The sequence below is a fragment of the Centropristis striata genome, chromosome 19, assembly GCF_030273125.1.
Source record: "Centropristis striata isolate RG_2023a ecotype Rhode Island chromosome 19, C.striata_1.0, whole genome shotgun sequence".
Classification (NCBI taxonomy): Eukaryota; Metazoa; Chordata; class Actinopteri; order Perciformes; family Serranidae; genus Centropristis; species Centropristis striata.
Window position 1 is genome coordinate 26,298,695 of NC_081535.1, and position 144,179 is coordinate 26,442,873.

Genomic DNA, 144,179 nt, shown 5'->3' on the forward strand with positions numbered 1-144,179 from the left:
GGTCACAGTCAAAAAAATAACAAAAAAATAGTAATAAATTAAACATTGTAAAAAAAATGCACTACCTTCTTTTCTCTTCCTCTTTTAAATCACAATCATGAATTAACATTTTGCATTATTACAATATAATTATATTGTGGCATCAAGTTGTTTTATCTCATGTGAGAGTCTATTGTCCACCCAGGGCTCCCGTAGTTTTCCACAGAACACATTCTTCCACTGGATCAGGTTTATTTTTGAGTTTCTCCATGCAGCAGGTGCTATTTGGCTTCCCTTCCCTCCACGTTATGTGAGGGCACTATATGGCGCAAAGTGATATTTATTGTTAAATTAAAAGCAGCAGCGGTGTGTAGAATCTAAGATACAGAGAGGTTTGTTTTTAAATAGTTGAAGTACTGATCAGTTGTTGTTTTTTACCTGTTTCATTCGACACCGACAGCACGTTTCATTTTACTGTTTGTTTTTGGAGCACCATTTAAATATTCTCAGTTTGTCATATTCTCTGAACTTTACAGCACACAATAAACCAGATTTTACTGTTCACTGTTGTTTGTTCTTGTTATTTTCAGAATGAAATTCAGTGCTTGCTTCATGAAAAAAAAGGATGATTTAATAACAGCTCCTTTGCACTCTTTGCAAAAATAAATGTATTTTGTAAATTACTTTGTTTTGTCTTTAAATTGACACACACACACACACACACACACACACACACACAGGATCTGAGTACTCCATCCATGACATTTCACATTTCAAGATTAAACTGGGAAGTAAACAGCAGTTTTTGAGGTTCACATTTTGTGATGTGATCAGTGATTGCGGTTTTTCTCAGTGGCTTTGGTGCATTTCTCACATCACTATTAACATTTGCACAACAGTTAGTTCAACCTCCACAACATTTAGTCATTTGTGCTCATCATAGTAGCAGTTTCTCATTCCTAACAACATGTTACAAATGCTTTTGGACAGTCATCAATTGCTTTCATACAACTCTCTGCTGTTTTATAACATTATCATTGTTTATGTCATGTCAGTCAAATTAACTCTACTTGTGAATGCTGGATAGTCATTCCATATAAAACTAATAGTCCTCATTTCATTGCTTGACAATACATACAAAAATGTTGAACTAGTTGTCAAAATCTGTCGAGCGAATTATATATATTTTTTAAATATTTTCTCTTTTTTTACTGAAAATGTGTCTGGAATTTAATACATTTCTCTCAGGTGAACCTCAGCTTTCACTGATGAGAAGGCTGTGTGAAGCATTAGTTGAACCAATGATAAGCCACTTCTCTACAATCACTCAGAGCTGAATCCATAAACCATAAACACTTTACAACATATATGAACCAGCAGTACATAGTGTCGACCATTTCTACAACACTGTGACACTGGACTGTCACAGCTCGACCCAAAGGGACGCCATGTTTGTTGTTAATAAGGCTGTTTTTTCCTTTTGCACAATGCTGTAAACAAATTAGAATTGAAAAAAGCATATGAAGTATAAATGTGAAACATACATATCCAATGTGTTGTACTCAGTTACCTCACTAAATACAGTAATGTATAACTTTACTGTAGTTTTCAAATGGCTGTGTAAATAGTATATAGTCTGTCTGGAGCATTTTCAGGTAGCGTCACCAAGATCTGACTTTTTAGCATTGAAAACATTTCCAGAGTAAAGTGTCATAATGAAAACATGACAGAGACGTTTGACTATCTTGTTCATAAACATGGTGTCAGGACTATAGATAGATAGATGGATGGATGGATGGATGGATGGATGGATGGATGGGTGGATAGATAGATAGATAGATAGATAGATAGATAGATAGATAGATAGATAGATAGATAGATAGATAGATCATGAATACTTGCTTTTGAGGAATGAACTATACATTTTGAGACAGTGACATGATTTTACAGGTTATCAACTAGGTTTTGCAGTTTGTACTTATTATTTTGAGAAATGCATTAACTGTTGTGCAAATGTTAATAGTGATGTGTGAAATGCACCAAATGGACTGAGAACAACTGTAATATGTGTACTTTGAATATAAAACAGAGTGCGTAAACCAACTTGTAAAGTAATTGTTAATTATTTTAAAGTGACTGACTGATTGATGACTGATTATCGTTATAAAGTGTGACCTTATTTTCCCACACATTCATTGTTTTTTTCTACCTGGATGCTTCCAACACAAGTTTGAGTGGCCACAAATTGTATATAATTTGCAACAAACATTATTGTACAATGAAACAATTCTAAAGATGAGACACATCTCACTTTTATGACTTTATGATTTTATGATTAGATATTTGAGTTAACAAGCAGTTGCACAATAAAGGTACTCTTATTCACTGTCTGTGGGAATGTTCAAAGATACAAAGATTGTGGAATGAGGTTATCAATTGTATGTCTGAGGTGTTTAGAGACAGGATCCCCTTCTGTGACATGAGCGTGTCACAAACATGACATGGGATGTGTCATGAACATTAATGACACTTTGAAGTAACATTAATGCTCATGATACTTGTCATCTTTCTGACAGGCTTGTGTGACTCTTATGTAGACACCTTCAAAATAAAGTGTTACCATATATTGCTTAAGTCACAAAGGCATGTTCAAAAAATTGCCTAAGTCATTTATTTCTCTTAAGTTACATAATGTACACACTGTGTTATTACTATACCAATAGCCATCCTTTGTTACACCCTTTTTGAGTGAAATGATCCTCTTATGTTACACTTTTGGTGAAGTTTTTTGTGTTTCCTGCAAAACTTGAAAAAATGAGTTAGGCATTTATTTGAACAGGGTGACGATATGCAATTATTTGAGCATTATGTGAGGTGCTGTACATGTAGTTCCTGCACCAGTCACAGTGTAACAGCAGCAATATAATCCTTTTTTAGTCATCATGTGAAACATCCGGGTTACCTGCAGGAATGCAGCAGGTAGGCTGTAGATAAATACCTGAGGAGGGCGGAGCCTAACCCTCTGACAGAAACAACTGCTGACCTTTGAGACTAGCACACAGAGAGACAGATCCCACACAGTCCAGTCCGTGGGGAGCAGAATGGCCACAGTTTTGACTCAGGACGCGGTGTTACACTACCTGCAGGTCAACGGAGGCTCGGTGAAGAACTCCGATCTGCTTCTGCACTTCAAAAACTTCATCAGGGACCATGCAGACCGGACCCGCAACCGTGAGCTTTTTAAGAAATTTGTCAACTCCGTGGCCACAGTTAAACAGATCGACGGCGTCTCTTACGTCGTTCTCAGGAAGAAATTCAAAGGATATGTCCCCGGCAGCGGTCAGGGAGGCTCCACCGATCCTACCGGGAGGAGCACAGAGCCCTCCCCGGAGGGCGCCAGGCGGAGCCCGGCTTGGAGCACAGAGAAGCCCCGGCAGAGAGAGGTGGCAGCTCCCGGTCCGCCGGGAGTCACCGCGGGGAACACAGTCCTACCTGCTGCTGGGATCATGATCAACAACAACAACAACAAGGTGGAGACTAATCTTAACCTGAAACAGCAGCAGGTAACCAGCACACCTGAACTTTCTAGTAGAGCAGCAGCAGCTCAGGTGGTGAGTCAGATCTCACAGACCCCCAGTCTGTCTGAGCCTCCAGCCCCAGATCAGTGCACCAAAGTGGGACAGCACAGGGTGGGCTCTGGCCCGCCTCCTGGGGTCACACCTCTGGTCAAACCTGGGGTCACACCTGTCGTCAAACCTCTGGTCACACCTGTGGTTAAACCTGTGGTCACACCAGGGGTCACACCTGGGGTCACACCTCTGGTCACACCTGTTGTCAAACCTCTGGTCACACCTGTGGTCACACCTGGGGTCAAACCTGGGGTCACACCTGGGGTCACACCTCTGGTCACACCTGTTGTCAAACCTCTGGTCACACCTGTGGTCACACCTGGGGTCAAACCTGGGGTCACACCTGGGGTCACACCTCTGGTCACACCTGTTGTCAAACCTCTGGTCACACCTGTGGTTAAACCTGTGGTCACACCTGGGGTCAAACCTGGGGTCACACCTGGGGTCAAACCTGGGGTCACTGCAGTCAGACACCATGGAGAAACCAGCCAGCAGGCCCCAGTCCCAGAAACCATCAGAGGGAGGGAGGTCAGTTTTCAGCCTGAGCGGGGGCTTCATCAGGAGCCTCCTCTTCATCAAGTCAATCTTCAACCACAGGGAGCCGCACGCCGCATGAGACACAGGAAGAGCTACAAATCTGCTGTCTCTTATGATGACGATGAGGAGGAGCAGGAGGAGAACCAGATGAGTTCAGGTTCAGCAGGAGGATCATCCTCCGTCTCTTCGCCGTGCATCGCTGACCCACCTGTTCCCCCCTCTGTCGTCTCGTCCTCCTCCTCCTCTTCATCAGAAAGGAAGCTCCCAAAGATTTACATCCAGGATGTGGACGAGGAACCCCTCGGTGGCCAAGGCTGGAGCTCGGAGTCAGGGATGAGGACGAGAGGACAGTGGGGGGGCCCCGGGCCGGAACCTGTGACTGATCCCCTGGAGTCGTTCACCACCAGACGGAGCCTACCTTTAGAGGCAGAGCGCTACGTGCCGTCTCCAGGCCCAGCTACAGAGGTGGTTCCTCACCAAGATGTCCACAAAGACCGTCGATACTCCCAGCCAGCAGGTGTCCAGCTGGAGCCCAGGCAGGGGCCGAGTCAGAGCCAAGCGGTGTCTCCGTCATACAGCCAGAGCAGCATCTTTGGCCCCTCATCTGATTCTGGCCACCCCAGCAGCGACTGGCCGCCATCGGGGTCATCCAGAGGATCGGGGTGGAACAGGAGCCTTGAAGATCTGCACACCAGAGCAGGTAGTCTGTATGTTAGATTAAAGAATAAGTCTGGTAATAGAATACATCTAGTCTGTCTGTCTGTCTGTTTGTCTCCACAATATGATTTTATCCCGATACTTGAGTTACGATACGATTTTTTTTGCGATTTTAAGTATTTTGCGATATGAGTATTGAGTGAGTATTGCAATACTGTTGATAATAACTATTGATTTAACGTTGTCGTCCATACATGTTTGATATCAGTTCAGTTCAGTTGAATTCACTGAATACTTTGTTGGTCAGTCTGTGGGTTTGACTCTCATTGTGGAGAAATAAAAAGACTGAAGTGAGATGAATAGACTGAGAATTTTCTCTTATTTGAAAAAGCAATTCTTGATTGAATTTAATTTTGTTGCCATAATATGCAGTAAAACATTTAAATCACAATATATTGTATCTCAATACTCACCATATCGCAAAATGCTTAAAATCGCAATTATATCATACTGTGACTCAAGTATCGGGATAAAATCGTATCATGGAGCCAATACGCTGATTTACACCTCTAATACAAAGATTATTAATCTAACCAGACAACCAGTTCCAACTTTTTCGTGTATTTACTATAATTGCTAAATTGTATCAGTCGGTACCAAAAAATGTTTTGGGAATATTACCTAAATGAACACTTGAAGGCACTGTTATGGTCCAGCTGTAGAGAGCAGGTAACAGGCGTGGCTATATAAGGAGTGAACCTGCTGTGTCCACAGGTGAGACTGGGAGGGGGTCTACAATCCAGGGAGCCCTCCAGAGAGCCCAGGGGAAAAGGTTGGAGTCTGAGGCGCTGCATGCCAAAACGGCGCCTTGGCATCATTCTACGGGCCATCTCCTTGACGACCAGGAGCCCACATCTCGCTTGTCGCCATTCCATCACTCCACTGACCATCTCCACGACGACCACAGCTCTACAACCCGTGGGCCGGGATGGCACCTCTCCACAGGTCAGGCTGACTGAGCGTTTTTTTAATTAAGTTCTCTATGTTGCAGAGGCTGTTTGTCCATCAGCTGTTAATGGAAAATGGCATCTGACAGGTGACATGTCTGTGCTCAAAGAAGTATCAGCATGGTTCAGTCTTTAATGAGTTGAGAGAGATCTTTGTACATGGCTGAGATCGTCTGTAGAGCTGGGTGCTCAATAAGTGTGATCTCTGCTGACTGTAGCCAACAGCACTAAACACCTAAAAATGTTTCAAATGGGTCAATTATAGTCTGTTGATGCATATTAGAACATAATATGGCTAGAAATTACAGAAAACACAACATAAGGGGATGTCCACAAACTGAATAATGTCATAATTTTAAAATGCCTAAAAAAGCTTAAAATTAGTCAATTATACTCTGTTGATATATGTGGTAGTATAGTTTGTCCAAAAGTAGCCAAAAACACCATATTTTGAGATGTCCAAAAACAACAACGTCATTATATCACAGTATATGTCTGTATACAGCTCCACTTTCAAGGAAACACTAGCACCAATTTCAAGCATAACAACAATGGTTGACTACATCGTCTGCTAAGAGACCACTGCTTTGACTTGGCGTCCATAGTAAATGGTAAATGGACCAGCACTTATATATATCGCTTTTCTAGTTGCTTTGCGACCACTCAAAGCGCTTTACACTACAGACTGCACTCATTCACACACACATTCATACTGGTGGCAGAGGCTACCCTAAAAGGTGGCACCTGCCACCATTGGGAATTCATTCACACACCAATGAACGCAGCATCGGGAGCAATTTGGGGTTCAGTATCTTGCTCAAGGATACAAGGATACTACTAATGAAAAATCCCAAACTATTATAACCTTGGTCCAAAGTCTGGTCTTAAAGCACACTAAAGCCTTTGCTCCATCCCTCAGGCGATCTCTACGACGACCAAGAGGACGCAGAGTCAAGCGATGGCTCCACCTCCTCTCCGCCGCTAAGGCCACGCCCATCGGTCGCCAGGAGGCTCAGCAGCAAGCTGAGGAGCAGGATGTGCCGCAGCCTGGGAGCCGATCTGGACCAGCTCCTCCAGGAGGAGGAGAGGGCAACTGGAGGAAGTGAGGCGGCACGACTGAACCGCCTCCACATGATCTCCTCGTCGCTCAGCCTACGCTACAACCTGTCGTCTTCCTCGCTGTCGTCCTGCTCCACGCCACCTCGCAGCCACAGCTTCTCCAACCTGATCGAGGGGGTTGAGGGGGGAGAAGGAAGGAGAAGCTCTCATACTGCTGCCACCTCCACTGCCCCACAGGAACGCCCCAGTAAGCAGGTGAGACTCTTTTTAAAATGTCCCATTCAAACCTGCTGGACACTCTTGGTATGGTAGTTTGACTGGTCAGCATCAAACTTTTTGTGTTTACTTATTCTTTCAATTGATATTTCCTTATTTTAATCATTTAGAAACATTTTGAGTTTCCTTTTGTGTAACGACGAGAAATGTGGTTTATTTGATAAAAATAAGGATTATTAAAAGGAGATTTAGGGTTAGGATTAGATTGAATAAACAAAGCTGCAGTAATGTAGTTTGGTCAGAAGATGGCAGTGTAATGTATTGCTGTAGGCTATTCCATCAGTGAGCATGAGAAAAAAATATGTCTTCTGGTTTGAGATTCAACTGTTCTTTCATGGCATCAGAATTCGTTGATGGAAACAAAACTATTGACTTTCTCCAGACGTTTCCTATGGAGTCCAGGGAGCATGACTGGCTGGTGAAGGGGGCTGCTGGGGCCTGGCCTGACATCTACACCCTGTTCAGAGAGGACCCGTCCCTGCTCAACAGACAAGACTTCATCTCTGGCTTCACTGTGCTGCACTGGATCGCCAAACACGGAGACCACAGAGTTCTCAACACCTTATGGTACGCAGCTTACTGTTTTATTAGTTTTGTCTGTAAACAGGAAGGTCTGGTTCATGTAGCATTCCTAAACTGGAAAGAGTTTCATGAGTCAAAAGTAATATGTCGATTTTTGTCAAAAATGGTCAATTTTTTAAAATACCTTTTAATAGGTTAATTATACTCTCTTGACACATGTTGTAATATAGTTTGTCCAAAAATGGCAGAAAAAAAATTATTATGGTATGCCCAAAAATGACTGAAAAAACTGTTGAAAATGACAGAAAAACACCAAATTTTGGGATGTCCAAAAATGACTCCCTCAAAAAAGTCATACCATAGTATGTCAAGTTACTTATTTCCTTATTTTCATTGATTTTGTTTTAAATGTGCAGTAAAAAACTAGCAAATAATTATCTCAAGACGTCAGAATGCACTTAAAAAATCTGGTAAATGGTAAATGGACCCGCACTTATATAGCGCGTCTCTAGTCACCTTGCAACCACTCAAATCGATTCAAACTACAGACTGTACTCATTCACCCATTCACACAGACATTCATACTGGTGGCAGAGGTTACCCTAAACCAGTAGTTCTCAACCTTTTTGAGTCGCGACCCCAAATTTAACATGCATGTTGTCCGCGAACCCAGATCAGAACAGAATCTCACACGCACAGTTCAGATCATACAAACTCAGTTGATACGACGAATTTTGGACAAATAATGAAGCAGACAACAATGAAAACATATCTCTGTCTGTGCATTGATATATATTTTTTTATATTTTATTGTTTCTTTTTATTTTATTGTTTCTTTTAAGTCTTTCGCTATAAGTTTAAAGGTCCATTCTGACCTCCTGAGTGTGTAACAGTCAGCTTCAAGCCAGAGACTCCTTGGAAAGTAAGAACTTGCTACTTTGGGATTTGTCAGAAAAGACACAAAATTACCCAAAAAATAATCAAATTGACCGCAAAATGATCAAAAAAAGACACAAATTGACCAAAAAAGACACAAAATGACAAAAAAAGACACAAAATGATCAAAAAAAGGAAACAAAATTACCAAATATACACAAATTGACCACAAAATGATCAAAAAAAGACACAAAATGACCAAAAAAAGACACAAAATTACCAAAAAAGACACAAAATTACCCAAAAAATACATTATATGACCAAAAAGACTAAAACACTAAAACAAAGACTAAAACACATCAACACATGAACACTTTAACACAGTGGAGACTTCCAAAATGATTTGGCGACCCCCAGAAATCATCTCACCAATTGGGGTCGGGACCCCAACGTTGAGAATAGCTGCCCTAAACGGTGCCACCTGCCACCATTGGGAATTCATTGACACACCGATGAATGCAGCATCGGGAGCAATTTGGGGTTCAGTATCTTGCTCAAGGATACTTCTACATGTAGGCTGCCATGATCAGGGAAGGAACCACCAGCCCATCCGATCGGTGGGCAACCGATCAACCAACTGAGCCCCTTATGAAATGATAAGGTGACCAGACACTGACCTTCCTTCTCTGGTTTCAGGTATGGAGTCCAGAAGGCTGGTCTGACCTTCGACATGAATGCTCAGTCAGCATGCGGCTACACACCTCTGCATATTGCAGCCATCCACGGTCACAAGAACATCATGAAGCTGCTGGTTAACAAGTTTGATGCGGACGTGAAGCTGAGGGATGCGGCGGGGAAGAAGCCCTGGCAGTACCTGAGCCGCACCACGCCACCGGAAGTCTTCCAGATGCTGGGAGCTCCTGCGCGGCACGCTTTAGGAGGAAAGGAAGGAGCCGGGACAGAGGAGTCTAGCTGGGAACAGCGCCAGCCGCAGCGGCGCCGTAAGCGCCATCACCTCTCCTTCGCTTCCTCCGGAGAGAGACCGTTGACCATCGCAGGGACCATAAAGGTCAAAAGGTCTTCGTCTATCGCTGCGCTCCTCAAACACAAATCCATGCGTCGGTTTCACAGAAATCAGTCCGACTCCTTCCTTTAAGGCCTCAAACTGGTGGATTAAGTTTGATTTTATTTGTTACTGACTGTTGTAACTGTTGGCTGGCTCGTTTCATAAACACAACAAAGGTTTTATCCTGAGTTGAGACTAACGCCGCCACAGCCGAGACCAGAAAGGCCGGTGATATTCCACCTTTGTTCACCGGCAGATACCCTTCAGACACATGTACAGATTCTCGACTAAGGTGGCTCTCATATCTGACCCGGGATCAGTAAGTCTGGTACTTCAGTTTGAGTTTTGAAAGCTGCCTCATTGTCTGGTCGAATCAAAGCAAACATGTTAGATGTGAAAGCTGGCACTGATGGTCAGATCAGGGTATCAGGGTATGTAACTTGTACTTATTTACTGTTATATTCCATCACATAAATAAATGCACATAAACACCTTAACAATGACATCGTTTTGTATTTAGAACTTCTCCATAGGGATGTTAACCTAGAATTTTTTCCTGACCTATTAATAGCCGACTTTCTGATAACTGACAAATTAAACAGGTGTCTGTCTGACTCTATTAAAGTAAATATAATAATAATAATAATAATAATAATAAAACTCTTTATCTGATATTAATTGGTTTAAGAGCTCATTATCAGTTAATGGTTAGACAGTTAATTATTAACATCCTTATTTTTTCATGATGTGAAAAGTTCACTATACAAGCAACATTTTTTTTCTTTCTTTACTGTAGTACATCCAATGATGTAACTTGATGTAAGAATGAATGCTTTTGTTCGTAGATATGACCTGGTCCCAAATATCTAGCTGTAACGCATAAACTCTGCATAAAATGCCTAGAAATGCTTAAAATTATCCAATTTTACTCTGTTGAGACATATTGGAGCATAATTTGGCCAGAAATTACTCCAGTATTCTCAGCTTTCTCGAGAACTGCTCATCCAGACTACTTCACACTCGGCACGTTGCTTCCTCTGGTTTTGTGCATCCCCCTGCCAATGCTGGAGTTTAGGCATTTTTTAAAAAATGACCTTTTTTTTTTGACAAAAATCGACATACTATAGTATGACTTTTTTTTTTGAGGGGTCATTTTTGGACATCCCATAATATGGTGTTTTTTCAATACTTTTTGACAAACTATACTACTACATGTATCAACTGAGTATAATTGACCCATTTCAAGCATTTTTAGGCATTTTAAATCAAACATTTAAAAATCGACATGACATGATATAATATTCAACATTACATGACATGACTTTTTTAAAGGGGGGTCGGTGTTTTTCTGTAATTCATGGCCATATTGTGCTCTAATATCTATCAACAGACTATAATTGACCCATTTAAAGCATTTTTTAGCATTTTAAAATTTTACCATTGACTGTGCCTATTTTTTTGAGGGGGTCATTTTAGGACATCCCACAATATGTTTTTTTTTGTTGTTGTTGCTATTTTTGGACAAACTACACTACCACATGTATCAACAGCCTTTAATTGACCCATTTGAAGCATTTTTAGGCATTTTAAAATTTGACCATTTTGGACAAAAACCATCACACTTAACTTTGTCTATTTGTGTCTGTAGAATTCTTCAAAATTCACCAATAGTAAGCACGAGACAATGTCTCATTTGCATATGTAAACACAACATTTCAGCATTCAGTTTCACCATATATAAATGCCAAAGAAAAGTGTTAAACAAAGACTGCTGGATCTGAGTCATGGGATCGCTTCAAGCTAGAGGAGATTTGCAGGAACTTGCAGACTGGCAGAGCAGATCTGTTTTCACAGTGATTGTGTGATGTCGTGACGGAACAAAAAAACAGCAGAAGCTGGATGTTTTTACGAGCCGCAGGGAACAAGTGAGCTCCAGTTTCAGTCTGACGCTGTGATTCAACAGCAGTCTGCAACAGAGATTGTAGCACACGCCTGATCTCTGGTGAAGTGTTCTTTACATTCCAAACTGTTTCCAAACCATCCAGCAGTTTTCAGATAGATTTTCTTCCTTCTTTGCAGCCTTTAGTTTGTTGCCTTTATGAAAATAAACTTGAATTTCAGGAGGTAGTGAACAAAACTAACAAAACAGACACCTGTTCAATCAACTCAAATCACTGGAATAGACACTATTCTTTAGTGAAGCTTCACTTTCAGAGGGGTTTTAATTTGTTGATTTAATAGGTAGTTGTTGTTTATTACAATGTGGGTCTTATTTTGGTAGTTTTGTCCATCATTTCTGTCAGTAATAACATCCGATCTGGGTATGTGGTGACATCACTGTAAAGAAATCTGACAGGTCGGGAAACACGAGCAGTTAGATGACCAGGCATGTTCAAACTGATTCATAAAGAGTCTTGTGGGCCAACCCATGTGATCAGCTGACCTAATTCTTCAAACGGTGAATTAGTTAGTTAATGAGTAGTCTTGCAACCAAACAGCCCTAATCCCCAGGTTAGTCAATCATATGAAATGATAATCCGTAAGGAAACATTTGTAAATTACAGACCAGCTTATGTAAAACTTAAACAGAAAGGATATATCATGTCAACTAGAAAGGCATTTGTCACAATAGCAATTCTAAATTTAAAAAAAATCCTTCAAATTGAACCTTTTTAATTTCAGTTATCTAAATCAAAAGCAGGATCTGTGAAATAAAAACCTTAACCATATGGCATTGGTGTGGTACATTCCAGAATATTATGGCACTCAGTATCACACTTGATACCATTAGTTATCATCTTGTGATATTCTCAAGAGCTTTAATGGATTTCTTGACCCAGAAAATTTATATTTTGACACCAAGATTGACCTTCTAAGTGCCTTGGAAAATGTATTGGTTCTCATAGACTTTATATGGGTGCCATCTCCAATCCACAATATTTCACAAGTGTTTTTTTGGTGATCTTTAGATGTAGATTGTGTTACTTTTGGACAGAGCCAAACTAGCCGTTTTCCTGTTTCCAGCCTTTGTGCTAAGCTAAGCTAAGCTAAGCTAAACCAACCGTCTCTGAGCTATAGTTTTTATTTATTGTACCGGTATGAGTCATGTCTGTCTTCTCATCTAACACTAAAAATTACCAAAATAAACGTTTTCTTTTACTTGGTGGATACTTATTAGTGCTGATAGAAATGGTACCTTAATTTCTAAGGCCATGGTTTATTGGACTGCACTTTATACATGATGATTTGTAGTAAAACACTCACCACAAGAATAAACCTGGTGTGCTTTGCTTTGTAAGTGTTTGTTGTCTGAGGTCTACTGTAATTTTTTTAAATATATATTTTTAATTTGTACAATATTTTTCCCACCACTGGCCAAAGTTTATACACTGAGTATTAAATATGCTTCACAGTTGGAGCTATTGTGTTTGTTGTGTTTTCATTTTTATCACACACTTTTACAGTTTCACTTGATTGCTATGGAGCCCGAAAAAGGACTAAATGCAGAAAAAAGCTTCCAGACAAGTTAAACACTTTAATTAATAGGCCCAATACAATACAATACTCCATTAATTAATTAATGAAATAGAGTACAAAAACATAACTTTATATCTAACTTTAACCTCTAATCAGTTGGTTAAACTTCATTCATTCATTATCCTTAACCGTTTATACGCAATCGGCACGTGGGGGCATTTTTGGACATCTCGTAATATGGTATTTTTCACTATTTTTGGACAAAATATACTATCACATGTGTAAACAGACTGCAATTGGCCCATCTAAGGATTTCTGATCATACTTTTAAATATCTGGGGGAAAAAACCTGAACACCATTTTTAGGCATTTCAAAACTTGACCTTTTTTGACAACGGTCGAAAACTTTTTTCAGTTTTTGGACATTGCATAATATAGTGTTTTTCTGTAATTTTTGGCCATATTATGCTCTAATATGTATCCACAGAGTAAAATTGGGCATTTTTAAGCATTTTTAGGCTTTTTAAAATTTGACCATTATAAAATGAAGTAAATAAAGTGATATATTCCACAGTTATTACTATCAACTATTATAAATATTAATTTCACTAACGGTATTATTTACTGATGTAATGCTTTGGATGTTTTTAATTTGTCTGGCAACATTTTATTTTTTTCTGGATCACCATCTGAGTGAGGTGGGCAACTGCCTTGGAGTCCCAGACCCCTAGAGGCCCCCACAGCCCCAGATTTAGACTGTTTGTCTATTGGTTGGTTGGATAGTATTCCGATACAATTACTAATTACCTGTAAAACACAGAGAAAAATGTAGTCAGTTACCTAATTTAAATTTCCCACTGCAGAACTTTCTATTACTCTTAGATTGCCTCAATATCAAATATGTAGATGTATTAAATTTGTATTGTGTGTGTGTATGTGTATAAGTTGGATGTGGAGTCCTTAGATGATGGCAGCATTTTCACAGCTGGAAGGAGAACGTGCACTATACTATAATGTTGCTCCTATTCTGCTTGCTATACAAAATGATACGAACCTAGAAAAAAATTTTTTTCCACTAACGTTTGTGACCATGATAATGAATTGGCCACTGTTAGTTATGGTTTCATTACAAATCAGGATAGTCTCTAATTCTTGTAATAATCCCCATTTTACTAAATGCGTTGGTGAACTGAATTACATCTTAACTTTAAGGGAATACTGTAACCTTTTTTTGGATCCTACTTGAGTAAAGCCATTCCATGTATTACATACTTACTGTATGTGTTGTATTCAGTGGCTACACCCAGAAGTTATACCAATACTTCTTGTTGACAGTTTTTTTCAAACGGGTACCAACAGGTTCAATCCGTGTAGAGAAACACTGCAGGCTGGAGGGCATGTTTGCTCATGACTGTGTGTGTGTGTGTGTGTGAGAGAGAGAGAGAGAGAGAGAGAGAGAGAGAGAGAGAGAGAGAAAGAGAGAGAGTTTTTGTTTGAACATGCTCAGCAGGTCCAATGTGTACATTCTGAAACAGCTGGTTAGACCTGTTGTGTATATAGAGTTACGTAATAGACAAACACATTTTTAGTTAGAAAGACATTAAATATTTCAAGTATGAAGGATACTAAAAGATTATAGGACAATGTCCTCATATAGCTGAACATTTGGAGATTTGAATGCAGTTGTCCAAAAATGACCCCCTCAAAAAGAAATATATGTAATTTTTGTCAGAAATTGTAAAATTTTAAAATGCCTAAAAATGCTTCAAATTGGTCAATTATAGTCTGTTGTTACATGTGGGAGTATAGTTATAAACTTATACTTATATAGCGAAAAAACGCCATATAATGGGACGCCATGTTCCTGATTCATTTCAATGGAGAAAAAAATCCAGAATATGTGGAATATTTCTGAAATTAAAAAATTATGAATGAAAAAGGTACACAAGTAAATGTCCTAACTGAGCTGAATATTTTGATGTTTGAATTAAGTCTTCTATGTGGAAAGAGATGTGCCTCAAAAGATGCAGCAGAAAAATAATAACAATAAAGAATCATTAATAATGAAGCTTTTTGTTACAGTTTGTGATCCATCATTTATTTTGATTTCAAAAGTGTTGTATATAGACTCCATTTCATTACAATTACATGTTCTCACTACTTCTAGTAATAAGTAGAAAAAAACAAACAACAAAACCAGCACGTAAATGTAAAGTTAGTGTTATTACTATTGGTAGTGTGTAAATTCATACATATTTCGCTCCTCAGGAGGAGACAGTCCATCCTCTAACAGGAGGAGACAGTTCTCCTACAGAGGACAGAGAGACAGTGAGGAACCAGAACAGAACCCAAACCCAGGATAGAGGGGTTCACTGAATGTAGTGTTGAAGGTGTGTATGTGGATCAGTGTGTCTGAGGAGACTCTGTAGAAGGACAGAATGCCCGCAGGATAGTCCACATACACTGCTGCTCGGTTTGAGGAGGAGGATGAGGAGGAGAAGGTGGTGTATGTTTCACTGTCTTTGTGCCAGACGGAGTAACCACCACCTTCAGAGCAGCCCAGATTCCAGGACTGATCATTCCATCCAAACACACAGTCTTCTCTTTCTCCTCTCCTGCTGATTCCTCTGTAACTCACTGATATGTCGACCTCTCCTCTCCACTCAACCTCCCAGTAACAGCGACCAGTCAGACCATCTGTACACAGCAGCTGAGACCAGCGGTCATCAAACCTGTCTGGATGATCAGGATAAGTCTGATAGTCATCCTCCACATATGTCACCATCCTGTTGTTGTCAGACAGTTTCAGGAATCTGTTCACTGTGTTTGTGTCGATTGTGAGTTCACACAAATCTGTTGGAGAGAAAAAAAGACAACACTGGCAGTTAAAAAAAACTGGGTAACACTTTCTATGAAGACTACATCTATAGTGCATTATGAGCGCATTCATAGTGAATTATAATGCTCATTATAATCAATCATAATGCATTATGACTGCATTCATAAACACATATAAAGCTTCATGATGCACTATATCAACAGTTATAAATATAGCTTATAATGACTTATAAATCCAAGTGTCTTATGAATGCTCTTGACTGGTTATAAACTACAGGCTGACTGATGAGGCTTACAATACATTACAACTAATCATACCCCTCTATACACACACCTCAACAATCAATTGTTATAAGGACTCATAGGATGCCATAAGTATAAATAAATGATCAATGTATGCTTTAAGTAAAGTCAGGTTCATATAGACGCATCTATAATGCAGTATAGCTAATCATGATGTTTCATTGTTGGCGTTAAGTAAAGTGTAACACATTTTCATTAGCTATACTGCATTATAGATGCGTCTATATGAACCTCACTTTACTTAAAGCATACATTGATCATTGATTTATACTTATGGCATCCTATGAGTCCTTATAACAATTGATTGTTGAGGTGTGTGTATAGAGGAGTATGAGTAGTTGTAATGTATTATAAGCCTCATCAGTCAGCCTGTAGTTTATAACCAGTCAAGAGCACTCATAAGACACTTGGATTTATAAGTCATCATAAGCTATATTTATAACTGTTGATATAGTGCATCAGGAAGCTTTATATGTGTTTATGAGTGCAGTCATGCATTGTGATTGATTATAATGAGCATTATAATTCACTATGAATGCGCTCATAATGCACTATAGATGTAGTCTTCATAGAAAGTGTTACCAAAAACTGCTTCAGAAAAATCTATATAAATTCACACCCTCAAACCAAGGCCGGATTAACCATATGGGCAACTGGGCAATTGCCCAGGGGCCCACAACCTCTAAAGGGCCCAGGGCAGTGTGGGCACAAGCAAAATATCTGGTTATCTCTCACTTATAGGTTAAACTGTCCATCGGAGTCGTGAATTTTGAGGTGATTTCAGGGTGATTTCTGTTTAAAATTAGCTGAGGACCAAAATGCTACTTGATTCTAGATTCTTGATTTTTGTTTGTGTCTTGTCTTCCTCTGTGATGGCTCTATCAATTCAATACATTTGTGCTGGGAGTAGGTGTTGTTAAATAAATATTGGATGCTTTGAAAGTGGTTACTTAAATACTTATTTTTTTGTAAAAATTGAGGACACTTCCTTCCCTAACTTTTTCTGTCTTTTTGTACGGTGTCCTTGAGTGCCAAGAAAGGCGCCTTCCAAATAAAATGTATTATTATTATTATTATTATTATTATTATTATTATTACCTATGTAGTGGGTTAACTTTGCCAGATTATACTGATGCTGATGTGTTTTGTTTTCATAACATCATACATAAAAAGTTAACTTGATGACAGTTAGTTATTGATGTATTGAGGATAGTAACTGTATATTACTGTAATTTATTCTATATTTTGCCAGATTATGGTTATTCTGGGGTCGTGATGATGGGGCCCTTGAATATTGTTGCCTAGGGTACAGTAAAGTGTTAATCTGGTCCTGCCTCAAACGATAAATGAGTGAGAGGCTAACATGGAGAAGTGTCCTCAAATAACAAATAAGGACATTTTTAAGTACTTTGTGTTGTCTCTCATGGTGAATGGATCTACAATTAATAACTAATCTAACACAAGAGGCTTACTGATTCCTCAATAGTTGAAGAGATGGCCATGTATTAGTACACACATGGATGACCTGGTATTTATGAAGGCTGACGTTCAGGGATGGAAGGACAACCTGAATTATTTGCTCAGATAACATACACAAGCATATTTAGCTAATTATTCTGTTGCTACATTACACATTTGCAAAAATATATTTTAGATACCTAAATAAAGGCTTGTATGAAAAAAAAAATCCATATCAGTTTAAGCTAAATTTATGCCATCTTAGGGGGTTTCTATCAAGCAAGTTTGTATCAGGCAACCTCCGTGTTTGAGCAGTGAGGCAAACCAGGAAGTGCCTTAAGCTGCATTCCACCAAAAATTCCAACAGCGGGTGCTGACGAAGTTTGCAGAAGCATTTGGATCCTATCTATCTCAATACAAAATGAGAAAACTTCCAACTTGATTTATTACCTCAGAATTTTTTTTAGGACAACTACAGTCTCAATTGCCAGTAAAAAATCTTCTTCAAGACAATTTGATGTTAATAGTGTAAATAATGGACCCATTTAGTAGAAAATGGAGGATAAAGAACCATATGATTTGGGGCGTGGCTACCTTTGATTGACGTGTAACTCAATGCCTCAAATGGGCAGTCCACAAACCAACGGGTGACGTCACGGTGACTACGTCCATTATTTATATACAGTCTATGGTTTATATCTGTACTCTCTGTACAAAAACACTGATTTTAGGTCGCAGAACGTAGAATAATGTGGATGTGGATATGTAAATAATAGATAACTCATACAAAGACTATACATCTGTTTTAATAAACAAAGCCGTTTTTGATCAATTGAAGGTGAATTACTTTCTCCAGTTAGCCACCATGGTTAGCTACTGTACTGCTACTTCGGCTAATTAACCAGATTAATGACTAGAACATCTTGACGCACAGTGCTGAGCTGCATCTCAAATTAATCTTCAGGTTCAAGCTTTGTGACACCTTTTGTTGACCTGCTATGACCCCTAAAGACCCCCTGTCCCCCTTGACATCCTCAATTCTCTAGAAAGGGGGCGAGCAATAGGTGGTTAAACTAATTGTTGACACACAAGTGAACTGAAAATAAACTTACACTTCCTCAGACCTGATCTCAACCAATGGACTCCAGCAGGCTCCACCCTGAAAGGAGACATTAGGGGGGTCAGCTTGTTGTGTCACAGTCACATGAACCAGGCAGTGTGACACAGAGAGAGGTTTCTACCTCCTCTATCAGACTGACTGCCTCCTCATACCTGAGAGTGTCCAGTTTCCAGAGTGGATCCTCCAGCAGTTTCACTCCGGAGTCTCCTGGATGATTGTAGCTCAGGTCCAGCTCTCTCAGATGGGAAGGGTTGGAGTTCAGAGCTGAGGCCAGAGAAGCACAGCCTTCCTCTGTGACCTGACAGCCTGACAGACTAAACACACAGAACAACACACGGTCCATTATCTGATGGTATTATGAGTGCTGAAACGGTATTTCAGTCCTGTTGGCTCCTGTTGGGTTACATTAACATTATTAATGCTTTTTTATAGTTACAACCACTCAAGTCCATCAACAGTCTGATGACATTACTAGCTCTGTGATCCACCTCTTATAGGTCAAGTTTGAACAACAAAGAGAGAGAAAAAACATGAAGAACATAAACATGTTAATGGAATCATTTAAACAGAGACCATCTTATTCACATTATAGTTTATCCATTGTAGGTAAGGATTTACATGGGCTAAACAAATTGCTGAATCCTGACCTGAGGGTGCCCAATTTACAATGTGGGCTCTCTAGTCCAGTGGACAGCTGCTTCACTCCGGAATCCTGCAGGTCGTTGTTACTCAGGTCCAGGTCTCTCAGACTAGAGGACTGGGAGCTGAGGACTGATGACAGAGCTTCACAGCTTCTCTCTGACAGGTTACAGCCACTCAGTCTGAGGAGATAATGAGGAATGTTGTTTATTGTTTGTACCTCTTTTAAAGCTAAGAATGTAGTAATAATAATTTCACTAGGTGTGTTTCCATCTCAATTACTTTGTCAGAGAGTCCCTTTGAAGCTGGACAGAGAGAGGTTTATGGTTGCAAGCCATTAAACAGAGGGACCACTGAAATCTTCTGAAATTCTCATATTTACACAGTGCTCATTTCATACAGACACACAGCTCAACAAAGGGAGTCTTTGACGAAAGTAATTGATGTGAATGAACTGCATTTTTTTTTTTACTTTTTCTGTTCTGACACCCAACGGCACAGCAAGACATCATTACCCAGGAAACTCATCTCTTTTCCTCTGTTTCCATTTTGGTTTTACAGATCGCAACTGTTTGACGCCGACGTTTCATGACGTCGGCTTCAAATTGGTCTCCATCCCTCTATTTTTATGCCTATTTTTAATTTGCAAAAAAGGTATTACACAAAGGGTTTCTACATTTGACATTTGGAACATGAAGCTAAATGAAATGTCTCATTTTTGTTTTGCACCATGTGATCTTCGACTGGCGCTCATTTAATGACATCATCTTCTTCTGTAATGGAATAACAACAAATTTGAACTTGAGAAATGGTGGCACTTACTGCTCATCTTAATGGACCAAATCCTAATATTTGCTTTATGGTGGTAGATGGAAACAAATATTTATTCCAATTTTTTTCGTCCTGAAAGTCGGTTAAAATTCGTGATACATCTGAATGGAAACTTTTCTCTGTACTTACAGAGCTTTGCTGGAGACTCTGACCACAGGCAGCAGCCTCAGAAGAGCCTCCTCTGAAGCAAAGTATTTCTTCAGGTCAAACACATCTAGATCTTCTTCTGATGACAGTAAGATGAAGACCAGAGCTGACCACTGAGCAGGAGACAGGTCATCTGTGGAGAGACTTCCTGATCTCAGGTATCGTTGGATCTCCTCGACTACAGAACGATCATTCAGTTCATTCAGACAGTGGAACAGGTTGATGCTTCTCTCTGGAGAAAGATTCTCGCTGATCTTCTTCTTGATGAGCTCAACTGTTTGTTGATTGGTCTGTGAGCTACTTCCTGTCTGTGTCAGCAGGCCTCGCAGGAGATTCTGGTTGGTCTGCAATGAAAGACCCAGGAGGAAGCGGAGGAACAAGTCCAGGTGTCCATTTGGACTCTGTAAGGCCTTGTCCACAGCACTCTGGTAGAGACCTGTCTCTACAGATTCCCTTTTACTCGTTTCAGATTTCTGGGAGGGTGATTGTTTCTCTGCCATCAGATTGACTCCAGACTTGATGAAGGTCAGATGGACATGAAGAGCAGCCAGAAACTCCTGAACACTCAGATGGACGAAGCAGAACACCCTGTCCTGGTACAGTCCTCTCTCCTCTCTAAAGACCTGTGTGAACACTCCTGAGTACACTGAGGCTGCTTTGATATCGATGCCACACTCTGTCAGGTCTGAGTCATAGAAGATCAGGTTGCCTTTCTGCAGCTGGTCAAAAGCCAGTTGTCCCAGAGACTCAATCATCTTCCTGCTCTCTGGACTCCAGTGCGGATCGGTCTCAGCTCCTCCATCATACTTGATGTTCTTCACTTTTGACTGAACGACCAAGAAGTGGATGTACATCTCAGTCAGGGTCTTAGGCAGCTCTCCTCCCTCTCTGGTTTTCATCACATCCAGAACTGTAGCAGAGATCCAGCAGAAGACTGGGATGTGGCACATGATGTGGAGGCTTCGTGATCTCTTGATGTGAAATATGATTCTGCCGGCCTGCTCCTCATCTATGAATCTCTTCCTGAAGTACTCCTCCTTCTGGGGGTCAGTGAATCCTCTGACTTCTGTCACCATGTCGACATACTCAGGAGGGATCTGATTGGCTGCTGCAGGTCTTGTGGTTATCCAGAGGCGAGCAGAGGGAAGCAGTTTCCCCCTGATCAGGTTTATCAGCAGGACATCCACTGAGGAGGACTCTGTGACATCAGTCAGTATCTCAGTGTTGTGGAAGTCCAGAGGAAGTCGACACTCATCCAGACCGTCAAAGATGAACACAACGTGGAACTCTTTAAACCTGCATATTCTTGCTTCTTTGGTTTCAGGAAAGAAGTGATTCACAAGTTCCACCAGGCTGAACTTTTTCTCTTTCAGCACATTCAGCTCTCTGAAAGTGAATGGAAATGTGAAGTGGATATCCTGGTTGGTTTTGTCTTCAGCCCAGTCCAGAGTGAACTTCTGTGTTAAGACTGTTTTCCCAATGCCAGCCACCCCATTTGTCAGCACTGTTCTGATTGGTTCATCTCTTCCAGGTGAGGCTTTAAAGATGTCTTCTTGTCTGATTCTTGTTTCTGGTCTGTCTGGTTTCCTAGATGTTGTTTCAATCCGTCTGACCTCGTGTTCATCATTGGCGTCTGCAGTCCCTCCCTCTGTGATATAGAGCTCTGTATAGATCTGATTCAGAAGGGTCGGGTTTCCTGCTTTAGCGATGCCCTCAAATACACACTGGAACTTCTTCTGCAGGTTAGACTTTAGTTTATGTTGACAAACTTGAGCAAAGGTTTCTGAAGGAAACACAACACAAGGTACACAACAAAGATCAATTACTCAAAGAAAAGATTTCAACAATTTGTTTCCTCAAATAATGACTATGTGGATGTATTTCTGTCCATCTCTTGAGACATCAGCAAGCATCCCATTCATCCAGTATGTTAAATGTTTAGAGAAATCTGCTTACTGCTCTGCAGACAGTCAGCCAGCTCCTCCTGTTTCATTCCCCTCAGGAAGTTCAGTGTGATATTCAGAAATGCCTCTCTGTTGTTCCTCCTCTGCTGTTCATCTTCACCACCCAACACCTCCTCATTCTCCCCCTGAGTCTCTGAGTATTCTGAGTAATCTGAACTCAGAACTTCCTGGATCTTCTTCAGCTCGTTCTTCATAAATGTGCAGATGTTCTCCTCCAGCAGCTAGAACACAATAATATAGGAATGACACATTTAAACTGTAATCAGGGAACCAAATATTGTTTTGAACAAACTGACAATCCAAGTGCAGCCTGGAAAGGATTATTTACAAAAAAAAGATGTAAAAGAAGTTTTTGTACATGTACAGACCATAAATATGGAGTCCAGGTGTGTCTGATGGTTCTGGGTAGACTGACCACCAGGGACCTCTGAGCTCTCCGGGTCCACTCTGTGGAGGAATCATAAAAAAATCTGAAGGTAAAGGTCCATGAAGTATGAATGAATATCAAAAGTGGGTCACATGAATCCCCAGTTGTTTCCAAGAAAGGACTGAATCAAGGGCAACTGGAATTAGTTGAAGAAGGGACAGGGAGAGAGAGGGGAATGACATGCAACAGTTGTCCCAAGGCTGTTATTTAACCCAGGATGTTGCAGGAACATTGAATGAGCAGTGTCCACCTGGCTACTAAGGTGTTACTGGTATTTAGCCTAGCTAGGGTCTATCTGATAATCTTGTTCATTGGTGCCCCTGGATGGGCATCTCTGGCTTGGCTCTGTCCTGGTTTGATTCCTACCTGAAAGGACACTCATTCAGTGTATCCTGGCATGGACAGTTGTCTACTTTGCATTGCCTCTCCACAGGGGTTCCCCAGGGCTCAGTGCTGGGACCCCTGCTATTCGCTATCTACACCACCTCTCAGGGTCAGGTTATGATGCTGCACTGGCGTGTCTCATCAGAGGCTAGATTGGTTTATTGTTGTTTATTTTATTATTTTACTGGTGTTAAATTATGGGAGAAACCTGAGTAACCAGGAGGAAAACCCTACATAAGATCATAACTGACTCATTTTGTCAAAGTTTTTTCGAATATATTCTATATATTTACGGGAAAACCTGAGCAATCCAGGAGAAAACCCTACACTGAGTCATTTTGATCAATGTTTTTTCGAAATACATACTATATATTTACGGGAAAACCTGAGCGATCCAGGAGAAAACCCAAAACAGTAATTTTGATCAACGTTTTTTCGAAATATATACTATATATTTACGGGAAAACCTGAGCGATCCAGGAGAAAACCCTACACTGAGTCATTTTGATCAATGTTTTTTCGAAATACATACTATATATTTACGGGAAAACCTGAGCGATCCAGGAGAAAACCCAAAACAGTAATTTTGATCAACGTTTTTTCGAAATATATACTATATATTTACGGGAAAACCTGAGCGATCCAGGAGAAAACCCTACACTGAGTCATTTTGATCAACGTTTTTTCAAAATATATAGTATATATTTACAGGAAAACCTGAGCGATCCAGGAGAAAACCTTATACTGACTCATTTTGATCAATGTTTTTTCAAAATATATACTATATATTTACGGAAAAACCTGAGCGATCCAGGAGAAAACCCTTCACTGAGTCTTTTTGATCAACGTTTTTTCGAAATATATACTATATATTTAGGGGAAAACCTGAGTGATCCAGGAGAAAACCCTACACTGACTCATTTTGATCAGCGTTTTTTCGAAATATATACTTTATATTTACGGGAAAACCTGAGCGATCCAGGAGAAAACCCTACGTGAGATCGTCACTGACTCATTTTGATCAACGGAGGGGTGAAGCAGATGGTGGAGAGGGGGAGAGGAGTTTTTTATAAATATATACGTTGGGCATTTTTAATATGGGAGCCAATGAGGCTGTTGGTGCGTGTTGGTGGCGCATCTGTGCGTCCTACGCCCAAACTATAACTCTGACAGCTTTACCAGAGGATTGTGAGTGAGAAGACTAATTTTCCTACGTTTCAATGTATAAATTATTTCTGTAGAGTGGAATTTGCGGCCTGGAGCGTAGTTTTCAATTTTATTTTTTGACCATTTTTTCTCTCCCTCTACACTCTGGCAATGATGTCACACACTGTGACATGAACATTCCATGCAATACACACCCATTATAATCTCAGAATGTCTCCAAAAATGATCATGGTCATTGAACAGGGATTGATAAAAAACTATATGACCTATCGAAACATTGATTAATACACCGATACACAAGACTTGTGTCTACTGTTTAACGTTTAAATGGAGTCTCTAGGTGAAATTATGCCGGAGAAGTAGACGTTTAAAAATCTCCAATTAGGGGCGTCCCGGTGGCTCACAATGGTAGAGCGCTTACCATGTAGGCTGAGTCCCTTTGCTGCATGTCTTCCCATCTATCACCCCCTTTCTATCTGTCACTTTCAATAAAAGCATGAAAAATACCACAAAAAAAAATCTAAAAAAAACAACAACCTCCAATTATTGTTCTTTTCCGCTCATTTTTTTTCGGCCATCCCATTCACTTCAATGCAAAATTTTGGGCAGTTTTTCGCGACTTACGTCGCAAAAAAATCCGGATTCCGTAGAGAAAAGTAATAGCACACCGATCCCGATCAAACAGCATGTAGTAGCGGGACGAAATTGCGTCCGGAAGAGGAAGAAGAAAAAATCCACAGTATAACAATATTGCTCGGGGCCAGTGGCCCTGGTATAATATTCATTCATTCATTCATTCATTACCATTAACCGCTTATCCGCAATCGGGTCGCGGGGGCTGGAGCCGATCCCAGCTGTCATTGGGCGAGAGGCGGGGTACACCCTGGACAGGACGCCAGACTATCGCAGGGCTGACACATAGAGACAGACAATCACACTCTCATTCACACCTACGGGCAATTTAGAGTCCCCAATTGAAACTAAGTGCATGTTTTTGGACTGTGGGAGGAAGCCGGAGAACCCGGTGAGAACCCACGCTGACACGGGGAGAACATGCAAACTCCACACAGAAGAGCCGCAGGCGGGAGGCGAACCGGCGACCCTCTAGCTGTGAGGCGAGAGCGCTAACCACTACACCACCGTGTAGCCCCCTGGTATAATATGATATATAGTATAAACATAATATATGCATATACATAAACAAAACTACTTGACTTCATAAGATATTCATACAATATATATTATACTATGAGTATAAGAATATGTAGATAGAATATGCAAAAAGACCTGAGAATCTTCACATACATCTCCCTGCAGCGGTATAGTTTCACTCATCCTGCTGATCCCACTGAGAATCAACAGTTCAGTCTGCTACTGTTACTTCACCAGTTACTACATCTGAGTTAGCAAAGGTTTAAAAACTAAAGATCTCATCACTGAGAGTCTGATAAAAACACATAGTTTGGTTTATATTATCAGTGTTGAAATCCTCACCTCTTCGTGGAGTGAGATCCGTCTTTGAACAATAGAGGAGGTTCCATAGAGCTGTCACTCTTCAAGGACACACAGCTGGGATCAGGTTTTCTCAGGTTCCTCCTGATTGAAATACAAGATAAGTACTGCTTTAAACCCACAACATATTGAAACAAAACCTGTCAGTGATTTAAGTCACCTCCTGTACCCTCTACATGTGTATCATGGTAGATTTAAGTTATGTTTTGTGTAATTATTATTAAATTCAGACATGTTTCCCTGCTTATTTAAAAGTGTAAACTGTAGCCAGTGCAGTGTGCAGAACTGACTGGGAAATGTGGTGACCTTATATCTGACTTTGCCAACATCAAACGCTAATCAATTGACCATATGAATAGTGATGCTGTCTAATGAGGATTAAAAGAAGTAATGTCAAAACTGAGTGTCCATTTTTTTTAGATTTGTCTTACATGATTGTCATCATTGTTTTGTTTTCATTACCAGGTGTCTATCTTTGACTATCTTTGATAAAATTGTATTTAGAAAGAGCTTTTCAGGGTACACAAAGACGATTTATAGTTAAAACAGTTAAAATGCAGTTAAAGATAAAACAAACAATTAAAATCAACAACAATGGTCACACATTAAAAGCAGTTCTGAACAGGTGAGTTTTGAGGAGGTTTTTGAAGGTGGATGGATCTGAGCAGTCTCTGATGTTTTTGGGGACTGAGTTCCAGAGGGAGGGGGCGGCGATAGAAAAAGCCCTGTCGCCTCAGGTATGGTGCTTGGTCCTGATGGGAGGCATCAGAGGAACGGAGGCTGCGGGAAGGGGTGTGGTGATGGAGGATGTCAGTGAGCTAGGAGGGGGCCTGGTGATGGAGGGCTTTGTCGGTGAGGAGGAGGGTTTTGAAGTGGATGCGTTGTTGAACCAGTAACTAGTGGAGTTCCTGGAGGACGGGGGTTATGTGGTCATGGGAGGGGGTGCGGGTGAGGAGGTGAGCAGCAGAGTTCTGGATGTACTGGAGTTTGTAGAGTAATTTGGAGGGAATGCCATACAAAATGCTGTTACAGTAGTCCAGTCTGGAGGGGACAAAGAGGTTAGTGTCTCTGTGGCAGGGAAGGAGAGTGATGGATGGAGAAGGGCAATGTTCTTCAGGTGGAAAAAGGCAGTTAAGGTGATTTGGGTGATGTGGTGTCAAAAGAGAGGTTGCTGTTGAAGATGACTCCAAGGTTGCGGATGTGGGGGGACAGGGACAGAGTGGAGTTGTCAATGGTGAGGCTCAAGTTGTCTGTGGTTTTCATGAGGGATTTTGGACCAATGATTATGGCGTCTGATTTGTCGCAGTTAAGTTTCAGAGAGTTTGTTTGCATCCAAGTTTTGATATCGGTAAGGCAGATGGTAAAAGTGGAGTGAGTGGCAGTAGTGATGATTTTGGTGGAGATGTAGAGCTGGATGTCATCAGCGTAGCAGTGAAAATGGAGACCATGGTGACGTATGAGATTACCAAGGGGGAGTAAGTAGAGGATGAAGAGTAGAGGACCAAGCACTGAACCCTGGGGGACGCCTTGGGACAGGGGAGCGGTGGAGGAAGAGCAGTTGTTGGTGTTTATCAACAACTGTTGTCTGTTTGTGAGATAGGATGTTAGCCAGGAGAGGGCGGAACCAGTGATGTTGAGGCTGGATCCCAAGCAGGAGAGAAGGATGTTGTGGTTGATGGTAAGGAAGGCTGCAGTGAGGTCAAGGAGGCATGGACGTTAAGATGGCTGGAGTCAGAGGAGAGGAGGTCGTTAGTGACTTTTAGGAGGGCAGTTTCTGTGCTGTGTTTTGACCGGAAACCAGATTGAAATGGTTCAAACAGCTTGTGGGTGTTGAGGTGGGCTTTGAGTTGGGTGGCGATGACTCGTTCGAGTATTTTTGATAGGAAGGAAAGGTTGGAGATGGGTCTGAAGTTTGCCATTATGTCCGGTGTGAGAAGTTTGTTGATGGTTGAGAAGAGAGCCTTTGGGTTGGAGGAGCCAGAATGTATGAGTTCAGAATAGTAAGAGGACCAGGCAGTGGAGAGGGCGTCTTTGTATTCCCTGAGGTAGTCTGTGTAGGCTTGGAGGTGAACTGTACGACTGGTTTTATTCGAAAGTCTTTCCAGCTGTTGTTTCTGGGCTTTCATTTTATATATAAAGTTAATCCATTGGCTGGTCACTCCTCCATCCACAGAAAAAGCCTTTTTGTTGGCTCTCAGTGTGAATGTGAATGTATATGTGAAGAGTTGGTGCTTAGAGAACTTCATCTGAAGTTCTCATCACTGAGAGTCTGAAAAAAACACATAGTTTGGTTTTTGTTATCAGGGTTGAAATCCTCACCTATTTGTGGAGTGGTATCTGTCTTTGAACAATAGAGGAGGTTCCATGGAGCAGTCACTCTTCAACGACACACAGCTGGTATCAGGTTTTCTATTGAAATACAAGATAAGTTCTGCTTTAAACCCACAACACACTGAAACCAAACCTGGCAGTGATTTAAGTCACCTGCTCTACCCTCTACATTTGTATCATGGTAGATTTAAGTTATGTTTTATGTAATTATTATTAAATTCAGACACATGTACCTGCTTATTTTAAAACTGCATCCAGTGTAGTGTGCAGAACAGACGGAGAAATGTGGTGACTTTATATCTCACTTTGCCAACATCAATGCTGAACAATTGTATGTATGTGTATATATATATATATATATATATATATATATATGTATATGTAGTGATGTGCCAGTGAAGCCTCATGAACCATTTTCATTATTTTCTGAGCCCACTAGATGCCGCTCTATGTTAAACAAAGAGCTGAAAGTACATTCAATTACCATAGCTTCAGCCTTTTTCTTTAAACCAATAGCACCATCTGGTGGGTTTAGAAAATAATGAAAATGGTTCATGAGGCTTCATTAGCACATCACTGCATATATGGATAGTGATGCTTTGTAATGAGGATAAAAAGACGAAATGTCAAAGCTGAGAGTGTCCATTTTTAGATTTGTCTGACATCATTGTCATCATTGTTTTGTTTTCATTACCAGGTGTCTATTTTTTATGTTATAAGGATAATCAATAGACTGGTCACCTCTCCATCCACAGAAGAACCCTTTTTGTACTGATTATCTTAGCTTAGGTTAGGAATGTGAATGTGTATGTGAAGAGTTGGTCTTCAGAGAACTTCATCTGAGTCAGCAAAGGTTTAAAAAAAACTGGAGATCTCATCACTGAGAGTCTGATTAAAACAAATCGTTTGGTTTTTGTTATCAAGGTTGAAATCCTCACGTTTTCATAGAGTAGTATCCATCTTTGAACAATAGAGGAGGTTCCATGGAGCAGTCACTCTTCATGGACACACAGCTGGGATCAGGTCCAAGTTTAGGTCCAGGACATTCTGGTCTCTGATGGATCCTGAAATGAAAATATAGCTCAAGGAAGTGTCCGTCTTTGTCCCCCCGTACCCGCAGTGTCCCCTGTATCCTGTGTCCTCCATGTCCCCCTGTAAAATACTCCCTTACCCGGAGAACAGCCTCCTGTCCTGTTCCTCACATGGACTGGGTTTAGACGGAGGGACTGCATCCTCTGTGTCCTCACACTGACTCATCATCCACATAAACCTGTTGGGAGAGTTCAGACATTATTACACTGCATTTCTGTAGATCAAATGAGGAGAAGGGTAGCAAGACAAGAAGACACAGGGTGAAATGGTGTCCTATCCATGTGGTCCGACACAGGTTCAGTGAAATCTGGTCTGTCCTTATAAAGACGAGAGGAACACCGACCACCAGGCATGTTTGCCATAGGCTATTTTATTTTGGAATTAATTAGTATTTCTTTTCTCTATTAAATCAATTTAGATTAATAATTAAAAAATAGTCAGCAATGAATTTCATCATAGAGGGTTAATTGAAAACTATCGTTAACACTGGATCAAGCTAACGTTATTTCCAAGCTACGACCTGATAAAGCTAATGTTATTTTAAAGCTTATCTACGGTGGCCCTAAAGTGCAAACCAGACCAGCAATTAATCCCCAACACACCAGCAATTCACCACAACACACCAACAATTCACACAACGCACCAGCAATTCACCACAACACACCAGCAATTCACCACAACACACCAACAATTCACACAACGCACCAGCAATTCACCACAACACACCAGCAATTCACCACAACACACCAGCAATTCACACAACACGCCAACAATTCACACAACACGCCAGCAATTCACACAACACGCCAGCAATTCACACAACACGCCAGCAATTCACACAACACGCCAGCAATTCATCACAGCACACCAGCAATTCACCACAACACACCAGCAAATCACACAACACGCCAGCAATTCACACAACACGCCAGCAATTCACACAACACACACCAGCAATTCATCAAACAGAAAGGGTAGGTACATATTGGACACTGATCCTCCTCTTGATTGGTTCCTGCCTTCATTTGCTTCTCCATAGTCAAACCAGCTGCCCCTATATAATGTAGTGCGCCCGCATTGTGATATTTATGGTAAGTTTCATTGAGACTGCTCAGAGCGAGCTGACATGGCGAATTGCTGGCGTGTTGTGTGAATTGCTGCTGTGGTTTGCACTTCAGGGCCACCGTACTTATCTGCACTTTAACTCACTTTAACTTATCTCAGTGCGCATCTACATTTCACATTACGGTAGCCCGTTTGTCTCGCAGCTGCGTGGGGTGAAAGGAATTCTGTTCAACGCAAGATTTTTTACAAATCAAGAGAATTGGGTTATATAACTGCATTGAACATAATCTGGTCAGGTCTAATGCACGTAAAACAATCTGTTTTATACGTTCTGCTGCGAGACAAACGAGCTACCATGCATATGTCATTGCACACCCCCCCCCAGTTCTCCATAAAAGGGAGCAGAAGAAAAAGGGTAAAAACAGTCTGATGGTAATAAACTCGGCCTTTGTGTAGTTTATAATCTTCAGTATCTGTGTATATCACATGTATTCTGTTAACCGAATATACTTTCAAGTCAGACAAATCAAATCTAAATATTTCTTATTAAAAGGAAAAAATGAAACTGCTCGTTTTTGCTATCTAGCTGAATCTGTTTCACCTAACTAATAACTGAAGGGAACTGACAGAGGAAAGTGAACAGAGTTTCTATAATTTCTATATAGTTAAAAGAGTTTACAGACCTGCAGAGAAACCGCTCCACGAAGAGAGAAAAAAATGAAACTTGACCTCAGTCTCCTATTTGCTCCTGGGAGTGGTCTCCTCTCACTAGATCACATTTCTTCAATCAACAATAGATAGCTACTATTGCTGCGTATTGCTACGGAAACGTATTGCTGCCACTTATATGATACTGAGCCCTTTTTGTTATAATCAGTGGCGGTTCCAGACCAGTTTTACTGTGGGGGCACATTAAAAAACAGCAAAGATTATATTAAAGCATCCAAACCCTTTATTTTAGCTTTTTAAAAAAAAAATCTCATTTAAGTATATTTGGAAGATACAAATACATTGATTGAAACAATGAGACTTACCAACAATAACAACTATTTTTATTCGACAATGACATTTCTAATTTTTATGCACAATTACTTTTTTTATTTTGAAAGTGCAGTACAATGAGAATGATCTTTTTTTATATATATATATATACACAAGCTTTTATTGCACGATTAAACTATGATACAATGTACACATGCTGGGTTCCTTTTGTGTACAATGAGATATTGTTTGAACAAAAAATAGGTAAAAATTGTTCCGTCGTTCATCGTTATAAATTGATAATTTTATTATTAATTTGACACAGGGGCCACAGCAGGGGCCTGTAGTCCTCTGTGTAGAACTGCCACTGGTTATAATAATATATGTATCACGTTTTAACGTGATATCAATCATGTATGTATGAGGAGTCAATCAACATTAGGGAAAGTAACACAAGTCTAAATATCATTATCATAAAGTTTGAATGATCCCCTGAGGGAAGACAATGAGAAACTGAAGTCACAATATGGAGTCAGTCAGATTGATGAATATTCATGTGCTGAAACCTGAAACACATCTGCATCATGTTCCATGTCAGTAGCATAGACTGTATAAAATAGGTCAGTAGCATGGCTCTAGGCAGGGCTGGACTCATGCTGTCTAAGGGACGCAGGAGAGAAACATAAAAAGTGCTCCAGCTGTATGCAGCACCAGCACACAGGAAGTTTTCTAGCATGTAAGCCAGTGGTTCCCAAACTGGGGGGGGGGTTCTCTATTGTTCTCCAATGCTGGTAAAAGCTAAATCAGATCATGACTCTACTCCAAATATTACAAATACAAAAACAAAGATGAAAAAATATGACAAGCTCTATAGTATATTTTAGATCGAAAAGGGGGGCCCAGTAGAAAAATCTGAAATCGTAGTGTAAAAAAGCACAGATTTACTTCTTGCAATTAATGTTGGTCTGCTGTTCTTGCACTGAAAAAAAAAAGAAAGAAATCACAGTAAGTGGTCATTTTTATAGTTTCAAACCTATTGTATTCCTATTTATACTGTTCTACATGCATTTGAGCATGAAATATGTTAAGTTACTGCACTGTAAACATATTTAAAATTGCAGTTTCATCATATCTGGTTAAGTGCATGGTCCTATATGTGGCCCTGTGGTAGTGTCCATGAAAAACTGTGGCCCCCTCCAGCATTTAAGTTGCCCATCCCTGATGTACGCTATCATGTCTCCATAAGTTTGAGGCCACCCAAGGGGGCATTTCATCATGTTTTCTCTACTGGTAGGGCTACATAAAGGGCATGTTATCATGCTTTCTTTATCTAGGGCACTTCATCAAATTTTCTCCATATAAGGACATACTATGATGTGCTATCTACCAGGGGGCATCCAAGAGAGCACTTTTGCAGCATTTTTTTTTTTTTTTTTTTTCAAATTTGGGAGTTTATGCCAGACGAAGCTAAAGGGATAGTTTCTGCTCAGTTGCTCTATGATCTCTATGATTATGTACCTCTTATTGAGCCTTTCAGTTGAGCCTACAGATTTTACTGTACATGTGTTGTAGCCCGTTGATATGAGGCCATTACACCATGTGACTTTTTCTCTCCTTGGTCTACCTTACCTGCGCTTTTAGTAAAGGTGTGAATCCTCAGAGGCTCCACGATAAGATTTTATCCCGATACTTGGGTCACGATACAATATAATTGTGATTTTAAGCATTTTGCGATATGGTGAGTATTGCGATACAATATATTGTGATTTAACTGTTTAACTGCATTTTGTGTCCACAAAATTAAATTAAATCAAGAATTTTGTCCAACAAAAGAAAATTCTGAAAAAAGTCTGTTCTTCTCACTTCAGTCTTTTTATTTCTCCACAATGAGAGTCAAACCCACAGACTGACCAACAAAGTATTCAGTCAAACTGAACTGAACTGATATCAAACATGTATGGACGACAACAACTGCAGCAGAAAAAAAAGAAAAGGCCTAAGTTTGCAGCGTTATTTCGACAACTTCCCGACACGATATCCACGATATCAATGTATGTCAAAAACAGCGAAAAATACTGATAGCCCGCCGGCTGTTGGAACGCTAAATATCGACACCCCCCCCAACCTCTATCTACTCTGTTGATCTGTACAACGATATCTATTGAGGTCTGTCCGTCCTGGGAGATGGATCCTCCTCTGTCTCTCTCCCTGAGGTTTCTTCTTCTTTTTCCCCTGCTAAAAGGGTTTTTTGAGGAGTTTTTCCCTGGCTGCTGTGAGGGTCAAAGGTCAGAGGATGTCGTACCATGTACAGTCTGTAAAGCCCTTTGAGGCAAATCTGTGATTTGTGATTTTGGGCTATATAAATAAAATTGACTTGACTATAATATGACTCTTTTTAAGGGGGTCATTTTTGGTCATCCCATAATATGGTGTTTTCTGCTAGTTTTGGACAAACTATACTACCAAATGTATCAATAGAGTATAATTAACCTTTTTTTTTTTTTCTCCACAAAAAGACACGTCACAGCGATCAGCTGACACCTCTGAAGAAGACTGAAGTTGTCAGTCGAAACATGTCAGGTAAAAAAAAACCATCTCCTACTTACCCTTGTCTGGACAAAATAAACTAAGAATTATATAATTAACCATTTAAGGTATTTTAAAATTTGGCAATTTTTGACAAAAATCAACATAATTTGACATTTATTACTTTTTTTTGAGGGGCTCATTTTTGGACATCCCATAATATGATGTTTTTCTGTCATTTCTGGGCATATTATGCTCCAATACGTATCAACAGAGTATAGTTGACCCATTTTTAGGCTCATTTTTGGACATCCCATAATATGGTGTTTTTCTGTCGCTTTGCTGTCCCGTTATTTTCATCCATGAAGTGAAATTGTACTCAGTTATACAACTGAAATGTAAACCTTGAATGTTTCTGTGCAATAAGGAAAATAAAGACACAGAGCCCTCTAGGTTTTCATACTTGTATCTCTTCTTTTATTGGTGCCGTGGTGCATTCAGGGACCCAGAGCAGCCGCCAGCAGCTCCCACAGCAGTATAACAGAGCTTTTTGCAGGAATAAAAATATATTAAACAGAACTTCAAGAGATAAAAACAGAGCGCGTTGTTTTAGCATTTTTTTGAACATCAAAGTAAAGATTGTGTCCTTTCTGAAGCTCAGACATCAACTCAAAAAAACACATTTCTGTCTCTTAGCTTAATATTAAACTGCTTTAAATAACTCAAGGTTGTTCTATTACATATGCGTACATAAATGAGAAGTCTAGTTCCCTCTGCTTCAACAGAGGAAACCAGATTGTGGGTGAATAAAACAACCGGAGGTTCATTCAGTCAAGCCGTCACAACAAGCTGAGAGGGAAGGAGAAAACAGAGGGATTCATAGGAGGGATATTTATATTAGCATCTTATTAATAATCAAAATGGCACTTCACTAAAAGAAAACAAAACAATGTATTTTTCTATCTGGGTGAGTAATACAGATATCGTCTATTTGATTTAGACTATGAAGATGTTACAGAAATGACATGCAGTGAGTAGGGAAAGTAAAGAAGATAGAAAAAAAACATAAATATGTGAAATGAAAGAGTTAAAGGTGTGAACAACAAATAAAAGTTGACAAACGATGACAGAGAGAGAGACACTGGGATGGAAAAGTCAATTCTAGGTTTTTTTGAAGGTAACTTTTTCATTTATAATTTTTTTTTAAACCTTTTGTAATATTGTATTTGTGTTCAACAAATATAATTAATAAGAGTAGCAGCAGCAGCAGCACGTTTTTTATTTTTTGAATGTTTAATTTTTTTTGGGCTCTGTTTTCCTGCTGCAGGAGATGATGGGAGCTGAGCTCGGGACGGCCCGGCAGCTCGGGGTCGTTTCTACTGAAACCAAAACCACCTGAAGCACTGAAATCATCCCGATCTGTACTTTATTTGTATTGTGAGATCAATATTTTCTTCTTTTTATTGTACATTTAATCAGAAGCAGTGATGTAAAAGGACAATTTTCTGTGTCGACTGTGACCAGCAACACGTCCCTAGGAGCTGCCTTTACATTGCATTTTGTATGCAAAAGGAAACACTGAATGAAATCTTTCTCTTTTGTTGTTTCCTTTTGCTGAGAGAGTTGCTCATCACAGAGAAGAACTGCCCTTAATATCACTGCTTGATCATAACTGGTTGTAGTGTGAATACTTTGAATGGAGCAGATTGATTTGAAGGTGAGGGATGATGTCAGTGTGAAAGGTGGTTTTGGTGAACAGGTTCATGTTTGGTCTCTAGGAGGCACTGACTGGCTGCAGAGGCGGGCAGGGGGAGGTGCTGCCTTCCTGCCGGGTCAACAGGACGCTGCAGACACCCAGACCTCCTCCTCCTCCTCCACCTCCTCCTCCTCCACCTGTTATCGCCCCCATCGAAGGTGTGGCCCCCTCCTGGACAGCAGCGGTGGTGGTGGTGGTGACGTCTTCGTTGTAGAGGCGCTTGATGGCGTCGTAGAAGTCGTCCACCTCCATCTCCTCCACCTGAACACACACACACACACTCATATTAGAACTCGGGTCTAGGGCTGCAACTAAGTGATCTGAGGAGACACAATCTGAGGAGACTTCTGCACAAAGGTTTTTATAGTTAACGAAAACTAACGAAATAATGATAACTAGAATTGAAAAAACATGTCATAAAAATAAAAACTAGAGTTTTAAAAACTGAAACTGTATTGTGTGGTTACAAAACTTACTAAAACTAACTAAAATTATAGTGAAAATGTCCTTCCTTTTCGTCTTTGTCAACTTTTTTCATACGTAAACCTTTTTGGCTGAGATTTAATAAGCTTATTGGGGCTGAGATGGATCAGACAAAGGAAATACATTTTTTGAATATGGCACCCAACAAATACCCCATTACAAAAAAACTAAAACTAATAAAAACTAAACTAAAACTAAGCATTTTCCAAAAAAAATAAAAACTAATAAAAACTAGCAAACTCACTCTAAAAACGAATGAAAACTAACTGAATCTGAAAACAAAACTAATGAAAAATCCAAAACTATTGTAACCGTATTCCGCACCTGCTCTTGGCTCTGCTTCCAGGTTTTAGAAAATCTATCATGTGAAAATCTATCATGTGTGTAGAGGGGGAGTTTCTATTGGCTATTCTATAAATACAGATGTGCGTGCTCATCCTCTTGGATGGTGAAAGCCTGAATCAGTAGCAGAAAATCCTGCAGAAAAAGCTGCTATCCCTGCATTGGCAACAACAGCCTAATTGCAAAATAATCCCCCAAAAAGGAAAACTACTTCTTAAATAAGAGTCTGATAACCCTGTTGTCTCACTTTACTTCTTAGACATTTTATTTTTTATTTTCATATTGTTATATTTATATTATATACTGACTAATATTAACATCATGTGCAATACAATTTAACACCACAGACTATATTATGTTCATTATCATGCTATATCTGTATATTACATCCTGCCATGTCATCTGCATCTGAAGACACTATATTTTTTATCTCCTATTTAATTTTTTTAACTTTCGAGCAATCTGGAACCAGAATTTCCTTCATGATTAATAAAGTTCTGTCTTATCTTGTCTTATATATTGTTATTGTTACCTATTTTGTCAATTGTTTTTCTTATATTATCCTATATTGTGATTGTTTTTGTAATTGTTTTGGAGGCTTTGGAGCAATCTGGAACCAGAATTTCAGGATTAATAGTTCTATCTTATCTTATTTTATCTCATCTTATGTGGTACTGTTTCTGTCTTGCAGGTCCTTGGCTGGGTGGAGCTAGATGTAATCTGTTAACTGGGAACACTGGGCCAGTGTTCCTTAGATTCTGACTCTCACATGTCATCTTAAATATGATTTGTTGATACTTGAGTAAATTTCAGTTTATTTTGTTAAATTTGTTGTACATTTCCTTTCTGTTGCGGCCAATGCAATAAAAAGTGTCAATACTGGCACAATGTTCCAGAGAAGGAGAGAGAATGTTGTGAGTATTTTAGCCTTCTGCTAACCGTAGCCTTGAGCGTGAGTTATAACAAGTTCCCAAAGAAAAGTAAAGAATTGCTATTACACTTCTCTTCTTTGTTTATTATACTTTTTGTCAATTAAAAAAGAAAAAGAAAAAACGCTACCTTGGTTACCAAGGGCTGCATTTTCAAATTCTGGTGGTATTTATTTATTATTTTTTAGCCCATATTTTAACAGGTAAGACTTATTGAGATCCACGATGTCTTTTGCAAATGAGACCTGGTCAAGACAGCAGCTTTGTGGAATACAATATATAAATTAATGTGTCACTGCATTCTCCAGCTTTAGTCGTTTAGTCAATACAATGTCAGAAAACAGTGAAAAATAGCTGTCATGACCATAAAGTGTATATAAAGATGAACATGAGAGCATCTTGATCACCCTCTGGTGGCCGGCTGCAGTGTAGGTGATAAACCCCACCCTCCATGTTAGCAGATGGGGTATGAGCAAAACTTAAAACTACAAAGTAGAGGTCAATTAACTTTTTCCCAAAGATGGTTTCTGTCATTTAAGGTAGTTCTTATCACCCTGGTGTTTGTAAAAGTGTTGATTTTTCTGATAGTTTGGTTTTAATTGGTAATTTGATTCTATAAAACATGAACTGTAATTGAACTGTAATTGAGAAACTGGTACCAGGAATGTGTTCAGTCTTTTTTACTGAAGAAAACTAAACAGTTAATCAAGTTATCAAGACTATCAGAGATGAAAAACAATGTTTAATTGGTTTTCAATTGTCAACATTAAGTTTTTCTATTCTTTTTTTAAAGATTTTTTTTTCTTCAGAATTTGAACGACATACTATACTATGACTGTTTTCTTTTTTCAAAATATGGATGTTTTTCGTGTGATTTTGAAAAACATGCTACACTATGAATTTTTTTTCAAAATTTGAATGACATACTATGACTGTTTTGTGATTTTGAATGGCATACTATACTATGACTTTAAAAAAAAATGTGGACGACATACTATACTATGACTTTTTTATTTCAAAATCTGCTTGACTTTTTTGTGATTTTGAACAACATACTATGACTGTTTTGTGATTTTGAATGGCATACTATACTGTGACTTTTAAAAAAAAAATTTGGACGACATACTATACTATGACTTTTATTTTTTTCAAAATCTGGATGTTTTTTGTGTGATTTTCAACATGCTATAGTATGACTTTTTTTTTTTTTTTAAATCTGCTTGACTTTTTTGTGATTTTGAACGACATACTATACTATGACTGCTTTGTGATTTTGAATGGCATACTATACTATGACTTTTTTTTTTTTTAATTGGACGACATACTATACTATGACTGTTTTGTGATTTTGAACGACAACCTATACTATGAATTAAAAAAAAAAATTACAATGACTTTTTTGTGATTTTTATCTACATACTATACTATGACTTTTTTTTTTCAGATTTTGGAAAGACAGGGTTACCTTGCGCTTGGCGGATGCTTTGCAACGCAGTGTGACCTTCTGCAGGTGGTTGAGATGGCGGAGGTGTCTGGGTGGAGACAGCAGAGCTGGGATGCTGCTGTTGGTGGAGCAGGAGAAGGAGCTCCAGGGCTGCTGGCTCCCCTCCTCCCCACCAGCAGGTATCTGTAGCTGGGCAGGGGTGGCGGTGACAAGGGCGTGGTCCCTGGAAGACTCGGTGGTGGAAGTCATCCCTGGAAAGGAAAAAGTTACAGAAATACGTTAACACCTCAATTTAGTCTTCTATCACACAGAATTTCACGTAGCTCCCTCTGGAGCCAAAAGAAGGCTCCTTTTTTAACTTTTTGCACATCATGCTCCAACACCTTTAAAAAGAGAGATGTGTAAAGTGGGTGGAGCTCCCCTTTAAACATACCCAGCGTGCAGCAGGGGAGTGTGGGGTCCTGGGCCGGAGGCTGCAGGGTGCTTTGGCTCTGCAGGGGTTGGTAGATGTAGACAGTGTTTGGAGGCAGGGAAGCTCTCAGTGTGGACAGACTACGAGCCACTTGCTCTCGACTCCGAATCAACTCAGAGCTGTCGATCTGAGAGAGGGGGAAGAAAAATAGTCTGAGTTTTAACACAAAAAAATTCAGGTCAAATTTGTATCAGCAGCAGCAGTTAATGTTATAAGTTTCATCACAATTTAAGATTATATGTATCGTTATACCTCTATAACATAAGCAAAAAAAATATCACAGAATTTATAGCACTTCCTAAGCAGCCTTATTTTGTGATTTAAGGCTTAGGATTTTGCCTGCTAATGGCCCTTTTGGAACCCTGTTATAAACTCATAATTATACTGTATTTTTCAAACGTATCCCTACCGGCGCTGTATGATGTGGTCACCACACACATTCACAGTCTGACTGATTCCAATGTAAACAACTGTCTATATGCTTTTTGCCATTGTATGTCAGTCAGTAAGTAAAGTTTATTTATATAGCATTTTTCACAGATAAAATCACAAAGTGCTTTACAGAAGATAAAAAGAAAGAAATAAGATAGGGGAACATAAGACAATTAAAAACACAGTTAAAACACAATGAAACATAAAAATTATAAAAAAATAATATGTACAATGTATGGTTGTCATCCAAATGCCTGTCTAAAAAGATATCTGGTCTTAAGGTGATTTTTAAAAGAGTCGACAGAAATATTGGACCGTAGGGGGAGAGGCAGAGAGTTCCAAAGTTTGGGTGCTACATATTGAAATGATGGATCACCACGTGTTTTCAGACGGCTACGTGGTACAGACAGAAGATGTGTTTGACCTAAGAGACGGAGCTGACAGGTATGGATGAAGTAGTTCAATAATATATTGGGGAGCCTGACCATGCAATGCTCTATATGTGACAGTAAGAATTTTAAACTGAATCCTGTAGCAACAGGGAGCCAGTGAAGAGACTTCAGGACAGGGCTAATGTGGGAGTGTTTGTTTGAACCAATTTGCGTCGGCATTCTGAATTGACTGAAGGCGGTCAAGAACAGACATACTTAGTGAGGAGAAAAGTGAGTTACAGAAATCAATACCAGATGAGATAAATGCATGTATGAGCATCTCAAGTTCACCTTTTGAAACTACAGATCTCAGTTTCCTGATGTTTCTCAGATGGAAAAAGCAAGATCTGGTCAACTGTTTTATACGTTTGTCCAACAATGTAGACTGATCAAAAAACACCCCTAAGTTACAGAGGTTAGAGTGGACAGCAGAAGACAGAGGCCCAAGGGATTGAACAATTCTTGGGGTGACTGTGTCTGGAGCAACAACCAAAACCTCAGTTTTATTGTCATTCAACTGTAGGAAATTTTCTGCCAACCAATTCCTAATAGCCCTTACACAGTCGAGAAGCCTCGACAACTTAAAAGAGAAGTGGAGCTGGATGTCATCTGCGTATAGATGGTATGCATTATTATGTATTTTTATGATTGTGTAGTATCTGCAGACTGAGCAGCCTCAGGCTTTCAGTTCTATACGTCTTTATTTTTGTATTGAGGGTTACACTTTACTTTTTTTCAATAACTCGTGTTCAACAAGTTGACATGTCTGATTAGACATATTATGTCAGTGCATTTCACTTAGCAGCTACAGGCTTCAGGTTCTATACAATTAAACTTAAAAATGCTCTACTATTCTTTTCAGTAAAGTACTTAAAGTAAAGTTAGTTGATGTGCTTTACTAGAAGTGCCCCCAAGATTTCAGAAAACTTGGGATGTTGTGTAGAACGTAAATAAAAACAGAATGCATCAAACTCAGAATTCAGAGTGTATAATAACAATAACAAAGTTTTGCAATTTGAACACTAAATATATTGACTCAATGGAATCTGTTTTATTAACATATGAGACACCATCCCAACCTTATTTTGAGTTGGGGTTGTAGTTAATACAGTGTCTCTGTGTTCATTCAGGCATACCAGTGCACCCAGTGAACACCATAGTGCAAGTAGTCCTCCTTGTTTACTGGTTTTTGTTTGAAAACTCCCTCTGATAACGCTGTGCTTTATCGTCACAATGGTATGAATTGTGACGATAATTACTTCAGGATAAGTCTGCAGGAATGCACTTACGTTGGCATGCAGAAATGCCCTTGGCAATATGACAGTAGGGCAGCCTTAAGCCCTGACACACCTACTGGGAAAGCACCTCAAAGTCTGTGGATATTGGGAATGCACCTAAGCTGAACAAGTCTGAGGGCTAGAAGGAAGGGACAGTGGAGAAAAGTGAGCAGACCCTGTCAATTTTCAATTTCTCTATCTCATTACATTACATTACATGTCATTTAGCAGACGCTTTTGTCCAAAGCAACTTACAATAAGTGCATTCAACCTGATGGTACTAGACATAGACCACAGGAATCAAGTAAGTACATAACTTTAAGAGCTAACTGTCATCGCTAAAGGAGTGCTATATGTTAAAGAAGAAAAGAAGAGAAAAGAATAAGAGCTTTTTTTTTTTTTTTTTAATATATATGTTAGGTGACCATGACTTAACCGAGGTATTGTTGAAGAGGTAGGTCATCAGCCTGCGGCGGAAAATGTACAGGCTGTCTGAGGTCCTGATGTCGGTAGGGAGCTCGTTCCACCATTTGGGAGCCAAGACAGAGAAAAGTCTGGAAGTGGTTTTGAGGCGAGATGACCCACGCAGGGTGGGAGTCGCCAGCTGTTTGGCTGTGCATTAATCTTGTGGATCTAACCTGGCTCCTGGTTTCTGGTAGTATTTTTTGCTTTAAGATTGCTTATTGTTTTTTGCTTTAAGATTGCTTCTCTGCTTGCTGAGGCTTTATGCTTTATTTGTTTGGTTTAGTTTAAAGTTAAGTTCAGTTTTCAGTGCCTCACTGCCTAGCTATTTTACCTGAAAAATTTCTCATCACTTCTACTATTTCAGATCAAGAGCTTCCACAAGCTTCCTGTTTTTATCCTGCTTTCGGAGTTTCCTCTCAACATTTACAGCTTCTGATTGGAAACAAGTTGAAGCTAATAATGAAAGAGAGTGAGTGTGGTACCTGTGCCTTCCTTAGCAGGTCTATGGTAAGAGCCAGCCAGTCAGGACAGCAGGTCTCCAGCTCCAGGGTGATGAGGGCCAAGGCCAGCATGGATCCTCTGAGCTACAGGAACACACGAGGGACAAACTTGTTCAATGTTTAGGCAGGTGACAAGTCCAGATGTGTGCTAAGCTGAGCCTCAGAGGGGGACTTCCTCCGTGAGGCATCTACTGCACATTGTTAACTGACAATATGTGCCAACCTGTATGAGCGTGTGGTCGGCCAGACAGTGGTACAGGCGCCGTGTCAGCAGGGTGAGGTGCTGGGAGCGGTTTAGTCCCAACATGGAGTCCAAAAACCCAGAACGGCACGACAGCACCATCGCATGGAACTATTGGAGAGGAGGAGGAGAAAAAACAATCGGCATTACAAGTGTTTCTGGCTGGAGTTCTATTTTCAGTTAAAAAGTAAATGTTTTGTGACATTATTTGAACAATTTCAACCCAGAGTAGCAATAAAGTCCCATAACAAACAACTAGAGCTGCAACAATTATTCGATTACTGAATTAATCGTCAACTATTTTGATAATCAAATAATTGGTTTGAGTCTAAGTCTAAGTCCAAATTCTCTGATTTCAGCTTCTTCAGTGTGAATATTTGTGGTTTCTTTGTTCCTTTATGACAATAAACTGAATATCTCTTTGGTTTGTGGACAAAACAAGAGATTTGAGGACGTCATCTTGTGGTTTGGGAAACACTGATTGATATTTTTCAACATTTTATTGACCAAACAACTAATCGATTAATCGTTTAAATAATTGACAGATTAAATCAATAATGAAAAACATTTTTAGTTGCAGCCCTACAAATAACTAAGCTTCAAAGTATTACAACATTTTGGTGAGTTACCTGTGACTGTTTCACATGATACAGTAACTAATGTCGTCCTTGTGATAATGACTTGACGCCAGATGGCAGTAAAGGTTGAAATGCTATTTTACATCTACAGCTGGAAGCACTGAACCTGATCAGTTTATTAAAACATCATCACATAAAGAGAAAATTCTCTCATAACTGAAATGAAAATTGTCACTGTCAGACTTTACAACACCTGCACCACCTGATGTTGTAGTTTCTGTTCAGATCACCACCACACCTTTTTTAGTTCTTGTCATTACACTACTCACCAAAGCTTTTACATAACATTGATCTGAATTAATATTTTTCATTTACTACTTTTATTTTAACCCTGCAATTTATATTCACACCTTTTGCTCCTGTTTTTGCTGCTGTGATAAGTGAATTTCTCCATTGTGGGATCAGTAAAGTATAATCTAAAATGATGCAACAATGTTGAGTGAACTTTTTCAAAGTAAATTAACTGCAAATAAACAAACACCATTATGCATCATTTGTTAGTAAGGCAGGTAGTAATGTCTTTTTGCCACCAGGTGCCACCAATAGGCTGAAACCGAAACAGGCCCAGACCGTTCAGATACTCATCAGCCTCTGTTACACAGAGATTCTGCTATATTGTAGAAAGAAAGAATGTCTGAAGGGCTGCTACTACGCTGGCTTTTTTAAAACTTTTTTGCTTTTTTACACTGAACCAAACAACTGCAGCATAATGCTACCCAAGTGTGTGATTTTAAATAGCACCAGCTAAACACCAGCACGCTTAGAGCAAAAAAGACTTGACTTAAACAACAGCGATGGCTTCTCCTGTGTGAACCAATCTGCAAAAATATGCATTAATCAACCATGTTAACCCGTCCTGTAGGCTATTTATTTACTATAGAGAGGAAACAAAATGACAAATTCAACATCACTACTGTTATTCTTCAAGCTGGTGAAACCGTAGCCTAATAAACTGTTGATTAACCTTAACTTTTCCTTGACTAAATCTACTAAATTACACTTTTAGAGTTGTGGAAAAAACAAGACTAGTGAGAGTTCCCGTCCATGTCCGGCGTGATGCCGTTTAATGTCCCAGACAACCACTGTAGTCTCATTTAGACACTTGTTAGCAACGGCCTTTTTAAGCACATGTAAAAACCTCAAAATTAAAAATTCAAAGTGGAGGTATTTATGAACAAAATGTATTGTCATACAACAAAACATGAACATCTCTTAAGCTTGTATTAACCACAGACCTTGTTTAAGGCATCTAACCACCAACCCATTGAAAATCCTCATACTGCATTGTCTATTTCTCACCTCAGATGTTTTCACAAACATACTTTAGTGACTGCTTCCCTGTAAAATGATAAAAATTATAAAACTCTCCACTTCTTAGCAGAGAGAGGAGAGGTAAGCCGCAAGAGGAGCTCTCGTCTGATTGCAATTGTGGCGTTAATTTTGCCTTTTTTTATGGTTTACAGACTGTGTGTGTGTGTGTGTGTGTGCGTATGTATACACTTCCTCTTTTATTCTACAGTTAACATACTTAGAGCCTCTTTCCCAATACACTACCTTATCTCTCTGATATGTATCTGAAAAAATAGATACTGTAATTCATTGATTTATTTATTGATATCTTTTGAGAGGATTCCTCATTTTATGATACACTAAGACATTAGTTTTGTTATACTACATCATTATTTTTAAGATATTAAGTCCACATAAGTAAGAAAATTATTATGTGTGTGTGAGACAGACGTACGATGTGCAGGAAGTCCAGAGCTGTGGCGGTGTGCAGATCCCAGTTCAGTTTGTCCAGGATGATCCTCTCCATCCTCAGGATCTCTGATGGAGAACAGCCACAACTGCTGGAGTCTGCCAGCTCTTTCAGAGAGGGCACACGCTGAGAAACACACACAGAGACACACCGTTACCTCCACCGTCCTGATGTCCATATTCTAGCACAGATCCACTTCCAAGGTTATAATAGTTCTGGATTTTTCTTTAGTTTTAATTTCGCTGTGATTTTTTGTTTTCAAGTTCAATTAGTTTTCATTAGTTTTTAGAGTGAGTTTGCTAGTTTTGATTACTTTTAATTTTTGGGAAAATGCTTAGTTTTAGTTTAGTTTTTATTAGTTTTAATTTTTTTGTAATGGGGTATTTGTTGGGTGCCAGATTAAAAAAAGTGACAATAAATGTTGCCTTTATTTCCTTTGTCTGATCCATCTCAGCCCCAATAAGTTTATTAAGTCATAAAACCAGATGGATGAAACAGATTTCATATCAACCAAAAAGGTTTACGTATGAAAAAAGTTGACAGAGACAAAAACGAAGGACATTTTCACTATCATTTTAGTTAGTTTTGTAACCACAAAATACAGTTTCAGTTAGTTATCGTTTTTTTTTTAATTCTCATTTTTATTTCAGTTAACAAAAAGGTTTTTTCAATTCTAGTTTTCGTTATTTCGTTAGTTTTCATAACTATAATAACCATGTCCATTTCTTTGCATAGTCTTTTGTTGCACTTACACGTATGTCTATTTCCTGATTGTGTGTGTGTGTGTGTGTGTGTGTGTGTGTATTGTCTGCCCTCACCTCATCCTCCTCACAGGTCTTAGCAGCCAGGAAGAAGCAGGCGATGGCGATGCAGCGCAGGTACTTTGGACGGGCCTGGACAAGACAATCAGAAAATCAATTGTGTTCACAGTTAGTTTCACATCAGTGAGCTGAAGTCAACCTAAGATCAGCTGAAAAGTCTTTGGAAGACATATGGTGTTATTGATAACATTAACAGAGCTACACTCCATTTGGGTTAGTCATTTGCAGGTTCTTTGTACTGTGCATGCTCACTGAGTGGACACATGTCAAAATGTTTACTTACAGCCTTTACATCCCTCACATTTATTACATTCCTTATGAAAAAATGCTTAAATGCTTACACTACCTTCAAAAAAAATGTCTACACATCCTGTATTTTTCTAAATACTAAAATAAATGACATAGGACCAAATGAATCCAATTCTGATCATAAAATTTGGCTTTCCAATTGGGTTGTGACAATCACAAAATTGGACCTGCTGATTTTCTGATTAAAAATCTCTTTCCTAATGTATGTCTATGGGGGAAAAAGTCTCCCTGGGCTCCATGGCATCATGTGACAGACATAGAAGTTGTAATTCCACCATTTAGCCACTACATCAGGCCTGGCGCTCTTCATGGGGGTTTGGGTATACCAGACAGGTAGCTATTGTTGTTGTTGTCAATAAGTATGATAATAAGTATGACAATAAGTATGTGTGAATTGCGGCGATGACCTTTCCCAAACACTTTGATTTCATGTCCACCCAGATACTCAGTAACTGCATCTGCACCATAGATTTAGTGACGTAAAACATCAAGGAGAATATATGTATTTTTCAAAAATATCTGTATACATGTAGACAGGGACTTTGCCATCATGTTAGGTTCATGTGAAGCCTTTAGCAGGATGCAGTGTGTGTCATAGGTCACTTAATCTAGGAGGGTGCTAAAATTAGTCACACTTTCAACATGTTCCTTTTTTTTAACCATTGTATATTCCTAGCACTCTGGTGCTTAAGTGAGACAGTTAAGAAGTTACTAAATGATTCCTGACCAGCTTACAAACAAAAATCTATAGTCAGTTCTTCAACCTTTGCTTGGAACAAAGCCTTTTGTCTTTGTATCGAAGCACCACCGATCAATATCCACTTCAACACCACTGGTTATTAATAACGCCTACAACGCAACTATTTAAACCATGAATCAGCGTTTTTCGTACAAGACTCAGGGCAGAAAGCATGAGGCAGCAGTCTGCTCTTGACTTCAGCAGCTATTGATCAGGTAGTCTCTCTAACACACACACACACACACACACACACACACACACACAGGCACACACACACACACAGAGGCACACACAGACACAGAGACACACAGAGACACACACAGACACACAGACAGACACACACAGACACACAGACACACACACACACACACACACACACACACACACACACACACACACACACACACACACACACACACACACACACACACACACACACACACACACACACACACACACACTTTCTTATCAAGTCCTGATAATCCTGGAACATTTTATTCCTGAATTAAAAACAGTAACTTCCTGTCTTTGTGGTGGGACATTTGTCTTGATCTGACAGGACATGAAGAACTAACATTTCCAGTTCCTCTGTGTGTGCCACTGTCAGCTTACACCACACACACAAACAACTCCCTGCGCGAAATTCTCCCTGTGTCAAATTCTAAATGGTTACGCTTATCTTATCTTATTAAAAGGCATATAATCAGAATGTCACAATTTCAGGGTGTCTTGACATGAATAAAAATCTTCAATCACATATGTGAAGTAGTGTCAGTAAATATAAAATGTATATATTTGAGAGTTAAACACCATTATTGTGTTCAAAATGTCTATTGTTTGATTAGTAATCAATAATAGCAGCTTCACTTCTGCTAACATTCACAGCAACATCAGTATTAAAGCAGTATAGGTCTTAATTTACCTTGATGGGAGCGAGGAAACGGTCCAGGATGCTAACAGCTAACACCAGGGTCTCTGGGTACAGCTGCAGTTTACCATGGAGCTCCGTCAACCAGCGCACGGCCTCATCCCGCTGGGCAGGGGTGATATCTGTATCCTGCAACAACAAAACAAACAGGTTACCATCATCATCCTCTTTCTTACTTATGAACTGCAATGATACATTTTGTGATCTCGACATATTAAAATGATTTCCTTTTTTAACATGAATTTATATTCTGCAAGAAAACTGTTTAAACACAGAGCTGTTATGCAGAGGACACAGAATAGTGACACAAAATGTTTTGTTTTCTCAAGAAAGCAAGATTGGCAAAACAACAAATTAAAGTTATGATGATCATCCTGGAAGATTTATTCTCTAGACTAGGCCTAAGTGAGTAAGTCCATTGAGACAGAAGTTCACTAAATTTGCAAATTATTCTTTGATTAATCGATTGTTATCGTAAAAGTGGAATGTTTTGTTTAGGCCAGAAGTACAAAATGTGCAGCGGTGGTGGGAAGGGTGAAGGCAGGAAGTAACGTTGTATATTTACTTTTCAACCATAGTATAGAGTATTTTTTACATCATTTAAAATATGTCTGAAGATTTTCCAACTGGCCAGCAACTGCTTATATATTTGCACAGATGTGTGTGTGTCGATTTTGGGCTTTGAGCTCTCAGGGTCATTCTTCAATGGCAGACCATTAGATTAGGAAAATAAAGGTCAAAAAACTTGATTGGTCTTTCAATTGACAACCTTACTATAAATTTGCTGTGAATGTCGTGTAAAGCAACTTTTAGAACAACAATATAATGGGAAAAGCCTGTGAGATGTAACCCATAACAAGTTTCTCGTGTCAGCCCATTTCTTTTTCCGGAAATGGTAAAAGCAGTAAACAAATACTTAAAAAACAAAACCTTGGGTTGACAATTACCACAAGGAAACCATTTCTGTAAAAATATAGGAGACAAACAGATTATTGTGGAGCTTCTCTTGTCTCTTTAACACAGTAATGCTATTTCAGGGAAAACTTGGCCTGGTTTCCATTACAGCGCCAAACGGGGTTAGACAGGACTGTCTTATCACCTAGTTTTGGATATTTAGCTAGGAATTAAGGAAGTCTTTGTGACTGATATACTTCCAGTAAAAGGACAGAGAGCATCTCCCAAACCAGCTTGACAAGCAGATGAAACCAAACCCAAAAACATTGCAGGAATTCCATTTGTTTACCATCTGACAAGTGAAACCAAAACCAGTTGACATTTAGTTTATGCAAGTTTCTATCCAATGACAATATTATACTGTATAAAGAGTACTTGTACATACAATCAGCTTTGTAATAAAGAATAATTGACAGCAACAGATATTACAGTACAGTTAGTTTATTGTCAAAATAAAGTAGATACTGCAGCCACTCCTCATACATGAACTGTCGTCTCCTCAATTCACAGACACTTGAACAGATTGTACAGTATCAGTTGTTACATAAACCTTTGATAAGGAGAGCAAATAAATACATGATATGAGGTCACACCAGGGCTGATGATGTAACCAGAATCAATATTATGATAATTTTGTATTGTAATTTTGCATTTGTGTGTATTTATTTTTAAAATAAAGGTTGAAAATATGATTTTAACTACCATCAGGGCTCCCTGACTAAAAGTCTTATAACCCACTGAACATATAAGTTATTAAAAAATTCATTTTAGCATTTGCACTTATATTTGTCTTTGTTTTGAATAATGAGAGAAGAAGAATCTGTGTTTTATTTGTGAAAAGCATCAAAAACTACCTTCATAAACTATACGAGTTTGGGTGGTGACTCCTAGTGTCGGTATTTGTAAAAAAAACAAATATATTTTCCTGCCTAGCCCTGGTGATATCTAGCCATGCTGACAGTAGGACTTCATAATTGATTAATCTAGTCAAAGTTTTCCAAATTAAGAAATAACTGTTTAGTCCCAAAAACATCTGAAACCAACCAACCATCTAACCAACCAACAATGTTCAATTCACTTTAGAGTCAAACAAGTATATAAGATGACACTCATAAATTTAAGAGGCTGGATAAATCTGTATGTGATTAATCAATTACCAAATTATTATTTTGTCTTATTTCTGTTGATCAACTAATCAATTCATCATTGCAGTTATCATCCATATTTCATAGTTTTACATGCAAAGGTATTGGGTTCTCTGTACAAAGACTTCAGTAGAACTAAGGTGAGTTGGAATTTAATTTAAGGTGCTTCAAAGCACTAACAAATAAAATAAAAAAAACTCAACAGCAGCATGTCTTTCCAGAAAAACTGTGTCCCTGTTACTGGATAATCCACACACGTCAATGTCAACAGTCAGCAGTCTGGTCAACATGAATACATGTTCATTAGTGGGTGAAAGTGGTTTAAGACAGATGATAGTTGGTATTCCCCCAAAACACCAATTACCAGACACTTTCACTTTCTACCAACCAAGAAAGGTTTACAAAACAGCAGCCCTTCATTTGATAATTGGAGACATGTCTAAATTAGTTTAAACTGTGTCAGTTTTCTGGCCACACAGCAAGACTTTGTTGAACCAAGATTATAGGATTACACTTCGTATTTTTCATGAAAACATACAAATGACATAATCTTAAAAGCTATATCTGTAACATTAACCGTAACAGTAGTAACTTTAAGTCACTGAAATGCTATACTATGTCATATTACCTTAGATTTAACATTTTTTTGTATTGCTGATTTGTCTGGGAGGCCAGATCAGCGGTCCAGTGAGTGGAGTGTGTAGCACTGGACTAGCAGCAAGGGCCAAAGGTCAGAAGGCAACCGATCCTGTTAGGCATTTAATCTGCAACCTGACACTGTTCACCCTCTCAGCTCTGAGCTGTCCAAACTTAAAAACAACTGGCCTACTTCCAGCCTGTTTCCACTGCCAGACAAAATAGACAAAATCTGTCAAAGTGGCACCCATCCATTTTTTTACTGCTTCGGGGTAAACACAGCAGTCCAGACATTCTTTTTACTAAACCACTTCTTTCAGATGTTTATGCAAGATCCTGGAACACTCACAGGCCAGAGGGGACATGTAGTCCTTTTAGTGTTCAGGGTAACTGGAGCATACCCAATATTTTCCATTTCTTAAAAATAATACCATCACCCATGTCTGACAGTTCACAGTAACTGAAGAACAGTCAGTCATTTCAACAAGGTCCGAATTCTTTACTAGTTCATGGAAAATTTAATCCCAGGTTGTTTGGTTGCTGCCACAGCAGGCATCAACAGCCTTTTGGCAACAAATCGAGTCAGCAGTTTTACAAATCGGATTCAATGTTCTCAAACTCTGGTAGAGATCCTGTGGACAGCCAGAACTTCCTTGTTTACCCACATGGATTTTGGATCTACCAAGTTTGTCCGGCTGCCTCCCAAATCAGGTCATGGTCATCTGACAGCTCTACCGCCAGATGACCATCTACTACTTTCTCTTTCCCTGAGTGTACAAGACATAAAACCAAGTGGTTTGGTATGTAACTAGTACAACAGTACAGTAACAACCTCAAGTTGGCTGATTTCTTGGACTTCTGTAGACTAGTGTGCACTACAAAAAAAGGTGTGTCTAAAAACAAGATAAAAACACTAAATCTGAGGGAAATGATCTTGCTGCATGGACAGATAATTTCACTTGACAAGATTTCTTAAATTAAGATTATTAAATCTAGAAATAAGCATGTTCTATGCTTAAAATAAGAAATGAACTCTTAAAACAAGATAAATTAAAGCTGCAAGCGATGAACTGGCCCGAGCAGAGTGCACTCCAAATTATTTGTTTCCAAGATAAAAAAAAAACTTAAGATTTAGAAGTTAGATAATTTATCGTTTTTTAAGAGTTAATTTCTTATTTTAAGTGTTCAACATGCTTATTTCTAGATTTAACAATCTGAATTTCAGAAATCTTGTCAAGTTAAATTATCTGTCCATGCAGCAAGATCATTTCCCTCAGATTTAGCATTTTTATCTTGTTTTTAGACGCACCTTTTTTGCAGTGTGCAGACCGTAAAAATGGCCTATGGTGCAGCCATTTGGTCGCACAGTCATAATTAATTGACTCTCTTTGAGTCAACGAACACAGAAGCATCTAATTGTAGTAAGACCACCTCTACAACTGCCAGAGAAGTATTTTACCCAGCAACACTGTTCTCCTTTACATGCCTCCGAGGACACGACCTTAAACGGCTCTTTAACCTCCTACTCCAGTTTACACACCTTCTTATTGGCCACAGGCAGTGATAAGTCCCATAACTGTCCCAGTGTAGTCATTAACAGTCTTTTACTGGCCTATTCGTTGTCAACACAACTACAAACAGCAAGGTTCAAGGCCTGAACAAAGAGATCTCGTTATTCTTCAAATAAAGTTTCATTTGTGTGTTAGGGCTGGGCGATATGGACCAAAAGTCATATCCCGATATATTTAGTCTGAATATCGATATATGATATATATCCCGCTATTTTTATCGCAATGTGAGAGCAAATGTTCAGTCAAAGTCAAAACCAAATATGACATGTCACAAGTAGTTTTATTGAAACCGTTTATTTAAGTGTACATAAATACTGTATAACAACAGGAGAACCTTTTTTTTTTTTTTTTTTTTTTTTTTTTTTTTAAATCAAAGCTCCATAAAATGCACATTTAAATAAAAATTGCCTATGAAATAAAATAGGCCAATCTTTTTATTAAATAAAATTATTTCTATGAGAAAAGAATAGCGAACATTACAAAATAACTAAATATGACAAACCCTTGTAAGGGCAGCATTTATATATAAAGAAAGAAAAAATATATAACTACATCGATATATGTGATATAGTCTAATTCCATATCACATTTAAAAAATATCGATATATCTTTTATAATAATATATCGCCCAGTCCTATTGTGTGTCTTGAAATCAGAGATTACCGAAACAGTTAAAGCCATTTTTCCCCTACACTACATATATGCGAGTTCCTGTGTTTTTCACATTGTGTTCTATTGTTGGCTGCTGCCTGAACCATCTGCCTCACAGACCGCTTTTGGACAGTCTGAAGGGCTGCAATGCATTCTGGGGTGGCTGAGTCTTTTCATATCTCAACAATAATATACAAACACCATGATGTAGCATGTTTTCTGGTAATCAAACCAATTAAACAGTCTAGATGAAATAACCACAAGGCATAACCTATTTTTTTATACTCCATGTAAGCAAAACAAAGCTTTCAACATCTAAATGACACTAAAATTGCCATAACACAGTTCAGCTGCTGGTTTTTTAAATTGCAGTAGAAATGATATCGAAAAATAAACTATGGTCATTTATGTTTATCGATTTTTATCAATTATATATCAACATATTGTGGAGTAACGCTTCAATGTATGGAGAACAGAAGTTTTTTAGGGCTTAGCTGCCCTAGCTGCACTCTGGGATCCAAAACCAGACAACTGGAAATCAACAACAGCAGGTTGATTGTGCTGCATTGGCCAGATTAAACTGGCAGAGACACGAAACGTGCTGCAGTGACTCAGCAGCAGATCTGGATTAACAGTCAGAGATTAACCATTGGCTAATTCCATTTAACTTGAATAGCTACACCTTTACACCAGCTGTGGATATGGAAACAGGAGTGCAGGTAGTTGCAATAGTGTCCCATACAGTATCATATGAGATGAGGGAAAACATAAAAAACCCATAGTAATCTGTGAAGTTAAAACAACAAGTGCAGAAAGCTGAAGAGATCACCAACCACCACCATCATCATCATCAAACACATATTAATTGGTCATACACCAGTCTTGATGACACTCTCAGTGCTTATGTTTCCAGAAATGAAGTTTAATTTCTGGATAGTCTAAGTGTGGTGCAGTTTTTCCCATCAGTGTAACTGCAGAACTGCAGATTTATCATTAGTGACTAAGGATAGCCCGCTGTCAATCCCATTAGCTCATTTAGCATGTTTAGCTTGACTTGATGAGGCTACAATCGCTACTTCAAGAGATGTTGGAGGAGCCACTGCAACAAGTCCTACTACTGCAGACAATACTCATGCAAGATTGTGGGGGAAAAATGCATTTTTTTGGAATGCATCAATCAAACTTTTAGTATTTTGACCATTGCTAAGGCTGGGCAATATATCGATATCAAAGATATATCGATATTTAAAAAAAATGAGATATGGAATTAGACCATATCGGATATATCAATATAGTTAAAAAATATATCTCTTTATATATAAATGCTGCCCTTACTAGGGTTTGTCATATTTAGTTCTTTTGTATTGTGCGTTATTTTTTTCTCATAAAAATATATTTATTTCAGAAAAAGATTGGCCTATTTTATTTCATAGGCTATTTTTACTTAAGGTGTTTTTTTTATTTAATTGTGCACTTTATGGAGCTTTGATTTGAAAAAAAAAAAGGTACTCCTGTTGTTATACAGTATTTATGTTCACTTAAACAGTTTCATTAAAACTACTTGTGACATGTCATATTTGGATTTGACTGAACATTTGCTCTCACTTTGCGATAAGAAAATATTGGAATATATATCGTATATCGATATTCAGCCTAAATATATCGGGATATGACTTTTTTTTTGGACAGTTGGACCATTTAATATCTCGTCTTCGTAGTGTATTTAATTGAATGTAGGTCACAAAGGTTTTGCAAATCAAAGCAATGCATTCTGTTCGTATTACTTTTTCACAGTGTCGCAACCAAGATTATTATAGTTAAACAAAACTAACAGAATAACGAAAACGAGAACTGGAAAAACATTTTCGTTAACTGAAATAAAAATAAAAACAAGAGTTAAAAAAAAAAAAAACGATAACTGACGCTGTATTTTGTGGTGACAAAACTAACTAAAATTATAGTGAAAATGTCTTCGTTTCGTATTTGTCAACTTCTACGTAAACCTTTTCGGTTGATATAAAATCTATTTCATCTATCTGGTTTTATGACTTAATAAACTTATTGGGGCTGAGATGGATCAGACAAAGGAAATAAAGGAAACATTTATTGTGACCTTATTGAATCTCACACTCATCAAATACCCCACTACAAAAAAAACCCTAAAACTAACACTAAAACTAATAAAAATTAAACTAAAACTAAGCATTTTCGAAAAAAGATATAAACTAAACTAAAACTAGCAAACACACTCTAAAAACGAATTAAAACTAACTGAATTTGAAAACAAAAATTCACAAAGAAACTACAACTAATGAAAAATTCAAAACTATTATAACCTTGTTCCCAACTGCAATCGGGGTCCTTTTATATGTGCAAGACAGATGCAGGATGGAGGTGGAAGTGGGTTTTTTACTGTTACAACTTAAAAGACCTGAACCTACCATAACGCATGCAAACATAGACCAAAAATCACTAAAGTTATCAAAGTTATATGATGATGTGCTAGCGTGACTACGACAGCAGTGACTCTCAGGTGTGTTTGGATGCCAGCACACACACTGAGAACACAAAAGACTCAGGGAACAAGGGGTGAGGGTGGAGCAATGAGAACAACACCTTCACCGGCGGGCAAAAGTAAATCTGTAAAATATGTAACTGAGGAAACATAATCTAGCAGACTTGGGTCATGACCTGAATCTGATAGAGAGCAAAACAAATTCAACTGATCTTGGTGAATAAGCCAACCGGTTAATAAAAGGACCATAATGTACATTAAACATTTTACAATTATTAAATACGACAAAATACTGGGGCCAAAATACAATCTAACCCATCCCAATATTAATTTGTGGCCTGTCATAAATTGAAAATCTGTTTTTCTAAATGATCAATAGTTAAAATCATGTGATTCAATAGTTTTGATGTTAACTATGCAGGTTAAATTAAAACAAGTTTTACTTCATAATAAGTTACTTTAATAATGTAGTTACTAGGGCTGCAACTAACGATTATTTCCATTATCGATTCATTTGTCGATTATTTAAACGATTAATCGATTAGTTGTTTGGTCGATAAAATGTTGAAAAATATCAATCAAACCACAAGATGACGTCCTCAAATCTCTTGTTTTGTCCACAAACCAAAGAGATATTCAGTTTATTGTCATAAAGGAACAAAGAAACCAGAAATATTCACATTGAAGAAGCTGAAATCAGAGAATTTGGATTTATTGTCTTGAAAAAAACTGCTCAAACCAATTATTAAATTATCAAAATAGTTGACGATTAATATAATAATCGATTATTGTTAAATTAATCGATAAATTGTTGCAGCTCTAGTAGTTACTAATTATATCTTTGCATATGACCAGCAAACAGACATAAGTGACATAATTTGAGGACGTGTGTTGAGACATGGAACTGGGTGAAGCAGCTGAGTCTGGTGACGGACGTGATGAAACTGTGCGTGGCGTCTTTGCTCCGTGACTCACAGAGTTTCTGACACATTGTTGCTTCATGATAACATGTTATCTACTGTTGTGTCTCTGATGCACTAAAACGGGGAACAGATTACACACTGCAGGAATACACAATTCTTAAGAAGTAATTTCATGCATATTTTTTTTTTAAATCTGAAAAATAGATTTTCTTTTTTAAAAATGGAAGGAAAGTGTGCCAGTTTGGTGAAACTATGTCCAAAACAACAACAACAACACTCCAGTTGTGTTAAGTATTTTCTGATTTATTTATTTTTCACATCCTTGAGATTATTACTAAGATTACTAGCTGTCTCTGTTTTAGCAGGTGGACACATCTGGTTGTACATCATATACAGAAACATGCACCAAACTACTAAAAGAGTCAGTTACAGAGTGTTAAAGTAGAGCTGCAATAATCACTTGATTAATCGAACAATAATCGATAATTAAACTATTTTTGATAAACGGATAATTGGTTTGAGTTGGTTTTAAAGAGAACAGTCCAAATTCTCTGATTTCAGCTTCTTCAATGTGAATATTTCTGGTTTATTTGTTTCTTTATGACAATAAACTGAATATCTCTTTGGTTTGTGGACAAAACAAGAGATTTGAGGACGTCATCTTGTGGTTTGGGAAACACTGATATTGATACTTTTATACATTTTATTGACCAAACAACTAATCGATTAAACGTTTAAATAATCGACACATGAATCGATAATGAAAATAACTGCGTTAGTTGCAGCCCTATGTTAAAGTTTGTAATCCTGGGGGGAAAATGATGATACTGCTGCATGAGTCAAACAATACAGATGCAGCTATTCAAAGGTGGAATTATCTGCTCAAGCTGTCGCCCCTAAATCATTATCAGTTAATGATAGAGGCACCCAGAGGTACATCCTCACCTGTGAGGAGGGCTTCTTCGGCACGTAGACCTTCCACATCTTGGCTTCCCTAGAGGCGGCCTTTTCCAGAAGAAAAGACAGCCTCTGGCGTCCCCAGGGTTCGAAGAACTTCATTCTTTCCCCTGGTTGAGCCTACCTCCCCACTGGATACAGCTACCTGCACAGTGACACAGCACATCACAGCATTAACTAAGTCCAAGATGGATTTATACCTCAGACAAATAATGCCTAATGGGGATTCAAAACAGATGGCAGTATATATGACAAAGGTATAACCCTTATTAAATTTTGGAGGTGGCATTAAATGAACATGGGTGATTGTCATGAAGCCAGTCTAAACTATGTCTGTGAAGATTATAAGGACATACTTTATTAAACTAAACTTATTTCACTTTTATATGAATGAACAATATAGCCATAATGAGTCATAATTCGTTGTTTGGTGTTAAAATAATATTTTCTATATTTTTAAACATATTTTTGATACACAAATTCATTACTGTAATGCGTCCAGATAAAAATGTCATAGTTTCCCCACACTTATATACAATAAATATTTAATAAAACTTTCAAATTTGTTTAAAAATGTATAATTTAACAGAATATAATCAAACATAATGGTTTTTAACAATGTATAAAGAACAAAATCTGAATGAAAATTGATGAGAAAAATTGTTAAATGTTACGGTAATGATAGAATCGTTTGAATTAAAATATGTGTATATTTTATTAAAATACATTTTAGTTATACCAGCTACCCTTCAGCATATTTAAGCTTACTCTTCTGCTTACCAAAGAAAAAAAACTTTTGTTTTTTATTTCTATTGAAAAATGTGTTACAGTAATTAATTTTGTTGCTCACAGTGTCACTAAAAATGTCAGAAAATACCTTTATTTAAAAAAAAAGATTATAAATTCATATTTAACAGTGACTTTAGATTGTATATAGGGTCAAATAAAATATGTTTTCAATGCTCTTGGATTTTTGCTATGAGCTGTACCATGTTCATGAGAATCACCCACTTACTGAATGTTGTTAAAAGACATGGTGATGTAACACAGAAGTAAACAAACCGAATGTCAGAAGTTTTGTTCATACAGTAGTTACTATCATTTTGAGTGTTTTAGGTCATTATTTTGCGAACTTATAAGCAGGGATATTTTACAGTGACATTGGATTTTGATGTGATTTTTGCACCCTTGTGCTAATGTTTTATAGTGTTTAACTGCCACCAGATATTCCTGTCCGACTATTTCATATATATTTCCCAGAAAATGTGTTATCAAATTATATTTTAGCATATAAAATGACGATGTACTAGGTTAGAGGAAATATATCAATACCACTCATCCCAATAGCAAAGCATGAAAAATCACAATATTTTGTTTAGGGCAAATCAAATTTTCCTGTTTTCATATGGTGTTAATGAGGACAATGAAAGCTGGTGACCATGCTTTGTTTATTCGGGGCATTGAAGGTATTAAATTAGTGCAGTTAACACTTTAGAATTAGTTCAAGCAGAAATAATAACGTTACCCACAATGACAAACTTTGTTAGCCTGAAGTTAACGTTACATAATAGCAGATGATGACCTATAACTTTGCCTGTGATCAGATCACTTCCCCTCTAGGTAACAGGGTGAAATACCACTACTTCATATTGGGTCGGGGACTACCTTGACCCCCTTGTTTTGGCCTCCTGAAGCAGGTGCATTGCTAAGCGCCCCTTCTATTACCGACTCCTCTGGACACGACTACTCCCTGGAACTGAGCAACCATGACAGCCTAGCGTCCCTGCGGCGTCGCTAGCAACTAGCTAGCTTACGTGACGTCGCGCACAATTTCGTAGGTAACCAACAATTAAATGTTGAAACAATTGTCATTAACTTAAAGCGTTGTGACAAAAAAAAGGCCATTAGGGCGCGTTTACGACGACGACAGAGCCAACTGTACAATAGGGACCTTTAAATGGCTGGTTAGACCCAGTAAGTAGACGTAGCCCCGAGCCTTACCTCCCCTGCAAAGCGGAGAAACCCACAGTAGGATTTCATCCGGTCACTCAGTTCAAGGATTAGAATAGGGCTGAAACAGGGACCCGCTCTTCACTTTAGTCCTCCATCTTGGTGTTCATGGTGCTGCGTGTTGGGGAAAAGGGGTCGTTATAAAAAAGATATAAAAATAAATGAACGGAATATAGACAGATACGTCTACTTCCGAGGAGGGGACTGAAGAGGAGAAGGACCAGGCTCCGCCCCCCGACAGGCAGGAGGGAGGACAAAACAATGATACCCTCTGTGGAATATTCCCTTTATTTATGTCTAAACACAAAAACCTTTCTATAGATACGTTCAAAGGGACTTAATGACCCTATAAATACCAAATATAAAGCATGTGTATGTATGTGTATGTGACACATACATACATACATACATATATATATATATATATATATATATGTGTATATATATATATATATATATACACACATATATACATATATATATACATATATATACATATATATATACATATATATACATATATATACATATATATATACACATATATATATATATATACATACATACATACATATATATATATATATATATATATGTATGTATGTATGTATGTGTGTGTGTGTGTGTGTATTGTACTGATGGTTTCATTTAATTTATTTAGGTATATGACATTTAATTTTACTCTTTGTCTGTCTTTTTAATTTAATCAATTCATAATTCATTTGTATTAACATCATCCACCCTGTTATTGTCTTGTGTATTTGTATAATTTCTAATTTCACTTCGATATGACAGCTGGTGGTGACTGTGCCTGAGACCCCTTTTTCTTTTTTTTCTTCTCCCTTTTCTTTTATTGCTGCCTTTCTTACTTTTATGTATTTATTTATTATTATTTCTTTTATTTCTTTTTTCTTTTTTTTGGAGTGAGGTCAGTCGTGAGATACTTGAAGTCATTTTGGTTTGGATGGTGGTTTATTTATTTTCCTATCTGTTGCGATATCTTTGTGAATATAGAGAGCACTTATATGTTGTTTATGTTTTTGTTTTGATAAAAATCAATAAAACCAATAATATATATATAAAGCATAAAAAGGATAACAAGCCAGTTATGGATCAAAAGACATTTTTTTATAGTACATTTCATTTTCATTTCCATTTCAACTCGGCTTTAGATCAAAATCAGTGGTGGAAAAAGTATTCAATTCCTTTACTTAAATAAAAGTACAAATATCACACTGCTGAATTACTCCATTAAAAACGTACTGAAGTAAAAATACAAAAGTATCAGCATCAAAATGTACTTAAAGTATCAAAAGTAAACTCAGATTGTTTTATATATTCTAAAATGTATTATTTGATTATTATTTTTGATGCATTCATGTAAATGGCATTCTACTTTTGTCCAGGTAGAGGTTCATGTACTTACTTAATATACTGTTATGTGGTTTATTTTATAACATTTGTAATCATTTTTGTAATTTATGTAAAATCTCGACCTGAAAAGTAACTAAAGCCGCCAGCTCAATGTAGTGGAGTAAAAAGTACAATATTTGCCTCTAAAATATAGTGAAGTAGAAGTATAAAGTTACATAAATGGAAATATTCAAGTAAAGTACACATACCTCAAAATTGTACTCAAGTACAGTACTTGATTATATGTACTTAGTTACATTCCACCACTGCTCAAAATGCATTTGCAAAGCCACCAACCCAAAGGAACTCCCAGTTACCGCATAGACACAGTCAACAAAAACCTGTGAAATTAGAAGAGGTTAAGGCCTGTTTTTGAGTATGTACACAGGTGTAAAAGATCTGAGGTCATGGAGCAGATTGTTCAGGATAATATTAACAATGTAACATCCTTATTGTAGGTATAACTGTGGGAACATGTAGGCATAGGCCAGGGGTCAGCAACCTGCAGCTCCGGAGCCTCGTGAGGCTCTTTAGGCCCTCTGCAGTGGCTCCATGAGGCTGTGACAATAAAATCATACCACATGAACAGTTATTTCTATTTTTCCTATAAACAATATTAAAACTTCTACAGCACGGCACCTTAACATCTACATTTTGCAAACGTCAAGTCTAATTTTGAGTTTCTCTAGCTCAGGGATGGGCAAATTTAATTGCTGGAGGGGGCCACAATTTTTCATGGACACTACCACAGGGCCACATATAGGACTGTGCACTTAACCAGATATGATGAAAATGCAATTTTAAATATGTTTACAGTGCAGTAACTGTAAACATATTTCATGCTCAAATGCATGTTTAACAGTATAAACAGGAATACAAAAGGTTTGAAGCAAATAAAAAAAACAAACACTTACTGTGATTTCTTTCTTTTTCAGTGCAAGAACAGCAGACCAACATTAATTACAAGAAGTGATTTTGTGCATTTTTACACTGCACTTTTAAGATTCCATGCTCAAATGCATGTGGTTGTACTGAGGGCCACTTCAAGTGAGGGTGTGGACCTTCTGCGGCCCCCGGGCCTCCAGTTGCCCATCCCTGCTCTAGCTAGACAAGTTTTTTCGATTCCAGATCTCCTGAGATATTTCTTTGTTGTCCAGCCTCATTTATACTTGGCTCCTCGCTACATTCTGACAAAATCATATTAATAAATTTTCTTTATTACTTATTATCAATGTTGGTAGGCTAATTTAGCCTTAGTAGGCTGTTACATCTTCATTGTGAGGCTCAAAATAAGGTTTGCGGCTCTGTTCCGACATTATTTAAAAACTTTTTTTGTCCAAAAATGGCTCTTTTGTTAGTAAAGGTTGCCGACCCATGGCATAGGCATATCTTTCTGCTGTAATTTTTTTGTTGAATTGCAATTAGTTGAAAATATGAAGTTCTTTGGGATTTTTCTCCAACAACAACCTGAAGTAACCCAGGGAACTATGTATATGCTTATGTTAAAGGGATGTGGTGACTCCTCAATAAAGCAGAACTCAGAAGTTTTTGCTGATGTTTTTTTTGCCACTGCAACAGAACGTTACTGTTTGAAATAACATGGTTGTTTTGGTGGGTAACAGTTGGACAGAATGATATACATCATCACATACATTGGCTCAAGCACTGTACTTTCAGGTACTTTACTTGAGTATTTCCATTTTTATGTAACATATACTTCTACTCCACTACATTTTTTAAGGCAAATATTGTACTTTTTGCTCCACTACAATTAGCTGACAGCTTTAGTTACTTTTCACGTTGAGATTTAACATAAAAGACACAATCAGTTTAAAGTGATTACACATAAAAAAAAAAAATCAAACCTCATAACAGTTTATTAAGTAGTTAAAATGAGCCCTATCTTGAGGAAATTAAAAATGTGAACAAAATAAAAAAAAATCTAATAATATATTTAGAATATATAAAACAATCTGAGTGGCTCCATTCTGCAAAACAAGTACACTGTAAAAAAAAAATCTGTTTCATTTACGGTAAAATACCGGCAGCTGTGGTTGGTGGTACTGTAAGCTTAAATTTATGTAAATATTATCAAGAATTTTAATTTTGACTGAATAGTCCCTTTATTTTAGGGTAATTGTGTCCTTTTGACATTATCGTATTTCACCTTTAATTTTAAATGAAAAAACTATGTTTTCTACAGTTTAAAAGTTTTGTACTTTTCCTTGATTTCCTGTAATTAAAAACCTCTACCACGGTGATAGCTTCAATCTTTAATTTTATACCCCATTTCTGATGCAATTTGACATTGTTTTAATGTAATTTCTACAAACATTTTTTACAGTGACTTTTTCTTTTGATACTTTAAGTACATTTTGATGCTACTTTTGTACTTTTACTTCAGTAAGTTTCGAATGCAGGACTTTTACTGTCGTGGAGTAATTTTGCAGTGTGGTATTAGTACTTTTACTGAAGTAATGGAGCTGAATACTTTTTTACACTACTGTGTACTCTTCTCACCTTTACATTTATTTAACCATATCTATTTCCAAAATCCCTATGTTGCCCACAGCCAGACTAGGAACCATTTTCAACATTCTCAGACATCAGCTAAAATATATCTGCATACACTGATCATTATGGGCTGTTCTTGGGGGACTGGCATGGAAATGAAGGCAGACTGGGTTCTTTACAGGGAAATGTCTACCAAAAGACTACCAGCAGACCATGGGTCTCAAACTCGCAGCCCGCTCACCTTATATGCGAGCAAGTAATGTTATGTCAGAAAGAGAACCAATAAGGGCGTCCCAGGCCTGCACTGTAGATGCTTATTTTATGTCTTTTTAAAACAATTTAGTGTCTTTTTTTAATAATTGTGTCTTTTTTTGGTCATTTTGTTTCTTTTTTTTGTAATTTTGTGTCTTTTTTGGGGGCCTCCAGCGGCCCCCAGGTAATTTGAGTTTGAGACCCCTGCTGTAGACCATGAATTTCACATAGACATGTATAGACATGCAAAAGTGTGGTGGTTGTCTCCTGTTAAGACAGTTAAACATATTGAGCATGGATTAATTTTACCTGTATTGGACTTCTTATGCACTTATTTTTATTTGATTGTTGTTGTTTTATTGTCATAAGATTGTGTATCTTAATTTAGCCTTTTTTTATTATTATTATTTTTTAACTGGTTGTTAGTTTGGTCTTGTAAGAAATGTAAAAACTCAATAAAAGTTAAATCATAAAAACATTCTCAGACATCGTGTATGAAATGTTATTAAACATTCTATCGAAAACACAGATGTATATTATCCATAGCTGAAGACAAAAACACGGCCAAAGGGCACTACGTAATGCTAAGACTGCGTCAGGAGGACTGTAGAACCATTAGCCAATCAAATCATCCCATTTTGGGCGGACTATTTGAACGTATCAAACTGCGACTCACTGATTGGTTAAGCGAAACATCAATCAGAGGGGGATCGTCTCATGCAATCGATAGTCTGAATTTCGATTCTAACTACACTGATCGGTGCCTTGTAGATTGATTACCAATCTCGCTTACAAACCTCTAAACGATTATTGTTAGAAACGATATGAAAACGATACAAAAACAGTTAGTGAATGCTCTAATTCGTAACGTTAAGACATAAAAGGGGCGGCTTCCATTCTTGAATCAAAGCCTCTGATTGGTTCCCTGCCTTATGGCGTTGGTTGTGGGCGTGAGCGTTATGAACATCAACAAAAGAGAGAGAAGAGAAAGGAGAGCAGAGAAGACGAGAAGGACTGAACGAGACAGCGGAACACAACAGAGATGTGGATTTAATTTGCAATAACAGGTAGAGTAAATATTAAACATTGATCTAAAATAATGCATGTATCTCTCAGCCTACTCTAAATAACGACGACCTGCATTTTCCTTTTCTTCTAACGTCTAAACTCGAAAGAGGAGAGACGAAAAAAATCCGATGAAAGTAAACGATCGACAATAGGTCCTCCTTTAATAAGCTTTAATCTTAATCAACAAAAGATCATTATTGTTGATAATGACAAAATGTGTATCCCTTTCTTCTTCAAATATCAAACCAAAGCATCGTTTTTGCACGACTTGCACTGACGGTTTGAAATAGTTTTTGACAATTATTTTCTATTTGTAATCTCTGCAAGGAAAAAGAGACATTTATAGTGAGTGTTTCGCTTTTATCTAAGTAGTTTAAAGATGTAAAAGAATCTGTTTTACATTGGTCTGCACGTAGGATTTCCTTCCTTCAGCCATATATATTGTATATATTGTATTGTTCTTCTGTGTATTTTATATTTTATTGCTGTTTCTTTTCTATCTTTTTTGTACGGTGTTCTTGAGTGCCAAGAAAGGCGCCTTCCAAATAACACTAATCATTATTATTCTTCATATTATTATATATGTTTTTCTTCTTTCTCTTCTGTTGTTATTGGTTTCCCTGGATCAGTCAGAGCTTTTTTTTTTTTTTTTAACACGGTTATATTTACAAAGATACGCCAATTCAAGCACACTTTGATCGGTTTATTACATCAATACCACATCATACTTAATAAATGACTCGTTATTTATTGATAAATGTGTTGAACAGAAGGGTTTATATGCCTTTTTAAGGTTTGAGGAATGAAAAACAAGCAGCCCCTCCCCCGCTCCTACAAGAGGATTTAAACCTTAGCTGACTAGCTGCGGTTAACGTCAGCTTCCTCGGTTACCGTCAACAAAAAAAACATAAAACGGAGGATTTCTAGCCGTGTGAGGTATATTTTGTGTGTTTAAGGTTGTTTATTAACAAGACAGAACCTTGGAAAATGGGTTGTTTTTCGGTCAGAGGCCAGAGAAGGCGTCTACCAGAGGAAACCTGACACCGGAGCCCAGCTGAGGGAAGTGGGCGGGGCTCCGAGCTGTGACCCTGTCAGGGCTCACAGCAAATCTAGGCCAATAGTATGCAACAAAGATATTAATAAATAATAAGCACGATCCATGTTTGTTTTTTGTTATACATGGAATTATAACATTTGGCTAGGTATCCAGATTTTCTTGTTACTTTCTTTTTACTTGATCTATTTTTTTTTTTTTAAAGACAAATACAGTTAAAACCTAATGAGAATGCTTCAGTCTCCAAACGTGTCTTATTACTTGAAATAATGATGAATTTAATAAACTTAAATTATAGATTAAACTAATGTCTTTCAGTGGCAGACTCCTGTCCCAGTCCAGCTCCACAAATAGACTTAAAAACTCCACAACAGCTGTCAGTCAGGGCAGGAAGGACAAAAGACAATGGACAGTTTCATTCTCTTTTTTCCTGGTCATCTTTGTATATGTTTAATTTATCTGCACTAGAGCTTTAGCATTATTCGATTAATTGAACAATAATCGATTATTGAATTAATCGTCAACTATTTTGATAATCAAATTATTGTAACTAATTGATTAATCGATTTAAATTAAAATTCCTATTTATCATATGTTTATTATTTATAGGGTAAGTTTAATTTCAATGTATGTATAGTGAATGTTCAATGTGTTTGAATGCTGCTACTGGATGCTTAAAGATAAGCTAATAAAGTATCTATCTCTTATACAATTGGTACATATGGGTAATTACGGCAGTACACGCCTTTCTGATGAATTACAGGAATGTTTTCATTTTCATTTGTTCGGAGGATGGATTTACATTGTGAAAGGAACATGTAATAACCTAGGTGTTTTCCCGTTTTGCAGTAAACGTACTGTGGTGAAAACAAGAGATCACTTCCTCCAGGGCCAGCTGAGACATGGACGCCTTCAAGCTGATGAAGGAACTGAGGGTGAATTATGAGCAGGAGGCTTATTATCTCCCTAAAGAGACGGGGCTGAGCCTCATCGAGTCCACAAGAGAGGTGAGCACATAATTGTATTCTCTTGTGAACATTACCCACATTTAGAAGTTATTTCATTGTTGATAAAGTAAGTCTAGCCATGTCCCAGCTACTTGTCTAGGCGTCTTCCTATAGGGAATTAATCATCAGTGTGTGTGTGTCATAGAGAAACCAGGTTGATCAACAGCACACCTTTGTTTTCCAGGATGACAGTCGGATCTCGGCCAAGTGCAGAGACGCCAAAGTTGAAGACCTGTGGAGTCTGACCAGCTTCTTCGGTTACAGAACGCAGACCTTTGTCCTGGCTGTTAACCTGCTGGATAGATTCCTGGCCATGATAAGGGTACGAGATGCTCCCACCTGATAAAAACTTTTGATAAACATATTTTAGGCTGCTTAGAGTGTTTGTAAAAGGCTGAAACCTCTTCAGTGTTCAGTTAACCAGTTATTGTAACAAAGACAGTCTGATTAATCTGGTTAACGCTGGTGTTTGGGTTTTTTCAAAGCCCCGTAACAAGATATGATTGTTTTAATTTGATAGTACAAAAATATTTATTCAAGTGGAAAAGTAGGATGGGACGAGGCAGGTGTGGGGAAAAAAGGGGTCCAATCATCTAACACTATTCCTATAAATAAACATGTTTTATGGTAATTTTTTTATGTATAGTTTTATTATTGAATTTTACCTTTACATGTTCATATTTGTAACCTATGTTTTACATTTTTCAGGTCTTAAAACAGTTCATTGAGCATATTTGTGGTTTTTATTGTCATAAATAGTCAAATTTTATTTCAGATTTCATGATTTTTTTATGTATTTTTGGGCTCATATGTTAATAAAGTGGGTTAAAGTGAAAGGAAAAAAAAAGTCAGATCATGTTGAAGTGGTGCTGAGAAAATACCAAACATGAGTATAGTAAATATTATGTGGTATATAAAGGGCAAATAGGCTCAGACCCCAGAGGGTTAAAGGATTAATCTTGAAATTGAAAAAATGAGTTGCTCATTTGTAAAAATCTTAATCAGTGTGTTACTGAGATTAAAATGATTGTTTCTTACCCACTTGTGGTCCACCTCAGATCCAGCCCAAGCACCTGTCCTGCGTCAGCATCAGCTGCCTCCACATGGCGGCCAAAGTGACGGAGGAGGAGTGCAACCTGACGCCCACCGACGAGCTCATCCGCATCGGACAGTGCAGGTTCACCGTGTCCGACCTCAGCCGCATGGAGAAGATTGTTGCCGAGAAGCTCAACTTTAAGTCCAAAGCCATCACTGCCTTAACCTTTCTGCACTTGTACCACCAGATCACACTTTCACACTCCACACACAGGTGAGGAAACGATGTGTAACTTATTATTCTGTAAAGCAGGGGTGGTCAACCTGTGGCTCCAGAGCCTCATGTGGCTCTTTAGGCCGCCTGCTGGCGCTCCCAGTGGCTGAGCCAAAAAAAATACATATATATTTTTACATTAAAAATGTAATTAAGCAATGGTGTAGACCAAAAACTATTTGTATTCTTCAATTGTAGAAAAAAAAGTATATTAATCTCAAATATTTAAAAAGTTTTGACATTTAAGTCAACTTAAATGTGCTTCATAGCTTACGACGCCTTAACTTCTAAGTTTTGCCAACTTTGAGTTTAGTTTTGAGTTCCCCTAGATAGACTAGTTTTCAAAATCGTATTAATAAATGCACAATTTGACTATTAATAATGTTGGTAGGCTAATTTAGACTTAAGATGTTTAATTTTCTCAATTTTTGCTCAATATAAGGTTTGCGGCTCCATTCCGCGATTTTCTCTTTTTTTTTGGGCCAACAGTGGCTCTTTAGTTAGTAAAGGTTGCCCACTCCTGCTGTTAAGTTTACATTCCTGCTGCCTGTTCTAAAAATCATCAGGTTTAGGAATTCAGTTCATTTCTGTGAAAATCTACTTGATGTCTGAAACTTTCTGCAGATGCAAAACCCATAAAAGTCAACATTTACTTTTTTTAATCTATATTAGCTGCAAACACAAAGTTTGCAGCTCTTGTTGAGGCATATTTGGGTTTTGCTTCACATCCCAGAGTGTCAACAGAATCCAGATCAGTGTGTGAACACAAAAATTTTCCCATGATGTGATTGGTGGAGCTTCTCCACGCCACCGCTTGTTTGTCACAGCAGTTCCACCTGATGTAGGGCAGCAGGCCGATATCAGCGTCTGACTGAAGTGCACAGATAACGTTTGTTGTCCTCGCTACTGGCCCCGATAGATCACACTTGCATAATCCTGGCACAGTGTATATTTATAATATGCCTCACTGCACTTTGACTTTGAAATCTCAACACCTACTGTAAATCAGGATTGTTTTTTTTACAATGTTTTCAGTTGAAGGGTACAAACTTGAAATCTCACCTAAACCTGACTGTGTGTGTCTGAACAGGAAGAAGACTCTGAGCCTGGAGAAACTGGAAGCTCAACTCAAAGCATGTCTGTGCCGGATTTCTTTCTCCAAAGCAAAGGTAGGAATTCTCAGAATATAGGATTACAGTAGCTCAGCAGTCTGAGACGCCCAGGAATGTCTTTTTTTTTATGTTGCTCTTACTTTGACTGATATTTAACATAATTCTGTCTCTTTGTCCATCCAGCCGTCCGTCCTAGCCTTGTCTCTCCTGAAGCAGGAGATCGAAGCCGTTCAGTCAAAGGACATGTTGGAAATAGCCTACCACATCCAGAGACACCTAAAGGTAAACACTCATGACTGTCGCACATAAACTCATCCAGGGAAACGGAAAAAAGTAATTCAAGTATATGAATAAGTAACTTATAGGATCCTATAGGCTTCAATACTAATGGTATAATTTAGCAAGACTTATAATTGTAATTAAATTAAAACTAATTGCTGGTACCAGTGAAACCGTATTGGACCTACAGGGAGAGTAACTCCTAAAATATTAACAGATCTCAAAAAATTCTTAATTAATCAGGTGAAATAACTGCAGGCTGATACTTGATGAGGCTCCAATTTCTGGCTAAATGAAAGGGGAGTGAACATAACTCAGAATTGTGTGTAATCATATTCTGAATAGCCTGGAGGGGGGCAGGGCAGAGTGTATATTCTTGGCCCGACTCTGCTCCACAATATTTTTGTCTATTGAGGGCTGTGGTTATGTAACATGCTGTCTGGCATGCCTTTACAGTAAAGCTCATCGTGGGAATTTTGTCAACTCTGCCAAATGTTTCAACATAAACTTCTCTACCCAATCACCTGAACTGTAGGCGTGTGCTGTATTATTTTACATCCTGGTATGTTGCTGCCATGGTGATAGTTTTGCCCAGATATCCCTCTTACAAACACTTTCGGTGTAGGTGTTGTGTGTCAAGCTGATCAGGTTTCATCATAAACTGGCAGAAGCTGTTTTAACCTGGTTTCTCATGACCCCCTGGCCTAAAAAGGCAACCAGCTACTGTTTACAGGAACATACTGTTAAGTAACCGGATCATTTAGTGATGTCAGTCAGTGTCCAGGCAGAGGGCCAAATGGCTAAACTGGACTGCGGTGTGGTTTGGTTTCAGATTACGGACGGCGAGCTGCTGCTATGGAGCGAGCGTGTGGCGATGTGTCTTTCCGACTACGCGTCCCCTGAATGCAGCAAACCCAATCACAGGAAGCTGCAGTGGATCGTGTCCCGGCGGACTGCCCAGAACCTGCACAGCTACCGCACCGTCCCCGAGCTGCCTACAATCCCAGAGGGCTGCTGGGACGAGAGCGAGAGGTCAGAACCACAAACACACTTAAGACAGAGCCTCAAACACGAATGACCAAGATACTAGCAGAACTTCCAAAGATACCTGAACTAGATACTCTTAGAACCCCCAAACACACCTGAACAAAATACTCTCAGAGCCCCCAACGATACTTGAACAAGATACTCTCAGAACCCCCAAAACACCTGAACAAGATATCTCCAGAAACCCCCAAATAACCTGAACAAGATACTCTTAGAACCCCAAAACACACCTGAAAAAGATACTCTTAGAACCCCCAAACACACCTGAAAAAGATACTCTTAGAACCCCCAAACACACCTGAACAAGATACCCTTAGAACCCCCAAACACACCTGAACAAAATACTCTTAGAACCCCCAAACACACCTGAAAAAGATACTCTTAGAACCCCCAAACACACCTGAACAAGATACCCTTAGAACCCCCAAACACACCTGAACAAAATACTCTTAGAACCCCCAAACACACCTGAACAAGATACCCTTAGAACCCCCAAACACACCTGAACAAAATACTCTTAGAACCCCCAAACACACCTGAACAAGATACCCTTAGAACCCCCAAACACACCTGAACAAAATACTCTTAGAACCCCCAAACACACCTGAAAAAGATACTCTTAAAACCCCCCCAAAACGCGGGAACAAGATATTTCCAGAAACACCATAATACCCTGAACAAGAAACTCTCAGAACCCCAAACACACCTGAATAAGATGCTTTCAGAACCCATAACATCCCTACCACTTCCCTTGTTTAAGAATAAACAAAAGCTCTCAAATTACCACTACTTTTTTTAACATAAAGAATAAAAATATTGCCTCAGAAACCAACCAAATATTCAAATCTTATGTTGACAGGCTAATGATTTCCGATACAAAACGTACAGTAAAGTGCTTCGAGCAAAAGCAAATTATCAGACATGGTTGTCTAACTGAACTACTATGATTCAGTGTGATTATAATGCAGATGCCACTCTGACATCATGGCACCATGACAGCTCATAGCTAGTTAAATACCAAATACAACAGAGGCATTTAAAACAAGAGGAACCAGACACACCTAACGTGTCACCACAAACGTTTGTCTTTAGAACAACGTCACGCTTATATATCTCAACACTTCCTCGTGATTTAGTCAGAACTTTTAACAGTGTATGTGCTGTAACACTCCTCAGTATTGCAGCAACACCCGAGTTCCTGATGTGATGTAACAGCACGTCACAAACAGAGCGGGCCCCTCTGACTGTCTGAGCTTGTCAGGGCCTCTCATATCTTCCAGCACTGCATGATGGGATGTGTGCGAGGCCCTGAGCACGTCCCACTGACATATTTCCATGACGTCGTATGAGACGAGGCCCCACCTTTATGTAACAAATGCAACTCCGGGGCAGTTTGTCAAAAGAAAAAAAGAAGGAACTGCAACCCAGAAACTTTCCCCAGCTGACTTGTGTAAACAGTGATCATTAAGCCACAGAGCAGCTCTGTCAAACTGAAACCTCAATCATACTCGGCATAAAATGGTTGTTAAAATCATTTTTTAGCATTAAAGTCCATACTTGAACACTCAGCAGGTCTTACCGACAGTCTGCTGAGTCAGACTTTAACAGTCAAGTCAGAACATGAACTCAGGTGGTAATAGTTAAACTTTCCGTCTTCATTGGTTCCCATGACACACAAACAAACAGGCTGAATGATAAAATCCTCAGATCCTCCGCAAAGTTATGCTTATTTTCAATATTTGTTCATCACACCTCAATCACATCTTAGTGCAATTCGCTCTTCATGTTTTTGTGAACTTGCACACCTTCCCAGGACCGGTTTGCTTTTCCACAGAGCCAAGTCATTAAGTCGCTGTACGCTTTCCAAGAAACACCAGCTCCAACTTCTAGCATAATAACAACAATAGTGTTATAAGAGGTTATAAGAGTTTTGTTTTTTTCATTAGTTTTAATTTCGTTGTCAATCTTTTTTTGTTTGTTTGTTTTTGTTAGTTTTAATGAGTTTTTAGAGTGAGTTTGCTAGTTTTAGTTTATTTTTTATTTTTTTTGGAAAATGCTTAGTTTTAGTTTAGCTTTATTAGTTTTAGTTGTTTTGTAATGGGGTATTTGTTGGGTGCCAGATTCAATAAGGTCACAATAAATGTTTCCTTTATTTGCTTTGACTGATCCATCTTAGCCCCAATAAGTTTATGAAGTCATAAAACCAGATAGATGAAATAGGTTTCATATCAACCAAAAAGGTTTATGTATGAAAAAAGTTGACAAAGACAAAAACTAAGGACATTTTCACTATAATTTTAGTTTTGTAACCACACAATAGTTTCAGTTAGTTATCATTTTTAAAAAAAAAAATCTTTTTTAATTTTATTTCAGTTATCTAAAAAGGTTTTTTCAATTCCAGTTTTCATACATTTTGTTAGTTTTCATTTACTATAATAACCTTGGCGATTGTCAGTTCAATCAACTTATCGCCTCAAGCCCAATACTTACCATTTAGCCCTTAAATCATCTGATATTATGAGGGAATCTCTAAAAAGACAGAACTTTGGGGTTGTCATGAACAAGGAACGACTTAATTATCAGAAGTGTATATAAACCTCTTTAAAAGGTTAGGCTGCTTTTTGTTCCTGTAGATAGGTCTGGTTTTGATATGCAACTGTTTATATTGACAGTATGTCCCTTTTTGTGTGTCTCCAGTGAGGATTCCTGTGAGGATGTGATGAGTTCAGGCGAGGAGTCTCTCAGCAGTTCTCTGGGCAGCGACGCCGAAGGGCCCTTCTTCCCTCTGCACCTCCGCCGCCAAAAACACCGCCAACACCTCCACGCCTGACGCCTCCCAGTGCCTCGCCGCCTCCCCCCTTCTTTAGTCTTTAATTTATTGTTTAATAAGCTCCGGTGCTGGTGGGGGAAATTGCACAACAACTGGCAGCTGAGCAGTCCGGACACTTCCTGGTTAGATTTGGTAGATTTTAGTTCGTAGACGTGTCGGTGCATGTTGAGATGTCACATTCCAGGATGCAAGAATATAAAAGTGATGTTCGGTGAATTTGGGTCAGTGCAGTGTCTGGTCTTTAAGGTGCTGAGCTAACAGACGCTGCAGTCCGGTGAAAAACTTCCAAACCTCAGACGTCGGTTCAGACCAGAGACGGCTCATGTTGTCGACAAAAAAAAAAAAAAAATTTGCCAAAACGTGGTATTTATTCAATAGAATGTTTTTGACTGTTATTAATCTAAGACTGCTTTTTATGTAGGAGTTCTCTTGATGTACAGTGAGAAATAATTCAAGTTATTAGCATAAGGTTCCGAAAAAAAGACAACAAAGTCTATTTTCTGGATAACGGGGTTGGAAATTTGAGTTTCGAGCACGTCCGCTCTCATCTTCTGTAGTTTAAGTTTCATTTGCACAGTTTTCGGTTGATCTCATTTGAAGTGTTAAATGGGCAGACTGGAGGTTTGTGTCTGAAGGGGAAACTGATGTCAGAAATTGTTCACCAAGTGTTCAGTCAGTCCTTGGAGGCCACAGCAGGGTGACGTGCCTTGCTCAAAGGCAGCAGGGGTAGAAACTCGAATCAGTCCGAGATGTCCTTCAGATTCAGACCCTGCTGACACCTCAGGGTGTTCAGATCAAATATTAACGAGTGTGTTTGTGGATGTTCGTATGTATGTATGTATGTATGACCCTGGTTTCAATTTAAGGTTTTTATGACGTAGCTAAAAAAAGTGTTTGGTGTTTTGAAACTGTTGAAACGGAGAGAATGCTGTGTGGAATAGAATAATGCTGAAAGTGTCAAAAAAAAGTATAAAAATGTTCAAAAATGTAAAATGTTAATACAAAAACATGTAAAACTGTAAATGATGTACAAAAAAAAATCTGTTAATAGTTCTTTGTAGATATTAAGTTATTTATTCTCTTTTGTCACCTGTACTGAAAAGTCAAAAATCTTATAAAAAAAGATTATTTTTTAAACTGTTGTCGGTCTTTTCCTTCCATTGTGTCTGAATGCAACAACGAGCTGATTTGATTACATTTTAATATAGTTGAGAGTGAACTGAAACTGAAAATAAAATGAAACCGATGACGCAGGTATATCCAGGCTCAGATTACAGACGATAAGAGAAGAAATCTGGCCTGTTGGTGCAGATTATCTGGTAATATACAGATCCAATCTTCAAAAGAATTCTTATGGAAAAAAAAGATGTTCCTAAGAATGTTCTTAAATGCTATTCACCATTTTTTCTTAAGAATTGTCATATGTCTTAGGAACTTCTTAGTTTTCTCACTTAAAATCACTAGATTATTAATTAAGTAGTATCAAATACAACTGCCTCTGATTTACTGAGAGTAAATTACAGTGTAATCTAGGAAAATGTCACACAGACGGAAAGGACATTTCAATTATATGTCAACTGCCAAAATAATATTTATGTGATACATTCAGAAAAAAACTACTCTGAGCAACTTCAATGAACAAAATTTGTTAACACATTGTATAAATGTTAAAGAAATCAAATAAATGTCAGACAAATTTGTTCATGTAAATACAAATCAAGACTTCTCTTTTTCTCTGTAGCTGTTTTCAGACTGCTGAGGGCTTCTCTTAAAGTTGTGAAGAAATTTGATAAAAAATCTAAGAACTTTGTTTTCAAGAATCTTATTTGTTCTCAAGTTCCATCTTAGGAAATCACTTAAGAAAGTTAAGAAAATGACTAAAGAAAATATTAGAATTTCTTCATGAATACCAAATCTTCTTAAATTTTGTCTTAAGAGCAAAGTTAAGAAAAAAGTGGCACTTAAGAAGCATTTTTTTCTTAACAATGCTATGTGAATCCGGCCCCTGATGCATACTTGGGGACATTTCTGTCTGTCTTCTGATAGTATAACTAGGGTTGTCAAAAGTATCGATACTCAAAAAAGTATCGATTTTCATATCAATTTTTCATTTTCAATTTTTTTTTCGAACTTACCTTGCAGCTAGCAATTAAAGGCTAACGTCACATCAATGATTATAAACAACGTAAGTAAGTAAATAAATCAGGCACGGAGTATGCCCATATTACGTTAATTGACACAGTGTCATTATACATAAGCATAGAGTTAATAAGTTTACATAAATGTTGGTGACTGAGAAGTGTTATTTTCTCTCTTGAAGTCCCAGAATGAAGCAGAGAAAAGTCAAACCTGCAACCAAACAGCAACACACACAGCCTACTCTACCGTCTGTGTTTGACCAACAAGGAAAATATGTCTGTTCATTTTTACATGTTGCATTTCGGTATGGAGTTGAACATTTTAGTATCGTGACAACCCTAGGTAGAATAGATAGTCCCTGTAACCGTGGAGGGTCATTAACTACAAGGTTTTACCCCACAAACCTATGTGTTCACTAGAGGTGGGAATCACTAGAGGCCCCATGATATGATTTTATCCCGATATTTGAGTCACAATATATTATTGCGATTTTAAGCATTCGCGATATGGTGAGTATTGCGATACAATGTAGCAATTTGACTGATTAACTGCATTTTGTGTCCACAAAATTAGATTCAATCAAGAATTGTTTTGTCAAATAAGAGAAAATTCTCAGTCTATTCATCTCACTTCAGTCTTTTTATTTCTCCACAATGAGAGTCAAACCCACAGACTGACCAACAAAGTATTCAGTCAAACTGAACTGAACTGATATCAAACATGTATGGACGACAACAACTGCAGCATTTGATCAAACTTTCCTCAACTTTAAGCTTCTGCTCTGAATTTAGATTTTTTTATAAACATTAAAAAGCCTAACTTTTCAGCGTTATTTCAAAAACTTCCTGACGCACATGGTGCCTATAGATTCCCTAGATCTTCTAGTTTTCATATGATACCAGTATCTCCAGTATATTCCTAAAATTGAGCCTGCTACAGCCTCTGGAAAAAAAAAAAGGCGAAAACACTGGAACTAAATAAACGCTAAATATCGATACTTGGCGGCCATGAAACTATATAAAATTGCCACGCAAAATATCATGATACTATGCTGTATCGATTTTTCGCCCACCTGTAGTTTAGACTAAAAGGTCACCCATTCCACCACAAAACAATGGTCCTCGTACATATCAGAGACCAACTACAGTGACAGTGTATAGTTATATTACTGCAGCCGGTGACCTTTTAGTCTACATGTGGTTTTGAAGTTTGGCCATCCTGCCAGCTAACAGCAACTATCTTGGAACAGGCCAGAACTCTGACACTGGAGCTCAGCACGTAAGCTAATAGCTCTGCATCCACTACAGTTCATGCTTTTGTTTCTTCAAGGTTAGATTACTGTAACTCCTTACTTAACTCGTGTACTGACAAGAACCAAGAAAAGATCATATTTCTCCTGTTCTAGCTTCGCTGCACTGGCTCCATGTAAAATCCAGAGTTGACTTTAAAATCCTTCTTCTTACTCACAAAGCTCTAAATCAGTGATGGGCAACTTAAATGCTGGAGGGGGCCACAGTTTTTCATGGACACTACCACAGGGCCACACTTGATACCAGATATGATGAAAGTGCAATTTTAAATATGTTTACAGTGCAGTAACTTATACATGCATTTAAGCATGAAATATGTTAACAGTATAAATAGAAATACAAAAGGTTTGAAGCAAATAAAAAAACACTTACTGTGATTTCTTTTTTTTCAGTGCAAGAACAGCAGACCAACATTATTGCAAGAAGTAATTTTGTCCATTTTTACACTGTACTTTTAAGATTTAATGCTCAAATGCATGTAGTTGTACTGAGGGCCACTTCAAGTGAGGGTGCGGGCCGTATGCGGCCCCCGGGCCTCCAGCTGCCAATCCCTGCTCTAAAAGGGTAATATGGCACTATGAGGTCTTTAAGATATTATGATGCCTTACCATTTAAAGTATTACGCTCCCAAAATTCTAGGTTACTTGTGGTTCCTAAAGTCCTTAAAAGTAGATTGGGAGCCAGAGCCTTCAGTTATCAAGCTCCTCTCCTGTGGAATCATCTCCCGGTCTCAGTTCGGGAGGCAGACACACTCTCTTTATTCAAGAGTAAACTTAAAACTTTCCTCTTTGACAAAGCCTATAGTTAGAGCTAGCTGGGGCCTTGGACCAGCCCCTAGTTATGCCGCTATAGGCCCAATGTGTCGGGGGACACGATACACTGGGCCTTTTCTTCTCTCTCTCTGATGTCCCAATAATACATGACACAAGCTTTTATTTTCCCCAGAGTCCTCCACTTTTCTCTGCTCTCTCCTTCACAGGGTGTGGAGCTGTGGTCCTGCTCGGCATCACTCCTGCTGGTCTCACTGCTGTGGATCTGGTTTGGCCCCAGATGGGAATGCTCCTCTCCTGGTCCACTCTACACTCACTACTGACCAAATGGTGGCGCTTCATCACCTGCTGCTGTCTCCTCCCAGAACTCCTGCTCCTCTCTATCTCCCTCTCAACCGTCTCTCTATCCTTTGTTTTTGTCACGGAGAAGCATTACTACAGCACGTTGTTGCACATCAGTCTTGTTGTTTACATCTGCTTCCCCATAATCACATGAGGTGGTGCTTTGCTCCCTCTGGTCCCATAATGAATGGATGAATATTGTATAGCATGTGTGGTGTGTGCATGTTTGTAATAACAGAGAAAAACATTGAAGTTTATACTTGTGTGAATGATGCAACCTGATGAACCACAATGTTCTGTAGTCTGAGCGAACATAACCAATTCATTTAGACCAGTGGTTCTGAATTGGGGGTACTTGTACCCCTAGGGCTACGTGAAGTCACTCCAGGGGGTACGTGAGATTTTATAATGTACATTTAAAAAGTAGCATCCATGAAAAAATGCTTTAAAAATAATTATTTAATAAATATGTTCGGAAAATATAAGTTTACGTTCATGAAATTAATTTTATATTCAGTAGGCTATTCAATTTCATGATCCTAAAAACCCAGAGTCTCCCCCATACCAGGATGGTTGGACCCAACCTGTCATATGCCACCTGGCATCACCTGTCAATCACTTGAAGACTCAAAGATGGAGTCGTGGTTGAAGCGTAGCAGTTATAGTTTTAAATGGTTATATGCTCACTGTTTTTACTACATTTGTTTGAGTCACTACATTTTAGTAATGAGAAATATTTGCAATAAATTTAGTCATGGATTATTAACATTTAAAAAGGTTTGAAATGGGTTTTTTTTTACCAAATGTTTGAATTTTGTATGTGTTTATCAGTTCCAAAGTTTAATAAATCAGACACTGATGGCACAGCGCTCTGTTTTTAACTCTTTTTTTTTTCAACCAAAATTGCTTTGCCCTGGTTAGGCTGAAAAAATATTTCACAGGTGGTACATCACTGAAAAAAGGTTGAGAACCACTGCTCCAGTAGATATTTGTATCAGTATGACAAATGCAATTGGAGGCCTTGAAGGGGAAGCCCATGTGTCTCTACATGGCCATAACACTATGTTGTATTTTGAACAACATTGTTTAATATATAAAAAGTCCCCCCCCCCCATCTTTGACTGATTGTAAAGCTCAACAATGATGGTTTTTCAATAACAACCCAAATTTTCTTTGAGCGGTTTTATTCAAAATGTTTGTGTTTTCTTTAGAAAAGTAACAAAAATAAATTATCACAGCGAGTGACATGTTCTTTCATTGTACCAAGTAAACAACAACTGAGTGAGTTTTGAGTAACAAAACTAGTAAAAAGAAATGTCAAGCGACACTCAGTCAAAATAGGACTGTCCTTTTAACACACACACACATGCACGCACACACACACACACACACACACACACAGGCTACCACCTGAGCAAACAAATGGCACAGCCACAAACAAAGATAGTAAATTCCACTCAGTCCTACCAAACCAGTCAGCAGACGTCCTCAGCCATCTCTCCTCCATTAGATCCAGTTGCCATGTTCATCTTTTGTCCATACAAATCCAAGTGAATAATCCCATTACAAATCCATTTTACAAATCCTGAGGCAGTTGAAGAAAAACATTCCTTTTTTGTTGTTGGTTTTTCCAGCGTTAATATAAAACATATGTTCCCGCTCGAAGAGATCAAAATCCCATTCGAGACTTCTTCCTCTTGGGTTGTGACGTCTGTGACGAGCCCAGACGGCCCTGAGAGCTTTGGGACAGAGACTGAGACTGGGAGAAACCCGACCAGAGGGACGACTCCTGGGACGGGTCCATTCTGAAGCTCCTCTGAGGGACAGACTGGGAGCTGCGGAGCTGAGAGGAGGACCCGGCCACGGTTGGAGGTGGATGGCGCATGATGCTTCCCTCCTCCAGGAAATAACTGCCATGCTGCGAGGGCTCATCCTGGAAACAGAGGGGGAAATATTGTTGTGACTTAAGGACTTCAGATGCTGAACATACAAGTGCATCTCAATAAAATAGAATATTATAGAAAGTTTATTTATGTCAGTAATTCAATTCAAAAAGTGGAAATAACACATTATATAGATCCATTACACACAGAGTGAAACACTTGTCTTGTCTTAATTTATTTTAATTTCTTCTAATTATAATGATTAAGGCTTACATTTAATGAAGACCTTAAATTCACTGTCTCAAAACATTTGAATATTACAAAAGACCAATTTTAAAAAGTATGTTTAATATGTAAATGTTGGCCTCTGAAAAGTATGTCCATCTATTTGACTCAATACTTGGTTGGAGCTGTTTGACTTGAACTACTGGAAATGGACTTTTCATCATATTCTAATTTATTGAGATGCACCTGTATAATTGCAATATCCCTTCTTTGAGTCCTACTGGAGATTTTTGTTGCATGCCATCCCACATCCTACTACTTTTACATCTTGTCCATACCCCAAAACAGGGTTTTAAAAAGGCCTAAAAACTACTGAACTATCCCTTTAAGGATCTGTTCACAAGGCCCAGAAAAACAAATTTGCATCCCTAGTCAGAACTGAATCATAAATGCAAGTAGAAAATGCTCCTACAGTGCCGTTCCTGCTAATCCCCAGCTGCAATGATGGCGCAGAGACACCCGGAACACCCACAAATACTGACCAATAAGAGCAAACTGGGGATACAGGCTGTTTTAGGTCCAATTAAAGAAATAACACATTTAAATAAACATATTTTTGTAATCATCACAACAAACATTAAGTTGCTGTTCCGAGCGGCCGTCACCTGAACACCCATGACGCGCGAACAGATCTGTGGTTGGAAGGGTTAGTGGTGCCGTTCTCTTACCTGTGGTGCAAACAGAGAGCTCAGGAGGTCTTCAGCTGGGCGTTTGTTCCTCCTCTGACTGGATGCTGTGGAGTCAGGTCTTGGTGTTTGGGACGGGGTGAGGGTGTGGGAGCTGCTGGGAGTCTCACCTTGTTTATCTCTATAACTTTGAGTTAAGGGGGTTGACGTGGGAACTGGAGTGTCAGTTTGCATGGTAGAGGGTGTTGTGGCTCTCCCTTGCTCCGAAAAGGCCTCCAACTGGGACAGCTTACCTTCACTGTCTGACCACGCCCCCTGGCTGGCTGCGGACGACCAGCCTGCAGAATCACTGAAGTCTCCCAGCTCCGACTGGTAGCTGACGGAGGAGGTGAAACTGCTGGCCAGCTCCAGGCCTCGACCGGCGGCCCTCCTCGCCTCCTTCTGCCGTCTCCTTTTCCTCCTCAGGGCCTCCACCTTGGCGTCCCTGTTCAGCCCCAGCTCTTCCTCCCACCACGCCCGCCACGCCTCCTCCCCCCGCCAGGAGAGGGTGAGGCGCCGGCTGATCTGATCGTTCCAGGCGCCTGGATCCACCGGGTCCGGCACCATCACCACATCTGGGGCCCCGAGGGAGGCGGAGACGGCGCTGTGAACCAGGAGCGAGCGCTTGGACATGCACGCTCTCAGATCACGCCTCAGGCTCTGCACGCGCTCCTCCTCAGTGGGATCAATCGCCTTGTCCTCGGATAGGTTCAGGAGGTCTCCGGTCTTCATTGTGAAGAGCTTCAACTGCTGTGGGTTGAGCCTCTTTCCACGACTTTTACGCATCAGTTTCTGAAGCCAATGTTTCCATGTGACAAGAGCGCCGTCACTGAGCTTCACTGGCGCCTGGTGCTCAGAAGAACCAACATGAGCCAAGCTGCTGGAGACGCCGACGGGTTCCTCAGTGCGATCAGTATTATCTTCACCCACATTTCCATCTTCCACAACTGCATCCAATCCACTCACTTGATCGATCTCTGGATCCTCGTTGATGATGGTCTGCAGCCCGAGCCGCTTCAGGTAACCAGGTTTCCGTCTGGATTCTGAATCCTCAGATGAGGAGTCCGATGCTTGTTGTGTTTCAGGCACAAACCTCGGCACGGTTGGCCGCTGAGTCGGCCCGATTACATCTTCATCGCTCGACGTGTCTGATATAACCGTCTGAGAAGCTTGTTGTGAAAACGGTTCATCATCTGCTGGAGGTCTGGAGATGTCCGGCTGCTCGGGTTCCAGGATCTGGTAAAAAATATCTCCGGCCTCCGTCAGCTGGAGGACACACATGCACTCCTCTCCACCAGCTTCTCCTCCACCTGTCCTCTGGATACAGGTCAGACCTGACAACAACACAAAAGCCTTCAGACACAACATATAAACAAGATTGTATTTTTAAGTAAGAGTATAAAATATGTCAACTGTAAAATCTTGGTTGACTGGGAATGGGAAAATAACATTTTCTTGAGTTAACTAAATCAGCCACAAGACACTGGTTTGAACCAATTGGCAATGTCTAATACTGATCAATATTCACTGTCATGGTCAATTTTTAGATGTATTTCTTTTCGACCAAGGCAGTTTGAGGGCCAGTGAGGAGCTGGGGCCTAATTCTGAAGCAGTTCTTTTGGTTTCAACACTCAAAGAACTGGTTCTCAGCCAGGAAAACTGCTTCCAGAACTTCTAACAGAAACTTTTTAAACCTATGATCAGTTCAAGGACTGTCGAAAGTTCAAATTTGGATTATCATGCCTATTTTTTACATTTTCTCTCTATGATGAACTGTGTTTTCTTTAAAAGATGGGGAAAAAAATCAAACGTTTTAATCTTAAACATCCTTATCAAAATGTTTCTGGTATTGGAGGGCATGGTGGCGCAGTTGGAGACGCCTTTGGAGGCGTGTCCCCACCTCCATGTCTCCGACACCCGTGGGGCTGGTTTGGGTCGGCAAAAGGGCCTTTCTGTGTGGAGTTTCTATGTTCTCTACTTGTCCCCCGAGGTTCCCCTTACAGGGGCCTCAAACAAAAACATGCAGTGCAATGCACGCGCTACGTCCTACTGGGGAAACTCCCCGTCAGGTGACAATAAGCTGTCTCATGTATCGGAGGAAGCATGAGTCTAGTTCAGGGCTCTCCCCAGGCTGACAGAGAAGAGATAGCCCAGGATCATGCAATAGGCAATTGGCACAGAGTGGAAAAAAATGGGTTACAAAAATCGTGGGATAAAATGTTTCTGTAAAAATCATCATCAAAAAAATCATTATTCTTAACTGCTTATCCGCACTCAGTCGGCCGATCCCAGCTGACACTGGGCGACAGGCGGGGTACACGCTCTCATTCACTCCTATGGGCAATTTAGAGTCACCAGTTAAACCTAAGTGCATGTTTTTGGAAGCCGGTGTACCCAGTGAGAACCCACAAACTCCACATAGAGCCAGAGTGAGGCAAGAGTGCTACCACTCGACCCACCGTGTAACCCCGATGAACGTCAGCTGATTTTATATCGTTATGTTATCTTTAAGAGTCAAATATCAGTAGCAGGAATCGAGTATGGCTGAAATTTTAATGGACACCTTTGATATTAGACATGTTAAAACAGCACACACACAAACACACACACAGTGTCTTGTCTGTCCGTACCTGCAGCAGGTGAGGACAATCTGCTGGTAGCGATGTCCAGGCGGTGAGGGATCTGGACAGGAAGGTGTTTCAGACTGTCTCTGGCTCTGAGCAGTGCCTGCGGAGGACCTCGACTAGAACAGGCCTCCACTCGGCCTCCTGAACATATATGCACAGATATACAGATATAAAAATGTTTTTTTTAAGGAATCTGAGTGCTCTTTAGTGCTTAAAGTAAAATACACTGAAACATTTGGGGGCAAATTATTAATGAAACACAATTTTACTTTGTAGAAAAGTCAAGTGACTGACCAGAGTACTGCAGCAGTGTGATTTCCTGAGAGCTGTGGGAGCCCAGCAGGACTTTAGTAGTCTTTGAGGGGGCGGAGCCACAAACAGCGTGACAAAACATGGGTGGGGACTCCATCATGTGATCCCACTTGAGCATGGGCATGCAGGGAAAACGCTCGTCCATGACGTAGGCAGAGAACTGACAGAATGAGAGAGGTGCAGTCAGAGAGGAACTGAAAAATTGGCAAAAGCAGAAAGAAAAACTACTCGAGTGTCATATGACAGCCAGCAGGATGCCTCAGCTGGACTGGTGCTGGTGTTAGTCAGATGATTGTTCATACAAGCTGCTGTCAGTGTTGAACCAGGCACCAGAATCACTCTGTTTAACTTACGCTCATGTCAATTATTGAAGCTCATCAACTTGATAGTTTTAGATAAAGTTTTATGAACATAAATTCGACTTAACTGCTCCTGACTTCTAAACCTCCACCAGCTCTATAAGATGGAGGGAGTTTGGGTGGAAGAATTTGATTCGCTTCTTCATTACACCACACATCAATAGTCAAGCATTAGGTGAACAGCAGCATTGCTGGAGACAATGTGGGCAGATTAGTGCCAATCACACTCATGTTTTTGGACATGTGTAAAACTACAGGGATTCTGGGACAGAGTGGTTCAAATTCTGGAAGAGATTCTTTCTTACAGGATACCCAGGGACCCCTGGATCATGTACCAGGGCTGGACTCTAGACAGTACTATTCAAAAGAAGGACTTGTACCTCTTCAAAATACTGATGTCAAAAGGCCAGAACAAAAAACTGGCTGAAGATTGACCCTTCAAGCAACACAGTGGCTGTATATTGTTGAGGAGATCTACTCGATGGAAAGACTGACGGATTATCTCAGAGTGAAAGAAGGGACCCTGGACCAACGGTGGCATAAATGGACTGTGCACACGAAAAAAGTAATTTACTCAGTAGACTGAATGGACAATGATAAAAGCTGCAACTAGAGTGGTGTGCCCCACCCCTATCCTTTTTATTTTAATTTTCTTTTAATTTAAGTTTACTCTATCTTTTTTTACTGTACTCTCTTCTTTACCTTTCCTAGTTGTCTTTTTGGACATTTGTATGTTTTTGTCTATAAGTAAAATGCTAAATAAATAAAAAGTAAAAAAATTTAAAAAATAAAAATAAAACTGCTTCTGCCTTCTAAGCCAAAAGAGTTCAAAGGGATAGTTTGGGATTTTGTACATTAAATTGCATAAATACTTGCCAGTAGTGTAGTGGACGGGTTAGAGTTAGAGTGTCATTCGTCTAATGGGGACCATGAATGTCAAAGTACAAAATTTCGCGTTGGTCCACATTTGAAATTAGATGCATAGCAGAAGCACAATTCAGTCTGATATTTGGTCCCAAGTGCATCTTATGTTTCTGAATTCTTTATTGATCTCCCAGTCCACTCAGTTAGCTCAGGTAGTTACTAATGCATGCTATTTTTACTGTTAAAAAAGAGATCCATTAATGTTCTGCACTTGTAAGAGTAGAGTCCTGACATACCTTTGTTCTACATTATATAAGCCCAGTAAACATGCTTTTGAAATCTGCTGTGTGAAGTATTTCTCTGGATCCCCTGTTTCAAAAAACCTGAGAGAAGCCTGACACCTAGTGGTAACAAACATGTACTGCACCAATAAGCAAATGAAATATTCTGACACATTTCCTCAAATTCAGCCGGAATATCTTTGGAAACTTTGGTTTTTCTGCGAATATGGAAAGGCCATAATATATTTGTGTGTGTTTAGTGTTAATATTGATGTACCTGTGTGGTGACGAGGTGGTGGAAGGGGTGGACGTCTCCCAGGTATCTGGACAGAATGACTCTCTCCCCACTGAGACACTCTGGAGTGTTGCTGATACGAAACAGAGTGTGACTGGAGACAGGACTCACCTGGAGGGAGAGGAGAAATCAATAGCAGGTTATGAATATACTGTCATGGAAAAATGATTAGACCACTTTGTTTTCTTCAATTTCTTGTTCATTTTAATGCCTGGTACAACTGAATGTACATTTGTTTGGACAAATAAAATGAACAAATATAGCTGATAAGAGTTTAATTCAAGAGCTAATATCTCGAAATTTCCCATGGTTTTCTTGATAATAACCATTACATTACATTACATGTCATTTAGCAGACGCTTTTCCAAAGCGACTTACAATAACCAAAATCATTATCAAGAAAACCATGGGAAATTTTGAGATATCAGCTCTTGAATTAACCTCTTTATACCTCATTTTATTCGTCCGCGTTTAGACGAGCGTTTTCAGGAGGAAATCTGCTGCATACGGTGACGCTAAAGTGTGTGAATGTGATTGGGTATGCATGCCAGGCGGCATCACTTAAAGCGATAAGAGCATCTTTGGGCATGTGGAAGTTTTCACGCCACGCATTTTCATCAGCTACTCCTTCCACAAAGTTCTCCACCATCCACTAGATCTCCCAGGTCTCGTTCACAGCGGCCTGGCTCGCCTCCGACGAATTACTGCATCCAAAATGTGATAGAGGTAATTCCAGATCCTTCTCTGTTCACTAATACTATCTGTACATATCCTGTACATTTGGTGGAAAGACTCCTGTAAGTTTATTAGAGCTGCCAGAGCAGCTTGAAGGTCTGACGCATGGAAATAATCCCACATGTTTGTTTATTTCCCTGTACTGGAGCATGGATGTGACGTAAACGCTTACGTGATGTGAGCAGATCTGAGCAGAGTTTTGTGACTTGGTAGTGTAGACGGACACGCTACGGCGGACCGGATTACAGTTTTACACTCAGGAGGGTGGTTTCACATTTTTGTGTTTTTAAGCCCCAAAAACGCCATCACCGTCTAAACGAAAGGCACTTCCCATAAAATATTTTGTCGTTTTTACCCGCAAGCGTCCTCGTGTAAACGGGGCCTTAGACTGTACAAATATACCAAAACTAAAGTCAGTATTGTCTACACTGAAAGGATAAAAACAAAAGAGAAAACCACTGAACTCTCTCCTCACCCTGATGTCTGTGAGCTCCACCCCGGTCCTGTCTGCGTACAGCATCACCCTCGGGTGGGCCGAGAACTCGCACCATCGCCACGACGAATTGGCGTTGAAGTACAGGTTCTCGTCATCCTCCCGAACCTTCTGCATGCTGATGAGACAGAGTGTTACTTTAACCAGACATAAAACTAATCTGTGGAAGAAGAACCAGTGAACAGCTCCTCACCCTCTGCCGACCGTCCACAGGTTTGCTGCTCCGCTCTCACTCGCCACCAGAACTTCACCTAAAACATGTGGACTGGGAACACACAGCAGACAAGACTTTACTTGAACATTTTGTCCTCAGCTGGAACATTTTTCAGAACCCACTCTGCAGCAGCAGTAGTGGGGGGAAAAAAATAGTGATATATTATCACGATATTTTGATTGGCAATATGATATCGATTCTTAGCCGCCAAGTATCGATATCAACATAAGTATCGATAGCGTTCCCACAGCCCGTCAGTATTTGCTTTTTTTCTCCCCGGAGTATCATATGAAACTAGAAGATCTAAGAAATCTATAGGCACCATGTGTCAGGATATCATGTCGGGAAGTTGTCGCTGCAAAGTTAGGCTAAAGTTTTTCATTCATTTCTACATTAAATCTAAAGTTTCACTGTAAGAAAAACAGTCTGCCTTCAGAAAAAAAGTAGAATTACCAGAAAAGTCAAATTTACAAGAAAAAAAAAAAAAAAAAAAAAAAGAGTAAAATTTACCAGAAAAAAATGTAGAAATTGTGCATCAGGATATCGTGTAGGGGAGTTGTGGAAATAACGCTGCAAAGTTCGGCTTTTCTTATGTTTCATTCAAAAAAAAGTTTCTGAAAGTTTGATAAAATGCTGCAGTTTTTGTTGTCCATACATGTTTGATGTCAGTTCAGTTCAGTTTGACTTTGTTGGTGAAAGTAGAGGTAGTGGTGGTGATGGTGGTGGGATCGGTACATCAAAGTATCGCCATATTTTGCGTTGCAATATTATATCAGTTTATGGCCACCAAGTAGGAATAGGAATATACTGTTAATACATGTTTGATATCAGTTCAGTTCAGTTTGACTGAATACTTTGTTGGTCAGTCAGTGGGTTTGACTCTCATTGTGGAGAAGTAAAAAGACTGAAGTGAGATGAATACACTGAGAATTTTCTCTTATTGGACAAAAAAATTCTTGATTTAATTTAATTTGGTCGACACAAAATGCAGTTAAACAGTTAATTCGCAATATATTGTATCACAATACTCACCATATCGCGAAATGCTTAAAATCACAATAATATCGTATTGTGACTCAAGTATCAGGATAAAATGGTATCGTGGAGCTTCTGGGGATTCATCCTCTAAGCAGCAGCACTGATGCCTGGTGATGACTCACCTGACGCTGACGCAGGTGGCGACCTCTCTGGTGTTTACGACTTGTAGCAGACGAGGTGCGTTTGTTTCGCTGAACCTCCAAACTCCACACAGGTGATCGGAGCGCACGGCAACACAACCTGCAAACACACAGATATTAAAGTGTCTGCACCGCCTGGAGGAAGCTAGAAAACCACATCACGCTCATGATAACATTTTGAAACACTTTCTCTCGCTCTTACAGTCGTTGAACAGGGAGGCGGAGCTGATCTGTCTGACGGGGGCTTTCAGCTGGAACCTGAACGGGTCGCTGCTGCTGGCGTCCACACAGGTGGGACCTTCTCTGTGGTGCTGCAGCTCCACTCTGTGGAAGTCTGAGGTACTGCGTTAAGGAACCAGAAGCAGCAGAAACACAGCAGGAAAAACAACTTCAACACATCCCAAAACCTCTCGGGGTTTTAAAGGGATAGCGCAGGATTTTGGACATTAAGTTGTATGAAATACTTGACAGTAGAGTAGTGGAGGGAAAGCTATCAGCTTACTCTCTGAACTCTGGTGTCAGAGTTTAAGACTGTTATAGTGAATAGTAATACAGGTGCATCTCAATAAATTAGAATATGATGAAAAGTCCATTTCCAGTAGTTCAAGTCAAACGGCCCCAACCAAGTATTGAGTCATATAGATGGACATACTTTTCAGAGGCCAACATTTACATATTAAACATACTTTTTAAAATTGGTCTTTTGAAATATTCAAATTTTTTGAGACACTGAATTTTAGGTTTCCATTAAATGTAAGCCATAATCATTATAATTATAAGAAATTAAATAAATTAAGACAGGAAATATTTCATTCTGTGTGTGACAAATCTATATAATGTGTTATTTCCAGTTTTTGAAAATAACACCTGACCTGTGCACTGTACCGGCTGCAGCACATATGTTCCATCATTGTTTTTACTGAATTTTACATGAAACAAAGTAGTGGCCAATTGGTTTCTTACATACACAATAGTGTACACATAGTTTTGTAGGGTAAAAACTTGTCGTTTGGTGACTCTGCCAGCTTACAGAAACTATTACATCTATAAAATGCGTGCCGTGAAAACTTCCACATGCCCAAAGATGCTCTTATCTGTTTAAGTGATGCCGTCTGGCATGCATACCCAATCCAATTCACTCACTTTTGTGTCACCGTATGCACGCAGATTTCCTCCTGAAAGCGCTCGTCTAAGCGCGGAATAAAAAGTGAAGACGCGACGCCACTTTTGCGTCTTCTGTTCAGACCGTCATCATGTAAACGTAGCCTAAATGTCCAAAATCCCAAACTATCTCTTTAATCATACTCTCAGAACTCCAGTATGTGAAGTGATGTGCAGGATACTGAGGCAGTCCCGTGCCTTGTTTCCGGGGTAGAGGAGACAGCCGCGCTGAGAGTCGCTGCTGCTCTGTGAGAAGGGGACGAAGGCCAGAGCGCCCCCTGTGGCTCCTTCAGAGAACAGCATGCGGTCTCTCTGCTCGGTCAGCTCCTCGTACAGCAGAGAGCCCAGCAGCTCAGGGGGGACGGCCGGCACCACGTCCCCCAGCAGGGAGCTGTACCCGCGGAGCACTCTGGGGGTATAGGACTTCAAACATCTGGACAAAAGATACGAAACCATGAAAAATAAAACACCAAACAGACGAGCGGAGATGGCCACTGATCCGTCAGGCTCACTCACATGTTAAACTCCAGTGCGTCGAGGACGTTTTTCACCTTCCACATGTGGACTGAATCCCTGCGATACTTCTGCATGAAAGAACACGACACACATATCAATAAACCACCCAGTTACAGAGCATCGAGACAAAAAGGAAACAGAACTTTTTTTCAGTCCTGTGAGTCTCACCTCCTTCCTTCCCTGTTTGAAGTTGAAGTTTTCGCTCAGAATCTCCCCCATGCACCCGAAGGCGTCCTGGCAGTGGTCCACGAAGAAGTTCTGCATCTAAATACAAATCCTGCTTATTAACCTTCAAAACACTGAACAAAAAGGCAAAAAAAAAACAACAAACAAGAGTATATGAAGCTGCAGAGCAGAGTGGCCTTCACACCAGTTCTGTTAATAATGAATCTGCTGTAAACTCTTTGTTCATTCCATTTATTACGTTATGAATCACGTGCATCCTTGTGCATGAAATGTCACATGCTTATTTCCCGTTAAGATCAAATTCATGGGACAAATTAATTTTCTATCCCAGTAAGGAAATCAACATTTTTCTGACCAGGGTTTCTGCAGGTTTCAACAAGTCATTTAAGACTTTTTAAGACCATAATGAATACAATTTAAGACCCATTTAACGTCCATATTGGCATTGAAAGTACAAAAGACATGAAGGAAAATCGGAGGGCTGGAATTACTTGCAAACTAAATTAATTTATACACAGCTCTTTCACATTGGAATTAAAAATGCTTCACCTAACTAAAAACACCAGAAGCCTCTATTGTGAACTTATATTTGTTTAGAACTTTAAATTCTGACATTTTAATTGTGAGCGGGCTGCACAGGTACTTAGTTCTGTTTCGTAGTCATGTCATAACCTCAAATATCAAAACATTTAAAAGCGAGACTGAAGTTTATGAATTTGTTTTTAAAAAAAAGTAACGTTAATATTTTTTAAGACCCCATGGATAACCTGCGGAAATTTCCGGTATACGTTATGTGATGTTTAATAATAAAAATGATAATAAATTAATACTCTAAAATGACATCACAATAATCACCCAATTGCAGAGTTTTCTGTGTTGTCTGGCTCACCTCAAGCATTGGGACTGGTTGCTTCTTTTTCAGCTGAGCTGCCTGTTCCACCAGTACACAGTGACCTCTGGTGGCGCGTGCTGTGCACTACACACCTCTATGTCCGACAGTATTTAAAACCATCTGAACCATCTGAATTTCTAAATAGACCGGCCTACAGAAATACCATAATAATGCCCAAGCATAGTTTACAGTCAATATAACTTCCACCAAATACCCAGAGGTATGCAGGAATGTGCACATGCATTAAGGGTTAAAAAGGTGTTGTACATATTAGGGCTGGGCGATATACCGATATAAAAAATATATTGATTTAACTTTAAATGCGATATGGAATTAAATCATATCGCATATATCGATATAGTTAAAATAGTTATTCTTTCTTTATAAATAAATGCTGCCCTTACTAGGGTTTGTCATATTTAGTTCTTTTGTAATGTTCGTTATTCTTTTCTCATATACATATAAATATTTCTGGCCATATGATGCTCTAATATGTTTCATCATGTTTTTGTTCATGTTTTGTTTATTAAATCTTCTCTTTTATTTATTTATTTTGCTACTATTTATTTATTGTTTTATCTTATATATATATATATATATATATATATATATATATATATATATATATATATATTTACTTTCCATTGTCATTATTGACTTTTACTTTATTTTTTTAATCTTATTTTATTTTATCTTACTTTATTCTTTATCTAATTTATTTCTAACCTCCCTCCAGTGTTTCCTCACTGCTCCATGTTGAGATGGAGCTTCCTCAGTTCATCAGTTTGTGCTTTGTTTTAAATAGGATGGGTGGGATGAAGGTGGTGGGGTGGAGGGTGTTTGTCTCTTTTTTTTTATGTAAAGCGCTTTGTGTTGCATCTCTCTTGTATGAAAAGTGCTATACAAAGAAAGTCTGATTGATTGATGTTTCAACAGACTATAATTGATCTATTTTAAGCATTTTTGACCGATTTTGACAAAAAATAGACATAGTCATAGTCATTTTTGGACATCCCATAATGTGGTAATGTGTTGCTATTTTTTGACAAATAGTTCTTGACCCATGAGTCCTGGGATTCGAACCAGCGACCCCTGTGGTAAAAAGTTGATTTCCTAACCTCCAGGCCACAGACCATAGGCTATTTTTATTTAAGATATTTGTTTATTTAAATGTGCACTTTATGGAGCTTTGATTAAAAAAAAAAAAAAAAAAGGTACTCCTTTTGTTATACAGTATTTATGTTCACTTAAATAAACAGTTTCAATAAAACTACTTGTGACATGTCATATTTGACTTTGACTGAACATTTGCTCTCACTTTGCGATAAAAAAATCCGGATATTTATCGTATATCATTATTCAGCTTAAATATATTGAGATAAGACTTTTGGTCCATATCGCCCAGCCCTAGTACATATCTCAATGTGTCAATCAGAAGCAAGGGTTTATTACACTCACGTGTTTTTGGAAATCATGTTCTGGATCTGGAGGTTTCAAAGGCCAGAGGACAGCTGAAAAAAAATGTTTACAAATATCAATAAACAAACAATAACTTCAGATAGAAAATGTATAAACAAAAAAAGATGAAGTTGTAAACAATAACATACATGTCAAACATATTTTTAAGTAAACAGGCTGAACTTTCACTGTTTAACAAAATCATAAAGAAAATATAGGTTTTTGTTTTATCTCATTGTTTCATTTGCCATCTCTTTATTGACCCTTTATTTTGCCAATAGTTGAACTCACATTTTTCATTTTTACTTGAAATGACAACACAAATCAGGAGTACTAATACAGTGTATTAAGAGTTTCCCTTTGTTGTCGTGTTTGTCGGGGACTCACAGTTTTTAGGAGAAAGGAGAGGAAGCGGTGCCGGCTCAGTGTGACGCCACGTCTCCCCTCTCACCTGATGTCTGGATGTAAACGTCCAGCTGGACAAAGGACCAGAGCCGCCCTGGAACCACATGTGGAAACACATGGAGACAATAAGAGGGTCTCAGAGCAGAGCCAGACCCATATGGGAGTTTTGAGACCAATACCAATACTGATTTTAGATGGTGAAAATTAATTGATAACCAATATAAGATTGTGCACCGATTTTTCACCACTCTACAAATGTAAAAATACAATTTAACACTGTTATACATCATACAAACAATGCATTATATTATCAGTCAAAACAACAAATGGTAACTGAGAAAATAAAGAATAAATAGGAATAAGATAAATAGAGAAGGAGAGGGACGTCTGGAATGCCCTGCTTAGCCTGCTGCCCCCGCGACCCGGCTCCGGATAAGCGGAAGAAAATGGATGGATGGATGGAAGATAAATAGCTAAACAAAAATCATTGCTGTTCAGTTTCTGTCAATTGCTGACTATTAAAAATAACAGAAATAAAACATAATCTTTAAGGCCTTTATAAATAGACCAGTGGTGGAAGAAATATTCAGATCCTTTACTTTAGTAAAAGTACTAATATTACACTGTGAAATTACTCCACTACAAGTAAAAGTACTGCATTCAAAACTCACTGAAGTAAAAGTACAAAAGTATCTGCATCCAAATGTACTGAAAGTATCAAAAGTAAAAGTATTCATTATGCAGAATGGACCCACTCAGATTGTTTTATATATTCAAAATATAACAATATTTGTATTGATGCTTTTATGTAAGCAGTGTTTTAATTTTGTAAAGACAGTGCAAATTTAATTACTCAACCCTTTGATGCACAACATGGGTCAAAAATGACCTACATTCATTTCCCATGTTATTCCTTGCTGGCTGTGTTTGAATATCTTTTTTCATTACAACAGATCATTATATCCTTTTTTCTTTTCATACTTTATGAAGAAAAATAGTTTTTGTATTACTACATCAAGTTTACACACATGGGTCAAAAATGACATTGTGCATTAGAAGCATAGTGATACAAAAAGGGTTTTTATTCAAAAAGTAAGAAATTAAAAAAGAAAAATAGGATGTATGATGATTAAAAACAAGTTATTTGAGGAAAACCTGGAATACTGAAAAACTAAATTAATTTATTGCAAAGATAAAATAAAAACTTAGTTGTGCATCAAAGGGTTAATATACTCTGATAAGATTTAATTTTAAAAATGTCTAACCACTTAATATTGATAATGATTGTATGTTAAATCTCGACCTGTAAAGTAACTAAAGCTGTCAGCGAAATGTAGTGGAGTAAAAAGTACAATATTTGCCTCAAAATGTAGTGAAGTAGAAGTATAAAGTTACATAAAATGGAAATACTCAAGTAAAGTACCAAAAAATGGTACTGAAGTACAGTACTTGAGTTAATGTACTGAGTTACTTTCCACCACTGAAATACACCCTCTGAAAATAGACAGTTGCATTTTCATATTGTCATAATGGAAATTGGCTTTAGTATATTCACTGATCCGGTCTGGAATATTAGACACGTGTTTATTGACCGGTGACCTACCTGAGGTCTGACTCGGCTGTAGCTGCCCCACTTCCCAGCGTTGTGCTTGTGGACAGAGTCCGGCGGTCCGCAGTTGTAAAACGAAGGAAAAAGCTGCTGTGGGAACTGGTAATCCATTTCCTCCGTCCGTGACCAATAACACTACCTGCCGGGTTTACTAATGATGCATGTGTCGCTGTCCCTCCACGCTCTCGGTGTCTGGGAACAAGTCTGAACATGTTGTTCTCCGGCTAGCTCCTGCTAGCTCTGCTGCCATGCTGTCTGTTGGGTCGCACCAATAAACACCTTTCTGCTCTTCTAATCATCATGACACTCGCTCACTGCCTCAAACTACAACTTATACACGCCGAACCAAACACAGCTGTCCAAAAATGAAACAAACTGTGGGAGAATGACCCAAAATGTATCGCCGAACACGTGCAGGCAGAAAATGACAGTAGAGTGGCGTGGCGGCAGTTTGCAACAACAACAATAAGACTTCCGGTTGGTCTGATTTTATTTCCTTTACTGAGGAGAAGTAAATTAGAAACGTTTATCTAGGTAACAAAAAGCAAACAAAACAACAACAAAAATGAGTATATGAAAAATCAACTCTAAAAAGGCGGTCACGCTGGCTTTTATTTTGGAAGGTTCTCCCCAAAAATGGCAATTATGCTGCGTACACTTTCGAAATAAAATATAACCGGAGCTTTCGGTGGATAAAGTTCAATTAATTTATTATTGTTGTCAAATAATAATATAACTACTACTACTACTACTACTACTACTACTACTACTACTACTTAAAAACAGCGTTCACAAAGTGCTTTGACAGAACAAGCATGGATAAAACTCCTGCAAAAATAAGAAATCGATAATGAAGAATAAATAAAAATTATATATATATATATATATATATATATATATATATATATATATATATATATATATATACACACACACACACACACACACACACACACACGCACATACACAAGTTTGTAAAGATGTGTTTTGAAAAGTTACTTAAAATAATTAACTGATTCAGTAACTGGTAAATATAAAAGTAAATGCAGAAATGATGGACCTGCACGTGTTTTTAATTTATATTCTTTGTGCTATGGCATTAACTAATATCTGTATGTGTCATTCATTCATTCATTCATTCATTAACTTATCACCAAGGTCATTTATTTTTTATTAGAATAATAGCTAAAAAAAAACAACTAACTATACTTGTACAATTATGGAGGAATTATTCCTCGTATGTGATGTGATGGCTCTGAAAATGCATACTGCAGGTCTCTTACTTTGAAAACACTGGGACCGGATGCGGCTCGCAGTTGTCAGATGATCAGCTGACCGAACAGATCGGTTTATATGTGCGACAAGCAGCAATAAACAAGACGAAAAACGGGATAAATTCTGTTTTTTCTTGCCTCGGAGGGAACCGTAAACCGATAAGTCTTCACACAGAAGGAAATGCCCCAGTAGGACATTTTGTGGTACGTATATTTAGTTTCCAACATTGTGTTTTGGTTCCGTTAGCATTAGTGGCTAACAGGAACTCGCGTCATTGCAGGTTTGCTTTAGCTTTAGCATCACATACTGCAGTTTATCTGTCCTCTAACATCTCATAATCAGGGTACATTTCGCTTTTTAGGTGAAATATCTGCAGAATGATCTGCTTCTACTGTCAGATTGCGCCTGACTGTGATTTAAATGTAACATTGCCACTTAAACTATCCAAACAGCGCTGAATAGCCTGTAAACCTAAATGTAACGCCAAGGTTAATCATTCATATGTCATGCAAAACACTAACTGCTCATGTTTTGATGTAGAGGTGTAATCTTTGTGTTGTTTCTGTCTGTCAATGGGGCACTGCAGTGTCTGTCTTCTGTCTTCGTGACTCATTGAAAGTGGATCTGTCAGACTGGATCTGTGGCACCAATCACGTTCATGTGTTGTGTACATATTTGACCTGAAGTCCTAATGATTGTGTAAATTAGTAGTGATGATAATGTCAACATGTTGGGTTAATTTTATATACATTATAAAGTGACATCATGCTAAACGTTAGCATATTAGCATGCTAGATGGTTTGTGTTTAGCAGCTTTAGCATGCCATGACTAAGTAAGTAAGTAAAGTTTATTTATATAGCACTTTTCACAGATAAAATCACAAAGTGCTTTACAGAAGATAAAAAGAAAGAAGTGAGATAGGGGAACATGAGACAATTAAAACACAATGAAACATAAAAAAATATAAAATAATATGTACAATGCATGGTGGTCATTTAAATGCCTGTCTAAAAAGATATCTGGTCTTAAGGTGATTTTTTTAAAAAGAGTCCACAGAAATAGCAGACCATAGGGGGAGAGGCAGAGAGTTCAAAAGTTTGGGTGCCAAATATTGAAATCATCGATCACCACGTGTTCACTACAGACTACAGTCTTGTAGAGAAATGTATATGAATTAGAATCAGCTTTATTGGCCAAGTATGTATACAAATACAAACACTTTGACTCATTTTTTATTTGCTCTCTGACTTAGGCCTGTCACTGTAACCACATTTTGTTGGATGATATTGTAAAGGGTTCAGGTTTGTTTATTGGAAGCCCAAGATTAAACACAACTGGAGAAAAAAGTCTGGTCTCAATGCAGCAGGCCTTTTATTTATGTCACATGTAAAGTTATGCAGCGCTGGACTCAGACTGGCATAGCTCTAGCAGGATCCCAGTCAGAATGAGACCCGCTCTCTGTAATAATTCACATTTCATCTTCTTGGGCTGGGCCAGCTCCATACAGAAGTTGGATTTAATGCAACTGAGTTCTATTGGCCAGTTACCAATGACATGGACAAGTCTCATGATGTGTATGTTTGTTATACACAATGTGTGTGTAAGTGTTATAATAACCTTATTATAACAATCGCAGAAATAATTGCCATGAACAATATTATTATCATTTTAAGACGGAGCAGTGAACTTTTAATTGTGTTTGAAGGGAGCAGACAAGAGGGCAGAACCAGTGATCTGAAATGACAGCAAAATCTGTCTCAGCAGTTTTTTCTTTAAGCTTAAAGAGATAGAATTGTATCAGCAGCTCCTGAGGCAGGTTAAACTTCCTCGTCTTATAGATGATTATGACCATGATGGACTTCCACTTTAGGCCCTTACACTGCAAAAAAGGTGTGTATAAAAACAAGATAAAAACACTAAATCTGAGGGTTATGATCTTGCTGCATGGACAGATAATTTCACTTGACAAGATTTCTTAAATTAAGATTGTTGAATCTAGAAATAAGCATGTTGAACACTTAAAATAAGAAATTAACCCTTAAAACAATCTAACACTTCTAAATCTAAAGGTTATTTTTATCTTGGTAAGAAACAAATAATTGTCAGTGCACTCTGCTCGGGCCAGTTCATCGCTGCTTGCAGCTTTAATTTATCTTGTTTTAAGAGTTAATTTCTTATTTTAAGCCTACAACATGCTTATATCTAGATTTAATAATCTTAATTTAAGAAATCTTGTCAAGTGAAATTATCTGTCCATGCAGCAAGATCATTTCCCTCAGATTTAGTGTTTCTATCTGTTTTTTAGACACACCTTTTTTGCAGTGTACTGATTGTGGATCCCAGAAACCTGACTCCGTGTTGTTCAGTACAATGATGATGGGGGTCAGTGTTGGAGGGGCTCCTCCTGAAGTCCACTGTCATCTTCATAGTTTTGAGAGTTTTCAGCTCCCAAATTGTTAGGACAGCACCTGTTGGTCAAACTGCTGTGTGTACGCAGGCTTCTTACAGTTAAGTCAGTTGGTTATGTGGAGTTGGAGCGGGTGAGGGGTGGGAACGTTTGCTTATCAAATGTAAATTGTTGGCCTGTTGATTGTGGGGGGGGGGTAGTGGTTTCCTGCAGCAGGTGATGTCCTGCAGACTGCCCTACAAAGCAAAAAGGCAGTAACTACGCAGAGTGCAGAACTGAGAAAAATGACTTTAAAGTTATTCTGTAATCCAGCCGTTTAGTTACTGTACAAACGACTACCATTTTTCTCCAAAATGACACACATTTGAGATAAGATGTTTTGTCACATAACAAAGGATGCCTTGAAAGTCATGAAAATGATAATAACTAATTTTTGACCAAAAATGCAGTTACTGCCTTTTTGCTTTGTAGGGCAGCAGACCTCTCCACGCTCTGTCAGTTTGTTTCTGGACTGGTTGAACAGGATTCTGTCCCAACTTATGTAGGACTCTTCCTTGGCCTTATCATATATCAGGATTCATACAAAGTCATTTGGAAATGCTTATTCTTATCTGTTATGTTTTCAAGGTTGAATACATGTATCAGGGATCCTATAACACAGGACTGTTCAAGCCCTTTCAACATGTAAAACATATAAATGATCAAGAAAGGCGACAATAACTATCTGCACATTGTTACACCAGAAAACTTATAATGTGAATACATTTATGACTAGATGAAAATAAATTGGATAATGACCATGAATCATTATGGTTGTACATGATATGGACTGTAAGAAAATTTAAATTTTAAGTGATGAGCATTTTTAATGCAAATGAGCATTTTTAATTTATTCACTGAATCAGACAAATACATTCTCATCGCGTTTCTTTGAGCTTTAAAAGGTTTGCAGTTCAGTTTCCAGATAAAATCATGATGTATTTTGATTTAATATAATCAACATAAAAAACAATAGAATGAAGACAATAACAGATTCATTTGCATTGGGAATTAGAATTGTAATGAGAATACAAAATGTGTCATATCAGGATAATATAAGAGATAGACCCTGCTGAGTGATTTTTAAAAATTTGTTTTCTTCGATGACATCTGTACTACTAGAGTCCCATCTCTTTCTGTCTAACTCTGCCTCTCTCCCTCCAGAAACATCAGCATAATGTCGGGGAACAACTTGGTTCTACCCATAGTGCTATGGGGCCGCACGGCTCCCACCCACTGTATCAGCAGTCTGCTGGTGATGGACGACTTCAGCACCATCATCACTGGCTGCCACGACGGACAGATCTGCCTCTGGGACATGACTCCTGAGCTGGAGGTACTGTTGAGAAATGCATTGAGGAAACCTTTAAAATTAAATGATCTGTCTCCAACACAAAATCCTCACGTATTTCTCGGCGCTGATCGTTTGATGGGGAATGATGAGCAGGAGACGTCCCAGTTCTCAGTTTAACTTTACTTTATTACAATACGCCAAGAAATGTGCAGTTATAGAGTCTCTGGGTTCAATCTACACGCCCCTGACATGACATTAGGCTGGTCAGTTCATGAAGTCTGGACCAAGCTACTTTCTCTAAAACCCAGTTTTAGAGCCTAACCGAGGTTTAATAAAAAATGTAGGTAGATCTCTCCAGAAGTCGCCTCCTTTCAGTCGGTTGATTTGTCAGTTTATTCAATAAGTGGACACGTCATGTCACCAAGCAGAGAAGACAGTTATCTTTCTGCTCAGCACATCATGTCTGTGACCTGTTAACAAAACTTTCAAATCACAAACTCCTGCCTTGATATGACCTGCAGAGATATTACTGGAGACACAGATTTAGCAACAAACAATAAACATAAAACATAAAATATATATTTTTGTGATAATAGAATCTTACTCTAAGTGTGCCTAAACAATATTGACACATGACCATTGTATCAAAGCATCTTGCATGATTAATCTATAAATGCACAGAGAGAGGTTACATACACAGTTAGTGAATTACGCATGCATAGATAGTGACGTATGTCAATCAGATAGTGACCCCCATCCACAGAGACAGACAACAGAGACACAATAACAGATTATTCTAACAGTACCGGGGAGGGTGGTGGTGGTGGTGTGTTTGGCACCTACCACTTTATTTACTCTGCCTCTCAGCCTCCAATTAACCCCAATGTTCTTCTTCTCTCTCTCTCTTTTCTTGTCTGTTCTCTGCTCAGATTTGTCCCAGAGCCATGTTGTTTGGTCATACCGCCTCCATCACCTGTCTGTCTAAAGCCAGTGCGTGCAGTGACAAACAGTACATTGTCAGTGCATCAGAGAGCGGGTGAGTGCATTTTCATCAAGCACACATCGTTCAGGAGTTCAATACAAATTGTGATTTCTTGCTGACATAAAGGTTATAGTAGTTTTGGATTTTTCATTAGTTTTAGTTTTAATTTTGCTGTGATTTTTTTGTGAGTTGTGAAGTGAGTTTGCTAGTTTTAATTAGTTGTTTTTTTTTTTGGGAAAATGCTTAGTTTTAGTTTAGTTTTTAATAGTTTTAGTTTTTTGTAATGGGGTATTTGTTGGGTGCCAGATAAAAAAAAAGTCACAATAAATGTTGCCTTTATTTCCTTTGTCTGATCCATCTCAGCCCCAATAAGTTTATTAAGTCATTAAACCAGATAGATGAAATAGATTTCATATCAACCAAAAAGGTTTACGGCGAAAAAAGTTGACAAAGATGAAAACTAAGGACATTTTCACTATAATTTTAGTTAGTTTTAGTTAGTTTTGTAACCACACAATACAGTTTCAGTTAGTTATCATTTTTAAAAAATCTCTCATTTTCATTTTTATTTCAGTTAACGAAAATGTTTTTTCAATTCTAGTTTTCGTTCTTTTGTTAATTTTCGTTAACTATAATAACCTTGGCTGACATCACAGAATAACTTGTAATTTTATTTGTTTTGCACAATAGTGTTAGAAGTACAGATAGAAGTACAGTACAAACGGCTTTAGCATAGCGAAGCAATCAACCTGTAATCCTGAGAATGAAGGATTGACAGATTATTGGTCTTGTGTGAAATTTTGCCTTTTTTCTATAATTAGAATAAAACGCCCATGGTAACATTTTGACCAGGTTATCATCATGTTGTTTTAGTCACAGTGAGGAGCCATCAAAAATGTAATCAAACATATGCTGAAAGATATGTATCTGCACATCATCTTCTACATATCCTTGTCTGTTTCCAGAGAGATGTGTTTATGGGATGTTAATGATGGACGTTGTATTGAGTTCACCAAGCTGGCCTGCGCTCACACTGGCATACAGGTAAGACACACACTCACACACACTAAATTAAAATCAACTCAAACTACTACTGCTACTCAAATACCAGCTTAGTCTCACTAGCTAAGGTGCTAATGGTGTGTAGTTACTCTCATGCTATCCTGCCCTACAAAGTCTAACTGCAGTAACTACATTTTTGTTCAAAATTGATTTATAACTAAAAATGAACTCCTTGATGTCTGTTTTATCTTTTGACAAAGTTTTAGATTTCAATTTTGCTTTATTTCAGAGAAATAATGACATAAAAACCACAAAATCCAACTCAAAACCAAGCAGTAATTGCACTTACTTAGTCTGCTTTGGATTTATATACTAATTTAAACATAAAAACAAAAGAAATTATAAGTTTATTTGAAAGGGAAATTATTATCTAGATAGTGATGAAGTAAAAAACTGAGATAAAAATATATTATGACGAAAGTATAACATTACTTTATAATATTAAGTCTAAAATATGCAAATCTTTGAATAGAGCTGTGAAACACTTTTAAATACAATGATAACAAAATCAAATTAAAAATGTTTATTCACAGAAAACTAAATATAAAAGCTGAAAGAAGACAACAACATTATAGTTACTGCACTCTGTTTTTGCATTACTATTAGAACCTTTTACAGCAATGCAGTAACTACGTTTTTGGGGTCAAAGGTCAAATAAATCATCATGATTTTTGAGCATAAAAATGACATCATCAATACATGTAGAAATAAGTGTCATATCACTTATCTACCTATAACTCATTTGGCAGGCCAGTTAAAAATCTTTAAAGCAGTTTTTCTCAATTTTACCCTTTGCGTAGTGACTGCAGTTAGACTTTGTAGGGCAGAATAGCTTACATGTTTAATTCAGATGTTTCATATTAAAAGCAGGAAGGAAGTAAAGGAAGGATTTGCCCTTTGACCAAAAAAAAAATCACATTGTGTTTATTTGACTCTCTCCTCCTCCTCCTCCTCCTCTGACTCTTCAGTTCTATCAGTTCACCATCGGCACTGAGAGGGAGGGACGTCTGCTTTGCAACGGCCACTACCCAGAAATCCTTGTGGTGGACGCTACTAGTCTTGAAGTCCTGTACTCCCTGGTGTCCAAGATCTCTCCTGACTGGATCAGCTCCATGAGCATTATCCGATCCCACCGAACACAAGGTGAGAGACACAGGTGGAGGTGGAGAAGACTGTGGTAATTAAACAGATCTAGGAGTTGTGTTGTCTCTCTACATGAATGTATTATAAGAACTAGATATTGGACCTAGAGATTCAGTCCAATGAGAATTGCTCTCCAGGGGCCTCATGTATCAAATAGTGCATAGTTTTCATACTGAAAAATGGCTAAATTAAACAAACCATATGGCATTACGGTAAGAACGTGTTAGACCCGCTTTCAAAATAAGAGCACATGGATGTGTTAACAGAGTCCACCACAGAATTTACAAGAAGACTGTCAAAATAAGGTGCCTTAAATAAAACATAGATGAACCCTTATTCTCCTTTACAATAATTCTCTAGAATATGCAATGATTAAGATGGAATAGTGGCATAAGATTGTGCGAGAGGCACCAAATTTATGTTTTTAGGGCAAAAATGTTCTCCGGGGGAGTATGCCCCCGGACCCCCAGATTTATTTATTTAAGTTGCTGTTGCACTACTGTTTTGTATGCTGGTTTATTTAAAAATAAAAGGCTTGAATCTGCTGTAGTTATTCATGTTTTACAAAGGGTTTAACCTGAGCCAGGCCTTACCACAGTGAGAGAGTCATATCACAGTCATGCAGGTGTAGTATAATATTCATACTGGTATCGGATCAGTACTCGGTATCGGCCGATACCCACAGCACAAGTATCGGAATTGGTATTGGGAGGGAAAAATGGTATCGGAACATCTCTAATGTGAAGATGCTAAATGATCATATTACAAGTGTAAGTTAAATGTAAGCATTTTAATGTGCCATCAGGCAAAGGTTTGATTTGAAATGATGAACCATTAACTTTGGCTTGGTGTGTCTCTGTGTGTGTGTAGAGGACACAGTGGTGGCAGTGTCGGTGACGGGGATTTTGAAGGTCTGGATCATCACAGCTGAGGTCAGCAGGATGCAGGTACACCGCCATACAGACGTTTGGTCATTAAAGAAATTCATCAGACCAGACACAGTGTTGCTGTTATTAACATTTTTATATTATAAGAATAGATGAATACACATTTAATTCATTCTCCCAATAAAATCCCAATAGCAAGACCATCTATATCAAAAATATTAGCTGATATGTCTATCTATTGAACTATTGGTGTATCAGCTCAGGCTCTAACTCGTTGTGTGTGCATGTGTCCTGTCTTTCTGTCTGTCTGTCTGTTTTCAGGACCTGGACCCTGTGTTTGAAGAAGAGTCTAAACCCATCTACTGTCAGGGCTGTCAGAGTATTTCCTTCTGTACCTTCACTCAGAGCAGTCTGCTGGTTGTCTGTTCCAAGTACTGGAGGGTAAGAACTAATATTACCATTATAGACTGTATTAAAGAAGTGGACATAGCCAGCCTGACATCACATATTGGTTTGTGGACTGATGTTTTTTTATATTCATTGGGATATTAATTTTGTCTAGCGAAATAACAGGGTCGAAATAAAATGTAGTAAATAGAAAAAATAAAAAGCAGCTGACTTGTAATGCGCACCATCACTGGCAATTATTTCTTCACAAGCCAGTCTAAAGTTCTATTCAAGCCTTGAATAGAACATTGGACACAGTTGGACACAGGGACAATGAGATCTATGTGGGTACATGGGATCCTCACCAGGACCACAAGTTGGTCCAGAAGCTTGGCCTGGATGATGGTCAGTTCCGGGGCTTATTTTAGGATGAATTTTGCCTCTCAGTTCTCGCGACCAGACAAGGAGAAAAAATACATGATGCTGCAGAGTTGAATTTTTTTCCAACACAAGGCCTTCAAAGAGGTCCTGCAAAAGCAGATTTTTTTTAGGCGACTAAAATGTGAAAGCACAAGTTCACAGCTATTTAAATGTCATGGAGTAACATTGTGGAACCTCTAGTCTGATAGAGACAGCACCGTTGTAGCAACTTGTCAATTAGCCATGCTTTAGCCATAGTTAACCCTTTGATGCACAACATGTGTCTAAAGTGACCCAACTGAGTTTTTATTTTCTATATCTTTGCAACAAATTAATTTCATCATTCAGTATTCCAGGTTTTCCTCAATCAACTTGTTTTTGTCATTATCATACGTCTTAATTTTTTGTTTTCATTTCTTACTTTTTGAGTTAAAAAAACCCAAAACGCTTCTCATGCACAACATGGGTCAAACATGACCCATATCCATTTTCAATGTTATTTCATGTATGTGAGTATCTTTGAAATAAATATCTTTTATCATTTATTAGTCCAAGTATTCAGTATAAATACAGTACAAATTATTCTTGTTATAGTATTAGGTCATTTAATTTTATTTGTCATTTTTGACCCATGAGTGAAAACTTGATGTAATAATACAAAAACTATGTTTCTTCATAAAGTATGAAAGGAGAAATGGATATAATGATCTGTTGTAATAAAAAAGATATTCAAATAATACTTGGACTATTCAATCATAAAATAAATTGATTTAAAGAGATAGAGCAAAGAAACACAGCCAGCATTAAATAACATGAGAAATGAATGCGGGTCATTTTTGACCCAGTTGTGCATCAAAGGGTTAACAAGATGCTCATCATGAAGAAGATTAACCAATTGATTGAGACCATAAACTCATTATGAGTTGTCGTGGCAATTTTAACAACTGCACTAAGTTAATGGGTGAGCTGGACAAACACAAAGCACTCAATACTCTATTCAGCAAGTTTTATTAGCACATTCGTATTCCATACACCGCACAATTCCGAATGGCTATTTTACAATACAACAAAGTCCCATACACCGCTCGATTTATGACTGTTGCACTTTTAAGCATTGGCTTTTCAGCAAGACTCAATGCGGCCCTATCTTCCTGCCCTATACATCACATCAGGACAGACCCCACAGGTCAACACGTTCCCCTCAGTCATGGTGTTAGAAGAGTTGAGTTCAAAGAATGAGTTCCCAGAAGGCTTTGTGTCTTGAATACCAAGGAGGTCGCCGCCTACTTCATGTCCCACCATGCAGGAGAAACCAAATTTCCTTCACAGAGTTTAATAAATTGGGTAATTTTCTCACAGGCTTATATACAATCTGACTTCTTTTTGTAACCAGTGGAGTCGCCCTCTGCTGGCCATTAGAAAGAACGCAGGTTTAAGGCACTTTCAGACCCGGGAAAGCTATGTCCAGTCCTTTTCATACAGTCTATGATTACCACCTATTAATACTAATCAAGTACTGGAGTAGAATACTGCATGGACATAAAAGTTCGGCCCTACCATGACCTGGCCTGGGACGTACTACAATAATAAAGACGTGTGTATCGCTCTGTTGTGTGTGTCAGGTGTTTGATGCAGGAGACTACTCGCTGCTCTGCTCAGTGTCCAGTGACAGCGACCAGGCCTGGACCGGAGGAGAGTTCATCGCCGCGGACAAAGTCATCATCTGGACTGAAGACGGCTGCAGTTACATCTACAAGCTGCCCGCCAGGTAAACTGCCCGACCTTTATCACTGCTAAGTAGTGATGTGCCAATGAAGCCTCATGAACCATTGTCATTATTTTCTGAGCCCACTAGATGGTGCTGTTGGTTCAAAGAAAAAGGCTGAAGAAATGGTAATTGAGTGTGCTTTCAGCTCTTTGTTGAACACAGAGTGATTGATTGATTGATTGTCTTTATTTCGAACATGCAAGCAAATAAAAAAAAAAACAAGTTTAAATATTAATAGATGAATAAAGAAAAAACAAAACAAAAAAGCCAAAAAAAGCTCGAAAGCTCGAAAGGGAGTAGGAAGAAGTAAAAAAACGTATAGAGTCCTACCCCTTAACAGGTCTCTATATCTATATACATACATATAACATACAAATATTATAAATTGTTTATAGTATATACATATAAAATTCTTTATATTACATTTTTGTGCCATCTAGTGGGCTCAGAAAATAAAGAAAATGGTTCATGAGGCTTCACTGGCACATCACTACTGCTAAGTATTGTCACCACAGAAGAACTTAGTGTGTCTATGTGTGTGTGTTTTCCTCAGCTGTCTGCCCGCTAGTGAACATTTCCGCAGTGATGTTGGGAAAACCAAAGAAGGCTCGATCCCCCCGCTGGTCTACAGCATTGCCGACCGTTCAGACAAACAGGTCAGTAGTCTGTTCTTCACTCTGTAGTTTAAAGCTTTTGTCATGTTTGTTTATTAAATAGTATGTGAAATTGATTGTTGCATTGTCTTGGAACGCATCGAACAATTTAGAGAAATGTTGTGCTGTACACTCCTGTGGTACACTAGAAAAAATGATTACAATGTAGTATAGTTGTAGCTGTTTTAGATATTTCTTGTGAAGGATATTTTGGTGTTTTTCTTATTTACTCCACTTGTGTCTGTGTAACTTTACTGCTTATTATTTAGCTGTTTGATGTACCTGTTTCCAGAGATGGAACAATAGTTGACGGGACATCTAATTGAGGATCTTGCAGAGCTGCCTTCTCTTGTGTTTTTCATCATGTTAACTATATAAGCTGGGCTAACCTGACTAGCCAAGTTTTTGCGAACCAAAATAGGTCATGCTGCCAGAACTTTTTGCGTGAAATTTGTGCATTAGAACTTATGTTATAACCCAGATTTTAAAAAAGGTGGGGTTGGGTGTTAAACATGAATAAAAACAGAATACATGAAATTAATCAAAACTGTTTCCAAGTTTTGACATTATATATCTTGTGTTTGAACTGTTTTTCACACCGTCCCAACTTTTTTGAAATTTCTGTTGTATGCCTATACAAAAAAGAAGACTGTTACAAGTTGGTTCATAGAACGAAAACAAGTCCTGTTACGAAATAAATTTTGTGTACTGATCAGGGTGGCTTAGATAATCCAATTAACATGATGATAACCAAAATGATTCGTTAAATTGCTGCACTGCAGTAAGCAGTAAAAATGGGACTACAATGTACAATGGCTACATCTGTTCCAGGTAGCTCTGTGTATTTGTCCTATGGTGCTGTGCTGGTGTTTTGTTTGTATTGATGGTGTTTGATGGACTGTATAAAAGAAGTGGACGTAGCCTCCAGGTCTAAAAAGTGATGCAGATGTGCCTTAAAACTGCATCCTTTCAGTTGGCCAGTAGGGGGCGACTCCACTGGTTGCAAAAAGATGTCCGCTTGTAGAGTCTATAAGAAAAATGTAAAATAGGGCTTCCAGAGAAATTATTCAACTAATTTTATATATTTAAAATGGGAACCAATCACCCTGGTTGATCCGTTAAAGTTGCAGTAACTTTTATAGAAATAGCCCATAAGACGGACCAACAGTCAGATCAACCCTCTGGTCTAGATATGGTCACATCTGGCTCCAAAAAACAAGATTGTGGCAGCTAAAATGTCAAACAAGGCTTCAAAACGTTAGTGATGTCATGGTGGCTATGTCCACTTCTTTTATCCACTCTGTTTAATTTAATTTAGGATCACCAGGGCTCATGTCAGGCACATGGATTAGACCGGGTCATTTTTTTTTTTAAAGGTGTGAAGGAAAAGGAGTCTCCTCGTCTGGACACACTGAGCAGTTTGACAAAATGAATCAAAGACCAGCCTTTAAAATGACAACAACGATATCATGCAACCATCAGCCTTCTTTTATTCTCATACTTTCTGGAGGTGTAGTTTGTACAACATTAACACTAAGTACAGCTCCCCATGAAGTGACGATATCACTGAACTAAAGAGGTGCATGGTGGGAGAAAAGAAATCGAGTAGTAGTAAAACAGCCCTGGCACCACAAACAAAAATACTTTAATTTTAATTTACAGCAATTTTAGAGTAATTTGAAAAAATTCCAACGCAGAAGTGCCTGAAACATTCATGCTTCCAATTGTATAGAAGTCAATGAGAAAATGACCCCTACTACCTCATTTATTACCTCAGTATTGTACATTGTACAAATTAGGTTATGGACTCAATCACTTGCTTCAACCCTTTAGTACAGCACGATGTTGATTTTGTAAATTATGGTCCCATTTAGAGTAATATAGCACAATATAGCAGGGTATTCGTAGGGTGGGCCTACCTTATGAAAGACAAAACACCAAACACTGTGTTTGGTGTCTGGTTTGGATGTTGTCTGTGTTTGTGCTTTGAACATTGATTCTGTAATGATGCTTTAAAGTTAAATTTGGTGTTTGGTTGTACTAAAAGACACTCTCAGGTGTCGGCTGTTAATTTTTACCCACTGGTTACCTAGCTAGGCAATAACTTACCTTTAGCCTCTGATCCAAATTTGGCCACTTGTGGTTCCAAAAAGAAAACATAAATGCCAAAATGCCGTTCTTAAGGTTTCAAAACAGAAGTCCACAAACCAACAGGTGACGTCAAAGTCTATGGATGGACCACAAAATTGATATTAATGCGACATTTGTCTTGATAATTTTAGTATTAATGTACATTTCCACAGCCCTAATGCCATCAGTTCAACAGTCATGGCATAATCACCACTCTATTGCTCTCAGTTTCTCTTCTTAACACAAGTACTTCCCCCAATCACTGATCAATGCACTGTGTTCTGTGTTGTTGGTTTTTCCTTTACTGCAAAAGTCCAGTATCACTGGCCGCGTCTTTTGTTAGTTTAGTTTAGCGTCTTTAGAGTTTTTGATGTTTGTTGTAGGTACCAGATCCACTCGGGGTCCTTCGTCTGCTGCTGATTACGTCACACAAATCGTCTGTTGATTACGTCACACAATATGATTGGCTGTACGCTTGAATGGGAGTACAATGTGATTGGCTGTACAACTGACAGTTGTGATTGGCTCTACAACTGACAGTTGTGATTGGCTGTATGTCGGACAGTTGTGATTGGCTGGCAACGGGCTGTAGTCATAGCAACGCTTGCCTGTGGCGAAACCAACGTTCAAGTTTTGTGTATTTGTGTGCTAAGCAGCAATAAACTGCTTTTTATTTTGGGTCTACTCCTGTAAATGTACATAAAATATGAGAATAATTGTGTTTCTGTTGGATATGTGTGTGTATATATACACAAATACACATACAGATAAGTGAAAAATAGCTGACAAGTATATATAGACACACACACACACACACACACACACACACACACACACACTCTCACATCTATCTGTCTGTCTATCTGTCTATCTATTTAAGTCGAATGCTACTTAGTTTGTACAAGGGTCGCGTTGCTGTAGATAGTGTTTTTTTGTGACATAGTCAGCAGCAGATGAAGGACCCCGAGCCGATCAGGTACCTACACCGTCACTCTCATGTCTCACAGATCAAATAGGATTCCTTTTTATTAAATGTGTCAATCCCCACTGAGTGCGTGAGACGTGTTGTTCGAATCCATGCTGTGGAAATGTACATTTTCCTGAATGGGTACCATCATAGAACAGGCAATTCCACCAGTCTTGGCTATTATTTTAGAGTTAAATAATAACATTTTACAAGTTCTAATTACTCAGAAGATCTTAGCCATCAGAACCCTGTAGTGTTAAATCAGATAGTGAATGGCCAGGCTTAATCCATGTGCGTGAGCCTGACCCTTGGTGTTTTGTGTGTTCCGTTTAGTTATGATTTAATTTCCGACCTCCAGTATGTTGTTGTTATTTATAATTTATTGTCTTGTAGGTATTTATTTGTTGTCTGTGCCTTTTTGGTATTTTTGTTGTTCCTTTTATTTTCTTGTCCTCGGATGCTGCCATACCCTCTCCCTCCTTTGGCCTCCTCCCTCCTCTCAGAAGGAAGGAGAAGGAGGTGAGGAGGAGGAGGAAGAGGTGGTTGTGGAGGTGATGTGCCTCCCTGCCAGCGGGTGCGACTTGGAGCTCTACACCCCAGAGTTGCTTTACCACCACCGGCCTCTAGAGGCACCAGTAAGCCCAGAAAACACACTAAATACCAAAGGCAGAAAGAAGAAGGTTCACCTTTTTGGCTGAGCTGCAAAGGCTTAATTGGACATAATTACAGCGCTTACACCATTATCAATTTAGTAGTTGGAATAATAATCTTTAAAAAGAAACCGTAGTAGAGACATTAGTTCCAAACTTGTGCCATTTTGCAAATCTTAAACAAAGCCAAATGGTTACTTGTGGATATGCAAAATGGTTAACTTTTGATTTTCTGCACCATCGAATGAAAGTAAAGCATCATATTTTTATTTTTAAAGGACCATACCACTGAATATAGTCACTCTGTATAACGCTGCTGAATGTACAATATGTGAATATGTCTTATACAATATTTGCTAAATTAAACTTGAATTAAAATTGAAGTTAGACCAATAGTTGGGTGTAAGAGTTAAGAACGGTGTCATGTTCTAAATGCACTTTGGCGATGAGGAGGCAGAAAATTATTGAAAACTAGTTTTTTTTTCACAAAAGGTTTCTTGTATTTGCAGCTCAGCCAGAAAGTTCTGAGCTGAGGTGAGAGGAGCAAACTGTGACAACAGCAGTGAAAACATGGACATCCACTCAGTGGCTCACATGCACCCTGCACCTTGGAAATTAACAGGCAGGTGAAGTCAATCTAATGAAGGATCCTCTCTAAACCCCTATACTGAATTGGTGCATTTCAGAATCTCAATGAATGGTTACATACTAAGTGGAGATTACCTGGTGGGTCTGATCTTTTGTTTGTCTGTACGAGAACTCAAAGTAGTTTGCAGTGTCTTGACTAATGCTAATTTACCAAAAGTAACTAAGCTCAGAATTTGAGTATGCACTGTTAACAAGTTTATTCCATACCAAGGTTATAATAGTTTTGGATTTTTCATTAGTTTTAGTTTTAATTTCGTTGTGAAATTGTTTTCAAATTCAGTTAGTTTTAATAAGTAAGTTTGCTAGTTTGTATTTTTTTTTAAATGCTTAGTTTTAGTTTAGTTTAGTTTTTTTGTAATGGGGTATTTGTTGGGTGCCAGATTCAGAGGTCACAATAAATGATGCCTTTATTTCCATTTATTATCCATCTCAGCCCCAATAAGGCTATTAACTCTTGCAGCTCCAGGTGTTCTGAATTTTGGTTGGAGTGAAGTGCTGAAGGTTTTGATGGAGATCGACTCAAATAGTCGTGTAACATCCCAGTCTCAACAAACAGATTCACCAATGTGTTCCTGCATGTTCACTAACAAGCAGTTAATAGATTTCATATCAACCAAAAAGGCTTTTGTACAAAAAAAGTTGATGAAAACGAAGAACATTTTCACAATATTTTAGTTAGTTTTGTAACCACACAAAACGGTTTCAGTTAGTTGCAGTTTGAAAAAAACAACAATTTGTTTTTATTTTTTATTTCAGTTAAAGAAAATATTTTTTCAGTTCTAGTTTTTGTTATTTTGTTAGTTTTCGTTAACTATATTAACCTTATTCAAGACTGATTGACTAATGTCTGTCCACTTACATTAGTGAATGCCTTCAATTCTTTTTGTGCGTATGTCAGATTAGCACAGAGGGAATTTGACTTCCTGCCATCTGTTGGTGTAAATTTTAGCTCTGAAATTTTTTTTTTGTGATTTGAGTTTAATTGTTTAGGAAAAAGGTTTGGCTGACAGTCAACAATCATTGAGCCCAACGTCGTGATTTCAAAATCGGCAACATCAACGTCAGCCGGTTGAAATACGCCAACTGATAAATCGGTTGTGCTCTAGTGGGAACCCCTGATATAACAAGAACACATTAGTTCTACATAACCTGACTGAGCATGGTTAGTATTAATATTTAAAACAACAAGGGGTCGATAATTGACCCTTGAGGAACACCATATTAGCAGAAAAATGATACGTGAATAACAGATGTTAGATATGTACCAATGATTATCCTTCTGACTCATTTTCAAAGTGCTGGAATAGAAGTGTGAGCCACTGAGTTGATGAAACTGAAAGTAAACTGCCTGTTTTGTTTGCTCCTCTCTTTGGTTTCCTTCCTGTCTGACTGTGAGACTGAACTCACTCTGGATCACCTGATTCCATGCTCTCTTCCCACTAAAACAAAACTCCTCCTCCAAAAGCACCATCACCCTCCTCATCTGTCTTCATAATGATGAAGATGCATGCAAAGTCCCCAAGCTGCTTTTTAACAAAATAATGACCTGCTGAGTCCCCCAGTTTATGACGAGCATAGAAAGGAAAAGGAAGTACAACAAGGAAGCAACATTTTGGGTTAAATTTTATTTTCATCTGACACATTTTATATGTTTTAAATAAACACTAATGATGCCTTATTCTGATATATAAGGGACAAGAAAATCCAGGTAAAGAACAGACACAACTGTGGGTTGCGTCTTCGGCATATTTAGATATTAAAATGAGGCATATGATGCAACCTTTACATATTTTTATACATTTTATTACAGTATCAGGTACAGATAGGACAGGAGGAAATGGTGTTTCTGTGTGTGGCCAACAGACTTTCAAGCAAAACGTTCTTTTGTGTTTGTTTTATCTGGCTTTGAACAATAGTTGGGTGGAGGTTTTTTACCTATAAGGACTAGATATTGTTATCTGTCGCTCACTGTATCTTTGAGATGGGACTGGTACTTTGATTTAAATGCAGCTAAGATGCTGTCAGTAGCAGTCCTTGTAGGCCTTTATTTTAAAACACCTGCAGGAATTGTTGGCTTCTATTGACAGTAACTTAACAATAGTTAGGAAAAACAATGGGAGTTTTACACGTTGTAATTCATCCTCACGGAGGCCCAGAGCAGCTGTGCTTGCAATTACTTTTTTAACACAGTTATCTTTGGATAAGTAACTGGGGAGAAACCCAACAACAACAACAACAACAATGAGCTTTGTTATCTTGGGTTAACAAGATAATGAACTCCTTATCTCAATACTAGATGCTTTTCTTTTATCTTGAGATGACAAGATACAGTAACTCAGTCATTTTTTCCCAGAAAAACACAAAAATCAAAGGATAGGAAGGAGACAAAGATTTCCCTGACAGTTTTCTTACTTGTATAGGGACACAGGTGATTTATGCTTCTTGTGATTAAAACCCCTTTAATCTTATTTCCATATATGCATTATTTTTTTTATATATCATTTGTTGTTATATTGAATACTGGATGTAGTCGTAAGTTAATCTTTCCACTAGCCTCACCAAGTCTGTCACTGTCGGCTCGATCTGGGACTTTAATGCATTTCCTGTTTGTTGATTTGACTCATACATTACAGGAAATAAAGTCAATAATCTCATTATCTCGAGATATCATCGCTAGGCTTCTTGGGATCAATCAATCAATCAATCAATCAAACTTTATTTATATGCAACTCAAAGTGCACATAACAAATTAATTATCTTGTTATCTTGAGATAAAGGTATTAAAAAAAAAACAACCCAATTGCAAGCGCGTCTGGTCTCGGCTTCTGTGCATCCTCATATTTTTACACCCAATTAAAGTTAAGAATTCTTGCCTAAAGTAATCCAGAAGAACGTGTAGAGATCCCACCCACCTGCAGTACTGAGCCAAATGAAACAAACACAAAACATCGTTGCAGGTCACCATGAGTTGATTTTATCTCTCTGTCTTTCTGTGCCTCTCGAGTGCTGTCTGCTCCACACATAACACTCACTGATGTTTGATTTTCTTTCACATCTTACATTGAGATGTGGTTTACTTTATGTGTGTGTGTGTGTGTGTGTGTGTGTTGTTGTGTGTTTAAAAACATTTGGTGGCACTTTGCATACTCTCTGTAATTGTCTACAGCGTTCAGATGAGCTGAACTCACCGACTGTGGTACACACTGGATGCCTCAGCCATTCCCTGCTTCTCTACCTCTTTAAATTTTGTAGTTGCTACGGTGATGGCAGCCCATCCTCCTTACACGCCCACAGGTTCACACGCTTTCATCTTGTCCATCATTATCACTACCCTCTATCTGGCAGCAGCTCCTGGAAATGCCCTTATTCATAATGATTCTCTGTTAAAGACACTTTTGACTGCTCTATAGCCACAGCAAGTATGTGTCATAACCTGCACAGGTGTAAAGCCACGGAGTTAGAATACCAGTCAGCATGTTAACTACAGGTTGTGGCATGATACTGCAAACTAACTGACTGCCCCTGCTGATGTAAACCTCCTGTTTGTTTTCCACCCTGAACCAGAACTGCCAGGTTCATTAACTGGCATTAAGTATTAGAGGTGGGGAAAAAATTGATACAGCATAGTATCGCAATATTTTGCGTGGCAATATTATACTGATTCATGGCCGCCAAGTATCGATATTTAGGGTTCCAACCTCACTTTTAGGAATATACTGAAGATACGAAACTAGAAAGATCTAAGGAATCTAAAGCCACCATGTGCGTCAGGCTATTGTGTTGGCAAGCTGTCGAAATAACGCTGCAAAGTTAGTGGTTTTTTTTAAATTAATTATGTCTACCTTGTATACTACACTACTGTTTGCAAAACAGCATCTTGATGGTTTGCTCTAGCTTTGCTCCCACATGCAAGGATCAGGACATAATGGCCCTCATTTATCAAAGGAGCGTAGAAACGAGCGCAGATCTGAGTGTATATTTCGTATATCTCTCCAATTACAGCGTAAGAATGATCGGCTGTAGATAAATGTGGCGGCTCAAAACAAGCGTCATTTAAATACCGCGCCCTAATATATATAATATATACCTATATTCAGATGGCTCGCCTCGAGAGTTTCCGACATCGAAGGACGCAATATGGCCAAAAAGAGGATTTTTCCCCCCTAAAGTCAGCTTTATTAGCAAAGTGCATCGTTACAAATAACAACAGGAGGAAATAGACATATTTCCGACTCAGACGTGTGGACTTCACACTGATTCAGATTTGCGTACACGAGCTGAGAGCAGACTGAGATCTGATCATACCCTCCGCTCACGTCCAAACTGATAAATGCCGAGCCTTGAGTAGAAATGATCGTATGCCCACTTTACGCTCACTTTCTGTCGTACGCTTGTTTGATAAATGAGGGCCTCTGTGTTGTCCAAATGGCTCAAGTATTGTGCTAACGCAATTCAGCCACTGGTTTTCTGACATAGATAGAATCTAGAAAATATATACAAGAGATAAAGTTTTGGCGATATACATCATCACACAACCTGGACTTCAACAAGAGTCAGAAAGTGACTGCCACTCAGCAGTTCTGGAATAACATAACTGGTTCTGTTTTGGGGTGGATTGTCCCTTTTTAATAGCCCAAAAAGCTAAGCTGCCCTTCCCCCATCACACCATTGTTCCCCATTGTTCCCTAGTAACCTTTGGACTGACCACGTTGAGGTTTAAAATGTGAACAAAACAATGTGGAAATTCAGTGTTATAATTCCAGCAGTATTCATTTAGTTCCAGAAGTAGTCAGCTTAAAACAAAGGTTCAAAATCAATGAGCTGAAGCAGACTTTTGTTTGGGTTCAGAAGACACAGGGAACTAACACCTGCACCCACCAAGGAGACCTTGTGAGACTAGCTAGATTGGGAAAAAGTTAAAATGACACATGAAATTGTCAGATGTTGTCATGGCTGGTAACAAAACAAAAATCACTAGGGTTTTGGTGATTCTTAACAAAACTGACCCCATTTCACTTGTTCCTTCTTTCACATTAGAGCACTGGTGAGTTTCCTACCTCATGTATAAACCAGTCAGGCTTTCATGTATCCAGAGTGATAGATTTGACACGACTGTCCATGTCTATGGCTCTTGATTTTGTCCATGATTTCCGTCAGTGGACAGGCGGAACACCTCACACTCCTGCTGACCCGAGCAAAGGGAAACTCACTTGTTAATAGATGGTGGTAACCACTGTGAATTACACCCGATCCACTCCTGCTGATGAGGGACACGTCTGATGAAGGTCATGTGACTGGTGGTTAAGAAAACTTGTCATTGTAAAGGTTTTCGGGTTTATTTAGGTCACAGGTAAAGTTATGCAGATCTGGTCTCAGGATAACATCATTCTCACAGGAAGTCAGTTAGAGTGAGCCCCGAACACTGTAGTAATTCACATTTAATTCTTCTTGGGCTAGGCCTGTCCCGTACAGGGAATGGATGTACACGCTACCAAGTTCTATTGGCCAGGTACCAATATGTGTGTATCTATGAGTTACCAAGCCTAAACACGACAGCTTGAAATCACAACTTATTTCTGTGAGAACACAAACTATGCCCTCTTCGGTCTGTGGGAAAGAGATTATAAAATCACTAGCAAAGTGGAAAGTTACTCTGTTGCACAGCAGTATAATTATTTAAATATAACCTCATGTTTAGACTCTTTATCCACCTACATTTGACATAATACAAAACTGCCAATAATGACAACAGTGTCATAACTCCAGAGTCCAATCCAATCCAATGCACTTTATTTATATAACACGTTTATAGCAAACACAGGGTTTATAACACAATAAAATATAACAATAAAAAAAAAAATAATAATAATAATATAAAATAAAAACAATAAAAAAGATAAGTAGACAATAAAATACTAAAATACAATATGATACAATAGAATAAAATAAAAATAAATAAAATGCACTGCCCGTACAAAATAAAATATGCATGTATACACATTAAATCATAAAATTAACAGTCTACGTGGTGTTAAAAGCCAAAGAGAAGAGGTGGGTTTTAAGGAGAGATTTAAAATGAGACAGTCAGGAGACCTGTCTGATGTGCAGCGGCAATTTATTCCAGAGTTTTGGAGCTGAGATGGTAAACGCTGGTTCCCCTCTGAGCTTCAGCCAAGCTCTGGTACTACCAGGAGCAGCTGGTCAGCTGCCCTGAGAGAGCGGCTGGGATACGGGGTACGGGTGTAGCAGCTCAGAGAGGTGAGGTGGAGCAAGACCATTCAAAGCTTTAAAAACAAATCAAATAATTTTAAAATTAATCCTAAAATGAACGGGCAGCCAGTGCAGTGAAGCTAAAATCGGTGAAATGTGCCGAGTGGTCACGAAGGCATGGATTACCGTCTCAAAGTGCTGTGTTTGCAGGAGTGGTTTTATTTTTGCCAGCTGTAACTGGAAGAAGCTGGACTTCATGTCAGCAACCAGAATCGAACTAGAACCCACAGAGATCATACACATGGTAATAGAATCAGCACAAGTTGCTATTTTCAGAGATGGCAGCTTATTTGATGTTTGAAATCAGAAAGACACAATTGGCAATTGGAGAGTGCTGACCTTTGCCATGGCCCTGTCTTGAAAAATTTAATATTCACAAAAATGTACATACAGACATACTGGCTCAATACAAGCTCTAGTTCTAGCCCACTGCTAGCTCGATGACTGACATGGCAACATTATACTTCTTGTTTACTTTCTGCAAAACATGGTTTTACCCATTTGGTAACACTTTATATTAGGGAACACATATTCAACATTAATTAGTTGCTTATTAGCATGCAAATAAGTAACATATTGGCTCTTGATTAGTCATTATTAAGTAGTTATTAATGCCTTATTCTGCATGGCCTTATTATACAACCAGTAACCATTAACTCAGAGTTTTCCCTCGATAACCTCAGAATTATTGCTTATTAGTAGTAAGTAAGGAAGTTGTTGTATATGAGTTATGATCTTAATATGCTTTACTTTGTATGGACTTTATAAGTCTCTACATATCGGTGAATGAAACCATGGAAACGGCAAATAGCCACCTTCTCCAGACATTTGACGTGGCTGGTGGCTCCTTCTGGATGAGGATTGGCAGATTGTAATGTCAATCATAACTCTACAAAGCGGGTCACTTTGCACCAATGTTATTCTTCCAGTGATTAGTGGTTATTAGCTCCTGGACGTGTTGGTCTTAGATCAGGTGCAATCAGGCACATTTTTGACATGTCTTGAAGCAGCAGAAAGCGATGGCGCAATTGGCCAACAAAAACCTGGTCTAAAGTCAATGGTGCAGTATTTTCCTGATATTTATACACCAGGCCAACGTTGGCTAGTTTGCAAACTTACGTGCTACTTTTTACTGGCTGCATAAAGTTCTAACTAAGCTAGTCAGGAAACTAGCTCACATTGGTTTGGTACTCAGATCACACACCTCATCAGACTGCAACCAGAAGACGTTAAAACTTGAGACTAAATGTCCCTTTGTCCATTGTGTCTTACTCATTTAAATATTAGGTCAGTCATGACTATGTTTATCCGGGGCCGCAGAGGAAAATAGATAGATGGATGACTATGTTTAGTTTATATAAGGTCCTAGGAAGACAGCTGCCCACTTAGCTTCAGTCACATGACCCTCATCTGATATGTCCCTGTAGTTTGAACCCCACCAGTCTTTCCTCTGTGCTGCATTAGCACACGTTCTGATGGGTGGAGCAACAGTTTGGGTGTGATCGTTGGACTTCTACAGTGGCTACATTTAGTTTGCTGCTACACTTCATGTACCTCTGAGCCCTTACCTGAATGAAAGCCCCTTTAAAACCCAAACAGCATGTTAGACTCAGCCAGTATTGTTCATGTTTCAGCCTGTAGAGGAGTCAGATGTCCAGCTGAATCAGAGGTGTGTGGTTCTGTTTTCCTGCAGTTTGCTGTGTGTCGTTGCTGTTTGTTTGAAGCCAACCAGAGAGCAAAACCAAACATTTCAGCTTCACATTTTCAGACTAAGAGCAAATATGGCATGAAAAGCTAAAGTCATACTCCAATTTTTAAGAAGAAGTGTGCTCTGATGAATTTTGGGCTGAAATTCCCCCAAACACTATTATTCCTGGTGTTATTGGGGAGATTTGTGGCTGCAGACTTTTAGATGTTGACATGTCTTTTCGCCCCACCGTCCTCCAGCTCCTCATCTGTCCTCCTGTGACTCGCTTCTTCTTCGGCCGTCGAGAGCCCTTCCATAAGCTGCTGATCCAGGGAGACTCAGCGGGCCGACTGTCCCTGTGGAGCATCCCAGACACCTCGCCGCTGCAGCCGCTGTCCACCGCTGCAGGTAAGGATCTCTAGAGCAGCTATTCTAAACCTTGGGGTCCCGACCCCAATTGGGGTTGCGAGATGACTTCTGGGGGTCACAACCTCATCTGATTATTATTTTGTAATTTTGATTTACTGGATCACCATTTTGAAACACCAAAAACACACACCAAAAAGAAAAAAACCTGCACTCAAAATTACAGAAAACATGAATAAAAAACACATTAAAAATGACAAAAAACCCCATAAAAACACACAGAACACACACATAAAAAACACAAATACACACAAAAAATAGCCCCAAATCACAAAAAAACAGTAAACACAAAAGATTGCATTAAAAATTTTGAAACGCACACTGTAAAATCTAAATTGGACATGGAAACTTCTGGAAAAGCCAAAACATCAGAGGGAAGCTGACAGCAGGGCTCCATGCTGCTTTGTTTCTACCTCATGAAGAAGTCATAATCCGGCGCTTTCGTGGACTCCAGAGGGTTAAATACCTACAAAACATGCAGTCAAATCGTGTTCATGTTCGCCACCTCACAGAATTATCTTTCTTCAAAAAGCTAGCTTTACAAAAATATTCCTGTTTATGCAAGAAAAGATCAGCAGAGGATGAGAATTAACTTTGTCAACAGTAATGGCCTTTAGTTATAGTTAAATATGAGAACCACAGATAATTATGTATATCATGTTCCACTATCAATACTTGTACTTTACTTGAGTATTTCCATTTTATGTAACTTTCAACTTCTACTCCACTACATTTTGAGGCAAATATTGTACTTAGTTACTTTTCAGGTCGAGATTTAACATTAAACCTGATCAGCTTAAATTGATTAGACATCTTTTTTAAATTAAACCTCATAACTGTATATTGAGTAGTTATAATGAGCCCTATATTGAGAAAATTAAAAAGATGATCAACACATATAACCTAATAATATATTTAGAACATATAGAACAATCTGAGTGGGTCCTTTCTGCATAACAAGTACTTTTATTTTTGATACTTTAAGTACACTTTGATGCTGATACTTTTGTACTTTTACTTCAGTAAGTTTTGAATGCAGGCCTTTGTTCGCAGTGGAGTAATTCCAATTTTCCACCACTGCTTAATACTAAACACAATTTTAAGTAACAATTGTTATTTTAGATGACCACTTGTTAGTGTGTGTTGAGTGTTGGTGGTGGTAAAACACAGAGGCTGAGTGCCATCTAGTGGACAAAATGCATCATGTTTTTTTTTTTTTTTTTTTTTTTACAGGGCTCATCACATGAATATTTTCCTTTTAAGGAACTTGCCTCCAATGCAAATGAACAAAACTCTCACAATATGCATTATAGAATGACAATGTGTATTTTATTTATTCAATTTCTTTCTTTTTTTAAACTTTTTTTTTTTATGTCTGTGTTTCTCCCAGGAAATTGTAGAAGCGATAAGCTACCAGATCTTGATGTATCTCACATCATGATACATCTATTTAGTAGATGACCATATCAATAATATTCATATGCCTTAACCCTTATGCCCTCCTCAAATTTACTACCCTGTTGTGAACCCTCATGGCCAAAAAAGGCCACGCACACTAAAACTGCTATTAAATCACCATACATCAATATTTTTTTCAGATTTTTTTTCCATAAATCTCTGAAACAACTTCAGACTTGTTGAAAACTACCAAACATTAAATCATTTTCAGAATTTTTTACTCTTTATATGTCAGTTTATTTGAATTTTTCCATAATTTCTGGCACTACATAAAAAATACTAATGCAATCAAATCAATTTTGTTGCTAATCTTTGACATATCCAAGACTCTAATCACCACCAAAAGCCCAGCTCCCTACAATTTATTATATGGAAAATAATTCATTTTTTGTGTTTTTTTTGGAAGAAATTATGGAAAACTTCAAATATATAAACTGGCATATAAAGGGTTAAATTCTGAAAATGATTTAATGTTTGGTAGTTTTGAACAAGTCTGAAGTTGTTTCAGAGATTTATGGAAAAAAATGTAATGTATGGTGATTTAATAGCAGTTGTTGTGTGCGTGGCCTTTTTTGGCCATGAGGGTCACGAGAGGCTAGTAAATGCACCAATGGAGTATAAAAGACATGTAAGGGTTAATGACAATGAATTTCAAAAATTATACTAAAAAGAAAAGTTCACTGAGTGGTTTGGAGCAAGGCATCACTAGCCCAGCTGCCTGTCTAATGCCATATTCCCACATGCAGTCCATCCCTGAAATGTTAAGGAATATTTCCTAAATGGGGTCACGTGTGAATGGGAGCAGGGGTAGATATTTAAAGAAATCTGTACTGTATCAATTTCCCACCGGAAGGTGTTTCAGGGAATGCCTGTATGGCTGTGTTGTGAATGAAAGCAGTAACATTACAGGGACAAGCACACAAAGGGTTACTTCCGTCTGATGAAAGAAGCTCTCACATGGAGCATGTGAACCAGTCGCAAGACTTTGCTGATGATGCATTTAGAACCGCAACCTGTTTCCGTTTTAGCATTTACGAAAATGCTTTTGCTCAATAAAAGTTCTTTTTGTCTGCAAACAAGCTTCTTTTTTCAAGAATGGCTGGAAACTGGACAGATTCAGAAATAAGAGACCTCCTAACAGTCAGCACAGAGGGTGAAATTGATGCCATGGCATATGTAAAAAGCACAAGTGTGAATAGGGAAAATCACTAACTAGGTTACGTAGGCTCCTTTTGAGCTTTAAGTTTAGTTTTTTATTAAATTTAATCTGCATAAAAGTCTTCTGACTGTACCTGTGCCTCTCTCTGTCTCTGTGCAGAGCTGCAGGTGTCGTCCACCATCAGTCTCCAGGAGGCGTTTGATAAGCTGACCCCCGTGTCTGCAGGGATCATCGACCAGCTCAGTGCTCTGCCTGGAAAAGACGGACCCATTAAGGTTGGATCACAGACAATGTAACACACACACAAATGTATGTTTTTTTTGTCCTTGACCAAAATGACATCTTTTTAGTCTTTGTTTAGTTTAAAGTTCAAAAGCCATACATGCGAAGTCGTCAGAGGAACATTGTTTTCTATCTGTACAGTTACTGCCAGATTTTCATCAATGTCATAAAATGAGCAATAAGTAAAATATTTAAGGGTTTAGTAGGACTAAAATTCCCCTAAACATGTATAATAATAATACACTTCATATATATAGCGTTTTTCTAGACACTCAAAGACGCTTAACAGGCAATGGGGTGGACAGGACAGGAAGACAGGGATGGAAGAATTGGCCATCAACCCGTCCGTACATATACATTAACATATATACAATAAACTTTGGATGGAGAAGCAGCGAACGAACCTCTACGGCCTAGGAGGGCCTCCTCTAGGCCCTCCTAGGCCCCCGGACAGCAGCAGACAGTCAACAGGTGTCTGTGGGAGGTTGAGGGGGGGTCTGAGAGTCTGAGTTCTGACAGCTCTGCCCATCGTATCAATCATCACGGGCAGCCTTATGGGGCTTTGGACAGCTGTCACCGTATCTCGATAATAAACCAGAGCAATGCCTAGGCCAATCAGCAAAAGCCCTGTTATCAAGGTTCCGAATAGATAGAGATCTTCTATGTCCTCTACGGAGAGAGCAGCCAGGGACAAGATAGTGTCAATTGTGTTGAGACACCAGTTGATCAAATCCAGGATTTTTTAGTTTTGAGAGCAGTGTAGAGAGAGTCTTCCAAAGTGTAAGACAGAAGACAAGGAAGATGAGCTATTCTTGTTAGAAGCCGCAACCATTTTTTTGTAAAATCGAAAGTCCTCTGGTTGCGGACGAAAGTCCTCTGGTTGCGTTGCACTGAGAGAAGTGAAAGTATATCCTGGCAAAATATACAGAAATTCACTAAAAAACCTATACTGACTGGGGCAGTAGGTTAGTAAGTTAGTAAGTTTTTCAGCTGGGGCGGTCTGAATCTCTCTGAATATTTGCTGTGATCAGCCTAAAATCTGCATTCCTTTCTGAATTCTGAGAATTCATCTCTGTGAGGGCAAGTGAGCAATTAAGTGGCCATCTAGGGTTGGTAACAACCCCCAGGTGTGAGCAATTTTGCACTTCAATTGGAAATTCCAACCATTCACAGCTCTGGCAGAGGGCGGTCTACGCTTGACACAATCAGCCTTAATGCAAGAACAGCCGCGTTCAATTCCAATCACAGTATAATAACAGGGGCGTCTGCTAAATCGGCAGCGTCCTTGGGTAAGACGGACGAGGCTAAGACGAGCAAGTTTACCTGTGCAAGTTCACCGAGCAAAGGGAACCAGTCCTATTCCCTCCCAGTCTTACAATATGTGCCACTCCATTCCTGTTGTTGTCTCCGGTCCATGCAGAAAACTGGCCAAAAGGTGCAGAAACCTATCTAACCTTCGGCCTCTCAAACAGTCCTCACACACTGTTACTTCCTTTTCCATGGGCCTGTGGAACTGCCAATTCGCAGTAAACAAAAGCGATTTTTATCACGGCTTACACAAACCACCTTTCTCTTCAGCTCCTTGCTCTCACTGAGACCTGGATCAAACCTGAGAACACAGCCACCCCTACTGCTCTCTCCACTAATTACACCCTCTCCCACACCCCCTGTCCTTCTGGGCGAGGAGGTGGGACTGGCCTGCTAATCTCCAATAAATGGAAATTCACTCCTCTGCTACATTCCATCAGATATGACACTTTCGAATACCATGCCATAACAGTAACTGCTCCTGTTAAAGCCTATGTTGTGGTCATTTACCGTCCACCAGGCCAGCTGGGTGGCTTCACAGATGAGCTAGATACCCTGCTCTCTTCCATACCTGATCATGACTGTCCGTTGCTTGTCCTGGGCGACATGAACATCCACTTCGACAGTCCAGACTCTAATAACTTCATGACGTTAATTCATTCATTTGACCTCCAGCTGGTCCAAAATCCTCCTACTCACAAAGCTGGCAAGAACCTTGACTTAATTCTCATCCGTAACTGTGCCACAGATGCATTGGTGGTAACGCCTCTCCACCTGTCAGATCACTTTTTTATCCAGTTTAATGTCACTCTACCAGAGCAACCCTCTGCTCCTGCACCAATGGTTACGTTCCGCCGTAACCTCCGGAACTAATCCCCAGCCCACTTCTCCTCTATTGTTGCCTCTGCCCTACCTCCACTCAGCACATTCTCCTCTCTGAAGGCTAATGATGCCACTGACTCACTCTGCTCTACTCTGAACTTGTGTCTGAACAGGCTATGTCCTTTATCTACAAGGCCTGCTCGACCCAACCCATCCCACCCATGGTTGACTGATACACTCCGATCACAGCGTACCAAGCTCAGAGCTGCTGAAAGAAAATGGCTCAAATCCAAACTTCCCGACGATCTCATAAACTATCAGACACTATTGTCCTCATTCTCAGGCAGCATCACCGATGCAAAGACTGCTTTTTGTGTCACTGACACCCGGAAACTCTTTTCCACCTTCAAATCACTACTCAACCCTCCGCCTCCTCCTCCTCCTACCTGCCTCACCGCAGACACATTTGCATCCTTCTTTACAAGCAAAGTTGCAGCAATTAGCAGCCAATTCTCTGACCCCCACCCGACTCCTAATACTGTGACATGTAGAAGTCCTACTACATGTCCTTCTGTATCTCAGCTGGGCGGCACTGAATCAGTTGCTAGCACATCATTTTCTGGCTTTACACCCCTCTCCGAGAGTGAGGTATCCAAACTGTTGACATGTAGCCGTCCTACTACATGCTCGTTGGACCCTATACCAACAAACCTTCTTCAGTCCATTAGCCCAACCATCACGCCAGCTGTCACACATGTGATTAACGCCTCACTGTCCTCCGGCACTTTTCCCACCGCATTCAAAGCAGCTCGGGTAACACCTCTTCTCAAGAAACCCTCTCTCAACCCTGCTGAAGTCGAGAACTATCGTCCTGTCTCACTTCTTCCATTCTTATCCAAAACTATTGAACGGGCGGTCGCTAAGCAACTTTCAGAATTCCTCCTACAGAACAATCTTCTTGATCCAAATCAATCTGGTTTCAAAAGCGGTCACTCAACTGAAACTGCTCTGTTGTCTGTGACAGAAGCCTTAAAAGAAGCAAGAACAGCATCAAAGTCCTCAGTTCTCATTCTGCTTGACTTGTCAGCTGCATTTGACACAGTTAACCATCGCATCCTCCTCTCTACTCTCTCTAAAATGGGCATCTCTGGCTTGGCTCTGTCCTGGTTTGATTCCTACCTCAAAGGACGCTCATTCAGTGTATCCTGGCATGGACAGTTGTCTACTTTGTCTTGCCTCACCACAGGGGTTCCCCAGGGCTCAGTGCTGGGACCCCTGCTATTCGCTATCTACACCACCTCTCTGGGTGAGGTTATCCGCTCACATGGCTTTTCCTATCACTGCTATGCAGATGACACTCAGCTCCATCTGTCATTTCCTCCTGATGACCCATCGGTCTCTGCACGGGTCTCTGACTGCCTCTCTGACATAGCCACTTGGATGAAGGCACATCACCTCCAGCTGAACCTCTCAAAAACTGAACTGCTGGTCCTCCCTGCCAAACCTACAGTACACCACAACATCAACATCAAGATTGACTCCCTGTGTCTTTCACCCACCAAGGTGGTGCGAAACTTAGGGGTGATGATTGATGACCAACTCACCTTTTCCAGTCATGTCGCCTCAGTTACCCGGTCATGCCGCTTTGCACTTTACAACATCAGAAAAATCAGACCTTACCTAACTCAACATGCCACTCAACTCCTGACACAGGCTGTTGTCATCTCAAAACTTGACTACTGTAATGCCCTCCTGACAGGCCTGCCAGCCTGCTCAGTAAAACCGCTTCAGATGATCCAGAACGCGGCGGCGCGCCTGGTCTACAACCAGCCAAAAAGGTCACATGTCACTCCGCTGCTCATTGAGCTCCACTGGCTACCTGTTGCAGCCCGCATCAAATTCAAATCTCTAATGCTGGCCTACAAAGTTGTCTCTGGTACTGCTCCTACCAACCTGAACGCCCTGATTCAGACATATGCTACCTCAGGACCGTTGTGCTCTTCCCCCCGAACGGCGCCTGGCTCTGCCCCCCGTTGGTCCAAGGCAATCCAGACTCTTTGCACTTCTTGTTCCCCGCTGGTGGAACACACTACCAGTTCCTACCAGAGCAGGGGCGTCCCCCTCTACCTTTAAAAAAACTCCTGAAGACCCAGCTCTTCAGAGAGCATCTTCTCTCCTAGACCACATGATAAGTCTACTCCTCAAAGAATTGTCAATAGCACTAATAGCTCTTATTGCACTATACCTTGATTGTTTGCTTTTACTCTTCCTGTAAGTCGCTTTGGATAAAAGCGTCTGCTAAATGACTAAATGTAAATGTAAATGTAAAAATCTGCTTTTATATCACTTATGTGATATTATTTTTAGACATATATTAGATGTATTAAGGAAAATCAGGTTGTAGCTTGCAGTCTACTTGACCTAAGTCAAAAAGTTCTCCTCATTTAGACTTTTTTCTCAAAGTGCATAATTAATCCTATCGGGCCCTAATCCTCCTCCGTGGTCTTCTCATGACTGTAACTGTGTCTGTTTCCTTCCCTCAGGTGACAGCCAGCGTGTACATCCCCTCTCAGGGCCGCCTGGTGTGCGGGAGAGAAGATGGAAGCATCATCCTGGTTCCTGCCACTCAGACCGCTATCGTCCAGCTGCTGCAGGGGGAGCACATGCTCAGGAGAGGTGAGAGAGTCACGGACACCAGGAGGCAGACTTATTGTTGTCACAATAGCTTGCTGGGTAAAGGGCAAAAAAAAACACATTTGAAATGTGAACTTGTCAGTCCATCTCAGATGATCTCTGGCCCAGAGAAATCAGTGGCTTTCTTGGACATTGTTGTTATATTGCTTTCTTTTTGTTGTTGTTGCAAATGTGGTTGTATATAGATCAGAACCATAAGCACAAGTATTTAGGAATTTATTGATTGTGATTCAACTGAGGCTTGTATACCAAATTATACTATATTCTAGTTGAAGTATTCCAGTATTATATTATCATTTTATCACATAGATAAATTAATAAGGATCTCCACATCAGTCCCATCATCCATCCTCAGTATCTCATAGATCATCAACGATTTTATCCTGATACTTGAGTCACAATACGATATTATTGTGATTTTAAGCATTTTGCGATATGGTGAGTATTGCAAAACAATATATTGCGATATAACTGTTTAACTGCATTTTGTGTCCACAAAATTAAATTAAATCAATAATTGTTTTGTCAAATAAGAGAAAATTCTCATTCTGTTCATCTCACTTCAGTCTTTTTATTTCTCCACAATGAGTCAAATCCACAGACTGACCAACAAAGTATTCAGTCAAACTGAACTGATATCAAACATGTATGGACGACAACAACTGCAGCATTTTATCAAACGTCCAAAAAAATGTAAGCTTCACTGCTCTGAATTTTTTTAAATGAATTAAAAAAAAAAAACGCCGAACTTTGCAGCGTTAATATCATCTAGTTTCAAATGACACCTAGCCTGGGTATACCCAGACTGCCTTGCGCGCTCGAATTTGATTTCGAACCTCCAGGCGGTCTGGCAACTAGGCGATTATCTTAGCCCTGTTTTAGGGATCCAATCACAGAGCGGGGAGGGACGGTGAGACGATGACGCGTACTACTCGGCACTTGGAAGCTTTCCGGATCCAACATGGCTGCTGCAGACGCGAAACTCTCTTTAGCTGTAGATGGTGTTTTAAATAGTTTAGAGCGAAAGTTGAAAGGCGAAAGGTCTCTCGGCAGCTCCGCTGTCCCCCGGCTGGTAGCCAGATCACCGGTAGCGGGGCTATTAGCGCCGCACGGGCGGTTTCTGCGGCTCGTTGCGCCGAGCCGGTGAGACCGCCGGTCACCGCCGGTGATCTCGCTCCGAATCGGGGGACAGCGGAGCCCCCAGAGACCCGCAGCAGCTTGTTTATTGCCCATAAAATCAGTGGATGTGTGTGGCTGAATGACATGAGGGGGAATAAAGCGTGAAAATAAATAATCTTGCAGAAAGCGAGAACTGGAGAAGCAAAGCAGCAGCAACACTCTCTCACAGACACACACACAACAAACATCCATTTCTGTTGCTCTACTACGTCATCTGGTATAACTGATCTGATTGGCTAAGAGCTACCTACGACGCTTTGATAGACATTCTAAGCGTCCAATAAACGGCTCCGGAGGATCGTAAACCACACCTCCTCTACGGAGAAAAGCATTGAAGGTGTCCAGACCTAATCTCCAATGAGATTTGGTCTGGTGTTAGCCAGGCTATATGACACCAGTATCTCCAGTATATTCCTAAAAGTGAGCCAGCTACGACCTACGGAAAAACAAAAAACGGCAATAATACTGACGCAAAATAAATGCTAAATATCGATACTTGGTGGCCATGAATCGATATAATATTGCCATTCAAAATATTGCGATACTATGCCTTATCTATTTTCCCCCCACCGCTACATAATAACAATTACAGTAATCTATATAATCGTCTATATAATTATGTGATGTTAAACTAAACATAAAATGCACTAATTTACTAACTTATGTTCTAATCACTGTTGGAAGTCTGGTGAAGTAGTATAAAGAGCGACAAAGTCCGCAATGGGACCATAGACTGTATAAAGAATGTACAATGGGTCCCATATGATACCAGTATCTCCAGTATATTCCTAAAACAGCCTCCCGAAAAATAAACGGTGAAAATACTGATGGCCAGCTGCCGGCCGTGAATTGATATAATATTGCCACGCAAAATATTATTAGTAGGGCCGGGACTTGATTAAAAAAAATAATCTAGTTAATTAGAGGCTTTGTAATTAATTAATCGCATTTTAATCACATATAAATATTTGACCTGAGAAAAGTGAGAAGTAATTTTTTTCACATGGATTTGTAGTATACCATTGAATAATGACTGAATACATTAGCTTAAGCAACAAAAATATTGTTTTTTTTTGTTCAAGTCCAACAGACCAGTGCAATATTTGCCATTAAGTGTAGCAATAGCATATTGAGAAATATAGTACATTTCAGAAATTCAGGTAGCCTATAGGTAGGTAGACCTTCTGTAAACTATAATACTTTGGTTTTAAGGTCATAACCTCGATGCTTCCATCCGTTGGTTTTTTGTAACAAAATGTCCCATCATCCACGGGGCCAACCAAAGCGTCTCATCAGCTTCTTCCTTCATGTTCACTGTGGTTTGTTGTTGTCTGAACTCATGAACGCTAGTTGGTGCTCCAGTATAATCGGTCCGCCTGAAACTCATCCAGTGAGAAACGTTCCGTGGTGCAAAAATAAGTGTGATTAAAATGCGTCAATTTTTTTAACCCGTTCATTTTTGTGTAATTAATTCATCTTAATTAACGCGTTAAAGTCCTGGCCCTAATTATTAGATTAGATACTATGCTGTATTGATTTTCCCCCCCACCTTTAGTATCTTATGTCATTGTCTCCATCCGTCCCACAGGCTGGCCGCCCCATCGTACCCTGCGAGGTCATCGTAACAAGGTGACATGCGTCCTGTATCCGTACCAGATCTCTCCCCGCTACGACCAGCGCTCCCTGGTGTCCGGAGGAGTGGACTTCTCTGTCATCGTCTGGGACATTTTCACCGGAGAGATGAAGCACATTTTCTGTGTCCACGGAGGAGAGATCACCCAGCTCATCGTCCCACCTGAGAACTGCAGCGTAAGTACTCTGACATTAAGCTTTATGTTTGTTTCTTTGCTTTGTCTATGTACTAGACATTCTCCTTTTCAGTCTAGAGTTTGTTTTGTTTCAATGCTGTTTGTCTGAATGTACTAAAGGGGAGTGATGCATGATGCCGCTGACATTAGTTTAAATGTTAAGGTGCTGATGTCATTGTCAGAGAGAGCTTCTAATGACACAAGCCGTTGCCCATTAAACCAAATGAAAACATCATGTTGTTTCACTGACATTAAGATCAAATGGTCCGAATTGTGTTGTTGCCATGCAACTGTCAGATGCTGTTGTGTTATTGGAGCTGGACTAGTATGACCTATCACACAGCTGCTTTAATTAAAGAATTTTGTGTCTGTTCACTCTAACTGGGGATTTCCACCAGGTGTGGAACGGCAGCGGCGTGGTTTTGCTCCGTACTCTGCCCAGCGTCAATCCCCACCGGGCGCGGAACGGCAGCATAGCGAACGGGTGATAATCCTGAACGTACGGGAGACCGCGAGATCCCGTGATAGACTGTGTGTATAAAGTAAACAACAACAACAACAAACAACTTACTTTGCTTCTTGGACGTGGAAGATCTGTTGATCTGACCATCGATCCTTATAAAAAGAATGTGTTATGTGATAAATGATTGTATGCTGTTCCACAACAATCAGTCTCTCCTCCTTCGATCCTCTGAGACCCTTTGTTTGATTGATTGGTTGATTGATTGATTGATTGCTGATCTGGTGCCCCGGTCAAGATGTAATGTTGATGTGAAGTAGTTTTAGGCTGCATGAACTGCGTATTGTTTTTTATTTTGAAAGGGTGCGGAAGTGTATTACGTTGAATCTGTGTCGGATTTCCTGTCTGGTGCAATCTGCTCTGTTGAGCTTGACGCGGTTTAGCAACGGCTCGAGGAGAAAATAGAAATGCTACAGATATAAAGCGCTGCAGAGCAGAGAGCCGCGGCTGGGACGCTGCTGAGACGTTACGCAGCGCGCCGGTGGAAACGGTCTCATTGATGATGCTGCAAACAGCTGCTCTATGGATCCACAGTTGTTGTTGTCTGTAAGAGCAAACACACATTCATGAAGATTAACTTTTAGTGTGTTGACAAACACCCTTGTGCAAACAACTTTTTACATTTTTTTTCTAAGCAGAACGTGATTTTTTTCTTTACAAAAACATGTATTTTGTGTTTTATTTTTACTTTCAAGACTTTAACAATTACAAATGTGATGTAACACAGTGGAAAACAAGCACCTGTAGGAACTTTTTGAAACGTGTCTACATCTCTTTTTAATTTAGAATACACTATACACACAATACAAGTCCTCCTCCTTTTCATGTGCCCTAAAGTCTCTGAGTTGGACTGTACTGAGTGCACACAGTTTGTCACTAGAGAGGTGTTTTCACGTTTCTCTACTGGGGGGGGAGATGTCTGTGATTACATGATTACTACAAGCGGCCTACAAAAAGCAGTAAAAGTAAACTGAAACCCTTCCTAAAACACGTCCTCAGGTCCAGGTCTCTGGATGATTCTTGTTCCCTGCTGTGTTTCCTCTGCAGACTCGGGTGCAGCACTGCGTCTGCTCGGTGGCCAGCGACCACTCGGTCGGCCTGCTCAGCCTCAGGGAGAGGAAGTGCATCATGCTGGCGTCGCGACACCTCTTCCCCATCCAGGTCATCAAGTGGCGTCCTGCAGATGACTACCTGGTGGTCGGATGCTCTGACGGCTCCGTCTACGTCTGGCAGATGGATACAGGTGAGAACACTTTGACCTTATCTGAAACTGCTTTGGAGCTGGGTAAACGCTGAGCCATTAGCATGAGTTAATCCTCTGGAGTCCATGAAAGCACCAGCGGATTACTTCTTCATGATGTCACGACGTAAAAATGAAGCAACGTGGAGCCCTGTTGTCAACTTCCCTCAAAAGTTCTGGCTTGCTAGTTTTGTTTGATGATGATAGACCAAGTACAACCGGAAATAAGGTCAATTATATTAAGTCTAAAAATATAGAATAGCAGGAAGCCTCATTTTACCTCTTTTACATAATATTTTCAACCTGTGTTCACATTTGCAACATTTAAAATTCTTCACAGAGCATGATTGTGTTTTGAAAGTAAAAAAACCCTTTCTTTTTGGGCTAAAATGTTAATCCAGTAAGTCAAAATGAATAAATAATTATTAGGTCATATAGCTGAGGTTATGCTGAAAAAACTGATACCAAGATGGCATGGTAAACGTTTCTTAAGTGGAAAAATTATTTAAATTTGTATTTAAAAAATGGAGAAAATAACCCAAAACTCCAAAGAGTTAAAGTGCATCCTTTCTCCTAAACGTCCTGAATGCTGCTCTGTACTTATGACACAACATTGATATTAATCAATTCGTATAACTTTTTCTATTAAAAAAAATTAATATGTTTAACCATTCTTTCCTTGCGCTGCCTTAACTTTCAGTATACAACACTTGTCCCAAGGGGCAAAAATGACCTTCACTGAACCCCTGAAATAAAGCAGCAACCCCAAATCTATTTTGCATAAAGAAACATCCTGTCATTCATCACAAATTTACGGAATATCTTTTTTTCCTCTTCACAGTGCAGAAAGACTTGTTTTTATTGCAACACCCTTGTCATAATTGCTTTCTTTACTAAAGTATTTGTTTATTTTAGTATTGGTTTACTGGAGGTCCTGTCGTCTGCAGCACCTTTTATAACCTCTGGCTGCATTCCCCATCAGTAAACAATGCTTTCAACAAATCTCTCCCATCTTGTTTGTTTGTTTTAGTGTGTGTGTTTGTGTGTATGTGTATGTGTATTCAAAATTTGTACATGTGTGTGTGTCAAGATTTGTGTGTGTGTGTGTGTGTGTGTCAAAATTTGTACGTGTGTGTGTATGTCAAGATTTGTGTGTGTGTGTGTGTGTGTGTGTGTGTGTCAAGATTTGTACTCGTGTGTGTGTGTGTCAAGATTTGTGTGTGTGTGTGTGTGTCAAGATTTGTGTGTGTGTGTCAAGATTTGTGTGTGTATGTCAAGATTTGTACTCGTGTGTGTGTGTGTGTGTGTGTGTGTGTGTTTGTGTAGATTTGTACGTGTGTGTGTGTTGAGATTTGTCCGTGTGTGTGTGTCGAGATTTGTACGTGTGTGTGTCAAAATTTGTATGTATGTGTGTGTGTCAAGATTTATGTTTGTGTGTGTGTCAAGATTTGCATCTTGTTGGTGAACAGCTTTATAGAAATATGGACAAAGGCATTATTCAACTTTTTCTCATGTTGGGGTCATTCTTTGAAAAGCCATTAAATTCCAAGTTTAAAAAAGATCATTAAGGGAGTTTTCTATGCTGTTAAACATAATGACAAATGTCATCTCTCTTCTGAGTCCTCAATCCTCTCTTTACTGTACTCTGCAGCAAACATGCATGTGGCACAGCACACAGGTAACATTAGCTAGAGTGATGGCTAGCTACTGGAAATGACCGTGTGTGTGTGCGTGTGCGTGTGCGTGTGCGTGCGTGTGTGCGTGTGTGTGTGTGTGTGTGTCCTGAATGAGCTGTAGTGCTGGGAGATTGCAGGGTAGCTAAGTGTGAAATTAAGGAAGGTGTGTGTGTACTCAGGCGTTGGACATGTAATAGGGCCATGGCTCACAGGCCCTTCATCTCTCTCTCTCTCTCTCACACACACACACACACACACACACACACACACACAGGTATAATGGTACCACTTCTTCTCTCACTCAATACCTGAGCCAATACTGATGTCAGCTCTGTCAGCTAATGATGTCTCTCTCTCTTGCTGTAAAGGTAGAGAGGTGGAGAGGTAGAGAACTGTTGCAGTCAGAGATGGAGAAGACTATCTGTGACCTGAATCATATTCAGAGACAATAGATGATACCGGGCAGCGAGGCAAACGGAGAGGGAGATGGCGTGAGATAGAGAGAGATTGGAAGATTGATATAAATAAGAGAATGCAAGGACAAGAGGAGACGGATTGATAGAAACAGAGACAGAGTGTGACAGGAATGGAGAGAAAGAGAGAGAGAGCGTACAGGCAGAAATGGGCTGAGATAAAACTAGTCTGCTTACTCTGGTATACTACATGGTCAAAATTATGTAGACATTTTGCATGTGATTGAACAAATGTGAAACGTGAGCATGAATCTGCTGGTGTAACAGATCCACTGCAGCCTCAAGAACATTAGTGAGATTCAGGGTTGCAAAGGGGTGGAACATTTTCAGTTAATTTCCAGAAACTTTCTCTGGGAAGTTAAGCTGGGAGTTTGGGGAATATTGAAAAATGTGAATTATGGAAATGTATGTGAATTTATGTGAAATTTATGGTAATTAACTGGGAATTGGGAGTAACTTAAAAAATGTATCATATCCAAACTATAAATATAGTCCTATGACCTTTCACCTAGCACCACCGTCAGGTTAGAATGGATATTTTGGGCAAAATATCATACTACTACACAGATTCAGTTTGGGGAGCAAAAACTGTTGAATCCTATTCATTCTGCCTGTATATACAACCTAAATTGTTTATATTGCTATGTTGATATAGTCTTTTTCAGCACAACCTCACCTATATGATCTGATAATTAGTTTTTCACTTCGAGTTACCGGATTAACATTTTGAACCGCATAAATCACAGCAAAAAAAAATCAGATTTTGGCAATGTTTTTTTTTTCTTTTCAAAGCACAACCATGCTCAATGGAGAATTTTAAATGTTGCAAATGTGAACAAAGGTGGTAAATACAACATATAAGGAGTAAAGTAAGGATGACATCTAGTTCTATATTTTTATACTAAATATATTTGACTTTATCTCTGGTTTCACTTGGCCTATCATCATCAAACAAAAACTGGCATGGAGTTTCAAGCCAATACTTTAACGGGAATTTGACAGCAGGGCTTCGTTTTTTTAATTCATATTGTGACGTCATGAAAAAGTCATGTAATTTGATGACGCCAGTGTGATCTATGACTCCAGAGCAGACCTGGGCATTGGGCGGCCCGCGGGCTACATCCGGCCCGTTGGCTGTCCTTGTCCGGCCCGCATGAGGTAACCCAGAAATTAGAAACCAATATAACCGCAGTGCTTTTATTTGGAAAAAAATAGCAAACATTAGCATTAGCATTAGCACTAGAGCTAACAAGCACTTTTACGATAGTTAAGACAACAAATATAGCCACTATATATGACAGAAGAAAATAAACTTTAACAAACCTTGTGTCCGGTCAGCCAGCCAATATAGAAGCCTTTTGATACTTTATATCAACTTTATTTGAATTACTACGCACTCGTTATTATTTACCGTTCGTTTTTTTCATTTAACCGTTCCACCGGTTATTTCCTGTCACTACCTTTCAAAATTAAAGCACTCGTTTCACGCTGGACAGCACCTTTTCAAAATAAAAGCATCACAACATTGTAAAACACCTAGAAAATGTACAAACATGAAAAACAAGCTATATAATACCTTGCTGAAGGTCATTTACAGTTGTGTTTAAAATAAATGGAATAGTGATATAGTGATTTTAGTATTTACTGCTTTTTAATGGTATATTTGATTTACTCCACATTAACAGTCTTATCATAACATGTATTCCTATCAGTAGCAGCTCAAAACCAGATAATTTACTGTATTTTATAAAGCAATTACATTAATATTGAGCAGAATTTAGTTCAGAGTTTTGGTCTGGCCCCTGCAACCTTCGTGGTATTGGTCATGTGGCCCCTTAGGAAAATTAATTGCCCACCCCTGCTCCAGAGGGTTAATCTGGAAAAGACATCTTAATATATTTCTGACCAAATCTGTTTACTTATTTGTGTTTTCAGGAGCCTTGGACCGCTGTGTGATGGGCATAACTGCAGTAGAAATCCTGAACGCCTGCGATGAGCTGGCTCCAGCCACTGTGGACGCTCTGAGCCACTCCGCTGTGAACCTGAAGCAGGCGATGACTCGCCGCAGCCTGGCGGCGCTGAAGAACATGGCCCAGCACAAGCTGCAGACGCTGGCCACCAACCTGCTGGCTGCAGACAACGCTGACAAGGTACAGACAAAAGACTTCCACCACACACTACAGCAGGTATTGTTTGATCAGTGACTGCAGCTTCCAGACAAATAATCTAGTTGTCAATCAACAAAAACATTAATAATTGTAGTTAAAGTTCTGCTAGATTTGCACCCTGTTGGTGTACAGCTTCCATAGAAATATGAACAAAGGCAATATTCAACTTTTTCTCATGTTGGGGTCACTCTTTGAAAAGTCATTAAATTCCAAGTTGAAAAAAGATCATTAAGGGAGTTTTCTATGCTGTTAAACATAATGACTGGTCATTTTTGACCCCCAAGACAACACAAGGGTTAAATCTCATCTCTCTACTGAGCCCTCGATCTTAATCTAATTTAATTGTAATTTACCAAGCAGACACACCAAACATCCTCAAATTGATCTATTGCTTATGTGTTTTTTTTATGATTGAACATTTAGTTTCAGAAAAAACAAGCATTTTGAAGATTGGTTTGATACAACTGAACTAAAAATGTAGGTATGAAAAGGCCCAAAGAGTCTAAAGCCATGCCGTCGGCTCTGTAGGAGGGTTTTTAGTTACAGCTAACATCAACATGCTGCATTGTTTACCATGTTCACTATGTTAGCTTAGCATGTTAGCACACCTCACCTGTTTGGTTCAGTTTTAACAAACTCTGAACTGTGTTTGTTTGGGCTGATGTGAAAGCTGTCAGTTGCAATTTAAGAACTCAAAAGGTTTTTTAATTTTTAAAAAGATATTTTTCGGGCATTTCATAGCTTTTTATTGACAGTAGAGATATTAAGAGTTAAAGGGGGAGACAGAGGGAAAGGGCTCCGAGCCGGACTCGAACCCGGACCGCCCGCTTACGAGGACTGGGCCTCTGTGGTATGCGCTCTACCATGTGTGCCACTGGGAACGCCCCATGAACTCGAAAGGTTTGACCGTAGAAGTTTCTGTTAGAGTTCTCCAGGTGATCCAGTGTGGTCACTGGGTCTGTCTGTTCTTACTATCATGACCGAATACTGCAGAATGTAGTTCGATCTTGTTTTATAGCCATAATAATTATCAAACTTAGAGAAAACAAAACAAACGAATGACATAAGCAAGAACTACGGCTTCAGTTTTCCGATTGTATTTCTGTCTCTTTCTCCTTGTGTCTTTTTCTTTTTCTGTGTCATTTATCAAACGCACAACACCTTTACTCACACACACACACACACACAGCGGCTGGTCAGCTGGGTCAGACAGCTGGCTAAAGTCACAGACCAATTAAAACTCTGTTGTAGATGAACCAAAGGTCAACACTTCAGCCAGTGTGTGTGTATGTGTGTTTGTGTGTGTGTGGGAGACACCACTGGTGTCTCCCAGGGAAGGATGAACTATCTTAAATGTCAAAACGGTAAGAACTGCAGTGTTCCTTATCTTGGAGTGGAGGACTTGCCAGAGTCTAGTGTTAGTAGTTTAAAGGACTAATCCGCCCAAATTTAAAGACGTGAATCACTCATTAACCCCTTTTTCAAAACTGTGTTTGTGAAAGTTCATATTCTAACGGGAGGTGACATGAATGTGCATTTTTCATGAAGCATGTGTGCTCGAGCTCCATCATGATTTCATCAGCTGAGAATGATCTTTTTGGAACATGCAACTAATGTCACCGCAACTTGGTTACCAATCAGCAGGTACTAAAATGTACAGGGACAACACCGCAAAAAAGGGGTGTTTACAAACACTAAATCTGAGGGAAATGATCTTGCTGCATGGACAGATAATTTTACTTGACAAGATTTCTTAAATTAAGATTATTAAATCTAGAAATAAGCATGTTGAACTCAACTCAACTCAGCTTTATTTGTAAAGCACTTTAAAACAACCACAGCCGCAATAAAGTGCTGTACATAAACAAACAGAACAAGAGACAATAAAATAAATAAAACAGGAATAAACACTAAAATAAATAGATTCATTGCTTTAAAAAAAAAAAAAACCAGCAATTTAAAAAACCATAAATAAAAGCAAACCATAAAACACTAAAAACAGGAGCAGAGTCTCATGCGTGGTTAAAAGCCAAGGAATAAAAATAGGTTTTAAGATGACTTTTAAAAATGGACAGTGAGGAGGCTTGTCTGATGTGTAAAGGCAGCTCATTCCATAGTTTGGGGGCTGCAACAGAAAAAGATCTGTCCCCTCTGAGCTTCCGTTTAGACCTATGTACCTCCAGGAGCAGCAGATCAGCTGACCTGAGGCACCGAGCAGGAGCGTAGGGGTGGAGGAGCTCAGAGAGGTACAGTGGGGCGAGACCATTTAAAGATTTAAAAACAAATAAAAGAATCTTAAAATGGACTCTAAAATGCACAGGCAGCCAGTGGAGGGAGGCCACTTAAAATAAGAAATTAACTCTTAAAACAAGATTAATTAACTTAAACTGGCTCAAGCAGAGTGACCTGCAAATTATTTGATTCTTTCCAAGATAAAAAATATTTAGATTTACAAGTGTTGTTGTTGTTTTGAGAGTTAAGAGAGAACGCTACTAAATGAATAAAGTGGAAACTATAGGGCTGGGTGATATGGACCAAAAGTCATATCCCAATATATTTAGGCTGAATATCGATGTACGATATATATCCAAATATTTGTATTGCAAAGTGAGAGCAAATGTTCAGTCAAAGTCAAATATGACATGTCACAAATAGTTCTATTGAAACATGAGTACCTTTTTTTTTTTTAACTCAAAGCTCCATAAAGTGCACATTTGAATATGAAATATGTCTTAAATAAAAATAGGCTATGAAATAAAATATGTATCTTTTGTTTATCTTTTTTATGTATCTTTTTCAGAAATAAATATATTTGTATGAGAAAAGAATAACGAACATTACAAAGGAACTAAATATGACAAACCCTAGTAAGGGCAGCATTTATATATACAAAGAAAAAAAAAGAACTAAATTAATATATGTGATATGGTCTTATTCCATATCACATTTAAAAATATATTGATATATTTTTTATATCGATATATCGCCCAGCCCTAGCTGTGAAAGATTTTTTATGTTATTTTTTTTCTAGAAACATCCTTCTGAGTACCTTTGCACAATTGTATCAGTGCAAAATTGGTGGACAATCCCCATTGAAAAGTTAAAAAAATCACTATATCGGCTGCTGTATCTGTAATTGGTGATTTTTTTCTCCCCTCTGAAATAATAATAATAATTATTTATTATTATGTTATGTTATCGGCCTCATAAATCCCATATCTGCCTGTCTCTAAGCGGTTGTCGGGGGAAAAACAAAGGACACACGCAGACAGACAGACAGAGACTTTCCGTTTTAGTTGGGTGATGAACATCAGCTGGTACATTTGGTCTATTCTTAGTTTTATGTACGAGTAAGCCATAATGCGTTCATTCCATTTATATCATATTTCATCCATAATGTGCGCTTGTGCACTTGAAAGGCAGCCACACAAATCCATGCTGGCCCACTTCCCGTCACGATGACAGTCAGCCGTATGGAATAATTTCAGCCACAGTGTAAATAAATCACACAAAGCAACAGTTCTGCTCTGAGGAGCACCTCGTCAGTGTCGACCCCTCAGAGGATCAGAGGTTCACTTGTCAGACTCGGATGATCTGATCTGCCCTGACGGAGTTAACCCCGCCCACCTGAGCCTCCCAGCACAGAAAACAAACGCTCTGAATAATTTAGTGCCTGAACAGCGTTTAGTTCAGCTGCTGGTACAGTTTGACTTTTATAGTTTGACTTGGAATCCATTTAGCCCCGTATTCCCGTCTCCGCTTCTACCTTTCTGTCCTTTTTCTTCTCTTCCATTGCACCGGATAACCTTTGTGTTGTTGTTTTTTCCCCTCTGTGTTGGTTTTATTGGAGGTGTCTCCCGGGTTTTTCCTGCCATAACTGCACATAATCACAGCTCCTTTCTGAACACACAACAGCTGCAATCTTTTCTCCCTGCACTTTCAGAAATACATCACTGTTGCTCTCATTTTCTGCCTCCCACCTCTGTGTCATTTCTCTCTCATATCTACTCAAATCATGGGTCAAAACCACCCACTTTCCCCACTGTGTGTGAGAGTGTGTGTGTGTGTACTCCCCTGCTGTGTGTAATGACAGATAATGACTGTGAAATGTCAGACTATCAACCCAAACATTACACCCAGCCGGCTCCCAGCTGTTATCTGTGTGCGCCTACAGCTGATGTTTGTTGTTGTTGTTGTTCACATTTCAGTTTGTGCGAGGAAGTCGATGTGTGACTTTGAGTTTGTCCTCTGGCCGATCTGCTGAACCTGCTCATCTGGGAATGTGTTTGTCTCACAGGAAAAAAAAAAAAATAGAGCTGAAATAACAAGTTAATCGATAGAAAATGAATAGGCCACAATTTAATTCACTAAAAAGTCAAACATTTTAACGATAAAATATGAGGATTTGCTCATTTTCTGTTGTAAAACTGAATATCTATCTGTGTTTTGGACCGCTGAAAGTGCTCATGGAGCTTAAAGGCACTATAGATTAATTGGAAAAAGTGACAGATTCATCAAGAATGAAAGTTATTAGGTGTCGACCTGAAGAGGACCTCATACTGTTCAGATTCACAAAGAGACGGCACACATAGTAAAATTCTGTTTTATACAGAAAATGCAGCTTAATTTGAAGATTAATGGCTAAAAAAGGCAGACAATGTAAACAGAGCTGAAATGCATCCCAGTGTAGATAAAAAATGTATGGTAAAAGTACCTAAAACCAGTATTTTAGATTTGCAATATTAACTTAAACTTAACTTAAATATTTCATGAAAAATCCTCACATAATTATTGTAAAGGAGAATAAGGGTTGATCTGTTAAATTCAAGGCATCATATTTTGACAGTCTTCTTGTAAATTCTGTGGTGGACTCTGTTAACACATCCATGTACTCTTATTTTGAAAGTGAAATGTGTTTGCTTTTATTTTGAAGGTGGCTCAAACATGTCTTGGCGTAACGCTTAGTAAATATAAGCACCGGGAAAACAAGTGGAGGCTGATTTACTGTCAGTGCTTTGTTCTCTTCTAGTAGCATAGTTGTGGGCCAACGCTACTAAATGAATAAAGTGGAAACTAGGGCTGGGCGATATGGACGAAACTCATATCCCGATATATTTAGGCTGAATATATATTCCAATAATTTTATTGGAAAGTGAGAGCAAATGTTCAGTCAAAGCCAAATATGACATGTCACAAGTAGTTTTATTGAAACTGTTTATTTAAGTGAACATAAATACTGTATAACAACAGGAGTAGCTTCTTTTTTTTTTTAAAGTCAAAGCTCCATAAAGTGCACATTTAAATAAAAAATATATCTTAAAGAAAAATAGCCTATGAAATAAAATAGGCCAATCTTTTTCATAAATAAATATATTTATATGAGAAAAGAATAACAAACATTACAAAAGAACTAAGTAGGACAAATCCCAGTAAGGGCAGCATTTATAATAAAGGAAAAATGACATCACATAAATACCCCTCTAACCTCAGGACTTATTTTGTACAGACAGTTATTACACGGACAGGCTGGCAATAGACTTTTAGTCATTGTTGAACCAGTTTTCCTCGATACAGCAGTTTGGTTTCAGTTTACTTTCAACATTTTTTTATAATATGACTTTCTTGGAGTTTCCTTTACTATACCTGCCTAAAAAAAGAGGCCTACAGCCTAAACTCACCTTTGATTAGAGAACCTTGCACTGGTACACCTGACCTCCTGAGTCTTAAAGGGATACTTCAGATTTTTTGAGGTGGAGTTGTGTAAGGTGCTTATCTACAGTCAGAGTAGATGAGGGTCTGTGTGTTCCCAGTTTGGAGAACCAGACACACAATCCAGGCAGGAAACTAATGAGTGTATAGTTGCAGACGGGGACTGCAACAACATATTTTAACCATTTAAACAAAAAAAATACAGTTGAGTTCTACGGTTGAGGTAAAGTAGTCCCAAATAAACGACTGTGGATAGCAGCAAAAATCAGTGGGCATATTGTTAATATAGCGTACACATAAACAGATGATGGTTAGGTGGTTAAAATATGTTTTGTTTCAGTCCTGTCTGCAGCCATACATTCATTAGTTTCCCATAGACCCATAAACTAGATTTTACAGAAGGCAACAGTCTTGAACAACAGATCATTAAAACAATTAAAATCATCATCACCATTAACATTTCTAAATTATAAAAAAATACTAATTTTAATTTGATTTTTTTATTTTTAACAAAAAACTGTATGATCCCGATCATCGAAGCTTAGATTTTTCTTTTCTTTCATTCTTTGATGAAATCCCAAAGTACTGATGTGTTTTGCATGCGGCTCCACCAGATGACCATTATTCCAAGTTAAAGATGGAGTGTGTAGATAAGTGTTTCTGCAGAAAGAATTTTATTCATGTTTGTGCATCCGATTTCTCTAAATAGTATGTGTGTCTGTGTGTGTGTGTGTGTGACTCACTGGGATCTGTGGGTGTGTGTGTGTGTGTGACTGTGTTCATTGGACCCCAGTGGTGTTTGCCAGAAGGGCCCTGCAGGACGATGACCTTTAGACCTACTGCCCAGGAGCTATAGGTGTGTGTGTGTGTGTGTCAGGATTTGTTAGTGTGTGTGTGTTCGTGTGTGTGTTTGTGTGTTTGTTTGTGTGTGTGTCAAGATTTGTATGAGTGTGTGTGTGTGTGTGTGTCAAGATTTGTACATGTGTGTTTGTTTGTGTGTGTGTCAAGATTTGTATGAGTGTGTGTGACAAGATGTGTGTGTGTGTGTGTGTGTGTGTGTCAAGATTTTTATGAGTGTGTGTGTGTGTGTGTGTGTCAAGATTTGTACGTGTGTCAAGATTTGTGCGTGTGTGGGTGTGTGTCAAGATTTGTATGAGTGTGTGTGTCAAGATTTGTTTTCGTGTGTGTGTGTGTGTGTGTGTGTGTGTGTGTAGATTTGTACGTGTGTGTGTGTGTGTGTGTGTGTGTGTGTGTGTCAAGATTTGTACGTGTGTGTATAGATAAGAAACTGAATTGTAATGTCAGTTTTTTTCAAAAACAGGATCAGTCTGTGTGTTTCTATTGCTCCCCATTGTACAAAGAAGACGATAAGGGACATTATTTTAAAGTTGAGTAATTATTAGGTAAAAAAATTCAGAATCATCAAAATCAAACAGTCAGTTATAGCTTCTGTATGTGTGTGGGTTTATAGACACAGCAATAACATCAGGTCACATAACCTACCAGCAGCATGCATGTTGTTATTGTCTGTGTAATGTGGCTGATGGCCTTTAGATGGCAGTGTGCATCCACCAAAACAACCCACACACACACACACACACACACACACACACACACACACATACACTGCAGACACACACAGATACAGGACTGAGGCACACATACCATGGCTTTTCCCAGGTAAAAATCCAAGACATGTAACAAAACAGACTTTGTTCACTGAGGCCAGTACATGGCGGTCATATTGTGCTATATGTGCCATAGTGCAGATGTGCAGTAATAGTGGAAGAGATTTGGAATGAGCGTTCATGCAAACAAACGATTTTCTTCACACAAAGCGACACAGAGGAGCGGCATCAGGGCTTTGACAAGAAAGTCTACCCTGAGGGCTTGTGTGTGTGTGTGAGAGTGTGTGTGTGTGTCTCAGCTGCAGGTGTGTTGTGTCTCTTGGTCAGTGAGGAGTCTGCACGGTGAATTATTGTTCTCCGTCACACAATCACATCCAGTTCAATTCAATGAGCTTTTTAATGGCATGAAAGATTAAAACCAGTGTTTCCTAAACCAGCGAGTGAAACACAGAAATACTAATGATTTTATTATCAGCAGTATAATAGTAATAATATGGAGAAAATGCAGAAATCTGTAGCGGTATCACAAATACAGAAACACGTCTCTCAAATTCAATTATTGTTCATTGCTTTTGACTATAATGCTAAATCAGCAGCGCTACTGTGTGAACTAGTGCTCAGACTCAATTGATTGATCAGCTTGTTGAGTTATTATGGAGCCAGTTTCTCCATTGTGAGCATTTGCTGCTTTTTGTATCATCAGAAACTTCACGTCCTTTGGATTGTTGGTCGAACAAAACTTTTGTTAAATATCAACCAGTGAAGCTCCCCTTTTTTGTGTTACGAGGACACACAACTAGGTCTATCAATCCATTAAAAATGATGACTAATTAATATCACAATTTGCTGTGATTAACATGTTAACTATGGCTTGTTGTCAGAGATATTTGTCTGTGA

General features: G+C 38.9%; 6 protein-coding genes across 9 annotated transcripts in view; 3 read left to right on the forward strand and 3 right to left on the reverse strand.

Annotated features, from left to right (window-relative positions):
- The first annotated feature begins 3,018 nt into the window (after positions 1-3,018).
- Positions 3,019-13,550, forward strand: LOC131992187 (uncharacterized). The gene is made up of 5 exons (XM_059357672.1): positions 3,019-4,845; positions 5,577-5,807; positions 6,729-7,123; positions 7,527-7,711; positions 9,239-13,550. The coding sequence occupies exons 1-5, from the start codon at positions 3,081-3,083 to the stop codon at positions 9,696-9,698; spliced, it is 3,036 nt and encodes a 1,011-aa protein (XP_059213655.1). The 5' UTR covers positions 3,019-3,080; the 3' UTR covers positions 9,699-13,550.
- Positions 13,551-15,178: 1,628 nt separating this feature from the next.
- Positions 15,179-31,118, reverse strand: LOC131993005 (NLR family CARD domain-containing protein 3-like). 2 transcript variants are annotated; one of them, XM_059358732.1, is made up of 12 exons: positions 31,047-31,118; positions 29,378-29,476; positions 29,145-29,270; positions 28,195-28,284; positions 25,858-25,959; positions 22,754-22,832; positions 22,378-22,606; positions 20,404-22,204; positions 19,452-19,625; positions 18,957-19,118; positions 18,797-18,843; positions 15,179-15,938 (listed from the first exon to the last, which is right to left on the reverse strand). In XM_059358732.1, the coding sequence occupies exons 2-12, from the start codon at positions 29,470-29,472 to the stop codon at positions 15,394-15,396; spliced, it is 3,450 nt and encodes a 1,149-aa protein (XP_059214715.1). In that variant the 5' UTR covers positions 29,473-29,476; positions 31,047-31,118; the 3' UTR covers positions 15,179-15,393. The 2 variants fall into 2 exon arrangements, with proteins under 2 accessions (XP_059214715.1, XP_059214714.1); XM_059358731.1 differs by lacking the exon at positions 31,047-31,118 and adding an exon at positions 30,281-30,386.
- A 3,204-nt stretch (positions 31,119-34,322) lies between these two features.
- Positions 34,323-59,425, reverse strand: ccni (cyclin I). The gene is made up of 10 exons (XM_059358096.1): positions 59,190-59,425; positions 57,177-57,333; positions 47,831-47,965; positions 45,858-45,932; positions 45,025-45,165; positions 42,625-42,753; positions 42,384-42,485; positions 39,258-39,423; positions 38,846-39,075; positions 34,323-35,887 (listed from the first exon to the last, which is right to left on the reverse strand). Exons 2-10 carry the CDS (start codon positions 57,288-57,290, stop codon positions 35,645-35,647), a joined length of 1,335 nt encoding a protein of 444 aa, XP_059214079.1. The 5' UTR covers positions 57,291-57,333; positions 59,190-59,425; the 3' UTR covers positions 34,323-35,644.
- Positions 59,426-64,360: 4,935 nt separating this feature from the next.
- On the forward strand, positions 64,361-73,517 carry ccng2 (cyclin G2). Its single transcript, XM_059358711.1, has 8 exons — positions 64,361-64,444; positions 66,349-66,506; positions 66,691-66,828; positions 67,565-67,815; positions 68,906-68,984; positions 69,111-69,209; positions 70,039-70,238; positions 72,951-73,517. The coding sequence occupies exons 2-8, from the start codon at positions 66,402-66,404 to the stop codon at positions 73,081-73,083; spliced, it is 1,005 nt and encodes a 334-aa protein (XP_059214694.1). The 5' UTR covers positions 64,361-64,444; positions 66,349-66,401; the 3' UTR covers positions 73,084-73,517.
- Positions 73,518-78,811: 5,294 nt separating this feature from the next.
- taf1c (TATA-box binding protein associated factor, RNA polymerase I subunit C) lies at positions 78,812-94,522 on the reverse strand. The gene is made up of 15 exons (XM_059358710.1): positions 94,057-94,522; positions 92,436-92,547; positions 92,049-92,101; positions 89,681-89,776; positions 89,513-89,580; positions 89,179-89,429; positions 88,038-88,169; positions 87,818-87,935; positions 86,637-86,708; positions 86,426-86,561; positions 85,198-85,326; positions 83,399-83,576; positions 83,108-83,245; positions 80,481-81,811; positions 78,812-79,577 (listed from the first exon to the last, which is right to left on the reverse strand). Exons 1-15 carry the CDS (start codon positions 94,171-94,173, stop codon positions 79,314-79,316), a joined length of 3,195 nt encoding a protein of 1,064 aa, XP_059214693.1. The 5' UTR covers positions 94,174-94,522; the 3' UTR covers positions 78,812-79,313.
- Positions 94,523-95,395: 873 nt separating this feature from the next.
- The window catches only part of LOC131992044 (WD repeat-containing protein 7), a 162,745-nt gene continuing 113,961 nt past the window's right edge, over positions 95,396-144,179 (forward strand). For 2 of the 3 annotated variants that reach the window (XM_059357387.1, XM_059357388.1), the window contains exons 1-15: positions 95,396-95,540; positions 98,949-99,120; positions 100,008-100,114; positions 101,026-101,104; positions 102,091-102,265; positions 103,136-103,212; positions 103,474-103,593; positions 105,582-105,727; positions 106,281-106,383; positions 118,993-119,140; positions 121,935-122,050; positions 126,731-126,863; positions 129,649-129,869; positions 131,436-131,631; positions 135,713-135,927. In XM_059357387.1, the coding sequence (XP_059213370.1) occupies positions 98,962-99,120; positions 100,008-100,114; positions 101,026-101,104; positions 102,091-102,265; positions 103,136-103,212; positions 103,474-103,593; positions 105,582-105,727; positions 106,281-106,383; positions 118,993-119,140; positions 121,935-122,050; positions 126,731-126,863; positions 129,649-129,869; positions 131,436-131,631; positions 135,713-135,927 (1,995 nt within the window). In that variant the 5' untranslated portion in view covers positions 95,396-95,540; positions 98,949-98,961. The remainder of the gene's footprint in view (positions 95,541-98,948; positions 99,121-100,007; positions 100,115-101,025; positions 101,105-102,090; positions 102,266-103,135; positions 103,213-103,473; positions 103,594-105,581; positions 105,728-106,280; positions 106,384-118,992; positions 119,141-121,934; positions 122,051-126,730; positions 126,864-129,648; positions 129,870-131,435; positions 131,632-135,712; positions 135,928-144,179) is intronic. The other variant, XM_059357389.1, reaches the window with a different exon arrangement.

Coding starts and splice junctions, on each gene's coding strand:
- taf1c (XM_059358710.1), bottom strand. CDS start 94,173: ATGGATTACCAGTTCCCACAGCAGCTTTTTCCTTCGTTTTACAACTGC. Junction 89,777..92,048: donor AACATGATTTCCAAAAACAC/GTGAGTGTAATA, acceptor ATTTGTATTTAG/ATGCAGAACTTCTTCGTGGA. Junction 83,246..83,398: donor CACACTGCTGCAGTACTCTG/GTCAGTCACTTG, acceptor ATATATGTTCAG/GAGGCCGAGTGGAGGCCTGT.
- LOC131992187 (XM_059357672.1), top strand. CDS start 3,081: ATGGCCACAGTTTTGACTCAGGACGCGGTGTTACACTACCTGCAGGTC. Junction 4,846..5,576: donor AGATCTGCACACCAGAGCAG/GTAGTCTGTATG, acceptor CTGTGTCCACAG/GTGAGACTGGGAGGGGGTCT. Junction 7,124..7,526: donor AGGAACGCCCCAGTAAGCAG/GTGAGACTCTTT, acceptor GACTTTCTCCAG/ACGTTTCCTATGGAGTCCAG.
- LOC131993005 (XM_059358731.1), bottom strand. Junction 22,205..22,377: donor GGCTGACTGTCTGCAGAGCA/GTAAGCAGATTT, acceptor TGTTTCCTTCAG/AAACCTTTGCTCAAGTTTGT. Junction 19,119..19,451: donor TGTAAATTGGGCACCCTCAG/GTCAGGATTCAG, acceptor CTGTGTGTTTAG/TCTGTCAGGCTGTCAGGTCA.
- ccng2 (XM_059358711.1), top strand. CDS start 66,402: ATGGACGCCTTCAAGCTGATGAAGGAACTGAGGGTGAATTATGAGCAG. Junction 66,507..66,690: donor TCATCGAGTCCACAAGAGAG/GTGAGCACATAA, acceptor TTTGTTTTCCAG/GATGACAGTCGGATCTCGGC. Junction 69,210..70,038: donor ACATCCAGAGACACCTAAAG/GTAAACACTCAT, acceptor GTTTGGTTTCAG/ATTACGGACGGCGAGCTGCT.
- ccni (XM_059358096.1), bottom strand. CDS start 57,290: ATGAAGTTCTTCGAACCCTGGGGACGCCAGAGGCTGTCTTTTCTTCTG. Junction 39,424..42,383: donor ACCTGCTAAGGAAGGCACAG/GTACCACACTCA, acceptor CCCCTCTCTCAG/ATCGACAGCTCTGAGTTGAT. Junction 35,888..38,845: donor AAGCATCCGCCAAGCGCAAG/GTAACCCTGTCT, acceptor GTGTGTGTTCAG/GTGGAGGAGATGGAGGTGGA.